Below are 109182 nucleotides of genomic sequence, written 5' to 3' on the forward strand. Positions count from 1 at the left end.
TCCTTTGCGCACTTCCATATAGTAATAGAGTGAACCTTGCCATCTTTGAATCTGTAACTAAGTTGCAGTTTTGATCAATTTTGCCTAATCACCTTGTTAATCCTATTAAAATCTATTAAATGCCCCATGCATTAAGACTGCCCCTGTTAAGGAAAAAAAGGAGGGGAACTGTCATAGGCGATTCATTTCTGTGGGGAACAGAGGGCGCAATACACCGTCCAGACCCACCCCACAGGGAAGTCTGCTGCCTCCCTGGGGCCTGGGTTAGAGACGTTCCTAAGAAACTCCCTGATCTGGTATGACCCTCTGATTATTACCCATTGTTGGTTATGCAGGTTGGCAGCGACGAGGTTGCAGAGAGAAGTCCAAAAGCAATCAAAAGGGACTTCAGGGCACTGGGGCGATTGGTTGAAGGATTGGGAGCACAGACAGTGTTTTCCTCTATCCCGTCAGTGGCAGGGAAGAATGCTGAAAGGAACAGGAAAGCCCTGCTGATTAACAGGTGGCTCAGAGGCTGGTGCCATCGATGGAATTTTGGGTTTTTTTGATCATGGGGAAGTTTACATGGCACCGGGCCTGCTGGCAGCAGATGGAGTTCAGCTGTCTCCAAAGGGAAAAAGGATTCTCGCTCATGAGTTGGCGGGACTCACTGAGAGAGCTTTAAACTAAGTTTGAAGGGGGAAGGGGATATCACCAGGCTCACTAGAGAGGAGCCTGAGGGTGGCATGGCAATGTTGGGGGTGAAATCAATAGCCCAGCTCAAGTGCATCTACACCAATGCACGTAGCACGGGCCACAAACAGGAGGAGCTGGAAGCCCTTGTGCAGCAGGATAGCTATGACTTAGTCGCCATCACAGAAACATGGTGGGATGACTTTCATGACTGGAGTGTTGCATTGGGTGGCTATAAGCTCGTCAGAAGGGATAGGCAAGGAAGGAGAGGCAGTGGGGTGGCTCTTTATGTTAGGGAGTGTTTCGAATTTATAGAGCTCAACAGTTGTGATGATAAGGTTGAGTGCTTATGGGTAAGGATGAGGGGGAAGGCCAACAAGGCAGACGTCCTGCTGGGAGCCTGTTACAGACCACCCAACCAGAATGAAGAAGTAGATGAAACATTCTGTAAGCGGCTGGCAGAAGTCTCACAATCGCTAGCCCTTGTTCTCATGGGGGACTCCAACTGGAGCTGGCGGAGGAGCTTACCAAGACACTCTCCATCATCTATCAGCAGTCCTGGTTAACAGGGGAGGTTCCTGATGACCGGAGGCTTGGCAATGTGACGCCCACCTACAAGAAGGGGCAGAAGGAGGATCTGGGGAACTAGAGGCTTGTCAGCCTGACCTCAGTGCCGGGAAAGATTATGGAGAGGTTCACCCTTTGATGTGGTCTCCCATAGCATTCTCCTAAGGAAGCTGGCAGCTCATGGCTTGGACGGGCATTCTCTTCATTGGGTGAAAAACTGGCTGGGTGGCCATGCCCAGAGAGTTGTGGTGAATGGAGTTAAATCCAGTTGGCGACCAGTCACAAGCGGTGTTCCCCAGGACTCAGTTTTGGGGCCAGTCTTGTTTAATATCTTTATCAATGATCTGGATGAGGGGATTGAGTGTGCCCTCAGGAGGTTTGCAGATGACACCAAACTGGGTGGGAGTGTCGATCTGCTCAAGGGTAGGAAGGCCCAGCGGAGCGATCTGGACAGGCTGGATCAATGGGCCGAGGCCAACTGTATGAGGTTCAACAAGGCCAAGTGCTGGGTCCTGCACTTCAGTCACAACAACCCCATGCAACACTACAGGCTTGGGGAAGAGTGGCTGGAAAGCTGCCCAGAGGAAAAGGATCTGAGGGCTGTTGGTCAACAGCCAGCTGAACATGAGCCATCAGTGTGCCCAGGTGGCCAAGAAGGCCAACAGCATCCTGGCTTGTATGAGGAATAGTGTGGCCAGCAGGAGCAGGGAAGTGATTGTCCCCCTGTACTCAGCACTGGTGAGGCCGCACCTGGAGTACTGTGTCCAGTTTTGGGCCCCTCACTACAAGAAAGACATTGAGGTTCTGGATTGTGTCCAGAGAAGGGCAACGAAGCTGGTGAAGGGTCTGGAGCACAAGTCTTATGAGGAGTGGCTGAGGGAACTGGGATTGTTTAGTCTGGAGAAGAGGAGGCTGAGTGGAGACGTTATCACTCTCTCCAACTACCTGAAAGGAGGCTGCAGTGAGGTGGGTGTTGGTCTCTTCTCCCAAGTAGTTAGCGATAGGATGAGAGGAAATGGGCTCAAGCTGTGTCAGGGGAGGTTTAGATTGGATATTAGGAAAAATTTCTTCGTGGAAAGGGTAGTCAAGCATTGGAACAGGCTGCCCAGAGAGGTAGTGGAGTCCCCATCCCTGGAGGTGTTCAAAATGATTCTGTTCTATGAAAATATCACCATCAAATCCTGCAATTTGTCACAAGTAAATTCTAAACGGCAACTAAATCAAACTGTGGAAAGTCACTCATTCACGATAAATTAACATAATCCGCAGGATTCACAAACCTCCATTCGCCACAACTCCCCCGCTGCCAGAGCTCCCTTGTCTTCTCTCCAACCCTACACAACTTGCAGGTTTGCTTCTGACCTTCCAATAATTGCCAAAAACATATCATCAGAGGATAATGCACTACGATCACAGCAAGAAGACAGGTACGTTTCTCTGCTCACCAACAGTCTCAGAAGAAAAAGAAGCATTCTAGAGCACATGAATGATAAACAACAAAAAGAAAAGCGGAGCGGTCATCCAACAGAGAATGGGTCATCGAGCCATCAGCTTAGGGGGAATCTCCTCCCCTCTTTTATCACACACACTGTTCCACAAAGATGCAAGTTCTACTCAGGTCATGTTTACATCTGTTCCCCCCGATAGAACAGAACACAAAAGACACCCTCACATCTCCTGCCTTTCACACCCACTGTAGCATGAGCAAGAGGCACTAACACACGGCGCATTGCTAAACGAAGCTATGCTGAGAATTACAAGTACACCCACATACGTATGAGACCAGGTAAAGAAAACCAACATCAATCACACCAGTGAGGCAAGGAAGCTTTAGAAGATAAAGCGTTGTCAGAGAAAGTCACCGGGAAGTCTTCTTGGTCTTCACTGGGGGTGTTGAAATGTGTCCCTGAGAGCCCCTGGAAGTCATTCATATCTCAAGCTGCAAATGTGTCCCTAAAGTCTTACTGTGGACTACATAGTAGGGGGTTTCCTTTTAAAGAAATCGTCATCAGCTCCCAGCAATTTTTCTACTATGTGGCCTGCTCATCTCCCACAAACATGAAGCCGTAAGTGTGAACACCTTATCATGGGCCTCCTTCTCAAGCAAAGTCCTCTGAGAAATTACCACAGATTCTCTTTTAGCTTCTGCTTCATCCTCCTCACACAGAAAATTCTGTCTTATGTGGCTGAAGCAAGTATTTGCTGCAAGAAAACGCGCACAGTTTCACATGCAAAAGCACTGTCCAGAAATGGGGAAAAGGAACCACGACCTTCCAGGAAACAGAGGCCTGAAAGAAAGCATGATTACAGCTATGAGGAAACTCTACATCACAATGTTACAGGGAGATACAGGTGGGTAAAGGAGGTTTCACAGGGAATCCAGGATCACAGCAGGAATGGTGCAGGCCTTGGCACCAGGCATGAAGTGCAACCCTTGCTCAGACAAAGCCACTTTGACCCACTTATTTTCCTGGTTGTGAGCCAGCCTCTCACCCTCCTTGCTCAGCATTCACAGCCTTGAGCTGCACCACGGACAACAGCCAATACTTGGGCCATATGTCAGCCACAGGCAAAAGAGCATTTCCTTTGGTGACATTTTAGGGAAACAGAGGTATATCAAAGTCTTTGTCTTGGCAGCTGAACACCTTCAAGGTATGGATGGAAACTGCTTCCACAGCCCAACAATTATAAGACATCTTTCAATGTCTTAAGGGTTACCAGCCACAATGAGGCACAGCTTTAGACCTGGGTGAAAAAAGAACCAAAACAAGGCAAGAATGGGAAACCTGCAGAAGTGAAGGAGTCATAGCTTAATATTTCAGATCACGTCAGCTGTAGTGGGTACAGAAGAAGGGTGTCTGGTTGGTAAAAAGTCCACAGGAGGCTCTCAGAGGTGCTTGCAGCAAAGACCATAGCCACAGTTCCTCAAAGTAAATTCTTTGGACAATAAAAAAGAGGAACCACACATGGAACTACAGCTGTGGGCCTCATATAACAACTAGGACAATCTGGACTTTCACACCATCTTTACATCTTTTCGACATTTCACATGACTCCACAGCAAACTTGTTTACCTGCCCTGCCTTTGGGCAGGGTGAAAAATTCTCTCTGTCCTGAAGGAAAAGTTGCACACACAACAACTCCCTACTGAGAACAAGGATCACAACACGGATGCATGCAGAGACATTTCTGTGCTCATAACACTAATTTGAGAAACGTAAACTGCTCTCAAGGGAATAAGTGATATGCAGCTCTGACAAAGACTCCGTCATAAAGGTATCAACTCAAAGACACCATCATCCTACTTCAGCACATGGGCAATTTGGAAGAGACAAGGTGCTCAAATCTCAATGTACAGTGTAGGTCTATGCTCAATAACTACCATTCCCAGGAAATATCATGCAACAGGAAAGCAAACTGGTGAACCCACAACTTGGCCGTTGCTAACCTGAGCGGTGTGATATCCAACAAGAAGACACCTTCAGACTCATTTTACGTAGTCCAGCAATGAACCCTGGGAACTAATAAAAGACATGCCTTGGCTCCACCAGTACCTCCTCACACACAGCACCCCCAAGGCTCTCCTCCAAACCCTTCACAGCTCGCATGACTGTCAATGATCTGCATCATTTGCAGGCAGGCTCCACCCAAAGACAAGGCACACAGACAGCTTCCCCTTACCACGGATAACATGAAAGGCATGGACAGGACAGTCAGGCAAAGGTAACACGTTTGAGGTTCAGCACGTTACCAGAGACTACGGCCCACCTTTAGCTCATCACAAAGAGCAAGGCAAGAAGTGAACACCTGCAGAAAGGAAGGGAGCACAACATACTCTGGTAGATTATGGCACTTAGTAAGTAGCTACGTAATTCAGGTATTTAGTTGGCAACGAATACACAGCTTCCCAAAGCTCCCATTAGGGCATTTGTCAAAAGTACATACTTGAGCTGTTAGTTGAGAGTCAGTGACAACCTGCAAACACACAGGAAGAACCTCCCAGGGCTCCCGATGCAGCTGGGAGAGCATGTCTTCTAGCCAAACTTCTCTGGGAGGATGAAACTCACATTGCGTGATACTACAGCTAGACACTGAGCAGCGAAAGGAGCAAAGCATATCTCTTGTGTTCTTCCACAGCCCCTCACAAAATTCTGAAGCACATGAATGAGCCACAGCCAAAGTAAAAGAGGAGTGGTCATCCAACAGAGACTGGGTCATCAAACTAATGGCATAGGTGCAATCTCCTCCCCTCTTTTATCACATGTACTCTTTCACAGAGATGCAACTTGGCTGTAGTCATGCTTTCGCCTACTCTCCCTACCAAAAATGTAACACAAAGGTATTGTCAAGTAAAGTCAAGTCACTGGGAGGACATCTTGGTCTTCAGTGCGGGTACTGGAATTCATCCTCCAGAGCACCTGGAAGTCCTTGAGGTCTCAAGCTCCAAGTGTGACCTTAAGGTCTTACTCTGCACTACATGGTAGGGGGTTTCATTTTCTGCAATATTCATCAGCTCTCATGTGGTTTTTTCTACTCTGTGGCCTGTTATTCTCCCTAGAGATTAAGAGAGATTCTGTTAAGAGAATCCTGGCTTAGCTTTTGCTTCATTTTCCTCACACCTAAAAAAAAAAAAGAGCGTTTAATTCAGCGACAGTTTAGGGCAACAGAAGCACATCACTAAGTCTCTCTACCTTGGCAGCTGAACACCTTCAAGGTATGGATGGAATCTGCTCCCTCAGCCTGATCATTTGAACAGGTCTCTACTTTTAAGGACCACCAGCCAAACTGAGGCCCAGTTTTAGAACAGGAGAAGAACCAAGGAAGGAATGTGAAGCCTGCAGAAGTGAAGGAAGCAGAGCTTAACATTTCAGATCACGTCAACTGTAGTAGGCACACAAGAAGAGTATCTTGTTGGTAAAAGGTACACAGGAGGATCACACGGGAGCTCACACCAAAGACCATAGCCACAGTTCTCAGAGTAATTTCTTTGGACTATAAGAAAAGGAACATGCAGAGGACCACCACTATGGGACCTATGTCACAACGGGGAGAAACGGAACATTGACACCTACCTTTTAGATATTTCAAACTATACCACAGAGAACTCGTCCACCTGCCCACTTTCTGTGCAGACATGCATCTTCAGCATGCTCAAACATTACCCAGCAAGGCAGCTAACTTTGCAAGCAGACACCACTGAAAGAAATGTTGCGCACACGACTTCTCCTTCCAGAGGACAAAGATCAGGGCACGGATGCACGCATAGGCACTTCCCTGCTCATCATGCTCATTTCAAGAAATGTAAAATGTTCTAAAGGGCATAAGCAGCTCAGTTAAAGACTCCCTTATGAAGGTACCAACCCAAAGACACCATCATCGCACTTCAGCACATGGGCAATGTGGAAGATAGGAGACTCTGCAACCGTTAATGCAATGTTTACGTCTGCGTTCAATAACTACCATTTACAGGAAAGCTGCATCCAACATGATGGTGCATAAATTGAGTAACTTCCTCCCACGTGCCTCAAATAACAAGCCCCAAACCCAGAAAATCCTGACAAAAATACCCTCCCATCCCCAACATTCACACCAATTTTAATACCGACAAAACATCAGCACCTACTTCATAAGAGCAAGAGCCATTAATACCATCTGAAGGCTGGTGAAGGCTGGGAAAAGCTTAATACAACCACGATGAAACCCTACCTCACAGTCTTACAGGGACCTATTAGATGGAAAAATGACGTTTCACACAGCGATCAAGAGAAAGAGTACCCCTGAGTCATGCTTCAATTCCATGGCTGTTCCTTGGAGGGGAGGTGCATCTCCTGAGAGGTTTGAAACCACAGAACCGATGCACACGTAGATGCACCTCTTCTACTACGCTTACAGCTACTTTACATCTACTTCCCCTACCAGAAAAAGGACAGAACACCAAAGTACCCTCACTTCTCCCACCTTCCACACCAGGTAGGAGGCTGATGACAGCTCCAGCGAACGCCCTAAATGAGCAATAGGCACCGACACGCAGAGCTGTGAGTCGCCTTACGTGCGCGCAGAGAGCAAAGGTGACGGAAAGAGAAAAAGTGCAGACTACCAAGAAAGGAAAGGCAGGGAAGTCTCGCCAGAGGAACTCACCGGCGGAGCGGCGGGGTCCGCGCGGCGGGCGCCGGCAGGGTCCTCCCCGAGCAGCGGCGCGGGCTCGTCGGGCGGCGGCCGGGCCGGGAGGGTGTCGCAGCAGCTGCCGGCCGACAGGCGGAGCTGGCTCTTGCGCGAGTCGGCGGTGAGCGACACCTCGTGCGAGTAGGAGTGCAGGAAGGCGCGGACGCCGTCGATGCCCACGAAGTGCGAGGCCGGGACGCCGCGCAAGGCGCCGCTGCCCGCCGCCAGCAGCTGCGAGCGGCGCCAGCGCCGCAGGCGCAGCGCCAGCAGCAGCAGCAGGAAGGCGAGGAAGAGGCAGGACACGGCCGCCACGGCCACCACCAGCCACCGCGTCAGGCTGCCGGCCGGCTCGCCCGGCGCTGCCGCCGCCGCCGCCGCCGCCGCGCTGCCCAGCTCCGACAGCAGCTCGGCCACGCTCTCGGCCAGCACCACCGTCAGCGTGGCCGTGGCCGACAGCGCCGGCCGCCCGTGGTCCTTCACCACCACCACCAGGCTCTGCCGCGCCGCGTCGCGGGCCAGCGCGAAGCGCGCCGTGCGCACCTCGCCGCTGTGCAGCCCCACGCGGAACAGCCCCGGCTCCGTCGCCTTGGCCAGCTCGTACGACAGCCACGCGTTCTGCCCCGCGTCCGCGTCCACCGCCACCACCTTGGCCACCAGCGCCCCGGGCTCCGCCGAGCGCGGCGCCAGCTCCACGCCCGCCCAGCCCGCGCCCGGCGCCGGCGCCGGCGGCGGGTACAGCACCTGCGGCGCGTTGTCGTTCTCGTCCACGATCACGAGCCGCACCGACACGTTGCTGCTCAGCGCCGGCGCGCCGCCGTCCTCCGCCCGCACCCACAGCCCCACCTCGCGCACCTCCTCGTAGTCGAAGGAGCGCAGCGCGTACAGCGCGCCCGTCTCCGCCTGCACCGACACGTAGGACGAGAGCGGCGCGCCCCGCACCCGCCCCTCCGACAGCCGGTACCGCACGCGCGCGTTCTGCCCCCAGTCCGCGTCCGCCGCCCGCACCGTCAGCACCAGCGCGCCCGCCGCGTTGTTCTCGGGCAGCCGGGCGCTGTAGCGCGCCTCCGCGAACACCGGCGCGTTGTCGTTCACGTCCAGCACCCGCAGCGCCAGCACCGCGCTGCTCCACAGCGCCGGCGACCCGCCGTCCGCCGCCCGCACCGTCACGTTGTATTCCGCCACCTCCTCCCGGTCCAGCTCCCTCGCCGTCACCACGCGGTAGTAGTCCTCGAAGGACTTCTCCAGCCGGAACGGGAGGCGCTCGGCGATGCTGCACCGCACCTCGCCGTTCGCCCCCGAGTCGCGGTCCTGCACGTGCAGCAGGGCCACCACCGTCCCCGCCGGGGCGTCCTCAGAGATCGCGCTCACCGACGACCGCACCGAAATCTGCGGCGCGTTGTCGTTGACGTCTGTCACCGTGATCGAGACTTTCGCCGTGTCGGAAAGACCCCCGCCGTCTTCTGCCTGCACCTCCAGTTCGTACGAGTCGCCTTCCTCGAAGTCCAAGCTCCGCAGCAGCGTGATCGCTCCCGTCTCGCTGTCCAGCTGGAAAATTTCCGATGCCATGTCCGACACTTTCTTCAGCGAGTATTTCACGTCGCCGTTCAGCCCGTCGTCGGCGTCGGTGGCCGTGAGGGTGACGAGGGCGGAGCCCACGGGCACGTCCTCCGGCACACGCACCGCGTACTCCGCCTGGCTGAACACGGGCGCGTTGTCGTTCGCGTCCAGCACCGCCACGCGGATCCGCGCCGTGCCCGTGCGCGCCGGCTCTCCGCCGTCGCTCGCCCTCAGCACCAGCTCGTGAAACGCCGCCTCCTCCCGGTCCAGCGCCTTCGCCACCACCAGCTCGGGACGCTCATCCCCGCCGGGGCCCGCCTGCACGGCCAGCGAGAAGTGCTCGTCGCCGCTCAGCTCGTAGCTCTGCAGGGAATTCGGACCCACGTCTGGGTCGTGAGCCTCGGCCAGGGGAAACCGCGACCCCGGCGCTGTCGTCTCGCTCATTCTCAGCTCCGTTTCTGCCTTTCGGAAGCTGGGCGCGTTGTCGTTAATGTCCGTGATTTCCACTTCGATTCCATAAACCTTCATTTCCCCCTCCACTATCACCTCACACCGCAGCACGCAGTTCTCCACCAGCCGGCACAGCTGCTCTCTGTCTATCCTCTCCGCCGTCACTAAATGTCCCGTCCTGCCGTGCAGGGTGAAATACTGCGTCCTACCTTCGGAGACAACGTGGACGCCGCCGTGGCGGAGCGCCGGCAGCTCCAGCCCCAGGTCCTTGGCCACGTCGCCCACGAACGAGCCCTTCGGCATCTCCTCGGGAACCGAGTACCGCAGCTGCCCCCACGCCGCCTCCCACGCCGCCACCAGGACGCACCACAGCAGGGCTCGCTCCCGCCGGACCCGGCGCCTCCCCGCCGCGCACATCGCCGCCGCCGCACCGCCGGCACCGCACCACCGCCCGCCGATCCACCGATCCGCCGATCCGCCGATCCGCCGATCCGCCGATCCGCCGATCCGCCTCCCGCTCCGGCTGCCGCTCCGGCTCCCGCTCCGGTTTAGGCTCGCCGCTCCCGCCCGCGGCCGACGGACCCTCCGCCTCGCTGCAGCACGGCTCCGCACCGCGGGGACGCTCGCAGAACGCCCGCCCGCCGAGCCAGCCAGCGAGCGAGCGAGCGAGCGAGCGAGCCGGGCCGCAGCGGGCGGGGCTGCCTGCAGCGCTCCGGCCTTCCTCTCGCTCCTCCTCGGTCAACAGCGGCGCCCGCAGCCTCCTCCCGGCACTGCAGGCACCGAGCGCTGCCCGGCGCTGCCCGCCCGGCCTTGCCCACGGGCAGCTCGCGGGGACCGGACCGCCGCCACGCACACATCGGCTCCCGCACAGCGCTCAGCTCCTGCCTTGGCTTTTCTCTTGTCGATCTCTTCTTTGATCCTCGAGGCGGTCACAACCAGAAAGAAATGACACGTCTCCCGTCGTTGTGTTATTTCTGCCGCACGGGAATAATGTTTTTGTAATGATGATTTAGTATAGATACCAAGTTCTCATAATATGACGTGCAGCACCGACCACCATATGACCACCGACTCAATTTAAGACCGAAAGGACTTGCCCCTCGCTACCCGTAGGGAGCATGCGTGCTAATGGACGTAGCAAGGGAGGCGAATTTAAATATAGCTAACAGCAGCAGACTGCAGGTTAATTACTGACAAATTAACATAAATTTGGGTTGGTCTTTACTAATCACGTAACAGGGTAAATACGTTGTGTTCCCTGTAGTGGTGTGCTAGCTTTGTGGAATTATCACCTAGCACTCCTCTCTGCGGAGAAATGAATTAAAATAAACCACCTCTGCTGTCTGTGTATATTGGCCTATTGCACACTGGGTGAACGATCCTGCTTTTGGGACCACAGTTTCTGGCGACCCAGGTGGATCTGCGCTGACAGCCTTGCCCGGATCGTCTTACCGTACCCTACGTGGAGAAGTGGTCCAACGGGACTCCATCGCCTCCTCTCCCGCAGTCGGGCGGTAAGCAACACAATGGTGCAACTCTATTTAAAAGAGGTATTTTAAAGAAAAAAGGGTGCGAGGGCGGGACTTCTCAAGGAAGCCGTTGGAGTTGTTCTTTACGTAAAAAGCTCTGCATAAGGCGGATCTGAAAGGATATACAGCAGCAGTGTAGTTTTGTTTCTACACGTTGTATTAGTAATGTCGGGAAGAAATGTCTCGTTTTGTATTTGGAGTTTTGGTGTATGAAACGTTGGGTCATAAATTCTTTTTCGATACCGAAATGGGTTCCACTGCTTCCAAGGAGGGTCCTCTTCGTTCTCCCTTAGGATGCATCCTAAAGAATTGGAGTACATTTGGGGGGGGACTCCAAGACTAGAGACAAATTAAAATGATATTGTAATCACTGGTGGCCACAATATCGATTGGAGGATGGTGAAAAATGGCCTGAGAATGGGTCTTTGAAATGTAACACTATATTAAAATTAACGTTGTTTTGTCAAAGAAATGAGGAATGGGATGAGGTATCATATGTCGATTTGGTTTTTGCGTTACGAAATGATTGGGATGTTAGAAAGAAACGTGGTCTGGTAGGTTCGAAGCGTAGAAGTGGAATAGATTCTTTAACTGAAAATAAGGGGGGGGGGGGGAAGAGAAAAGGAATTTGTGCTGTAATAATTACAAGACGGAAAAAGAACAGCTCTGAAGACACGGAGGAAGATACTCATTATATGCAGCTACAAAAGGAACTGAGGGAATTGTAGAATAGACAACAGAATGCCGTAAAAGTTTTGATGAAATTAAGAGAAAATTAATGGAAGCCCCTGCCTTGGGGCTCCCGAATCTGAGCAAACCCTTTCAATGATATGTACATGAAAGACAACAAGCGGCTTTGGGAGTGCTGACACAAAAGTTGGGGAGCTAGAACACACCAGTGGGGTACTTTTCCAAACAATTGGATGAAGTCAGTAAAGGTTGGCCCGCCTGCTTGAGGGCAGTAGCGGCGACTGTAACCTTAACTGAGGAATCTCAAAAACTGACATTGGGTCAACTGATTACTGTGTTTGTACCTCATGCTGTATCATCTCTCCTTGAAAATAAGGGACATCATTGGATTTCCCTGAAGAATAGGTTAGCAAGATATCTTGCTTGAACAAGATGATGTCACACTTTCTCTGACCTCCAGCTTGAATCCTGCCGCCTTACTCCCAGTCTCTGAATCTGATGAATTGAAACATGACTGTTTAACCACTATTGAACAAATGTATTCCAGCAGACCAGATCTACGGGATGAACCCCTGCCTGACACAGAAGCAGAGCTCTTCACCCACGGTAGCAGCTGTATCTTGGAAGGAAAACAAGGAGCTGGATATGCAGTGGTAACAAATACCCAAACATCAGAAACCAGAGCGCTGCCTAGTAATACATCTGCTCAAAAGGCAGATTTGATAGCATTGACTTGAGCATTAGAACTGAGTCATGGGAAAAGAGTCAACATATACACTGATTCCAAATATGCATTTGGAGTGGTGCACGTGCAATTTGGAAAGAAGGAGGACTATTAAACTCACAAGGGACTCGAGGAAAATATGGGAAAGAGATTATGAAACTCTTGCAAGAAGTTCAACCAAAAGAGGTTGCAATAATTAAGGCTCACTAAAAAGGAAATAACACAGTTGTAGAAGGTAATTGAAAAGCTGATCGGTTAGCTAAAGAGGCAGCCCTGAAAGAGTAAAATTTAGAAGGACCCTTGATTCTGGGACCTCCTTTAAAACTGTCACCATGAAAATACACTGACAAAGAAAACCATTTAGCAGAACAATTAGACTGCTCCAAAAATGATCAAGGTTGGTGGGTAATGCCACTGAAACAATTATTGGTCCCTGAGAAAATGATGGAAGCTTTGCTTAAAAGGCTACACCAAGAAACACATGCAGGAGCAGATGCACTGGTATTAACTGCTAAGAGAGATATTTCTGGGCCCAAAATGCAGAATACAGAAGATAGTGTAGTGAAGAAATGTACAGTCTCTCGTGCCAATAACCACAAAATCAGAAAAAAGGTTATAGGGGGACTTGTAAAACAAGGAATAACTCCTGGGCAATACTGGCAAATAGAGTTTTCAGAATTACCTAAACGTAACCAGTATAAATATTTATTGGTATTAGTAGATACGTTCTCTGGTTGGCCCCAGGCTTTGCCTTGTTGTACCAACAAAACTAGAGAAGTAATTAATATCTTGTTAAACAAATTTTTAACTATAGATTTAAACTGAATGTTTGAATCATTACTCGATTTAGAGAATGGGTCCTTAAATTTAGGTCCAGACATCCTAGCACTTGGTAAAGGATCAAATACAACTTGCATGAATACCATGGCGTATCCCAAATATTACTGAAAATCTAGACGTTCAGTCAGATAAAATAAAACAATTGGCAAAAACAAGTTGTGACGTGAGGACCTCAATGGAAATGAGATGGTTAAAAAAAATAGTACATGAATTTGGACTGTCCCTTACTGTATGGTTGCAAAGATTGATACAAGGTATGATCTATATTACATATTACATATATTACATATATACATATTATGACATGTTACGGGAAATTATATCCTGTTACTGAAAAGAAATAGTGAGACATACGAGACTCATAACAAGAGGTCTCATAGTCTCACAGGGAGGAAATATACCGCGGAAAATGGAAATTTCTGCTGAACGAACCAATGAACCATGTGTAACAGGACCTGGCGGTTGGAGGGAGGAGCTAAGAGAGAAGGAAGTATTTACTCTGTCAATCAACTACGAAAAGAACTGGTGGCTATAACCTTGAAGGAAGGGGAACTGAGAAACTGATACAAGGGAACATCTTGCTCCACAAGGCACCGAAAAACGGGAGGACCGCCGAAGCACGGTAACTGGGGCAAAGGTGAAAACGGCGCTGGGAGATCAAGACCACCGACTCACAGTAGAGGATTAGTTCATTCGTTCACGGAGACATAGGTCGGACTAAGCGCCGAAGCAGACAAACGAGGAACAACAGCCCGCTGCCCGCGGCGTAGAGGTTAGGAAAGGCTCAGAGACAAGGACTGCGCGGGCTTACAGACCTGCGGTGCGTCGGGCTCCGCGGGCGGCTGTCCCGCGCCGGCGCTGCTGCTCGGGCTCCGCTTCCCGCAGGGCTCCCCGCCGAGAAGCTCCTCCGCGGGCAGGCTGGGCAGCGGCGGCGGCGGCGGCAGCCAAGCGCCCTCGGCGACGGCGCGGCCCGGCGCCACGCACAGGTTGTAGGAGGAGGGCAAGGTGCCCTCGCAGAAGTCGGCCGGGAAGGCGGCGCCGGCCACGGAGAAGCGCTGCGCGCCCAGGCAGCGCAGGACGGCGGGCGGCCCGGCCCGGCGCACCCGCGCCAGCACGGCCAGCGCCACGCTCAGCAGGAACAGGGCGGAGAGGAGCGCCAGCGCCAGCACCAGGTAGAACTGCAGCTCCGCCGGCGAGTCGGCGCCCGCCGCCCGCTCGCTCAGCTCCGGCAGCGCCTCCTGCAAGCTCTCGGCCAGCACCACGTGCAGCGTGGCCGTGGCCGACAGCGCCGGCTGCCCGTGGTCCTTCACCACGGCCACCAGCCGCTGCTTCGCCGCGTCCCTCTCCGACACGGCCCGCGCCGTCCGCACCTCGCCGCTGTGCAGCCCCACGCGGAACAGCGCCGGCTCCGCCGCCTGCACCAGCTCGTACGACAGCCACGCGTTGCGCCCCGCGTCCGCGTCCACCGCCACCACCTTGGCCACCAGGTACCCGGCCTCGGCCGACCGCGGCACCACCTCGAACGGCGCCGACCCCGCGCCCGCGCCCGCGCCCGCGCCCGCCGCCGGCCACAGCACCCGCGGCGCGTTGTCGTTGCGGTCCAGCACGAAGACGCGCACCGTCGCCGTCGAGCTCCGCGCCGGCGCCCCGCCGTCCTGCGCCCGCACCGCCACCGCGAACTCGCGGCACTGCTCGTAGTCGAAGGACCGCTGCGCGTACACCGCGCCGCTCCGCGCCTCCACCGACACGTACGGCGCCGCGCCCGCCGCGCCCGCGCTGCCGCCCGCCAGCCAGTAGCTCACGCGCCCGTTGGCGCCCGCGTCCGCGTCCCGCGCGCGCACGCGCAGCACCGGCGCGCCCGCCGCGTTGTTCTCCGCCACGTAGGCGCTGTAGGCGGCCTCCTCGAACACCGGCGCGTTGTCGTTCACGTCCGACACCTCCAGCACCAGCGCCGCGCGGCTCGAGAGCGCCGGGATGCCCCGGTCCCTCGCAATGATAGTGATATTGTAAGCGGAGACTTTTTCCCTGTCCAGGGCACTGTCTACTATTAGTTTATAGATGTTCTCTGAAGACGGTTCTAGTCTGAAAGGCAAGTCGCTGTCGATGTTGCAGGTCAATTCTCCGTTATCCCCTGAGTCTCTGTCACGGACATTGATCACAGCTACAACTGTGCCCGTGACCGAGTCTTCGGGTATCGGATTCAAGACAGGCAGGAGGGAAAGGGTTGGCGCATTGTCGTTCTCGTCCGTGATGTCTATCTGCACTTCGCAGTGAGCCGTGAGCCCGCCGCCGTCCCTCGCCTCCAGGCCGAAGCTGTATTTGCTCCTCTCCTCGAAATCGAGGGGCCCCGCCGTCCTCACCTCGCCGCTCTCGCTGTCGACGCTGAACAACGCGCGGACGCCGTCCGGGACGTTGCCGAAGGAGTAGGACACTCGCCCGTTGGAGCCCGCGTCCGCGTCCGTGGCTCGCACCCGCAGCACCAGCGACCCCGCCGGCAGATTCTCCCGCACTCGCGCCTCGTAGACGCTTTTACTGAACGCGGGCGCGTTGTCGTTGGCGTCCGTCACGTTGACGCGAAGCTGGACAGTCCCGGACCTCACGGGCTCCCCGCCATCCACCGCCGTCAGCACCAGCTGAAAGGAGCTCTGCTTCTCACGGTCCAACGCCCGCTCCAGCACTAATTCCGGCTGCTTCTTTCCACCCGGGCTCTCCTTCACGGCCAGACTGAAGGACGGGTTGCTGGTGAGCTGGTAAGTCAGCAGCGAGTTGCTGCCCACGTCCGCGTCTCGAGCCATCTCCAGCGGAAAACGAGCACCGGGAACTGTCCATTCAGCGATCTCGAGGTCCAGAGCAGCCTTGCTGAAGGCCGGGGAATTGTCGTTGACGTCCTGGATGGCCACGTCGACGTGGAAAACGTTCAGCGGGTTCTGCACCAGCGCCTCGAAGCTGACGGAGCAGGACGCCGAGTCGCCGCACATCTCCTCGCGGTCCAGCCTCTCGCTCACGTACAGGTTCCCGCTCTCCCCGCTCACCGTGAAGTATTGCTTCTCCGCGCTGAGACGCAGCTTGCGTGCCGGCAGGTCCGCCGGGCTCAGCCCCAGGTCCCGCGCCAGCGGCCCCACCAGCGAGCCTCTGCCCAGCTCCTCGGGGATGGCGTAGCGGATCCGCTCCGGCGCCGCCCGGCAGCACAAGCACAGCAGCAGAGCGGGCAGCAGCACTCGCCCGGCTGCTCGCCGGCGCCTCTGCCTCTGCCTCTGCCTGCCCGCCATGCTCGGCAGCGCTCGCCGCGCTCCTCCCTCCCGCCGCTGCCCTCCGTCGCCTCCGTCGCTTCCAGCCGCTCTCCGCAGCGAGCGCAGGGGCCGCCGGAGGGCAGCGATCTCGGCGCCGGCTCGCACGCCGCTGCTCGCCGCGCCGCGCCGCGCCGCGCCGCCTCTCGCCTCTGCTGCCCGTGCCGCTGCCGCTCTGGCCGGCGCCGGGCGAGCGAGCAGCCTGCGGGGGCAGGACGCTGCGGCGGCGGCGGCTGCGGCTGCGGCTGCGGCTCCGGCGCCGCTCCGCGTCGGCCAACAGCGGCACCCGGAGGCGCCGCGACGCCACCGCAGCCGGCTGATGGCCGCGCTCGCAGGGGCCCGGGCTTTTGACCCGTGCGTAGTGGCTGCATCCAGCTTTGGGGTCTCGCTTTTCTTAGAATCCGGAACTTCAGAGGCACTTGCTTGCTGCAACTCCGAAGGCGTTCAAAGCTCACATACGCTGTCGGGTACTTTTAGGTCATCTCCTTGAGTCGCAGTGAACGGTCAGAGGAAAATCTTCGCCTCACAGCAGTAAATGAAGGAACTCAGCTGCTCTTAATAAATTGAGATGGAACTCTAAGGGCAAGAAATGATACTGTAGCTAGGGAAGACTTTCAGAGCTCTTTAGCACTCTGTCAGGAATTGGAATCCTGCTTTTGTAATTGGCACGAATACCAAGAAGGAAATAGTCATGTTGGAGGAATCAATACGTAATTGGAAAAGGAACGAAGCAAAACACATTTCAATCCTTTCGTGCCAGACCTGCAGAGGGATTGCGTGGTCCCTGCCTTTCTTCCTTTTGCTCATGTGTGTCTCTGATGTTTGTCCTACTCTTGATTTTCTTGTGTAGGGAGCAGAGAAATGTATCACCCTAAAGGTAACATATATAGCCCTATGCTAAGATAGTGGAATGACCTTTCTTATTTTGTTTCTGATTGACAAAAGTTCCCTCTTTTGCATCTCCATAACTGAGGGGCTGCCAATGGGAAAGTGCAAAGCCAGGTCAAGTCTTTCATAGAACCAAAGAATGGTTTGGGATGGAAGGAACCGTAAAGATCATGTAGTCCAACCACCTCTACCATAGCCAGGGACATCCTTCACTAGATGACGTTGCTCAAATCCCCCTCCAATGTGACCTTGAACACTTCCAGTGATGCAGCATCCACAACTTCTCAGCAAACTTGCTGAGGGTGCACTCAATCCCACTGTCTAGGAAGATAAATAGTACTGGTCCAAGTACGGACCCTTGAGGGACACCACACGTTACTGGTTTCCGCTTGGACATTGTGCCATTAATTTTAAAATGGCTTTCCAGCCAGCTCCTTATTTACATCTGTGAAACCCATCTCTCTAAATACAGCTCCAACTGAGCCGCCAGCATGTTTTCAGGAACCACGTAGGGAACACCTGGAACGTGTCCTCCCACTGACCCCCCATTCTGTTCATGGAAACTTTGGTGGGGCTGGGTTGCTACCCTGCAATTTGAGGATTGCAGTAGAGATGGTTTTGCTTCCTTACACTACAGACAAGGGTGCCTCTAGCAGCACACAGATGTCTATGAAAGCCTTCCTCTTTACAGCTGTGAACATTAAAGGTGTGTATGGGAACTGCACCTGCACTCAGACAATTGGGACAGATGTGACCTTCCACAGCTGTAGCTCATGACAACAAGCAAGGCACGACTTAGAAACATACAAAAAATGAATAGATCAGAGAGAACAACTTTTCTTTGGCCAAACTTATTGAGTAGGCACAACTCAAATTGTGTGCATGGTACCACAACCAGGTGCCTAACAGAGTACCTACAACAAGCAGGGAAATGACCATCTGTTCTTCTATGGCCCCTCCACCCACCAAGAGAGCTCATCCCAGTCCTCTCTCCAATCATACACAACTTCCTAACACCTAAAAACCTGTCTTAGGTGGCTGAAGTAACTATTGTTGCAGTTCCAATGCAAAAGCACTGTCCAGAAATGGGGAAAAGGAACCACGGCGTTCCAGCACTTAAGACAAAGAGTACCCCCGAGTCATGCTTCAATTCCATGGCTGTTCCTTGCAAACAAATTTGTCAGAGGATTGACATCCCCTTTCAGGAGGCATGAAAAGAGGGCTCAGTGTAACTGGGAGAGGCCTTGGCACTATGCATGACATTAAAACACCAACATTCTGAGAAGAAAAAGAAAGATTCTAGAGCACACGAATGATAAACAACAAAAATAAAAGCTCAGCGGTCATCCAACAGAGAATGGGTCATCAAGCCATCAGCTTAGGGGGAATCTCCTCCCCTCTTTTATCACACACACTGTTCCACAAAGATGCAACTTCTACTCAGGTCTTGTTTACCTCTGTTCCCCTGATAGAACACAAAAGATACCATCACATCTCCTGCCCTTCACACCCACTGTAGCATGAGCAAGAGGCACTAACACATGGCGCATTGCTAAATGAAGCTATGCTGATAAATTATCAGTACACTTTTTGTACTTACAAGTATATTTCCCTGGTTCAAAGCCAACCTCTCACCCTTCCTTGCTCTGCCTTCACAACCTTTAGTTGCTCCATAGACAATAGTCAATTTTTGGCCATATGTTGGCCACAGGCAAAAGAGCATGTAATTCTGTGACATTTCAGGGAAACAGAAGTACATCTAAGTCTTTGTCTTGTGTATTGGGTTTGCATGGCAAGGGTTTGGTAGCAGGGGGGCTACAGGGGTGGCTTCTGTGAAAAGATGTCAGAAGCTTCCCCCACGTATGACAGAGACAGATCCAGCTGGCTCCAAGATGGACCTGCCGCTGCCCAAACTCAGCCAGTCAACAAACAGTGGTAGCACCTCTGTGCAAACGCATTTAAGAAGGGTTAAAACGTGCTGTGCAACAGCAGCTGGGAGAGAGGATTGAGAATACGTGAGAGAAACAACTATGCAGACACCAAGGTCAGTGAAGGAGGTGCTCCAGGTGCCAGAGCAGAGGTTCCCCTGCAGCCTATGCTGAAGACCGTGGTGATGCAGGTTGTCCCCCTGCAGCACATGGAGGTCCATGGTGGAGCAGATATTGACCCTGCAGCTCATGGAGGACATCACGCTGGAGCAGGTGGATGAGCCCCGAAGGAAGGCTGTGACTCTGTGGAGAGCCTGCACTGGAGCAGGCTCTTGGAAGAACGTGTGGCCCTGTGGAGAGGACCCCACAGTGGAGAAGGTCTTCTGGCAGGACCTGTGATGCCTGTGGGTGACCCATGCCAGAGCAGTCTCTTCAAGAAAAGGACTGCACCCTGTGAAAAGGATCCATCCTGGAGAAATTCATGAAAATCTGAAGCCTGTGGAAAGGACTAAGTTGGAGACATTAGTAAAGGATTGTCTCCCATGGGTGGGACCCCATGCTGGAGCAGGGGAAGAGCATGAGGAGGAAGGAGTGGCAGAGACAATGCATGATGGCATGATGAACTGACCACAACCCCCATTCTCTCTCCCCCTGCACCTCTCGGGGCGAGGAGGTAGAGAAATTGTGAGCGAAGTTGAGCCCAGGAAGAAGGGAGGAGTGGGGTGAAGATGGTTTAAGATTGTTCTTATTTCTCATTATCATAGTCTGACTGTAACTGGCAATAGATTAAATTAATTTCCCCAAGTTGAGTCTGTTTTGCTCGTAACGACAATTACTGAGTGATCTCCCAGTCCTTATCGCGACCCATGAGCCTTTCACTCTATTTTCTCTCCCCTGAACACTTGAGGGGGTGGAGTGATAGAGTGGCTTGGTGGGCACCTGGCGGCTCACCAAGGTTAACCCACCACATCTTGGCAGCTGTAAACCTTCAAAGTATGGATGGAATCTACTCCCCCAGACCAATAATCTGTCAATCTTTTAATCTTTTAATGTTTCAAGATTACCAGCCAAAATGAGCCCCAGCTTTAGACCTGGACAAAGAAACAAGGCAAGAATGGGAAACCAACAGAAGTGTAAGAATCGTAGCTTCACGTTTCAGATTATGTCAACTGTAGTAGGTGCACAGAAAATGTAACTAGTTGCTAACCCGTGCACAGGAGGCTCACACGGAAGCTTACACCACACTCCACAGCCATAGTTCCTCAAAGTAATTTCTTTGGACAATAAAAAAAGAAAATGCATTGAACCACAGCTGTAGGCCTCATGTAACTAGGACAAACCGAACTTTTACACATTCCTTTTAGCCATTTCAAACTACACCACAGCAAACTCTTCCACCTGCCCTGACTCAGTACAGGCACAACTCCTCACCCTGCCCAAACACCATGCAACAAGAAAGCCACCTCTGCAGACAAACATGGAAAGAACTACTGTGCATACAGCTTCCCAGAATCCAAGCGTTGCAACATGGATGAATGCAAAGAGATTTTTCTGCTCATCCCATATAATTTGAAGAAACATAAAAAGTTCTAAAGGCCATAAGCAATATGGAGCTCAAATAAAGACCCAGTCACCAAAGTATCAGCTGAAAGGCAACATCATCCTTCCTCAGCACATGCGCAGCTTGGAAGATATGTTACAACACCGTGCTAATGAAAAGCTTAAATCTGTGCTTAAATCTGACACCTTCGGGCTCCTTTTCAGAAGGCCAGCAATAAACCCTGGGAGTGGACAAAACACATGCCATGTCTCCACCAGTATCTCTTCACACACAACACCCCCGAGACTCTCCTCAAACCCTTCTCAGATTGCATGGTTATTGTAGATCTTCATCATTTACAGGTAGACTCCATTGAAAGAGAAGGTGCACCGTCCACTTCTCCTTTACCATGAACAGCATATGGCTTCTTACCATGTGTATTTGGCAAGCAAGAACATTTCTTGCAGTAACATTTTGAGGAAACACCTCCAGGAAAGCGTTTCCTATGAAAACGAGCAAGGCAAGAAGTTAAACTATGCAAAACCAAAAGGATCATGACATACTCTTCTAGATTAGGTCATCCAACAGAGACTGGGTCATCAAACTAATGGCATAGGTGCAATCTCCCCCCCTCTTTTATCACATGCACTCTTTCACAGAGACACAACTTGGCTGTAGTCATGCTTTCACCTACTCTCCCTACCAAAAATGTAACACAAAGGTACCCTCACATCTCCTGCCTTCTGTACCAGCTGTAGAATGAGCAAGAGGCATTAACACACAGGAGAAGATATCCTGCTACTTCTAATTTAACCTACATACATAGGAGACCAGGAAAAGAGACAAAAAAACCCAACAACAACAACAGAAAAAACCCCAACAAAGTATGCAAGGAAGCCTCAGAAGAGAAAATGTTGTCAGAGTAAAGTCACTGGGAGGATGTCTTGGTCTTCAGTGCGGGTACTGGAATTCATCCTCCAGAGCACCTGGAAGTCCTTGAGGTCTCAAGCTCCAAGTGTGACCTTAAGGTCTTACTCTGCACTACATGGTAGGGGGTTTCATTTTCTGCAATATTCATCAGCTCTCATGTGGTTTTTTCTACTCTGTGGCCTGTTATTCTCCCTAGAGATTAAGAGAGATTCTGTTAAGAGAATCCTGGCTTAGCTTTTGCTTCATTTTCCTCACACCTAAAAATCTGTCTTAGGTGGCTGAAGCCAGTATTTGCTGCAAGAAAATGCATACAGTTTCAAATGCAAAAGCACTGTCCAGAAACGGGGAAAAGGAACCATGACCTTCCAGGAAACCAAGGCCTGAAAGAAAGCATAATTACAGCTATGAGGAAACTCTACATCACAACGTTCCAGGGAGATAGAGGTGGATAAAGAAGATTGCACACGCAGGAATTGTAAGCTGTTCTACACATGCATCATCGTTCTAGGTACACTCTTACACTCAAATTCTTTATTGTCAGAGGACTACCATTGCCCTTCAGGACAGCAAAGCTAGGATCAGAACATAAATGGCACAGGCCTTGGCACCAGGCATGAAATCAAACCACCGCCCAGCCGCCCAGCTAAAACCACATTGACCCACTTATGTTCATGGTTGGGAGCCAGCCTCTCACCCTCCTTGCTCGGCATTCACAGCCTTTAGTTGAACCATGGACAATGCCCAGCTTTTGGCCATGCATCAGCCACAGCTGAAAGAGCATTTCATTCGGCGACAGTGTAGGGCAACAGAAGCATATCAGTGTCTTTGTCTTGGCAGCTGAACACCTTCAAGGTATGGATGGAAACTGCTCCCTCAGCCTGATCATTTGAACAGGTCTCTACTTTTAAGGACCACCAGCCAAACTGAGGCCCAGTTTTAGAACAGGAGAAGAACCAAGGAAGGAATGTGAAGCCTGCAGAAGTGAAGGAAGCAGAGCTTAACATTTCAGATCACGTCAACTGTAGTAGGCACACAAGAAGAGTATCTTGTGGTAAAAGGTACACAGGAGGATCACACGGGAGCTCACACCAAAGACCATAGCCACAGTTCTCAGAGTAATTTCTTTGGACTATAAGAAAAGGAACATGCACAGGACCACCACTATGGGACCTATGTAACAAAGGGGAGAAACTGAACATACTCTTCCAGATTATGGCACTTAGAGTAGACACTGAATTAAGGTATTTAGCAGGTAATGGAAACACTGTTGGCTCCTCCCAAAGCTCCCAGTATGGCACTTCTCATAAGTACATAGCTGTTAATTATTAAGGACATCATAACCACGTGCAAACACACAGGAAGAACCACAGAGGGCTCCCAGTACAGCCGGGATAATGTGTCTTAGGCCAAAATTACTCAGGAACATGAAACTCACATTGCCTGAAACCACAGCAAACCATCTCTCTCTTGTAATTCAGCAGCCCCTCGGGCGCGGCTCCCACACTTCTCATCTCCATCCCCTCAGAACTTGCATGGTGTGCTTTAACCCTCATAATCTGCAAGAACATCTTATCAAGAGACCAGTGCCCCAGACCACTTCCCTGTAACATATACCACGATCAGGCCATGGATCGGGCCTCCTCTACCAGGAGGGGAGGTGCATCTCCTGAGAGGTTTGAAACCACAGAACCGATGCACACGTAGATGCACCTCTTCTACTACGCTTACAGCTACTTTACATCTACTTCCCCTACCAGAAAAAGGACAGAACACCAAAGTACCCTCACTTCTCCCACCTTCCACACCAGGTAGGAGGCTGATGACAGCTCCAGCGAACGCCCTAAATGAGCAATAGGCACCGACACGCAGAGCTGTGAGTCGCCTTACGTGCGCGCAGAGAGCAAAGGTGACGGAAAGAGAAAGAGTGCAGACTACCAAGAAAGGAAAGGCAGGGAAGTCTCGCCAGAGGAACTCACCGGCGGAGCGGCGGGGTCCGCGCGGCGGGCGCCGGCAGGGTCCTCCCCGAGCAGCGGCGCGGGCTCGTCGGGCGGCGGCCGGGCCGGGAGGGTGTCGCAGCAGCTGCCGGCCGACAGGCGGAGCTGGCTCTTGCGCGAGTCGGCGGTGAGCGACACCTCGTGCGAGTAGGAGTGCAGGAAGGCGCGGACGCCGTCGATGCCCACGAAGTGCGAGGCCGGGACGCCGCGCAAGGCGCCGCTGCCCGCCGCCAGCAGCTGCGAGCGGCGCCAGCGCCGCAGGCGCAGCGCCAGCAGCAGCAGCAGGAAGGCGAGGAAGAGGCAGGACACGGCCGCCACGGCCACCACCAGCCACCGCGTCAGGCTGCCGGCCGGCTCGCCCGGCGCTGCCGCCGCCGCCGCCGCCGCCGCGCTGCCCAGCTCCGACAGCAGCTCGGCCACGCTCTCGGCCAGCACCACCGTCAGCGTGGCCGTGGCCGACAGCGCCGGCCGCCCGTGGTCCTTCACCACCACCACCAGGCTCTGCCGCGCCGCGTCGCGGGCCAGCGCGAAGCGCGCCGTGCGCACCTCGCCGCTGTGCAGCCCCACGCGGAACAGCCCCGGCTCCGTCGCCTTGGCCAGCTCGTACGACAGCCACGCGTTCTGCCCCGCGTCCGCGTCCACCGCCACCACCTTGGCCACCAGCGCCCCGGGCTCCGCCGAGCGCGGCGCCAGCTCCACGCCCGCCCAGCCCGCGCCCGGCGCCGGCGCCGGCGGCGGGTACAGCACCTGCGGCGCGTTGTCGTTCTCGTCCACGATCACGAGCCGCACCGACACGTTGCTGCTCAGCGCCGGCGCGCCGCCGTCCTCCGCCCGCACCCACAGCCCCACCTCGCGCACCTCCTCGTAGTCGAAGGAGCGCAGCGCGTACAGCGCGCCCGTCTCCGCCTGCACCGACACGTAGGACGAGAGCGGCGCGCCCCGCACCCGCCCCTCCGACAGCCGGTACCGCACGCGCGCGTTCTGCCCCCAGTCCGCGTCCGCCGCCCGCACCGTCAGCACCAGCGCGCCCGCCGCGTTGTTCTCGGGCAGCCGGGCGCTGTAGCGCGCCTCCGCGAACACCGGCGCGTTGTCGTTCACGTCCAGCACCCGCAGCGCCAGCACCGCGCTGCTCCACAGCGCCGGCGACCCGCCGTCCGCCGCCCGCACCGTCACGTTGTACTCCGCCACCTCCTCCCGGTCCAGCTCCCTCGCCGTCACCACGCGGTAGTAGTCCTCGAAGGACTTCTCCAGCCGGAACGGGAGGCGCTCGGCGATGCTGCACCGCACCTCGCCGTTCGCCCCCGAGTCGCGGTCCTGCACGTGCAGCAGGGCCACCACCGTCCCCGCCGGGGCGTCCTCAGAGATCGCGCTCACCGACGACGACACTGTCAATTCGGGCGCGTTGTCGTTGACGTCTGTCACCGTGATCGAGACTTTCGCCGTGTCGGAAAGACCCCCGCCGTCCCGTGCCTGCACCTCCAGTTCGTACGAGTCGCCTTCCTCGAAGTCCAAGCTCCGCAGCAGCGTGATCGCTCCCGTCTCGCTGTCCAGCTGGAAAATCTGCGAGGCTTTAAGGGAAGGGGTTTGAAATGTATATCTGACTTCGCCGTTCAGCCCGTCGTCGGCGTCGGTGGCCGTGAGGGTGACGAGGGCGGAGCCCACGGGCACGTCCTCCGGCACACGCACCGCGTACTCCGCCTGGCTGAACACGGGCGCGTTGTCGTTCGCGTCCAGCACCGCCACGCGGATCCGCGCCGTGCCCGTGCGCGCCGGCTCTCCGCCGTCGCTCGCCCTCAGCACCAGCTCGTGAAACGCCGCCTCCTCCCGGTCCAGCGCCTTCGCCACCACCAGCTCGGGACGCTCATCCCCGCCGGGGCCCGCCTGCACGGCCAGCGAGAAGTGCTCGTCGCCGCTCAGCTCGTAGCTCTGCAGGGAATTCGGACCCACGTCCGGGTCGTGAGCTCTAGCCAAGGGAAACCGCGACCCCGGCGCTGTCGTCTCGCTCATTCTCTCCTCCAGTACGATTTCCTTGAAGCTGGGCGCGTTGTCGTTAATGTCCGTGATTTCCACTTCGATTCCATAAACCTTCATTTCCCCCTCCACTATCACCTCACACCGCAGCACGCATTGCGTTATGCTCTCGCACAGCTGCTCTCTGTCTATCCTCTCCGCCGTCACTAAATGTCCCGTCCTGCCGTGCAGGGTGAAATACTGCGTCCTACCTCTGTCTAGGATGCGGACGCCGCCGTGGCGGAGCGCCGGCAGCTCCAGCCCCAGGTCCTTGGCCACGTCGCCCACGAACGAGCCCTTCGGCATCTCCTCGGGAACCGAGTACCGCAGCTGCCCCCACGCCGCCTCCCACGCCGCCACCAGGACGCACCACAGCAGGGCTCGCTCCCGCCGGACCCGGCGCCTCCCCGCCGCGCACATCGCCGCCGCCGCACCGCCGGCACCGCACCACCGCCCGCCGATCCGCCGATCCGCCTCCCGCTCCGGCTGCCGCTCCGGCTGCCGCTCCGGTTTAGGCTCGCCGCTTCGCCCGCGGCCGACGGACCCTCCGCCTCGCTGCAGCACGGCTCCGCACCGCGGGGACGCTCGCAGAACGCCCGCCCGCCGAGCCAGCCAGCGAGCGAGCGAGCGAGCGAGCGAGCCGGGCCGCAGCGGGCGGGGCTGCCTGCAGCGCTCCGGCCTTCCTCTCGCTCCTCCTCGGTCAACAGCGGCGCCCGCAGCCTCCTCCCGGCACTGCAGGCACCGAGCGCTGCCCGGCGCTGCCCGCCCGGCCTTGCCCACGGGCAGCTCGCGGGGACCGGACCGCCGCCACGCACACATCGGCTCCCGCACAGCGCTCAGCTCCTGCCTTGGCTTCCCCCCCCCACCCCCCCAGCACATCTCTTCTATTCTCCTCGAGGCGATCACAACCAGGACGAAGGCAGAGGCCTCCCGTGGCAATGGCATTTGTACTGCACGGGAAAAATTACTTGCTACTGGTATATATGGAAAGTAAAAAGTAGTTTCTCTTAATATGAATGTACAATATTATTACTCTTATCCCACTCGTCCAAAAGCACAATGCCCATCACGAATCTTTGCAGCCATCGTGCTTGAATGACTCGTACAAGGATAGCAAAAGAAAACAGGCTCGGAAGTACAACACATGTGACGTTCACACCCACCCCCCGGAGAACCAGAGGTATCAGGCTCATTAACCGAAGCAGCAGCAACTTTATATGCTTCAGTCCATACGGAACACGGTCTAAATTAACCACTCCACCATTGTTGACTGAGATCAGACATTTGAAGGCTGAAGAAGGTGGGGGCCAATCAACTGAAACGGAGAACCTAAGCTCCCCAAGCCCGCACAACTCCTGAGGAGGTGGGGCTGCTCAGGCACCTGCCACGGGCTCTGGGATTTCTCCCTAGAAGACCTTCCTGGGAACACACTACAGGTTCTTGTAATGGTCATGTAATATAGATATCAAGTTGTCTTAATACGACGTATAGAATATTACGAGTCTTAGTCTATTAGTCCAAATGCACATGCCCACTACGAATTGCACATGACTTTTTTCTCAGCCTTTCTGCAGGTCAAAGCAGCCTCATACTGGAAAGGCACCAGCCACATTAGTTTCCCAAACCATGACCAAGAGCACAGGCGAGCAATGAAGATCCGCCCTCAAAGGCGTCCTCCTCAGCGATTGCGCTCCCCTCTCGACTTTGTTACTTTTCACGTGCTCATCGAAGGCTGCTCTGAATTGGTCTTCCTTTCCCCTCCTTCTCCAACCACCCGTTCAGAATTTTTCGTCATACACTTACACGCTACAGGCCGTGCTTACACCTCAGACTCAGTGCTCCATTCTAGAGTAACTCAGCAGCAGGAAGCGATGCACATGCACCCTCCGTTCGGGGGTCTGTTACAAAAATAAAACAGCTAGCATATTGAACACCCTTAGCGTTAAACGCTAGCAACCAGGACAAAGTACATATTCTGTGGAAAACTTGATAGAAAAAGAAGACAGGTTCAGAAAAACAAAGCACGATTTTCTTTTTTAGATCCCATTCTACGCCTTTGTAGAGCAGAGAGATGAGGAACGGTAAACAAGAGGGAACCACTACTCAGGGTGGAACACAAAAAGAGAAATAATTGCCCAAAACCCCAAAACTCGGACAAGACTAACCCGTCCCACTAACGCTCCCATTTCCGTAGCAGCCTTCCACCCAAAGATGTGACGGCACACGGCAGAAGGGAGGAACATTCGTTAGGGAGGAGCAATCTGTAAGTTCCCCTTTCATGGAGCCACACACGCGTTTCCTTTAGGAGTCAAAAGAGAAAGAGCATTAAACCAACGGGGTTTGGTGCAGCTGACACCCAGGTGCAAGCACATCACTTCGGGAAAAAGCGATCAGGAAGGAAAAATCTCAAACATCGAGTGTCAGTCCCATTTTCCCGACTCTGCCATGTAGAATCAGCGCATCTCATTCTACACAGTAAGGATCCACCTTCACCGCCAGTAACTCATAACATTTCAGACAACACAGGTTTCGTAGAGAAAATTCTTCGGCTGAACCTGAACGTGTGATGAACGAAGAGGTGCCGTCGCTAACTGCCCACTGAGCAGAAAATCAACAAACGCAAAACGTCAGTCGGAGCTCCACCACACTTGTACCGTTTTGTCCAGCACAAGCTGAATGGCAAGAAACGCTCTGAACCTACACGAGTGACAGCTGGTGACGCGGGAAGTGCCGCTTCGTACTGCCCGCTGCTAAAAAGACACAGTGGAGGATTAGTTCATTCGTTCACGGAGACATAGGTCGGACTAAGCGCCGAAGCAGACAAACGAGGAACAACAGCCCGCTGCCCGCGGCGTAGAGGTTAGGAAAGGCTCAGAGACAAGGACTGCGCGGGCTTACAGACCTGCGGTGCGTCGGGCTCCGCGGGCGGCTGTCCCGCGCCGGCGCTGCTGCTCGGGCTCCGCTTCCCGCAGGGCTCCCCGCCGAGAAGCTCCTCCGCGGGCAGGCTGGGCAGCGGCGGCGGCGGCGGCAGCCAAGCGCCCTCGGCGACGGCGCGGCCCGGCGCCACGCACAGGTTGTAGGAGGAGGGCAAGGTGCCCTCGCAGAAGTCGGCCGGGAAGGCGGCGCCGGCCACGGAGAAGCGCTGCGCGCCCAGGCAGCGCAGGACGGCGGGCGGCCCGGCCCGGCGCACCCGCGCCAGCACGGCCAGCGCCACGCTCAGCAGGAACAGGGCGGAGAGGAGCGCCAGCGCCAGCACCAGGTAGAACTGCAGCTCCGCCGGCGAGTCGGCGCCCGCCGCCCGCTCGCTCAGCTCCGGCAGCGCCTCCTGCAAGCTCTCGGCCAGCACCACGTGCAGCGTGGCCGTGGCCGACAGCGCCGGCTGCCCGTGGTCCTTCACCACGGCCACCAGCCGCTGCTTCGCCGCGTCCCTCTCCGACACGGCCCGCGCCGTCCGCACCTCGCCGCTGTGCAGCCCCACGCGGAACAGCGCCGGCTCCGCCGCCTGCACCAGCTCGTACGACAGCCACGCGTTGCGCCCCGCGTCCGCGTCCACCGCCACCACCTTGGCCACCAGGTACCCGGCCTCGGCCGACCGCGGCACCACCTCGAACGGCGCCGACCCCGCGCCCGCGCCCGCGCCCGCGCCCGCCGCCGGCCACAGCACCCGCGGCGCGTTGTCGTTGCGGTCCAGCACGAAGACGCGCACCGTCGCCGTCGAGCTCCGCGCCGGCGCCCCGCCGTCCTGCGCCCGCACCGCCACCGCGAACTCGCGGCACTGCTCGTAGTCGAAGGACCGCTGCGCGTACACCGCGCCGCTCCGCGCCTCCACCGACACGTACGGCGCCGCGCCCGCCGCGCCCGCGCTGCCGCCCGCCAGCCAGTAGCTCACGCGCCCGTTGGCGCCCGCGTCCGCGTCCCGCGCGCGCACGCGCAGCACCGGCGCGCCCGCCGCGTTGTTCTCCGCCACGTAGGCGCTGTAGGCGGCCTCCTCGAACACCGGCGCGTTGTCGTTCACGTCCGACACCTCCAGCACCAGCGCCGCGCGGCTCGAGAGCGCCGGGATGCCCCGGTCCCTGGCCACCACCGTCACCCGGTGCTCGGGCGCCTGCTCCCGGTCCAGCGCGCTCGCCGTCACCACCTTGTACGAGCCGCCCGACGACGCCACGATCGACAGCGGCGCCTCGCCCGACAGCTCGCACGACACCTGACCGTTCTCCCCGGAGTCCTGGTCCCGCACTTTCAGCAGGGCCACCACCGTGCCGGCCGGCGCGTCCTCGGGCACCGGGCTCGACACCGTCAACATCGTGATTTCGGGCGCGTTGTCGTTCTCGTCCGTGATGTCTATCTGCACCTTGCAGTGAGCCGTGAGCCCGCCGCCGTCCCTCGCCTCCAGGCCGAAGCTGTATTTGCTCCTCTCCTCGAAATCGAGGGGCCCCGCCGTCCTCACCTCGCCGCTCTCGCTGTCGACACTGAACAACGCGCGGACGCCGTCCGGGACGTTGCCGAAGGAGTAGGACACTCGCCCGTTGGAGCCCGCGTCCGCGTCCGTGGCTCGCACCCGCAGCACCAGCGACCCCGCCGGCAGATTCTCCCGCACTCGCGCCTCGTAGACGCTTTTACTGAACGCGGGCGCGTTGTCGTTGGCGTCCGTCACGTTGACGCGAAGCTGGACAGTCCCGGACCTCACGGGCTCCCCGCCATCCACCGCCGTCAGCACCAGCTGAAAGGAGCTCTGCTTCTCACGGTCCAACGCCCGCTCCAGCACTAATTCCGGCTGCTTGCTTCCATCAGGGCTCTCCTTCACGGCCAGACTGAAGGACGGGTTGCTGGTGAGCTGGTAAGTCAGCAGCGAGTTGCTGCCCACGTCCGCGTCTCGGGCCATCTCCAGCGGAAAACGAGCACCGGGAACTGTCCATTCAGCGATCTCGAGGTCCAGAGCAGCCTTGCTGAAGGCCGGGGAATTGTCGTTGACGTCCTGGATGGCCACGTCGACGTGGAAAACGTTCAGCGGGTTCTGCACCAGCGCCTCGAAGCTGACGGAGCAGGACGCCGAGTCGCCGCACATCTCCTCGCGGTCCAGCCTCTCGCTCACGTACAGGTTCCCGCTCTCCCCGCTCACCGTGAAGTATTGCTTCTCCGCGCTGAGACGCAGCTTGCGTGCCGGCAGGTCCGCCGGGCTCAGCCCCAGGTCCCGCGCCAGCGGCCCCACCAGCGAGCCTCTGCCCAGCTCCTCGGGGATGGCGTAGCGGATCCGCTCCGGCGCCGCCCGGCAGCACAAGCACAGCAGCAGAGCGGGCAGCAGCACTCGCCCGGCTGCTCGCCGGCGCCTCTGCCTCTGCCTCTGCCTGCCCGCCATGCTCGGCAGCGCTCGCCGCGCTCCTCCCTCCCGCCGCTGCCCTCCGTCGCCTCCGTCGCTTCCAGCCGCTCTCCGCAGCGAGCGCAGGGGCCGCCGGAGGGCAGCGATCTCGGCGCCGGCTCGCACGCCGCTGCTCGCCGCGCCGCGCCGCGCCGCGCCGCCTCTCGCCTCTGCTGCCCGTGCCGCTGCCGCTCTGGCCGGCGCCGGGCGAGCGAGCAGCCTGCGGGGGCAGGACGCTGCGGCGGCGGCGGCTGCGGCTGCGGCTCCGGCGCCGCTCCGCGTCGGCCAACAGCGGCACCCGGAGGCGCCGCGACGCCACCGCAGCCGGCTGATGGCCGCGCTCGCAGGGGCCCGGGCTTTTGACCCGTGCGTAGTGGCTGCATCCAGCTTTGGGGTCTCGCTTTTCTTAGAATCCGGTATTCTAAAAAAAAAAAAAGAAGTCTCTTTCCTTCAAGCCCCCTCTATATATTGCAAAGGCACAGTAAGGTCTCCCCAGAGCTTTCTCTTCTCCAGGCTGAGGAGCCTCAAGTCTCTCAGACCTTCTTCATAGCAGAGACGTTCCAGCCTCTTGACCATTTTTGTGGTCCTCCTCTGGACCTACTCCAACACGTCCATGCCTTTCTTGGAGTGTGCCTTCAGAGCTGCACATTCCAGGTGCAGTCTCTAGAAAGTGGAGAAAGAGGGACAGAACCACCACGCTGCTTGTTATACAGCCCAGGATACAACTGGCTTTCTGGACAGCAAGTGCACACTTCCAGATCATGTCCCATTTGTCACCTACTAGTATCCACTAGTATCTGCAAGGCTGCTCTCCATCCATTCATCCCACAGTAGACATTGAAACTGAGGATTGCCCTGACCCAGGTGCAGGACCTGGCATTTGGCCTTGTTGCACTTCATGAGTTTCACACGGGCCCACTCCTCCAGCCTGTCAAGCTCTGCCTGAATGGCATCCCTTCCCACAAGCAAGTCAATGGCACCACTTGGCTTGCTGTTGTCTGCACACTTGCTGAGGGTGCACTCAGTCCCACTGTCTAGGAAGATGGTAAATAGTGTTGATCCAAGCATGGACCCTTGAGGGACACCACACGTTGCTGGATTCCAGTTGGACATTGAGCCACTGGGTATAATTCCTTGGATGTGGCCATCCAGCCAGTTCCTGATCCATCTAATAGTCCATCTGCCAAAGCCACGTTGCTCCAATGGTGAGCACTCATCTGTCTATGAAAGCCTTCCTCTTCACAGCTGTAAACAACAAAGGTGTGTACAGGAACCACACCTGCACTCAGACAGTTGGAACAGATGTGACTTTCCCCATTTGATCAGACACCCTGAGGTCGAGCTGTAGCTCATGACAACAAGCACGGCAAGTTAGAAATATAGAGAAATGAACGGATCAGGTGCAATAGTATTTCTTAGGCCAAACTTACTGAGCAGAAGCAACTCAAATTGCATGGTACTGCATTAGGCACACAGCTGAGTTAACTATGACAAGCAAGGAGGAAATGACCATCTGTCCTTCTATACCCCTGTGGTGGTGCATTCCCCCCCACACCTTTTCTCTCTTCAACTGCTTTATGTCCTCAGGAATTCCTGCCAGACCTCGACCACTGTGTAGTGAGTTGGTCAATTAGGCGCCCCTTAATTGTACCACAAACTCCTACATGGTTGAAGCAGGGAGTGGGAACAACCAGTTACCTGGCAGCCTTGAAACAAAGTGCTATCATGGTTACTGGAATTCCAGTAATTACCGAACCAGATGGTAGCTTGGATGGATGACTAAAGCCAATCATCGCACAATCCTATAAACAGCAGTCCTAAGTGAGGCCCTCTGAGCTCTCCTGGACTGCAGCAGGCTGCACCAGCATCTCCCTCTGCGTGGGACACCTCTGAGAGCTAGCAAACTCTTAAAGAGTTTGCTAAAATCAGAGGCCCATTGCCAAAGACCGACAGTGGAGCCTGGGCTGAAACCCTTCACTCCTTGAGGCTCAAGCCTCACCTGTTGAGAAATGTCAAGGCATTTGATGTGAATATTTCACTGAACTTGAGGGGAATTTTTAACACGGGTATATATATATATATATATATATATGTATCCACGTGTGTGTGTATGCATGTGTAAATCCATTTAAGTAGTCTGCAGATGTATGATTTAATTATAAAGTGAATCTTATACTGTTATATTATCCTTATTTACATAAACCACTGATCAAGACTAAGACTGGAACTAGCCACACCTAGACTCCTCTCTGATAAGGAGTTTAGAAAGTAAGGGGGTCTATTTTGAACCTTGTGACTCAACGGGAGGGTCTTCCTTGTTCCCTGTATATACAATCTCTCTGTGAATCATTCCAACTCAGTGTATCTTAATTTTCCTTAATTTTCCTTTGCGCACTTCCATATAGTAATAGAGTGAACCTTGCCATCTTTGAATCTGTAACTAAGTTGCAGTTTTGATCAATTTTGCCTAATCACCTTGTTAATCCTATTAAAATCTATTAAATGCCCCATGCATTAAGACTGCCCCTGTTAAGGAAAAAAAGGAGGGGAACTGTCATAGGCGATTCATTTCTGTGGGGAACAGAGGGCGCAATACACCGTCCAGACCCACCCCACAGGGAAGTCTGCTGCCTCCCTGGGGCCTGGGTTAGAGACGTTCCTAAGAAACTCCCTGATCTGGTATGACCCTCTGATTATTACCCATTGTTGGTTATGCAGGTTGGCAGCGACGAGGTTGCAGAGAGAAGTCCAAAAGCAATCAAAAGGGACTTCAGGGCACTGGGGCGATTGGTTGAAGGATTGGGAGCACAGACAGTGTTTTCCTCTATCCCGTCAGTGGCAGGGAAGAATGCTGAAAGGAACAGGAAAACCCTGCTGATTAACAGGTGGCTCAGAGGCTGGTGCCATCGGTGGAATTTTGGGTTTTTTTGATCATGGGGAAGTTTACATGGCACCAGGCCTGCTGGCAGCAGATGGAGTTCAGCTGTCTCCAAAGGGAAAAAGGATTCTCGCTCATGAGTTGGCGGGACTCACTGAGAGAGCTTTAAACTAAGTTTGAAGGGGGAAGGGGATATCACCAGGCTCACTAGAGAGGAGCCTGAGGGTGGCATGGCAATGTTGGGGGTGAAATCAATAGCCCAGCTCAAGTGCATCTACACCAATGCACGTAGCACGGGCCACAAACAGGAGGAGCTGGAAGCCCTTGTGCAGCAGGATAGCTATGACTTAGTCGCCATCACAGAAACATGGTGGGATGACTCTCATGACTGGAGTGTTGCATTGGGTGGCTATAAGCTCGTCAGAAGGGATAGGCAAGGAAGGAGAGGCAGTGGGGTGGCTCTTTATGTTAGGGAGTGTTTCAAATTTACAGAGCTCAACAGTTGTGATGATAAGGTTGAGTGCTTATGGGTAAGGATGAGGGGGAAGGCCAACAAGGCAGACGTCCTGCTGGGAGCCTGTTACAGACCACCCAACCAGAATGAAGAAGTAGATGAAACATTCTGTAAGCGGCTGGCAGAAGTCTCTCAATCGCTAGTCCTTGTTCTCATGGGGGACTCCAACTGGAGCTGGCGGAGGAGCTTACCAAGACACTCTCCATCATCTATCAGCAGTCCTGGTTAACAGGGGAGATCCCTGATGACTGGAGGCTTGGCAATGTGACGCCCACCTACAAGAAGGGGCAGAAGGAGGATCTGGGGAACTAGAGGCCTGTCAACCTGACCTCAGTGCCGGGAAAGATTATGGAGAGGTTCATCCTTTGATGTGGTCTCCCATAGCATTCTCCTAAGGAAGCTGGCAGCTCATGGCTTGGATGGGCATTCTCTTCATTGGGTGAAAAACTGGCTGGGTGGCCATGCCCAGAGAGTTGTGGTGAATGGAGTTAAATCCAGTTGGCGACCAGTCACAAGCGGTGTTCCCCAGGACTCAGTTTTGGGGCCAGTCTTGTTTAATATCTTTATCAACGATCTGGATGAGGGGATTGAGTGTGCCCTCAGGAAGTTTGCAGATGACACCAAACTGGGTGGGAGTGTCAATCTGCTCGAGGGTAGGAAGGCCCAGCGGAGCGATCTGGACAGGCTGGATCAATGGGCCGAGGCCAACTGTATGAGGTTCAACAAGGCCAAGTGTTGGGTCCTGCACTTCAGTCACAACAACCCCATGCAACACTACAGGCTTGGGGAAGAGTGGCTGGAAAGCTGCCCAGAGGAAAAGGATCTGAGGGCTGTTGGTCAACAGCCAGCTGAACATGAGCCATCAGTGTGCCCAGGTGGCCAAGAAGGCCAACAGCATCCTGGCTTGTATGAGGAATAGTGTGGCCAGCAGGAGCAGGGAAGTGATTGTCCCCCTGTACTCGGCGCTGGTGAGGCCGCACCTGGAATACTGTGTCCAGTTTTGGGCCCCTCACTACAAGAAAGACATTGAGGTTCTGGATTGTGTCCAGAGAAGGGCAACGAAGCTGGTGAAGGGTCTGGAGCACAAGTCTTATGAGGAGTGGCTGAGGGAACTGGGATTGTTTAGTCTGGAGAAGAGGAGGCTGAGTGGAGACGTTATCACTCTCTACAACTACCTGAAATTAGGCTGCAGTGAGGTGGGTGTTGGTCTCTTCTCCCAAGTAGTTAGCGATAGGATGAGAGGAAATGGGCTCAAGCTGTGTCAGGGGAGGTTTAGATTGGATATTAGGAAAAATTTCTTCGTGGAAAGGGTAGTCAAGCATTGGAACAGGCTGCCCAGAGAGGTGGTGGAGTCCCCATCCCTGGAGGTGTTCAAAATGATTCTGTTCTATGAAAATATCACCATCAAATCCTGCAATTTGTCACAAGTAAATTCTAAACGGCTACTAAATCAAACTGTGGAAAGTCACTCATTCACGATAAATTAATATAATCCGCAGGATTCACAAACCTCCATTCACCACAACTCCCCCGCTGCCAGAGCTCCCTTGTCTTCTCTCCAACCCTACACAACTTGCAGGTTTGCTTCTGACCTTCCAATAATTGCCAAAAACATATCATCAGAGGATAATGCACTACGATCACAGCAAGAAGACAGGTACGTTTCTCTGCTCACCAACAGTCTCAGAAGAAAAAGAAGCATTCTAGAGCACATGAATGATAAACAACAAAAAGAAAAGCGGAGCGGTCATCCAACAGAGAATGGGTCATTGAGCCATCAGCTTAGGGGGAATCTCCTCCCCTCTTTTATCACACACACTGTTCCACAAAGATGCAAGTTCTACTCAGGTCATGTTTACATCTGTTCCCCCCAATAGAACAGAACACAAAAGACACCCTCACATCTCCTGCCTTTCACACCCACTGTAGCATGAGCAAGAGGCACTAACACACGGCGCATTGCTAAACGAAGCTATGCTGAGAATTACAAGTACACCCACATACGTATGAGACCAGGTAAAGAAAACCAACATCAATCACACCAGTGAGGCAAGGAAGCTTTAGAAGATAAAGCGTTGTCAGAGAAAGTCACCGGGAAGTCTTCTTGGTCTTCACTGGGGGTGTTGAAATGTGTCCCTGAGAGCCCCTGGAAGTCATTCATATCTCAAGCTGCAAATGTGTCCCTAAAGTCTTACTGTGGACTACATAGTAGGGGGTTTCCTTTTAAAGAAATCGTCATCAGCTCCCAGCAATTTTTCTACTATGTGGCCTGCTCATCTCCCACAAACATGAAGCCGTAAGTGTGAACACCTTATCATGGGCCTCCTTCTCAAGCAAAGTCCTCTGAGAAATTACCACAGATTCTCTTTTAGCTTCTGCTTCATCCTCCTCACACAGAAAATTCTGTCTTATGTGGCTGAAGCAAGTATTTGCTGCAAGAAAACGCGCACAGTTTCACATGCAAAAGCACTGTCCAGAAATGGGGAAAAGGAACCACGACCTTCCAGGAAACAGAGGCCTGAAAGAAAGCATGATTACAGCTATGAGGAAACTCTACATCACAATGTTACAGGGAGATACAGGTGGGTAAAGGAGGTTTCACAGGGAATCCAGGATCACAGCAGGAATGGTGCAGGCCTTGGCACCAGGCATGAAGTGCAACCCTTGCTCAGACAAAGCCACTCTGACCCACTTATTTTCCTGGTTGTGAGCCAGCCTCTCACCCTCCTTGCTCAGCATTCACAGCCTTGAGCTGCACCACGGACAACAGCCAATACTTGGGCCATATGTCAGCCACAGGCAAAAGAGCATTTCCTTTGGTGACATTTTAGGGAAACAGAGGTATATCAAAGTCTTTGTCTTGGCAGCTGAACACCTTCAAGGTATGGATGGAAACTGCTTCCATAGCCACAGTTCCTCAAAGTAAATTCTTTGGACAATAAAAAAGAGGAACCACACATGGAACTACAGCTGTGGGCCTCATATAACAACTAGGACAATCTGGACTTTCACACCATCTTTACATCTTTTCGACATTTCACATGACTCCACAGCAAACTTGTTTACCTGCCCTGCCTTTGGGCAGGGTGAAAAATTCTCTCTGTCCTGAAGGAAAAGTTGCACACACAACAACTCCCTACTGAGAACAAGGATCACAACACGGATGCATGCAGAGACATTTCTGTGCTCATAACACTAATTTGAGAAACGTAAACTGCTCTCAAGGGAATAAGTGATATGCAGCTCTGACAAAGACTCCGTCATAAAGGTATCAACTCAAAGACACCATCATCCTACTTCAGCACATGGGCAATTTGGAAGAGACAAGGTGCTCAAATCTCAATGTACAGTGTAGGTCTATGCTCAATAACTACCATTCCCAGGAAATATCATGCAACAGGAAAGCAAACTGGTGAACCCACAACTTGGCCGTTGCTAACCTGAGCGGTGTGATATCCAACAAGAAGACACCTTCAGACTCATTTTACGTAGTCCAGCAATGAACCCTGGGAACTAATAAAAGACATGCCTTGGCTCCACCAGTACCTCCTCACACACAGCACCCCCAAGGCTCTCCTCCAAACCCTTCACAGCTCGCATGACTGTCAATGATCTGCATCATTTGCAGGCAGGCTCCACCCAAAGACAAGGCGCACAGACAGCTTCCCCTTACCACGGATAACATGAAAGGCATGGACAGGACAGTCAGGCAAAGGTAACACGTTTGAGGTTCAGCACGTTACCAGAGACTACGGCCCACCTTTAGCTCATCACAAAGAGCAAGGCAAGAAGTGAACACCTGCAGAAAGGAAGGGAGCACAACATACTCTGGTAGATTATGGCACTTAGTAAGTAGCTACGTAATTCAGGTATTTAGTTGGCAACGAATACACAGCTTCCCAAAGCTCCCATTAGGGCATTTGTCAAAAGTACATACTTGAGCTGTTAGTTGAGAGTCAGTGACAACCTGCAAACACACAGGAAGAACCTCCCAGGGCTCCCGATGCAGCTGGGAGAGCATGTCTTCTAGCCAAACTTCTCTGGGAGGATGAAACTCACATTGCGTGATACTACAGCTAGACACTGAGCAGCGAAAGGAGCAAAGCATATCTCTTGTGTTCTTCCACAGCCCCTCACAAAATTCTAAAGCACATGAATGAGCCACAGCCAAAGTAAAAGAGGAGTGGTCATCCAACAGAGACTGGGTCATCAAACTAATGGCATAGGTGCAATCTCCTCCCCTCTTTTATCACATGTACTCTTTCACAGAGATGCAACTTGGCTGTAGTCATGCTTTCGCCTACTCTCCCTACCAAAAATGTAACACAAAGGTATTGTCAAGTAAAGTCAAGTCACTGGGAGGACATCTTGGTCTTCAGTGCGGGTACTGGAATTCATCCTCCAGAGCACCTGGAAGTCCTTGAGGTCTCAAGCTCCAAGTGTGACCTTAAGGTCTTACTCTGCACTACATGGTAGGGGGTTTCATTTTCTGCAATATTCATCAGCTCTCATGTGGTTTTTTCTACTCTGTGGCCTGTTATTCTCCCTAGAGATTAAGAGAGATTCTGTTAAGAGAATCCTGGCTTAGCTTTTGCTTCATTTTCCTCACACCTAAAAAAAAAAAAGAGCGTTTAATTCAGCGACAGTTTAGGGCAACAGAAGCACATCACTAAGTCTCTCTACCTTGGCAGCTGAACACCTTCAAGGTATGGATGGAATCTGCTCCCTCAGCCTGATCATTTGAACAGGTCTCTACTTTTAAGGACCACCAGCCAAACTGAGGCCCAGTTTTAGAACAGGAGAAGAACCAAGGAAGGAATGTGAAGCCTGCAGAAGTGAAGGAAGCAGAGCTTAACATTTCAGATCACGTCAACTGTAGTAGGCACACAAGAAGAGTATCTTGTTGGTAAAAGGTACACAGGAGGATCACACAGGCGCTCACACCAAAGACCATAGCCACAGTTCTCAGAGTAATTTCTTTGGACTATAAGAAAAGGAACATGCAGAGGACCACCACTATGGGACCTATGTCACAACGGGGAGAAACGGAACATTGACACCTACCTTTTAGATATTTCAAACTATACCACAGAGAACTCGTCCACCTGCCCACTTTCTGTGCAGACATGCATCTTCAGCATGCTCAAACATTACCCAGCAAGGCAGCTAACTTTGCAAGCAGACACCACTGAAAGAAATGTTGCGCACACGACTTCTCCTTCCAGAGGACAAGGATCAGAGCACGGATGCACGCATAGGCACTTCCCTGCTCATCATGCTCATTTCAAGAAATGTAAAATGTTCTAAAGGGCATAAGCAGCTCAGTTAAAGACTCCCTTATGAAGGTACCAACCCAAAGACACCATCATCGCACTTCAGCACATGGGCAATGTGGAAGATAGGAGACTCTGCAACCGTTAATGCAATGTTTACGTCTGCGTTCAATAACTACCATTTACAGGAAAACTGCATCCAACATGATGGTGCATAAATTGAGTAACTTCCTCCCACGTGCCTCAAATAACAAGCCCCAAACCCAGAAAATCCTGACAAAAATACCCTCCCATCCCCAACATTCACACCAATTTTAATACCGACAAAACATCAGCACCTACTTCATAAGAGCAAGAGCCATTAATACCATCTGAAGGCTGGTGAAGGCTGGGAAAAGCTTAATACAACCACGATGAAACCCTACCTCACAGTCTTACAGGGACCTATTAGATGGAAAAATGACGTTTCACACAGCGATCAAGAGAAAGAGTACCCCTGAGTCATGCTTCAATTCCATGGCTGTTCCTTGGAGGGGAGGTGCATCTCCTGAGAGGTTTGAAACCACAGAACCGATGCACACGTAGATGCACCTCTTCTACTACGCTTACAGCTACTTTACATCTACTTCCCCTACCAGAAAAAGGACAGAACACCAAAGTACCCTCACTTCTCCCACCTTCCACACCAGGTAGGAGGCTGATGACAGCTCCAGCGAACGCCCTAAATGAGCAATAGGCACCGACACGCAGAGCTGTGAGTCGCCTTACGTGCGCGCAGAGAGCAAAGGTGACGGAAAGAGAAAAAGTGCAGACTACCAAGAAAGGAAAGGCAGGGAAGTCTCGCCAGAGGAACTCACCGGCGGAGCGGCGGGGTCCGCGCGGCGGGCGCCGGCAGGGTCCTCCCCGAGCAGCGGCGCGGGCTCGTCGGGCGGCGGCCGGGCCGGGAGGGTGTCGCAGCAGCTGCCGGCCGACAGGCGGAGCTGGCTCTTGCGCGAGTCGGCGGTGAGCGACACCTCGTGCGAGTAGGAGTGCAGGAAGGCGCGGACGCCGTCGATGCCCACGAAGTGCGAGGCCGGGACGCCGCGCAAGGCGCCGCTGCCCGCCGCCAGCAGCTGCGAGCGGCGCCAGCGCCGCAGGCGCAGCGCCAGCAGCAGCAGCAGGAAGGCGAGGAAGAGGCAGGACACGGCCGCCACGGCCACCACCAGCCACCGCGTCAGGCTGCCGGCCGGCTCGCCCGGCGCTGCCGCCGCCGCCGCGCTGCCCAGCTCCGACAGCAGCTCGGCCACGCTCTCGGCCAGCACCACCGTCAGCGTGGCCGTGGCCGACAGCGCCGGCCGCCCGTGGTCCTTCACCACCACCACCAGGCTCTGCCGCGCCGCGTCGCGGGCCAGCGCGAAGCGCGCCGTGCGCACCTCGCCGCTGTGCAGCCCCACGCGGAACAGCCCCGGCTCCGTCGCCTTGGCCAGCTCGTACGACAGCCACGCGTTCTGCCCCGCGTCCGCGTCCACCGCCACCACCTTGGCCACCAGCGCCCCGGGCTCCGCCGAGCGCGGCGCCAGCTCCACGCCCGCCCAGCCCGCGCCCGGCGCCGGCGCCGGCGGCGGGTACAGCACCTGCGGCGCGTTGTCGTTCTCGTCCACGATCACGAGCCGCACCGACACGTTGCTGCTCAGCGCCGGCGCGCCGCCGTCCTCCGCCCGCACCCACAGCCCCACCTCGCGCACCTCCTCGTAGTCGAAGGAGCGCAGCGCGTACAGCGCGCCCGTCTCCGCCTGCACCGACACGTAGGACGAGAGCGGCGCGCCCCGCACCCGCCCCTCCGACAGCCGGTACCGCACGCGCGCGTTCTGCCCCCAGTCCGCGTCCGCCGCCCGCACCGTCAGCACCAGCGCGCCCGCCGCGTTGTTCTCGGGCAGCCGGGCGCTGTAGCGCGCCTCCGCGAACACCGGCGCGTTGTCGTTCACGTCCAGCACCCGCAGCGCCAGCACCGCGCTGCTCCACAGCGCCGGCGACCCGCCGTCCGCCGCCCGCACCGTCACGTTGTACTCCGCCACCTCCTCCCGGTCCAGCTCCCTCGCCGTCACCACGCGGTAGTAGTCCTCGAAGGACTTCTCCAGCCGGAACGGGAGGCGCTCGGCGATGCTGCACCGCACCTCGCCGTTCGCCCCCGAGTCGCGGTCCTGCGCGTGCAGCAGGGCCACCACCGTCCCCGCCGGGGCGTCCTCAGAGATCGCGCTCACCGACGACGACACTGTCAATTCGGGCGCATTGTCGTTGACGTCTGTCACCGTGATCGAGACTTTCGCCGTGTCGGAAAGACCCCCGCCGTCCCGTGCCTGCACCTCCAGTTCGTACGAGTCGCCTTCCTCGAAGTCCAAGCTCCGCAGCAGCGTGATCGCTCCCGTCTCGCTGTCCAGCTGGAAAATCTGCGAGGCTTTCTCTGTGATTTTCTTCAGCGAGTATTTCACGTCGCCGTTCAGCCCGTCGTCGGCGTCGGTGGCCGTGAGGGTGACGAGGGCGGAGCCCACGGGCACGTCCTCCGGCACACGCACCGCGTACTCCGCCTGGCTGAACACGGGCGCGTTGTCGTTCGCGTCCAGCACCGCCACGCGGATCCGCGCCGTGCCCGTGCGCGCCGGCTCTCCGCCGTCGCTCGCCCTCAGCACCAGCTCGTGAAACGCCGCCTCCTCCCGGTCCAGCGCCTTCGCCACCACCAGCTCGGGACGCTCATCCCCGCCGGGGCCCGCCTGCACGGCCAGCGAGAAGTGCTCGTCGCCGCTCAGCTCGTAGCTCTGCAGGGAATTCGGACCCACGTCTGGGTCGTGAGCCTCGGCCAGGGGAAACCGCGACCCCGGCGCTGTCGTCTCGCTCATTCTCTCCTCCAGCACGATTTCTTTGAAGCTGGGCGCGTTGTCGTTAATGTCCGTGATTTCCACTTCGATTCCATAAACCTTCATTTCCCCCTCCACTATCACCTCACACCGCAGCACGCATTGCGTTATGCTCTCGCACAGCTGCTCTCTGTCTATCCTCTCCGCCGTCACTAAATGTCCCGTCCTGCCGTGCAGGGTGAAATACTGCGTCCTACCTCTGTCTAGGATGCGGACGCCGCCGTGGCGGAGCGCCGGCAGCTCCAGCCCCAGGTCCTTGGCCACGTCGCCCACGAACGAGCCCTTCGGCATCTCCTCGGGAACCGAGTACCGCAGCTGCCCCCACGCCGCCTCCCACGCCGCCACCAGGACGCACCACAGCAGGGCTCGCTCCCGCCGGACCCGGCGCCTCCCCGCCGCGCACATCGCCGCCGCCGCACCGCCGGCACCGCACCACCGCCCGCCGATCCGCCGATCCGCCGATCCGCCTCCCGCTCCGGCTGCCGCTCCTGTTTAGGCTCCCGCTCCGGTTTAGGCTCGCCGCTCCCGCCCGCGGCCGACGGACCCTCCGCCTCGCTGCAGCACGGCTCCGCACCGCGGGGACGCTCGCAGAACGCCCGCCCGCCGAGCCAGCCAGCGAGCGAGCGAGCGAGCGAGCGAGCCGGGCCGCAGCGGGCGGGGCTGCCTGCAGCGCTCCGGCCTTCCTCTCGCTCCTCCTCGGTCAACAGCGGCGCCCGCAGCCTCCTCCCGGCACTGCAGGCACCGAGCGCTGCCCGGCGCTGCCCGCCCGGCCTTGCCCACGGGCAGCTCGCGGGGACCGGACCGCCGCCACGCACACATCGGCTCCCGCACAGCGCTCAGCTCCTGCCTTGGCTTTTCTCTTGTCGATCTCTTCTTTGATCCTCGAGGCGGTCACAACCAGAAAGAAATGACACGTCTCCCGTCGTTGTGTTATTTCTGCCGCACGGGAATAATGTTTTTGTAATGATGATTTAGTATAGATACCAAGTTCTCATAATATGACGTGCAGCACCGACCACCATATGACCACCGACTCAATTTAAGACCGAAAGGACTTGCCCCTCGCTACCCGTAGGGAGCATGCGTGCTAATGGACGTAGCAAGGGAGGCGAATTTAAATATAGCTAACAGCAGCAGACTGCAGGTTAATTACTGACAAATTAACATAAATTTGGGTTGGTCTTTACTAATCACGTAACAGGGTAAATACGTTGTGTTCCCTGTAGTGGTGTGCTAGCTTTGTGGAATTATCACCTAGCACTCCTCTCTGCGGAGAAATGAATTAAAATAAACCACCTCTGCTGTCTGTGTATATTGGCCTATTGCACACTGGGTGAACGATCCTGCTTTTGGGACCACAGTTTCTGGCGACCCAGGTGGATCTGCGCTGACAGCCTTGCCCGGATCGTCTTACCGTACCCTACGTGGAGAAGTGGTCCAACGGGACTCCATCGCCTCCTCTCCCGCAGTCGGGCGGTAAGCAACACAATGGTGCAACTCTATTTAAAAGAGGTATTTTAAAGAAAAAAGGGTGCGAGGGCGGGACTTCTCAAGGAAGCCGTTGGAGTTGTTCTTTACGTAAAAAGCTCTGCATAAGGCGGATCTGAAAGGATATACAGCAGCAGTGTAGTTTTGTTTCTACACGTTGTATTAGTAATGTCGGGAAGAAATGTCTCGTTTTGTATTTGGAGTTTTGGTGTATGAAACGTTGGGTCATAAATTCTTTTTCGATACCGAAATGGGTTCCACTGCTTCCAAGGAGGGTCCTCTTCGTTCTCCCTTAGGATGCATCCTAAAGAATTGGAGTACATTTGGGGGGGGACTCCAAGACTAGAGACAAATTAAAATGATATTGTAATCACTGGTGGCCACAATATCGATCGGAGGATGGTGAAAAATGGCCTGAGAATGGGTCTTTGAAATGTAACACTATATTAAAATTAACGTTGTTTTGTCAAAGAAATGAGGAATGGGATGAGGTATCATATGTCGATTTGGTTTTTGCGTTACGAAATGATTGGGATGTTAGAAAGAAACGTGGTCTGGTAGGTTCGAAGCGTAGAAGTGGAATAGATTCTTTAACTGAAAATAAGGGGGGGGGGGGAAGAGAAAAGGAATTTGTGCTGTAATAATTACAAGACGGAAAAAGAACAGCTCTGAAGACACGGAGGAAGATACTCATTATATGCAGCTACAAAAGGAACTGAGGGAATTGTAGAATAGACAACAGAATGCCGTAAAAGTTTTGATGAAATTAAGAGAAAATTAATGGAAGCCCCTGCCTTGGGGCTCCCGAATCTGAGCAAACCCTTTCAATGATATGTACATGAAAGACAACAAGCGGCTTTGGGAGTGCTGACACAAAAGTTGGGGAGCTAGAACACACCAGTGGGGTACTTTTCCAAACAATTGGATGAAGTCAGTAAAGGTTGGCCCGCCTGCTTGAGGGCAGTAGCGGCGACTGTAACCTTAACTGAGGAATCTCAAAAACTGACATTGGGTCAACTGATTACTGTGTTTGTACCTCATGCTGTATCATCTCTCCTTGAAAATAAGGGACATCATTGGATTTCCCTGAAGAATAGGTTAGCAAGATATCTTGCTTGAACAAGATGATGTCACACTTTCTCTGACCTCCAGCTTGAATCCTGCCGCCTTACTCCCAGTCTCTGAATCTGATGAATTGAAACATGACTGTTTAACCACTATTGAACAAATGTATTCCAGCAGACCAGATCTACGGGATGAACCCCTGCCTGACACAGAAGCAGAGCTCTTCACCCACGGTAGCAGCTGTATCTTGGAAGGAAAACAAGGAGCTGGATATGCAGTGGTAACAAATACCCAAACATCAGAAACCAGAGCGCTGCCTAGTAATACATCTGCTCAAAAGGCAGATTTGATAGCATTGACTTGAGCATTAGAACTGAGTCATGGGAAAAGAGTCAACATATACACTGATTCCAAATATGCATTTGGAGTGGTGCACGTGCAATTTGGAAAGAAGGAGGACTATTAAACTCACAAGGGACTCGAGGAAAATATGGGAAAGAGATTATGAAACTCTTGCAAGAAGTTCAACCAAAAGAGGTTGCAATAATTAAGGCTCACTAAAAAGGAAATAACACAGTTGTAGAAGGTAATTGAAAAGCTGATCGGTTAGCTAAAGAGGCAGCCCTGAAAGAGTAAAATTTAGAAGGACCCTTGATTCTGGGACCTCCTTTAAAACTGTCACCATGAAAATACACTGACAAAGAAAACCATTTAGCAGAACAATTAGACTGCTCCAAAAATGATCAAGGTTGGTGGGTAATGCCACTGAAACAATTATTGGTCCCTGAGAAAATGATGGAAGCTTTGCTTAAAAGGCTACACCAAGAAACACATGCAGGAGCAGATGCACTGGTATTAACTGCTAAGAGAGATATTTCTGGGCCCAAAATGCAGAATACAGAAGATAGTGTAGTGAAGAAATGTACAGTCTCTCGTGCCAATAACCACAAAATCAGAAAAAAGGTTATAGGGGGACTTGTAAAACAAGGAATAACTCCTGGGCAATACTGGCAAATAGAGTTTTCAGAATTACCTAAACGTAACCAGTATAAATATTTATTGGTATTAGTAGATACGTTCTCTGGTTGGCCCCAGGCTTTGCCTTGTTGTACCAACAAAACTAGAGAAGTAATTAATATCTTGTTAAACAAATTTTTAACTATAGATTTAAACTGAATGTTTGAATCATTACTCGATTTAGAGAATGGGTCCTTAAATTTAGGTCCAGACATCCTAGCACTTGGTAAAGGATCAAATACAACTTGCATGAATACCATGGCGTATCCCAAATATTACTGAAAATCTAGACGTTCAGTCAGATAAAATAAAACAATTGGCAAAAACAAGTTGTGACGTGAGGACCTCAATGGAAATGAGATGGTTAAAAAAAATAGTACATGAATTTGGACTGTCCCTTACTGTATGGTTGCAAAGATTGATACAAGGTATGATCTATATTACATATTACATATATTACATATATACATATTATGACATGTTACGGGAAATTATATCCTGTTACTGAAAAGAAATAGTGAGACATACGAGACTCATAACAAGAGGTCTCATAGTCTCACAGGGAGGAAATATACCGCGGAAAATGGAAATTTCTGCTGAACGAACCAATGAACCATGTGTAACAGGACCTGGCGGTTGGAGGGAGGAGCTAAGAGAGAAGGAAGTATTTACTCTGTCAATCAACTACGAAAAGAACTGGTGGCTATAACCTTGAAGGAAGGGGAACTGAGAAACTGATACAAGGGAACATCTTGCTCCACAAGGCACCGAAAAACGGGAGGACCGCCGAAGCACGGTAACTGGGGCAAAGGTGAAAACGGCGCTGGGAGATCAAGACCACCGACTCACAGTAGAGGATTAGTTCATTCGTTCACGGAGACATAGGTCGGACTAAGCGCCGAAGCAGACAAACGAGGAACAACAGCCCGCTGCCCGCGGCGTAGAGGTTAGGAAAGGCTCAGAGACAAGGACTGCGCGGGCTTACAGACCTGCGGTGCGTCGGGCTCCGCGGGCGGCTGTCCCGCGCCGGCGCTGCTGCTCGGGCTCCGCTTCCCGCAGGGCTCCCCGCCGAGAAGCTCCTCCGCGGGCAGGCTGGGCAGCGGCGGCGGCGGCGGCAGCCAAGCGCCCTCGGCGACGGCGCGGCCCGGCGCCACGCACAGGTTGTAGGAGGAGGGCAAGGTGCCCTCGCAGAAGTCGGCCGGGAAGGCGGCGCCGGCCACGGAGAAGCGCTGCGCGCCCAGGCAGCGCAGGACGGCGGGCGGCCCGGCCCGGCGCACCCGCGCCAGCACGGCCAGCGCCACGCTCAGCAGGAACAGGGCGGAGAGGAGCGCCAGCGCCAGCACCAGGTAGAACTGCAGCTCCGCCGGCGAGTCGGCGCCCGCCGCCCGCTCGCTCAGCTCCGGCAGCGCCTCCTGCAAGCTCTCGGCCAGCACCACGTGCAGCGTGGCCGTGGCCGACAGCGCCGGCTGCCCGTGGTCCTTCACCACGGCCACCAGCCGCTGCTTCGCCGCGTCCCTCTCCGACACGGCCCGCGCCGTCCGCACCTCGCCGCTGTGCAGCCCCACGCGGAACAGCGCCGGCTCCGCCGCCTGCACCAGCTCGTACGACAGCCACGCGTTGCGCCCCGCGTCCGCGTCCACCGCCACCACCTTGGCCACCAGGTACCCGGCCTCGGCCGACCGCGGCACCACCTCGAACGGCGCCGACCCCGCGCCCGCGCCCGCGCCCGCGCCCGCCGCCGGCCACAGCACCCGCGGCGCGTTGTCGTTGCGGTCCAGCACGAAGACGCGCACCGTCGCCGTCGAGCTCCGCGCCGGCGCCCCGCCGTCCTGCGCCCGCACCGCCACCGCGAACTCGCGGCACTGCTCGTAGTCGAAGGACCGCTGCGCGTACACCGCGCCGCTCCGCGCCTCCACCGACACGTACGGCGCCGCGCCCGCCGCGCCCGCGCTGCCGCCCGCCAGCCAGTAGCTCACGCGCCCGTTGGCGCCCGCGTCCGCGTCCCGCGCGCGCACGCGCAGCACCGGCGCGCCCGCCGCGTTGTTCTCCGCCACGTAGGCGCTGTAGGCGGCCTCCTCGAACACCGGCGCGTTGTCGTTCACGTCCGACACCTCCAGCACCAGCGCCGCGCGGCTCGAGAGCGCCGGGATGCCCCGGTCCCTCGCAATGATAGTGATATTGTAAGCGGAGACTTTTTCCCTGTCCAGGGCACTGTCTACTATTAGTTTATAGATGTTCTCTGAAGACGGTTCTAGTCTGAAAGGCAAGTCGCTGTCGATGTTGCAGGTCAATTCTCCGTTATCCCCTGAGTCTCTGTCACGGACATTGATCACAGCTACAACTGTGCCCGTGACCGAGTCTTCGGGTATCGGATTCAAGACAGGCAGGAGGGAAAGGGTTGGCGCATTGTCGTTCACGTCTAGAATGTCTATGTGTATTTTGGCGTGCGCACTCAGCCCGCCCCCGTCCTTGCCTTCAACACTTGCTTCGTAATATTTCTCTTCTTCATAATCTAAGGGGCCTGTAAGCTTCACGTCCCCTGTCCTGGAGTCCAGAGTGAAGAGCTGGCGAGCACTGTTTGCAATGTCACTGAACGAGTAGGTAATTTCTGCATTTGTACCTTCGTCGCCGTCAGTAGCTTTCACCTGAAAAGCTAAGGAGCCCTCTGGCAGGTTTTCCAGCAGTCGAACCTTGTAGATCTCTTTGGTGAATACCGGCGGGTTGTCATTTGCGTCGGTCACGTTAATCTTAATCTGGGCGGTCCCGGATCGGACTGGATCGCCACCATCCACCGCCGTCAGTATCAAATGGTGATTTCTCTGTTTTTCTCGATCTAAGCTTTTCTCCAGCACTAATTCCGGCTGCTTCGTCCCATCAGGACTCTCCTTCACTACAAGGGAGAAGAGCGGGTTGTGGGTAAGTTGGTAGTTTTGTAAAGAGTTCGCCCCAATGTCGGGGTCTCTGCCACTTCCCAAGGGGAACCTGGCCCCAGGAGGCGTGGACTCGATCATTTCTATGGCAACAAATTCTCTGTCAAACTGCGGCGCATTGTCGTTGATATCCTGGATAGTAACGCTTACATGAAATATATTGAAAGGGTTTTCCACAACTGCGTCCAAACTGAGGACACAGGGCGACACGGCCCGGCAGATGCCCTCTCGGTCTATCCTCTCGTTTACCCGCAGATTTGTATTATCTTCCCCGAGAGTGAAGTATTGCTTTTCGTCACGAGAGACTATCCGCAGCTTGCGTGCCGGCAGGTCCGCCGGGCTCAGCCCCAGGTCCCGCGCCAGCGGCCCCACCAGCGAGCCTCTGCCCAGCTCCTCGGGGATGGCGTAGCGGATCCGCTCCGGCGCCGCCCGGCAGCACACCGGCAGCAGCACGGCCAAGAGCGCGAGCTGCCCGGCGGCTGCCCGGCCCTGCGCTGCCGGTCGGACCTCCATTCTCTGCTTTGCTGAAGCGTATTCTGCAGACGATTTTACGTAAGGGTTTCCGAGCATCTGAATCAGTACCTGACAGAAATAAACATGTGAAATCCCTGTTGCCTGTGGGAGGACGGGCTGAGCCGGGGAATTCCTGCTCTTCTTCTCTGCTCTGCTCCGTGCGGAGCGGCACTGCGCGCGCGCCGGGGCCGGGGAGGAGCCGATGGCGGAGCCGCTTCTCCGCTTTGGCCAACAGTGACACCCTGAGTCCGTGCCTGAGAACCGCAGCGTCCGAGAGGAAGAGAACAGCCCGAAGGTCCTGCCACGCACATCCTTAAATCGCACGCACACGCGGGTTGGAAAATACAGATGTTGTCAGTAGCGTGAAACAGAAAACTTTTATCTGTGCTGAAACGGTGCACCTAGGAATTCCCATTGTCTGAATTTCTTACCCTTGCAAGTATTCTGCAAGACAAATCCTCCCCCATTGCTCCGAGGATGTTGGGCAGGATCTCTATCTCTGCCCCACAGTGATCTCACTGGTCTCGACGGTGCGGGCGTGTCCCCGCTGCCATCTCCTCACCACCGTGAGAGAAATGGCAGGACGGGACGAACGCTGAAGGGCTGCTCGTAGATAGCGGTTTTATTTTCGATAGTTGGAAGATCCCGAACTAGCATTCAGCTTTCCCACTTTGAACGGTGATCGCTGATGGACGAGCAAAGCCGGGAATCCCAGCCACTGAGAAAACCAGAGTGGTCACACCAGACCTACCGGATCCCATCTCTTTCGACATTTAACACCCAGTATCACCGTATCAGTGCCATACAACCCAACCCCGAATTTCTTTTGTCTGTGTCTCTGACAAACCACGTCCTCATCTCCTAAGCCAGCCATTACTACAGTGGGTCTCAAACCTTAAGAATATTTTCTGGCAAATGTCGATGGCTGCTACTGTTGCTTGAACAAGCCAAGAGAAATCAGACACATCCCACCCTCATGAAAAGCCGTTTTATCTCACCTGTACATTAAAACCTCGTCTCTCTTGTGTGAAGAAGAGAGTGAAAAAGTGAAAGTGAAGGGGGAAAAAAAAAAAGACCTGAAGGAGGGCTCTATCACCACAACCCCTTATTCAGAAGACAAGAAACGGTTACAAAACCCTCCACACTACCTACCCAGCAGAGTAGCTCTCGCATACACACCAACGCTGAGTCTCTGCAGATGCCAGTGTGAAGACTTCCTCCCCTTCTCAGTAAGGTGTCATTAGAAAACATGTTTTCCTGCTAACTCTGGCCATTCATCCAGTGGAGGATAATTTCTTTTCCTCCAGCTGCACATATACACAACTCATGGTAACAAGTGAGTAACCTATCAGAACAAGAAGTTGGTTTGACTTTGTAGTGTTTCAGGAGTCAAGAGGTAGCAGGCATGTGGGCTTCTCTATACGAGGTCTAGAGAAGGATGTGGGTCATACATACATACAGGGACAGGGAGACTGCTGAAACATGTCGGTGTCAATTTACTGCCTTCCTATATGGCAAGCATTGCCTATAACAAACCAGAAACACATTTTCATGCATCTTCTCACACGTAAACACCCTCCGAATCACTGTTTGCATGCTGAGATGGATGTCTTCTAGTTCCAGGATTTTCTTTTCCCCCTTGTACCCAAGCCTGCAGACCACAGCGCAGTTAAGTCCCAGGAGGACGCAGCTAAGAACCAGCCTGCATCAGAGGGAAACATTTTCTTCCCACATGCATATCGCATGTGAGTTTGTGTCTGATGGATGGAAGCAGAAAGGAGTAGCGACCACAAGGTTAGTTCATGTGAAGCACAAGGTTATGTCTCAACTTACATTCCTACCACGCACAAAAAAAACTGTACAAAGTCACAATATTTCAGCAAGATCTAGGATCAGCACAAAAAGATCTGTGTGGACCTTCACGGGAACCTTACAGTATGATTTTCTCTCAACTTGAAAGCAGTCATTTTAATGTGCCACTTGTTTATTTTATTTAAAATACAAGGATACAATGTATCACCAGCTTAAATAGCAGAATACCAAACAATAGAGCAACGTAATATTATTCATTAATTGTATTCCTGAAGTCCTAAAAGCCTGTTCAGTCCATGATGAAAGATCAGTAATGGAGGAAATAAGGCAGACTGCTTCCAAGACAGCCTGTTTGGTAGATGCTTTCAGAATGGCGTGTTTGGCGGGAAAAAAGTTTTAATATTATAAGGAAATGAAGGAATAAAATATTTTATATTCGCAGATTAACTCACATTCCGAAATTAGATGCACGATAAACAGACTGTGATGAATCATACTTTATTTTAAAATATATTCCAACTGTATTCTAGTAAATATACTCTATTTCGATGTCTATGCCTGTACACTACGACATTACATTTGTATCAAATCCAAGGGTTAAGTCACGAAGCCCAGCTGTGGGAAAAAACTCGATGGATTATCAGAGGAATTTTTCACCATGTAATACGAATCTATTCATAGAACTTTGAGTGTCCTTATATGGGATTGATTATATTCGTTTGTTGAAGGCGCGATCCAAGCAACCTGGGACTTCAGTGATGTTGGCTTTTTGGGGTACAATGTTGCCAAATTCTACCAGCATTTGAGAGCTGATACGGGGGATGGAAATGAAATCGTAGTAACTGGTTACTTAAAAAATTTCAAGGAAGTGTCAGAGGAAGACCAAAAGACTGAAATCTCCTTGTGCAGTTGCAAGTGAAAAGGAACCATCCAGCCTTAGAGAAAGTCAAATACAATGAGCTCTGCCCAGCAGGTACAGAACATGGCACAAGAAACACACATAGCAGGGTCAGCACATGTTCAGGAGGTGACATTCATGAGCTGGGGACCATGGTAAAACGTGATTTCCAAGACTGCGAACCGTGCACTTTGAAATGCCCGTGGCTGCCTGAAGAATCCTAAGTACCACGTACACAAAGGAAAGTTGAAAAAAAATAACATACCTGAAAGGAAACTTGGCCACAATTCTCGGCAAGGTGATTACCCGCAGGGACGGTATCACCTGTAGCCTCAGCCGGCGGCCGGGCCGGGAGGGTGTCGCAGCAGCTGCCGGCCGACAGGCGGAGCTGGCTCTTGCGCGAGTCGGCGGTGAGCGACACCTCGTGCGAGTAGGAGTGCAGGAAGGCGCGGACGCCGTCGATGCCCACGAAGTGCGAGGCCGGGACGCCGCGCAAGGCGCCGCTGCCCGCCGCCAGCAGCTGCGAGCGGCGCCAGCGCCGCAGGCGCAGCGCCAGCAGCAGCAGCAGGAAGGCGAGGAAGAGGCAGGACACGGCCGCCACGGCCACCACCAGCCACCGCGTCAGGCTGCCGGCCGGCTCGCCCGGCGCTGCCGCCGCCGCCGCCGCCGCCGCGCTGCCCAGCTCCGACAGCAGCTCGGCCACGCTCTCGGCCAGCACCACCGTCAGCGTGGCCGTGGCCGACAGCGCCGGCCGCCCGTGGTCCTTCACCACCACCACCAGGCTCTGCCGCGCCGCGTCGCGGGCCAGCGCGAAGCGCGCCGTGCGCACCTCGCCGCTGTGCAGCCCCACGCGGAACAGCCCCGGCTCCGTCGCCTTGGCCAGCTCGTACGACAGCCACGCGTTCTGCCCCGCGTCCGCGTCCACCGCCACCACCTTGGCCACCAGCGCCCCGGGCTCCGCCGAGCGCGGCGCCAGCTCCACGCCCGCCCAGCCCGCGCCCGGCGCCGGCGCCGGCGGCGGGTACAGCACCTGCGGCGCGTTGTCGTTCTCGTCCACGATCACGAGCCGCACCGACACGTTGCTGCTCAGCGCCGGCGCGCCGCCGTCCTCCGCCCGCACCCACAGCCCCACCTCGCGCACCTCCTCGTAGTCGAAGGAGCGCAGCGCGTACAGCGCGCCCGTCTCCGCCTGCACCGACACGTAGGACGAGAGCGGCGCGCCCCGCACCCGCCCCTCCGACAGCCGGTACCGCACGCGCGCGTTCTGCCCCCAGTCCGCGTCCGCCGCCCGCACCGTCAGCACCAGCGCGCCCGCCGCGTTGTTCTCGGGCAGCCGGGCGCTGTAGCGCGCCTCCGCGAACACCGGCGCGTTGTCGTTCACGTCCAGCACCCGCAGCGCCAGCACCGCGCTGCTCCACAGCGCCGGCGACCCGCCGTCCGCCGCCCGCACCGTCACGTTGTACTCCGCCACCTCCTCCCGGTCCAGCTCCCTCGCCGTCACCACGCGGTAGTAGTCCTCGAAGGACTTCTCCAGCCGGAACGGGAGGCGCTCGGCGATGCTGCACCGCACCTCGCCGTTCGCCCCCGAGTCGCGGTCCTGCACGTGCAGCAGGGCCACCACCGTCCCCGCCGGGGCGTCCTCAGAGATCGCGCTCACCGACGACGACACTGTCAATTCGGGCGCGTTGTCGTTGACGTCTGTCACCGTGATCGAGACTTTCGCCGTGTCGGAAAGACCCCCGCCGTCCCGTGCCTGCACCTCCAGTTCGTACGAGTCGCCTTCCTCGAAGTCCAAGCTCCGCAGCAGCGTGATCGCTCCCGTCTCGCTGTCCAGCTGGAAAATCTGCGAGGCTTTAAGGGAAGGGGTTTGAAATGTATATCTGACTTCGCCGTTCAGCCCGTCGTCGGCGTCGGTGGCCGTGAGGGTGACGAGGGCGGAGCCCACGGGCACGTCCTCCGGCACACGCACCGCGTACTCCGCCTGGCTGAACACGGGCGCGTTGTCGTTCGCGTCCAGCACCGCCACGCGGATCCGCGCCGTGCCCGTGCGCGCCGGCTCTCCGCCGTCGCTCGCCCTCAGCACCAGCTCGTGAAACGCCGCCTCCTCCCGGTCCAGCGCCTTCGCCACCACCAGCTCGGGACGCTCATCCCCGCCGGGGCCCGCCTGCACGGCCAGCGAGAAGTGCTCGTCGCCGCTCAGCTCGTAGCTCTGCAGGGAATTCGGACCCACGTCCGGGTCGTGAGCTCTAGCCAAGGGAAACCGCGACCCCGGCGCTGTCGTCTCGCTCATTCTCTCCTCCAGTACGATTTCCTTGAAGCTGGGCGCGTTGTCGTTAATGTCCGTGATTTCCACTTCGATTCCATAAACCTTCATTTCCCCCTCCACTATCACCTCACACCGCAGCACGCATTGCGTTATGCTCTCGCACAGCTGCTCTCTGTCTATCCTCTCCGCCGTCACTAAATGTCCCGTCCTGCCGTGCAGGGTGAAATACTGCGTCCTACCTCTGTCTAGGATGCGGACGCCGCCGTGGCGGAGCGCCGGCAGCTCCAGCCCCAGGTCCTTGGCCACGTCGCCCACGAACGAGCCCTTCGGCATCTCCTCGGGAACCGAGTACCGCAGCTGCCCCCACGCCGCCTCCCACGCCGCCACCAGGACGCACCACAGCAGGGCTCGCTCCCGCCGGACCCGGCGCCTCCCCGCCGCGCACATCGCCGCCGCCGCACCGCCGGCACCGCACCACCGCCCGCCGATCCGCCGATCCGCCTCCCGCTCCGGCTGCCGCTCCGGCTGCCGCTCCGGTTTAGGCTCGCCGCTTCGCCCGCGGCCGACGGACCCTCCGCCTCGCTGCAGCACGGCTCCGCACCGCGGGGACGCTCGCAGAACGCCCGCCCGCCGAGCCAGCCAGCGAGCGAGCGAGCGAGCGAGCGAGCCGGGCCGCAGCGGGCGGGGCTGCCTGCAGCGCTCCGGCCTTCCTCTCGCTCCTCCTCGGTCAACAGCGGCGCCCGCAGCCTCCTCCCGGCACTGCAGGCACCGAGCGCTGCCCGGCGCTGCCCGCCCGGCCTTGCCCACGGGCAGCTCGCGGGGACCGGACCGCCGCCACGCACACATCGGCTCCCGCACAGCGCTCAGCTCCTGCCTTGGCTTCCCCCCCCCCACCCCCCCAGCACATCTCTTCTATTCTCCTCGAGGCGATCACAACCAGGACGAAGGCAGAGGCCTCCCGTGGCAATGGCATTTGTACTGCACGGGAAAAATTACTTGCTACTGGTATATATGGAAAGTAAAAAGTAGTTTCTCTTAATATGAATGTACAATATTATTACTCTTATCCCACTCGTCCAAAAGCACAATGCCCATCACGAATCTTTGCAGCCATCGTGCTTGAATGACTCGTACAAGGATAGCAAAAGAAAACAGGCTCGGAAGTACAACACATGTGACGTTCACACCCACCCCCCGGAGAACCAGAGGTATCAGGCTCATTAACCGAAGCAGCAGCAACTTTATATGCTTCAGTCCATACGGAACACGGTCTAAATTAACCACTCCACCATTGTTGACTGAGATCAGACATTTGAAGGCTGAAGAAGGTGGGGGCCAATCAACTGAAACGGAGAACCTAAGCTCCCCAAGCCCGCACAACTCCTGAGGAGGTGGGGCTGCTCAGGCACCTGCCACGGGCTCTGGGATTTCTCCCTAGAAGACCTTCCTGGGAACACACTACAGGTTCTTGTAATGGTCATGTAATATAGATATCAAGTTGTCTTAATACGACGTATAGAATATTACGAGTCTTAGTCTATTAGTCCAAATGCACATGCCCACTACGAATTGCACATGACTTTTTTCTCAGCCTTTCTGCAGGTCAAAGCAGCCTCATACTGGAAAGGCACCAGCCACATTAGTTTCCCAAACCATGACCAAGAGCACAGGCGAGCAATGAAGATCCGCCCTCAAAGGCGTCCTCCTCAGCGATTGCGCTCCCCTCTCGACTTTGTTACTTTTCACGTGCTCATCGAAGGCTGCTCTGAATTGGTCTTCCTTTCCCCTCCTTCTCCAACCACCCGTTCAGAATTTTTCGTCATACACTTACACGCTACAGGCCGTGCTTACACCTCAGACTCAGTGCTCCATTCTAGAGTAACTCAGCAGCAGGAAGCGATGCACATGCACCCTCCGTTCGGGGGTCTGTTACAAAAATAAAACAGCTAGCATATTGAACACCCTTAGCGTTAAACGCTAGCAACCAGGACAAAGTACATATTCTGTGGAAAACTTGATAGAAAAAGAAGACAGGTTCAGAAAAACAAAGCACGATTTTCTTTTTTAGATCCCATTCTACGCCTTTGTAGAGCAGAGAGATGAGGAACGGTAAACAAGAGGGAACCACTACTCAGGGTGGAACACAAAAAGAGAAATAATTGCCCAAAACCCCAAAACTCGGACAAGACTAACCCGTCCCACTAACGCTCCCATTTCCGTAGCAGCCTTCCACCCAAAGATGTGACGGCACACGGCAGAAGGGAGGAACATTCGTTAGGGAGGAGCAATCTGTAAGTTCCCCTTTCATGGAGCCACACACGCGTTTCCTTTAGGAGTCAAAAGAGAAAGAGCATTAAACCAACGGGGTTTGGTGCAGCTGACACCCAGGTGCAAGCACATCACTTCGGGAAAAAGCGATCAGGAAGGAAAAATCTCAAACATCGAGTGTCAGTCCCATTTTCCCGACTCTGCCATGTAGAATCAGCGCATCTCATTCTACACAGTAAGGATCCACCTTCACCGCCAGTAACTCATAACATTTCAGACAACACAGGTTTCGTAGAGAAAATTCTTCGGCTGAACCTGAACGTGTGATGAACGAAGAGGTGCCGTCGCTAACTGCCCACTGAGCAGAAAATCAACAAACGCAAAACGTCAGTCGGAGCTCCACCACACTTGTACCGTTTTGTCCAGCACAAGCTGAATGGCAAGAAACGCTCTGAACCTACACGAGTGACAGCTGGTGACGCGGGAAGTGCCGCTTCGTACTGCCCGCTGCTAAAAAGACACAGTGGAGGATTAGTTCATTCGTTCACGGAGACATAGGTCGGACTAAGCGCCGAAGCAGACAAACGAGGAACAACAGCCCGCTGCCCGCGGCGTAGAGGTTAGGAAAGGCTCAGAGACAAGGACTGCGCGGGCTTACAGACCTGCGGTGCGTCGGGCTCCGCGGGCGGCTGTCCCGCGCCGGCGCTGCTGCTCGGGCTCCGCTTCCCGCAGGGCTCCCCGCCGAGAAGCTCCTCCGCGGGCAGGCTGGGCAGCGGCGGCGGCGGCGGCAGCCAAGCGCCCTCGGCGACGGCGCGGCCCGGCGCCACGCACAGGTTGTAGGAGGAGGGCAAGGTGCCCTCGCAGAAGTCGGCCGGGAAGGCGGCGCCGGCCACGGAGAAGCGCTGCGCGCCCAGGCAGCGCAGGACGGCGGGCGGCCCGGCCCGGCGCACCCGCGCCAGCACGGCCAGCGCCACGCTCAGCAGGAACAGGGCGGAGAGGAGCGCCAGCGCCAGCACCAGGTAGAACTGCAGCTCCGCCGGCGAGTCGGCGCCCGCCGCCCGCTCGCTCAGCTCCGGCAGCGCCTCCTGCAAGCTCTCGGCCAGCACCACGTGCAGCGTGGCCGTGGCCGACAGCGCCGGCTGCCCGTGGTCCTTCACCACGGCCACCAGCCGCTGCTTCGCCGCGTCCCTCTCCGACACGGCCCGCGCCGTCCGCACCTCGCCGCTGTGCAGCCCCACGCGGAACAGCGCCGGCTCCGCCGCCTGCACCAGCTCGTACGACAGCCACGCGTTGCGCCCCGCGTCCGCGTCCACCGCCACCACCTTGGCCACCAGGTACCCGGCCTCGGCCGACCGCGGCACCACCTCGAACGGCGCCGACCCCGCGCCCGCGCCCGCGCCCGCGCCCGCCGCCGGCCACAGCACCCGCGGCGCGTTGTCGTTGCGGTCCAGCACGAAGACGCGCACCGTCGCCGTCGAGCTCCGCGCCGGCGCCCCGCCGTCCTGCGCCCGCACCGCCACCGCGAACTCGCGGCACTGCTCGTAGTCGAAGGACCGCTGCGCGTACACCGCGCCGCTCCGCGCCTCCACCGACACGTACGGCGCCGCGCCCGCCGCGCCCGCGCTGCCGCCCGCCAGCCAGTAGCTCACGCGCCCGTTGGCGCCCGCGTCCGCGTCCCGCGCGCGCACGCGCAGCACCGGCGCGCCCGCCGCGTTGTTCTCCGCCACGTAGGCGCTGTAGGCGGCCTCCTCGAACACCGGCGCGTTGTCGTTCACGTCCGACACCTCCAGCACCAGCGCCGCGCGGCTCGAGAGCGCCGGGATGCCCCGGTCCCTCGCAATGATAGTGATATTGTAAGCGGAGACTTTTTCCCTGTCCAGGGCACTGTCTACTATTAGTTTATAGATGTTCTCTGAAGACGGTTCTAGTCTGAAAGGCAAGTCGCTGTCGATGTTGCAGGTCAATTCTCCGTTATCCCCTGAGTCTCTGTCACGGACATTGATCACAGCTACAACTGTGCCCGTGACCGAGTCTTCGGGTATCGGATTCAAGACAGGCAGGAGGGAAAGGGTTGGCGCATTGTCGTTCACGTCTAGAATGTCTATGTGTATTTTGGCGTGCGCACTCAGCCCGCCCCCGTCCTTGCCTTCAACACTTGCTTCGTAATATTTCTCTTCTTCATAATCTAAGGGGCCTGTAAGCTTCACGTCCCCTGTCCTGGAGTCCAGAGTGAAGAGCTGGCGAGCACTGTTTGCAATGTCACTGAACGAGTAGGTAATTTCTGCATTTGTACCTTCGTCGCCGTCAGTAGCTTTCACCTGAAAAGCTAAGGAGCCCTCTGGCAGGTTTTCCAGCAGTCGAACCTTGTAGATCTCTTTGGTGAATACCGGCGGGTTGTCATTTGCGTCGGTCACGTTAATCTTAATCTGGGCGGTCCCGGATCGGACTGGATCGCCACCATCCACCGCCGTCAGTATCAAATGGTGATTTCTCTGTTTTTCTCGATCTAAGCTTTTCTCCAGCACTAATTCCGGCTGCTTCGTCCCATCAGGACTCTCCTTCACTACAAGGGAGAAGAGCGGGTTGTGGGTAAGTTGGTAGTTTTGTAAAGAGTTCGCCCCAATGTCGGGGTCTCTGCCACTTCCCAAGGGGAACCTGGCCCCAGGAGGCGTGGACTCGATCATTTCTATGGCAACAAATTCTCTGTCAAACTGCGGCGCATTGTCGTTGATATCCTGGATAGTAACGCTTACATGAAATATATTGAAAGGGTTTTCCACAACTGCGTCCAAACTGAGGACACAGGGCGACACGGCCCGGCAGATGCCCTCTCGGTCTATCCTCTCGTTTACCCGCAGATTTGTATTATCTTCCCCGAGAGTGAAGTATTGCTTTTCGTCACGAGAGACTATCCGCAGCTTGCGTGCCGGCAGGTCCGCCGGGCTCAGCCCCAGGTCCCGCGCCAGCGGCCCCACCAGCGAGCCTCTGCCCAGCTCCTCGGGGATGGCGTAGCGGATCCGCTCCGGCGCCGCCCGGCAGCACACCGGCAGCAGCACGGCCAAGAGCGCGAGCTGCCCGGCGGCTGCCCGGCCCTGCGCTGCCGGTCGGACCTCCATTCTCTGCTTTGCTGAAGCGTATTCTGCAGACGATTTTACGTAAGGGTTTCCGAGCATCTGAATCAGTACCTGACAGAAATAAACATGTGAAATCCCTGTTGCCTGTGGGAGGACGGGCTGAGCCGGGGAATTCCTGCTCTTCTTCTCTGCTCTGCTCCGTGCGGAGCGGCACTGCGCGCGCGCCGGGGCCGGGGAGGAGCCGATGGCGGAGCCGCTTCTCCGCTTTGGCCAACAGTGACACCCTGAGTCCGTGCCTGAGAACCGCAGCGTCCGAGAGGAAGAGAACAGCCCGAAGGTCCTGCCACGCACATCCTTAAATCGCACGCACACGCGGGTTGGAAAATACAGATGTTGTCAGTAGCGTGAAACAGAAAACTTTTATCTGTGCTGAAACGGTGCACCTAGGAATTCCCATTGTCTGAATTTCTTACCCTTGCAAGTATTCTGCAAGACAAATCCTCCCCCATTGCTCCGAGGATGTTGGGCAGGATCTCTATCTCTGCCCCACAGTGATCTCACTGGTCTCGACGGTGCGGGCGTGTCCCCGCTGCCATCTCCTCACCACCGTGAGAGAAATGGCAGGACGGGACGAACGCTGAAGGGCTGCTCGTAGATAGCGGTTTTATTTTCGATAGTTGGAAGATCCCGAACTAGCATTCAGCTTTCCCACTTTGAACGGTGATCGCTGATGGACGAGCAAAGCCGGGAATCCCAGCCACTGAGAAAACCAGAGTGGTCACACCAGACCTACCGGATCCCATCTCTTTCGACATTTAACACCCAGTATCACCGTATCAGTGCCATACAACCCAACCCCGAATTTCTTTTGTCTGTGTCTCTGACAAACCACGTCCTCATCTCCTAAGCCAGCCATTACTACAGTGGGTCTCAAACCTTAAGAATATTTTCTGGCAAATGTCGATGGCTGCTACTGTTGCTTGAACAAGCCAAGAGAAATCAGACACATCCCACCCTCATGAAAAGCCGTTTTATCTCACCTGTACATTAAAACCTCGTCTCTCTTGTGTGAAGAAGAGAGTGAAAAAGTGAAAGTGAAGGGGGAAAAAAAAAAAGACCTGAAGGAGGGCTCTATCACCACAACCCCTTATTCAGAAGACAAGAAACGGTTACAAAACCCTCCACACTACCTACCCAGCAGAGTAGCTCTCGCATACACACCAACGCTGAGTCTCTGCAGATGCCAGTGTGAAGACTTCCTCCCCTTCTCAGTAAGGTGTCATTAGAAAACATGTTTTCCTGCTAACTCTGGCCATTCATCCAGTGGAGGATAATTTCTTTTCCTCCAGCTGCACATATACACAACTCATGGTAACAAGTGAGTAACCTATCAGAACAAGAAGTTGGTTTGACTTTGTAGTGTTTCAGGAGTCAAGAGGTAGCAGGCATGTGGGCTTCTCTATACGAGGTCTAGAGAAGGATGTGGGTCATACATACATACAGGGACAGGGAGACTGCTGAAACATGTCGGTGTCAATTTACTGCCTTCCTATATGGCAAGCATTGCCTATAACAAACCAGAAACACATTTTCATGCATCTTCTCACACGTAAACACCCTCCGAATCACTGTTTGCATGCTGAGATGGATGTCTTCTAGTTCCAGGATTTTCTTTTCCCCCTTGTACCCAAGCCTGCAGACCACAGCGCAGTTAAGTCCCAGGAGGACGCAGCTAAGAACCAGCCTGCATCAGAGGGAAACATTTTCTTCCCACATGCATATCGCATGTGAGTTTGTGTCTGATGGATGGAAGCAGAAAGGAGTAGCGACCACAAGGTTAGTTCATGTGAAGCACAAGGTTATGTCTCAACTTACATTCCTACCACGCACAAAAAAAACTGTACAAAGTCACAATATTTCAGCAAGATCTAGGATCAGCACAAAAAGATCTGTGTGGACCTTCACGGGAACCTTACAGTATGATTTTCTCTCAACTTGAAAGCAGTCATTTTAATGTGCCACTTGTTTATTTTATTTAAAATACAAGGATACAATGTATCACCAGCTTAAATAGCAGAATACCAAACAATAGAGCAACGTAATATTATTCATTAATTGTATTCCTGAAGTCCTAAAAGCCTGTTCAGTCCATGATGAAAGATCAGTAATGGAGGAAATAAGGCAGACTGCTTCCAAGACAGCCTGTTTGGTAGATGCTTTCAGAATGGCGTGTTTGGCGGGAAAAAAGTTTTAATATTATAAGGAAATGAAGGAATAAAATATTTTATATTCGCAGATTAACTCACATTCCGAAATTAGATGCACGATAAACAGACTGTGATGAATCATACTTTATTTTAAAATATATTCCAACTGTATTCTAGTAAATATACTCTATTTCGATGTCTATGCCTGTACACTACGACATTACATTTGTATCAAATCCAAGGGTTAAGTCACGAAGCCCAGCTGTGGGAAAAAACTCGATGGATTATCAGAGGAATTTTTCACCATGTAATACGAATCTATTCATAGAACTTTGAGTGTCCTTATATGGGATTGATTATATTCGTTTGTTGAAGGCGCGATCCAAGCAACCTGGGACTTCAGTGATGTTGGCTTTTTGGGGTACAATGTTGCCAAATTCTACCAGCATTTGAGAGCTGATACGGGGGATGGAAATGAAATCGTAGTAACTGGTTACTTAAAAAATTTCAAGGAAGTGTCAGAGGAAGACCAAAAGACTGAAATCTCCTTGTGCAGTTGCAAGTGAAAAGGAACCATCCAGCCTTAGAGAAAGTCAAATACAATGAGCTCTGCCCAGCAGGTACAGAACATGGCACAAGAAACACACATAGCAGGGTCAGCACATGTTCAGGAGGTGACATTCATGAGCTGGGGACCATGGTAAAACGTGATTTCCAAGACTGCGAACCGTGCACTTTGAAATGCCCGTGGCTGCCTGAAGAATCCTAAGTACCACGTACACAAAGGAAAGTTGAAAAAAAATAACATACCTGAAAGGAAACTTGGCCACAATTCTCGGCAAGGTGATTACCCGCAGGGACGGTATCACCTGTAGCCTCAGCCGGCGGCCGGGCCGGGAGGGTGTCGCAGCAGCTGCCGGCCGACAGGCGGAGCTGGCTCTTGCGCGAGTCGGCGGTGAGCGACACCTCGTGCGAGTAGGAGTGCAGGAAGGCGCGGACGCCGTCGATGCCCACGAAGTGCGAGGCCGGGACGCCGCGCAAGGCGCCGCTGCCCGCCGCCAGCAGCTGCGAGCGGCGCCAGCGCCGCAGGCGCAGCGCCAGCAGCAGCAGCAGGAAGGCGAGGAAGAGGCAGGACACGGCCGCCACGGCCACCACCAGCCACCGCGTCAGGCTGCCGGCCGGCTCGCCCGGCGCTGCCGCCGCCGCCGCCGCCGCCGCGCTGCCCAGCTCCGACAGCAGCTCGGCCACGCTCTCGGCCAGCACCACCGTCAGCGTGGCCGTGGCCGACAGCGCCGGCCGCCCGTGGTCCTTCACCACCACCACCAGGCTCTGCCGCGCCGCGTCGCGGGCCAGCGCAAAGCGCGCCGTGCGCACCTCGCCGCTGTGCAGCCCCACGCGGAACAGCCCCGGCTCCGTCGCCTTGGCCAGCTCGTACGACAGCCACGCGTTCTGCCCCGCGTCCGCGTCCACCGCCACCACCTTGGCCACCAGCGCCCCGGGCTCCGCCGAGCGCGGCGCCAGCTCCACGCCCGCCCAGCCCGCGCCCGGCGCCGGCGCCGGCGGCGGGTACAGCACCTGCGGCGCGTTGTCGTTCTCGTCCACGATCACGAGCCGCACCGACACGTTGCTGCTCAGCGCCGGCGCGCCGCCGTCCTCCGCCCGCACCCACAGCCCCACCTCGCGCACCTCCTCGTAGTCGAAGGAGCGCAGCGCGTACAGCGCGCCCGTCTCCGCCTGCACCGACACGTAGGACGAGAGCGGCGCGCCCCGCACCCGCCCCTCCGACAGCCGGTACCGCACGCGCGCGTTCTGCCCCCAGTCCGCGTCCGCCGCCCGCACCGTCAGCACCAGCGCGCCCGCCGCGTTGTTCTCGGGCAGCCGGGCGCTGTAGCGCGCCTCCGCGAACACCGGCGCGTTGTCGTTCACGTCCAGCACCCGCAGCGCCAGCACCGCGCTGCTCCACAGCGCCGGCGACCCGCCGTCCGCCGCCCGCACCGTCACGTTGTACTCCGCCACCTCCTCCCGGTCCAGCTCCCTCGCCGTCACCACGCGGTAGTAGTCCTCGAAGGACTTCTCCAGCCGGAACGGGAGGCGCTCGGCGATGCTGCACCGCACCTCGCCGTTCGCCCCCGAGTCGCGGTCCTGCACGTGCAGCAGGGCCACCACCGTCCCCGCCGGGGCGTCCTCAGAGATCGCGCTCACCGACGACGACACTGTCAATTCGGGCGCGTTGTCGTTGACGTCTGTCACCGTGATCGAGACTTTCGCCGTGTCGGAAAGACCCCCGCCGTCCCGTGCCTGCACCTCCAGTTCGTACGAGTCGCCTTCCTCGAAGTCCAAGCTCCGCAGCAGCGTGATCGCTCCCGTCTCGCTGTCCAGCTGGAAAATCTGCGAGGCTTTAAGGGAAGGGGTTTGAAATGTATATCTGACTTCGCCGTTCAGCCCGTCGTCGGCGTCGGTGGCCGTGAGGGTGACGAGGGCGGAGCCCACGGGCACGTCCTCCGGCACACGCACCGCGTACTCCGCCTGGCTGAACACGGGCGCGTTGTCGTTCGCGTCCAGCACCGCCACGCGGATCCGCGCCGTGCCCGTGCGCGCCGGCTCTCCGCCGTCGCTCGCCCTCAGCACCAGCTCGTGAAACGCCGCCTCCTCCCGGTCCAGCGCCTTCGCCACCACCAGCTCGGGACGCTCATCCCCGCCGGGGCCCGCCTGCACGGCCAGCGAGAAGTGCTCGTCGCCGCTCAGCTCGTAGCTCTGCAGGGAATTCGGACCCACGTCCGGGTCGTGAGCTCTAGCCAAGGGAAACCGCGACCCCGGCGCTGTCGTCTCGCTCATTCTCTCCTCCAGTACGATTTCCTTGAAGCTGGGCGCGTTGTCGTTAATGTCCGTGATTTCCACTTCGATTCCATAAACCTTCATTTCCCCCTCCACTATCACCTCACACCGCAGCACGCATTGCGTTATGCTCTCGCACAGCTGCTCTCTGTCTATCCTCTCCGCCGTCACTAAATGTCCCGTCCTGCCGTGCAGGGTGAAATACTGCGTCCTACCTCTGTCTAGGATGCGGACGCCGCCGTGGCGGAGCGCCGGCAGCTCCAGCCCCAGGTCCTTGGCCACGTCGCCCACGAACGAGCCCTTCGGCATCTCCTCGGGAACCGAGTACCGCAGCTGCCCCCACGCCGCCTCCCACGCCGCCACCAGGACGCACCACAGCAGGGCTCGCTCCCGCCGGACCCGGCGCCTCCCCGCCGCGCACATCGCCGCCGCCGCACCGCCGGCACCGCACCACCGCCCGCCGATCCGCCGATCCGCCTCCCGCTCCGGCTGCCGCTCCGGCTGCCGCTCCGGTTTAGGCTCGCCGCTTCGCCCGCGGCCGACGGACCCTCCGCCTCGCTGCAGCACGGCTCCGCACCGCGGGGACGCTCGCAGAACGCCCGCCCGCCGAGCCAGCCAGCGAGCGAGCGAGCGAGCGAGCGAGCCGGGCCGCAGCGGGCGGGGCTGCCTGCAGCGCTCCGGCCTTCCTCTCGCTCCTCCTCGGTCAACAGCGGCGCCCGCAGCCTCCTCCCGGCACTGCAGGCACCGAGCGCTGCCCGGCGCTGCCCGCCCGGCCTTGCCCACGGGCAGCTCGCGGGGACCGGACCGCCGCCACGCACACATCGGCTCCCGCACAGCGCTCAGCTCCTGCCTTGGCTTCCCCCCCCCCACCCCCCCAGCACATCTCTTCTATTCTCCTCGAGGCGATCACAACCAGGACGAAGGCAGAGGCCTCCCGTGGCAATGGCATTTGTACTGCACGGGAAAAATTACTTGCTACTGGTATATATGGAAAGTAAAAAGTAGTTTCTCTTAATATGAATGTACAATATTATTACTCTTATCCCACTCGTCCAAAAGCACAATGCCCATCACGAATCTTTGCAGCCATCGTGCTTGAATGACTCGTACAAGGATAGCAAAAGAAAACAGGCTCGGAAGTACAACACATGTGACGTTCACACCCACCCCCCGGAGAACCAGAGGTATCAGGCTCATTAACCGAAGCAGCAGCAACTTTATATGCTTCAGTCCATACGGAACACGGTCTAAATTAACCACTCCACCATTGTTGACTGAGATCAGACATTTGAAGGCTGAAGAAGGTGGGGGCCAATCAACTGAAACGGAGAACCTAAGCTCCCCAAGCCCGCACAACTCCTGAGGAGGTGGGGCTGCTCAGGCACCTGCCACGGGCTCTGGGATTTCTCCCTAGAAGACCTTCCTGGGAACACACTACAGGTTCTTGTAATGGTCATGTAATATAGATATCAAGTTGTCTTAATACGACGTATAGAATATTACGAGTCTTAGTCTATTAGTCCAAATGCACATGCCCACTACGAATTGCACATGACTTTTTTCTCAGCCTTTCTGCAGGTCAAAGCAGCCTCATACTGGAAAGGCACCAGCCACATTAGTTTCCCAAACCATGACCAAGAGCACAGGCGAGCAATGAAGATCCGCCCTCAAAGGCGTCCTCCTCAGCGATTGCGCTCCCCTCTCGACTTTGTTACTTTTCACGTGCTCATCGAAGGCTGCTCTGAATTGGTCTTCCTTTCCCCTCCTTCTCCAACCACCCGTTCAGAATTTTTCGTCATACACTTACACGCTACAGGCCGTGCTTACACCTCAGACTCAGTGCTCCATTCTAGAGTAACTCAGCAGCAGGAAGCGATGCACATGCACCCTCCGTTCGGGGGTCTGTTACAAAAATAAAACAGCTAGCATATTGAACACCCTTAGCGTTAAACGCTAGCAACCAGGACAAAGTACATATTCTGTGGAAAACTTGATAGAAAAAGAAGACAGGTTCAGAAAAACAAAGCACGATTTTCTTTTTTAGATCCCATTCTACGCCTTTGTAGAGCAGAGAGATGAGGAACGGTAAACAAGAGGGAACCACTACTCAGGGTGGAACACAAAAAGAGAAATAATTGCCCAAAACCCCAAAACTCGGACAAGACTAACCCGTCCCACTAACGCTCCCATTTCCGTAGCAGCCTTCCACCCAAAGATGTGACGGCACACGGCAGAAGGGAGGAACATTCGTTAGGGAGGAGCAATCTGTAAGTTCCCCTTTCATGGAGCCACACACGCGTTTCCTTTAGGAGTCAAAAGAGAAAGAGCATTAAACCAACGGGGTTTGGTGCAGCTGACACCCAGGTGCAAGCACATCACTTCGGGAAAAAGCGATCAGGAAGGAAAAATCTCAAACATCGAGTGTCAGTCCCATTTTCCCGACTCTGCCATGTAGAATCAGCGCATCTCATTCTACACAGTAAGGATCCACCTTCACCGCCAGTAACTCATAACATTTCAGACAACACAGGTTTCGTAGAGAAAATTCTTCGGCTGAACCTGAACGTGTGATGAACGAAGAGGTGCCGTCGCTAACTGCCCACTGAGCAGAAAATCAACAAACGCAAAACGTCAGTCGGAGCTCCACCACACTTGTACCGTTTTGTCCAGCACAAGCTGAATGGCAAGAAACGCTCTGAACCTACACGAGTGACAGCTGGTGACGCGGGAAGTGCCGCTTCGTACTGCCCGCTGCTAAAAAGACACAGTGGAGGATTAGTTCATTCGTTCACGGAGACATAGGTCGGACTAAGCGCCGAAGCAGACAAACGAGGAACAACAGCCCGCTGCCCGCGGCGTAGAGGTTAGGAAAGGCTCAGAGACAAGGACTGCGCGGGCTTACAGACCTGCGGTGCGTCGGGCTCCGCGGGCGGCTGTCCCGCGCCGGCGCTGCTGCTCGGGCTCCGCTTCCCGCAGGGCTCCCCGCCGAGAAGCTCCTCCGCGGGCAGGCTGGGCAGCGGCGGCGGCGGCGGCAGCCAAGCGCCCTCGGCGACGGCGCGGCCCGGCGCCACGCACAGGTTGTAGGAGGAGGGCAAGGTGCCCTCGCAGAAGTCGGCCGGGAAGGCGGCGCCGGCCACGGAGAAGCGCTGCGCGCCCAGGCAGCGCAGGACGGCGGGCGGCCCGGCCCGGCGCACCCGCGCCAGCACGGCCAGCGCCACGCTCAGCAGGAACAGGGCGGAGAGGAGCGCCAGCGCCAGCACCAGGTAGAACTGCAGCTCCGCCGGCGAGTCGGCGCCCGCCGCCCGCTCGCTCAGCTCCGGCAGCGCCTCCTGCAAGCTCTCGGCCAGCACCACGTGCAGCGTGGCCGTGGCCGACAGCGCCGGCTGCCCGTGGTCCTTCACCACGGCCACCAGCCGCTGCTTCGCCGCGTCCCTCTCCGACACGGCCCGCGCCGTCCGCACCTCGCCGCTGTGCAGCCCCACGCGGAACAGCGCCGGCTCCGCCGCCTGCACCAGCTCGTACGACAGCCACGCGTTGCGCCCCGCGTCCGCGTCCACCGCCACCACCTTGGCCACCAGGTACCCGGCCTCGGCCGACCGCGGCACCACCTCGAACGGCGCCGACCCCGCGCCCGCGCCCGCGCCCGCGCCCGCCGCCGGCCACAGCACCCGCGGCGCGTTGTCGTTGCGGTCCAGCACGAAGACGCGCACCGTCGCCGTCGAGCTCCGCGCCGGCGCCCCGCCGTCCTGCGCCCGCACCGCCACCGCGAACTCGCGGCACTGCTCGTAGTCGAAGGACCGCTGCGCGTACACCGCGCCGCTCCGCGCCTCCACCGACACGTACGGCGCCGCGCCCGCCGCGCCCCGCGCTGCCGCCCGCCAGCCAGTAGCTCACGCGCCCGTTGGCGCCCGCGTCCGCGTCCCGCGCGCGCACGCGCAGCACCGGCGCGCCCGCCGCGTTGTTCTCCGCCACGTAGGCGCTGTAGGCGGCCTCCTCGAACACCGGCGCGTTGTCGTTCACGTCCGACACCTCCAGCACCAGCGCCGCGCGGCTCGAGAGCGCCGGGATGCCCCGGTCCCTCGCAATGATAGTGATATTGTAAGCGGAGACTTTTTCCCTGTCCAGGGCACTGTCTACTATTAGTTTATAGATGTTCTCTGAAGACGGTTCTAGTCTGAAAGGCAAGTCGCTGTCGATGTTGCAGGTCAATTCTCCGTTATCCCCTGAGTCTCTGTCACGGACATTGATCACAGCTACAACTGTGCCCGTGACCGAGTCTTCGGGTATCGGATTCAAGACAGGCAGGAGGGAAAGGGTTGGCGCATTGTCGTTCACGTCTAGAATGTCTATGTGTATTTTGGCGTGCGCACTCAGCCCGCCCCCGTCCTTGCCTTCAACACTTGCTTCGTAATATTTCTCTTCTTCATAATCTAAGGGGCCTGTAAGCTTCACGTCCCCTGTCCTGGAGTCCAGAGTGAAGAGCTGGCGAGCACTGTTTGCAATGTCACTGAACGAGTAGGTAATTTCTGCATTTGTACCTTCGTCGCCGTCAGTAGCTTTCACCTGAAAAGCTAAGGAGCCCTCTGGCAGGTTTTCCAGCAGTCGAACCTTGTAGATCTCTTTGGTGAATACCGGCGGGTTGTCATTTGCGTCGGTCACGTTAATCTTAATCTGGGCGGTCCCGGATCGGACTGGATCGCCACCATCCACCGCCGTCAGTATCAAATGGTGATTTCTCTGTTTTTCTCGATCTAAGCTTTTCTCCAGCACTAATTCCGGCTGCTTCGTCCCATCAGGACTCTCCTTCACTACAAGGGAGAAGAGCGGGTTGTGGGTAAGTTGGTAGTTTTGTAAAGAGTTCGCCCCAATGTCGGGGTCTCTGCCACTTCCCAAGGGGAACCTGGCCCCAGGAGGCGTGGACTCGATCATTTCTATGGCAACAAATTCTCTGTCAAACTGCGGCGCATTGTCGTTGATATCCTGGATAGTAACGCTTACATGAAATATATTGAAAGGGTTTTCCACAACTGCGTCCAAACTGAGGACACAGGGCGACACGGCCCGGCAGATGCCCTCTCGGTCTATCCTCTCGTTTACCCGCAGATTTGTATTATCTTCCCCGAGAGTGAAGTATTGCTTTTCGTCACGAGAGACTATCCGCAGCTTGCGTGCCGGCAGGTCCGCCGGGCTCAGCCCCAGGTCCCGCGCCAGCGGCCCCACCAGCGAGCCTCTGCCCAGCTCCTCGGGGATGGCGTAGCGGATCCGCTCCGGCGCCGCCCGGCAGCACACCGGCAGCAGCACGGCCAAGAGCGCGAGCTGCCCGGCGGCTGCCCGGCCCTGCGCTGCCGGTCGGACCTCCATTCTCTGCTTTGCTGAAGCGTATTCTGCAGACGATTTTACGTAAGGGTTTCCGAGCATCTGAATCAGTACCTGACAGAAATAAACATGTGAAATCCCTGTTGCCTGTGGGAGGACGGGCTGAGCCGGGGAATTCCTGCTCTTCTTCTCTGCTCTGCTCCGTGCGGAGCGGCACTGCGCGCGCGCCGGGGCCGGGGAGGAGCCGATGGCGGAGCCGCTTCTCCGCTTTGGCCAACAGTGACACCCTGAGTCCGTGCCTGAGAACCGCAGCGTCCGAGAGGAAGAGAACAGCCCGAAGGTCCTGCCACGCACATCCTTAAATCGCACGCACACGCGGGTTGGAAAATACAGATGTTGTCAGTAGCGTGAAACAGAAAACTTTTATCTGTGCTGAAACGGTGCACCTAGGAATTCCCATTGTCTGAATTTCTTACCCTTGCAAGTATTCTGCAAGACAAATCCTCCCCCATTGCTCCGAGGATGTTGGGCAGGATCTCTATCTCTGCCCCACAGTGATCTCACTGGTCTCGACGGTGCGGGCGTGTCCCCGCTGCCATCTCCTCACCACCGTGAGAGAAATGGCAGGACGGGACGAACGCTGAAGGGCTGCTCGTAGATAGCGGTTTTATTTTCGATAGTTGGAAGATCCCGAACTAGCATTCAGCTTTCCCACTTTGAACGGTGATCGCTGATGGACGAGCAAAGCCGGGAATCCCAGCCACTGAGAAAACCAGAGTGGTCACACCAGACCTACCGGATCCCATCTCTTTCGACATTTAACACCCAGTATCACCGTATCAGTGCCATACAACCCAACCCCGAATTTCTTTTGTCTGTGTCTCTGACAAACCACGTCCTCATCTCCTAAGCCAGCCATTACTACAGTGGGTCTCAAACCTTAAGAATATTTTCTGGCAAATGTCGATGGCTGCTACTGTTGCTTGAACAAGCCAAGAGAAATCAGACACATCCCACCCTCATGAAAAGCCGTTTTATCTCACCTGTACATTAAAACCTCGTCTCTCTTGTGTGAAGAAGAGAGTGAAAAAGTGAAAGTGAAGGGGGAAAAAAAAAAAGACCTGAAGGAGGGCTCTATCACCACAACCCCTTATTCAGAAGACAAGAAACGGTTACAAAACCCTCCACACTACCTACCCAGCAGAGTAGCTCTCGCATACACACCAACGCTGAGTCTCTGCAGATGCCAGTGTGAAGACTTCCTCCCCTTCTCAGTAAGGTGTCATTAGAAAACATGTTTTCCTGCTAACTCTGGCCATTCATCCAGTGGAGGATAATTTCTTTTCCTCCAGCTGCACATATACACAACTCATGGTAACAAGTGAGTAACCTATCAGAACAAGAAGTTGGTTTGACTTTGTAGTGTTTCAGGAGTCAAGAGGTAGCAGGCATGTGGGCTTCTCTATACGAGGTCTAGAGAAGGATGTGGGTCATACATACATACAGGGACAGGGAGACTGCTGAAACATGTCGGTGTCAATTTACTGCCTTCCTATATGGCAAGCATTGCCTATAACAAACCAGAAACACATTTTCATGCATCTTCTCACACGTAAACACCCTCCGAATCACTGTTTGCATGCTGAGATGGATGTCTTCTAGTTCCAGGATTTTCTTTTCCCCCTTGTACCCAAGCCTGCAGACCACAGCGCAGTTAAGTCCCAGGAGGACGCAGCTAAGAACCAGCCTGCATCAGAGGGAAACATTTTCTTCCCACATGCATATCGCATGTGAGTTTGTGTCTGATGGATGGAAGCAGAAAGGAGTAGCGACCACAAGGTTAGTTCATGTGAAGCACAAGGTTATGTCTCAACTTACATTCCTACCACGCACAAAAAAAACTGTACAAAGTCACAATATTTCAGCAAGATCTAGGATCAGCACAAAAAGATCTGTGTGGACCTTCACGGGAACCTTACAGTATGATTTTCTCTCAACTTGAAAGCAGTCATTTTAATGTGCCACTTGTTTATTTTATTTAAAATACAAGGATACAATGTATCACCAGCTTAAATAGCAGAATACCAAACAATAGAGCAACGTAATATTATTCATTAATTGTATTCCTGAAGTCCTAAAAGCCTGTTCAGTCCATGATGAAAGATCAGTAATGGAGGAAATAAGGCAGACTGCTTCCAAGACAGCCTGTTTGGTAGATGCTTTCAGAATGGCGTGTTTGGCGGGAAAAAAGTTTTAATATTATAAGGAAATGAAGGAATAAAATATTTTATATTCGCAGATTAACTCACATTCCGAAATTAGATGCACGATAAACAGACTGTGATGAATCATACTTTATTTTAAAATATATTCCAACTGTATTCTAGTAAATATACTCTATTTCGATGTCTATGCCTGTACACTACGACATTACATTTGTATCAAATCCAAGGGTTAAGTCACGAAGCCCAGCTGTGGGAAAAAACTCGATGGATTATCAGAGGAATTTTTCACCATGTAATACGAATCTATTCATAGAACTTTGAGTGTCCTTATATGGGATTGATTATATTCGTTTGTTGAAGGCGCGATCCAAGCAACCTGGGACTTCAGTGATGTTGGCTTTTTGGGGTACAATGTTGCCAAATTCTACCAGCATTTGAGAGCTGATACGGGGGATGGAAATGAAATCGTAGTAACTGGTTACTTAAAAAATTTCAAGGAAGTGTCAGAGGAAGACCAAAAGACTGAAATCTCCTTGTGCAGTTGCAAGTGAAAAGGAACCATCCAGCCTTAGAGAAAGTCAAATACAATGAGCTCTGCCCAGCAGGTACAGAACATGGCACAAGAAACACACATAGCAGGGTCAGCACATGTTCAGGAGGTGACATTCATGAGCTGGGGACCATGGTAAAACGTGATTTCCAAGACTGCGAACCGTGCACTTTGAAATGCCCGTGGCTGCCTGAAGAATCCTAAGTACCACGTACACAAAGGAAAGTTGAAAAAAAATAACATACCTGAAAGGAAACTTGGCCACAATTCTCGGCAAGGTGATTACCCGCAGGGACGGTATCACCTGTAGCCTCAGCCGGCGGCCGGGCCGGGAGGGTGTCGCAGCAGCTGCCGGCCGACAGGCGGAGCTGGCTCTTGCGCGAGTCGGCGGTGAGCGACACCTCGTGCGAGTAGGAGTGCAGGAAGGCGCGGACGCCGTCGATGCCCACGAAGTGCGAGGCCGGGACGCCGCGCAAGGCGCCGCTGCCCGCCGCCAGCAGCTGCGAGCGGCGCCAGCGCCGCAGGCGCAGCGCCAGCAGCAGCAGCAGGAAGGCGAGGAAGAGGCAGGACACGGCCGCCACGGCCACCACCAGCCACCGCGTCAGGCTGCCGGCCGGCTCGCCCGGCGCTGCCGCCGCCGCCGCCGCCGCCGCGCTGCCCAGCTCCGACAGCAGCTCGGCCACGCTCTCGGCCAGCACCACCGTCAGCGTGGCCGTGGCCGACAGCGCCGGCCGCCCGTGGTCCTTCACCACCACCACCAGGCTCTGCCGCGCCGCGTCGCGGGCCAGCGCGAAGCGCGCCGTGCGCACCTCGCCGCTGTGCAGCCCCACGCGGAACAGCCCCGGCTCCGTCGCCTTGGCCAGCTCGTACGACAGCCACGCGTTCTGCCCCGCGTCCGCGTCCACCGCCACCACCTTGGCCACCAGCGCCCCGGGCTCCGCCGAGCGCGGCGCCAGCTCCACGCCCGCCCAGCCCGCGCCCGGCGCCGGCGCCGGCGGCGGGTACAGCACCTGCGGCGCGTTGTCGTTCTCGTCCACGATCACGAGCCGCACCGACACGTTGCTGCTCAGCGCCGGCGCGCCGCCGTCCTCCGCCCGCACCCACAGCCCCACCTCGCGCACCTCCTCGTAGTCGAAGGAGCGCAGCGCGTACAGCGCGCCCGTCTCCGCCTGCACCGACACGTAGGACGAGAGCGGCGCGCCCCGCACCCGCCCCTCCGACAGCCGGTACCGCACGCGCGCGTTCTGCCCCCAGTCCGCGTCCGCCGCCCGCACCGTCAGCACCAGCGCGCCCGCCGCGTTGTTCTCGGGCAGCCGGGCGCTGTAGCGCGCCTCCGCGAACACCGGCGCGTTGTCGTTCACGTCCAGCACCCGCAGCGCCAGCACCGCGCTGCTCCACAGCGCCGGCGACCCGCCGTCCGCCGCCCGCACCGTCACGTTGTACTCCGCCACCTCCTCCCGGTCCAGCTCCCTCGCCGTCACCACGCGGTAGTAGTCCTCGAAGGACTTCTCCAGCCGGAACGGGAGGCGCTCGGCGATGCTGCACCGCACCTCGCCGTTCGCCCCCGAGTCGCGGTCCTGCACGTGCAGCAGGGCCACCACCGTCCCCGCCGGGGCGTCCTCAGAGATCGCGCTCACCGACGACGACACTGTCAATTCGGGCGCGTTGTCGTTGACGTCTGTCACCGTGATCGAGACTTTCGCCGTGTCGGAAAGACCCCCGCCGTCCCGTGCCTGCACCTCCAGTTCGTACGAGTCGCCTTCCTCGAAGTCCAAGCTCCGCAGCAGCGTGATCGCTCCCGTCTCGCTGTCCAGCTGGAAAATCTGCGAGGCTTTAAGGGAAGGGGTTTGAAATGTATATCTGACTTCGCCGTTCAGCCCGTCGTCGGCGTCGGTGGCCGTGAGGGTGACGAGGGCGGAGCCCACGGGCACGTCCTCCGGCACACGCACCGCGTACTCCGCCTGGCTGAACACGGGCGCGTTGTCGTTCGCGTCCAGCACCGCCACGCGGATCCGCGCCGTGCCCGTGCGCGCCGGCTCTCCGCCGTCGCTCGCCCTCAGCACCAGCTCGTGAAACGCCGCCTCCTCCCGGTCCAGCGCCTTCGCCACCACCAGCTCGGGACGCTCATCCCCGCCGGGGCCCGCCTGCACGGCCAGCGAGAAGTGCTCGTCGCCGCTCAGCTCGTAGCTCTGCAGGGAATTCGGACCCACGTCCGGGTCGTGAGCTCTAGCCAAGGGAAACCGCGACCCCGGCGCTGTCGTCTCGCTCATTCTCTCCTCCAGTACGATTTCCTTGAAGCTGGGCGCGTTGTCGTTAATGTCCGTGATTTCCACTTCGATTCCATAAACCTTCATTTCCCCCTCCACTATCACCTCACACCGCAGCACGCATTGCGTTATGCTCTCGCACAGCTGCTCTCTGTCTATCCTCTCCGCCGTCACTAAATGTCCCGTCCTGCCGTGCAGGGTGAAATACTGCGTCCTACCTCTGTCTAGGATGCGGACGCCGCCGTGGCGGAGCGCCGGCAGCTCCAGCCCCAGGTCCTTGGCCACGTCGCCCACGAACGAGCCCTTCGGCATCTCCTCGGGAACCGAGTACCGCAGCTGCCCCCACGCCGCCTCCCACGCCGCCACCAGGACGCACCACAGCAGGGCTCGCTCCCGCCGGACCCGGCGCCTCCCCGCCGCGCACATCGCCGCCGCCGCACCGCCGGCACCGCACCACCGCCCGCCGATCCGCCGATCCGCCTCCCGCTCCGGCTGCCGCTCCGGCTGCCGCTCCGGTTTAGGCTCGCCGCTTCGCCCGCGGCCGACGGACCCTCCGCCTCGCTGCAGCACGGCTCCGCACCGCGGGGACGCTCGCAGAACGCCCGCCCGCCGAGCCAGCCAGCGAGCGAGCGAGCGAGCGAGCGAGCCGGGCCGCAGCGGGCGGGGCTGCCTGCAGCGCTCCGGCCTTCCTCTCGCTCCTCCTCGGTCAACAGCGGCGCCCGCAGCCTCCTCCCGGCACTGCAGGCACCGAGCGCTGCCCGGCGCTGCCCGCCCGGCCTTGCCCACGGGCAGCTCGCGGGGACCGGACCGCCGCCACGCACACATCGGCTCCCGCACAGCGCTCAGCTCCTGCCTTGGCTTCCCCCCCCCACCCCCCCAGCACATCTCTTCTATTCTCCTCGAGGCGATCACAACCAGGACGAAGGCAGAGGCCTCCCGTGGCAATGGCATTTGTACTGCACGGGAAAAATTACTTGCTACTGGTATATATGGAAAGTAAAAAGTAGTTTCTCTTAATATGAATGTACAATATTATTACTCTTATCCCACTCGTCCAAAAGCACAATGCCCATCACGAATCTTTGCAGCCATCGTGCTTGAATGACTCGTACAAGGATAGCAAAAGAAAACAGGCTCGGAAGTACAACACATGTGACGTTCACACCCACCCCCCGGAGAACCAGAGGTATCAGGCTCATTAACCGAAGCAGCAGCAACTTTATATGCTTCAGTCCATACGGAACACGGTCTAAATTAACCACTCCACCATTGTTGACTGAGATCAGACATTTGAAGGCTGAAGAAGGTGGGGGCCAATCAACTGAAACGGAGAACCTAAGCTCCCCAAGCCCGCACAACTCCTGAGGAGGTGGGGCTGCTCAGGCACCTGCCACGGGCTCTGGGATTTCTCCCTAGAAGACCTTCCTGGGAACACACTACAGGTTCTTGTAATGGTCATGTAATATAGATATCAAGTTGTCTTAATACGACGTATAGAATATTACGAGTCTTAGTCTATTAGTCCAAATGCACATGCCCACTACGAATTGCACATGACTTTTTTCTCAGCCTTTCTGCAGGTCAAAGCAGCCTCATACTGGAAAGGCACCAGCCACATTAGTTTCCCAAACCATGACCAAGAGCACAGGCGAGCAATGAAGATCCGCCCTCAAAGGCGTCCTCCTCAGCGATTGCGCTCCCCTCTCGACTTTGTTACTTTTCACGTGCTCATCGAAGGCTGCTCTGAATTGGTCTTCCTTTCCCCTCCTTCTCCAACCACCCGTTCAGAATTTTTCGTCATACACTTACACGCTACAGGCCGTGCTTACACCTCAGACTCAGTGCTCCATTCTAGAGTAACTCAGCAGCAGGAAGCGATGCACATGCACCCTCCGTTCGGGGGTCTGTTACAAAAATAAAACAGCTAGCATATTGAACACCCTTAGCGTTAAACGCTAGCAACCAGGACAAAGTACATATTCTGTGGAAAACTTGATAGAAAAAGAAGACAGGTTCAGAAAAACAAAGCACGATTTTCTTTTTTAGATCCCATTCTACGCCTTTGTAGAGCAGAGAGATGAGGAACGGTAAACAAGAGGGAACCACTACTCAGGGTGGAACACAAAAAGAGAAATAATTGCCCAAAACCCCAAAACTCGGACAAGACTAACCCGTCCCACTAACGCTCCCATTTCCGTAGCAGCCTTCCACCCAAAGATGTGACGGCACACGGCAGAAGGGAGGAACATTCGTTAGGGAGGAGCAATCTGTAAGTTCCCCTTTCATGGAGCCACACACGCGTTTCCTTTAGGAGTCAAAAGAGAAAGAGCATTAAACCAACGGGGTTTGGTGCAGCTGACACCCAGGTGCAAGCACATCACTTCGGGAAAAAGCGATCAGGAAGGAAAAATCTCAAACATCGAGTGTCAGTCCCATTTTCCCGACTCTGCCATGTAGAATCAGCGCATCTCATTCTACACAGTAAGGATCCACCTTCACCGCCAGTAACTCATAACATTTCAGACAACACAGGTTTCGTAGAGAAAATTCTTCGGCTGAACCTGAACGTGTGATGAACGAAGAGGTGCCGTCGCTAACTGCCCACTGAGCAGAAAATCAACAAACGCAAAACGTCAGTCGGAGCTCCACCACACTTGTACCGTTTTGTCCAGCACAAGCTGAATGGCAAGAAACGCTCTGAACCTACACGAGTGACAGCTGGTGACGCGGGAAGTGCCGCTTCGTACTGCCCGCTGCTAAAAAGACACAGTGGAGGATTAGTTCATTCGTTCACGGAGACATAGGTCGGACTAAGCGCCGAAGCAGACAAACGAGGAACAACAGCCCGCTGCCCGCGGCGTAGAGGTTAGGAAAGGCTCAGAGACAAGGACTGCGCGGGCTTACAGACCTGCGGTGCGTCGGGCTCCGCGGGCGGCTGTCCCGCGCCGGCGCTGCTGCTCGGGCTCCGCTTCCCGCAGGGCTCCCCGCCGAGAAGCTCCTCCGCGGGCAGGCTGGGCAGCGGCGGCGGCGGCGGCAGCCAAGCGCCCTCGGCGACGGCGCGGCCCGGCGCCACGCACAGGTTGTAGGAGGAGGGCAAGGTGCCCTCGCAGAAGTCGGCCGGGAAGGCGGCGCCGGCCACGGAGAAGCGCTGCGCGCCCAGGCAGCGCAGGACGGCGGGCGGCCCGGCCCGGCGCACCCGCGCCAGCACGGCCAGCGCCACGCTCAGCAGGAACAGGGCGGAGAGGAGCGCCAGCGCCAGCACCAGGTAGAACTGCAGCTCCGCCGGCGAGTCGGCGCCCGCCGCCCGCTCGCTCAGCTCCGGCAGCGCCTCCTGCAAGCTCTCGGCCAGCACCACGTGCAGCGTGGCCGTGGCCGACAGCGCCGGCTGCCCGTGGTCCTTCACCACGGCCACCAGCCGCTGCTTCGCCGCGTCCCTCTCCGACACGGCCCGCGCCGTCCGCACCTCGCCGCTGTGCAGCCCCACGCGGAACAGCGCCGGCTCCGCCGCCTGCACCAGCTCGTACGACAGCCACGCGTTGCGCCCCGCGTCCGCGTCCACCGCCACCACCTTGGCCACCAGGTACCCGGCCTCGGCCGACCGCGGCACCACCTCGAACGGCGCCGACCCCGCGCCCGCGCCCGCGCCCGCGCCCGCCGCCGGCCACAGCACCCGCGGCGCGTTGTCGTTGCGGTCCAGCACGAAGACGCGCACCGTCGCCGTCGAGCTCCGCGCCGGCGCCCCGCCGTCCTGCGCCCGCACCGCCACCGCGAACTCGCGGCACTGCTCGTAGTCGAAGGACCGCTGCGCGTACACCGCGCCGCTCCGCGCCTCCACCGACACGTACGGCGCCGCGCCCGCCGCGCCCGCGCTGCCGCCCGCCAGCCAGTAGCTCACGCGCCCGTTGGCGCCCGCGTCCGCGTCCCGCGCGCGCACGCGCAGCACCGGCGCGCCCGCCGCGTTGTTCTCCGCCACGTAGGCGCTGTAGGCGGCCTCCTCGAACACCGGCGCGTTGTCGTTCACGTCCGACACCTCCAGCACCAGCGCCGCGCGGCTCGAGAGCGCCGGGATGCCCCGGTCCCTGGCCACCACCGTCACCCGGTGCTCGGGCGCCTGCTCCCGGTCCAGCGCGCTCGCCGTCACCACCTTGTACGAGCCGCCCGACGACGCCACGATCGACAGCGGCGCCTCGCCCGACAGCTCGCACGACACCTGACCGTTCTCCCCGGAGTCCTGGTCCCGCACTTTCAGCAGGGCCACCACCGTGCCGGCCGGCGCGTCCTCGGGCACCGGGCTCGACACCGTCAACATCGTGATTTCGGGCGCGTTGTCGTTCTCGTCCGTGATGTCTATCTGCACCTTGCAGTGAGCCGTGAGCCCGCCGCCGTCCCTCGCCTCCAGGCCGAAGCTGTATTTGCTCCTCTCCTCGAAATCGAGGGGCCCCGCCGTCCTCACCTCGCCGCTCTCGCTGTCGACACTGAACAACGCGCGGACGCCGTCCGGGACGTTGCCGAAGGAGTAGGACACTCGCCCGTTGGAGCCCGCGTCCGCGTCCGTGGCTCGCACCCGCAGCACCAGCGACCCCGCCGGCAGATTCTCCCGCACTCGCGCCTCGTAGACGCTTTTACTGAACGCGGGCGCGTTGTCGTTGGCGTCCGTCACGTTGACGCGAAGCTGGACAGTCCCGGACCTCACGGGCTCCCCGCCATCCACCGCCGTCAGCACCAGCTGAAAGGAGCTCTGCTTCTCACGGTCCAACGCCCGCTCCAGCACTAATTCCGGCTGCTTGCTTCCATCAGGGCTCTCCTTCACGGCCAGACTGAAGGACGGGTTGCTGGTGAGCTGGTAAGTCAGCAGCGAGTTGCTGCCCACGTCCGCGTCTCGGGCCATCTCCAGCGGAAAACGAGCACCGGGAACTGTCCATTCAGCGATCTCGAGGTCCAGAGCAGCCTTGCTGAAGGCCGGGGAATTGTCGTTGACGTCCTGGATGGCCACGTCGACGTGGAAAACGTTCAGCGGGTTCTGCACCAGCGCCTCGAAGCTGACGGAGCAGGACGCCGAGTCGCCGCACATCTCCTCGCGGTCCAGCCTCTCGCTCACGTACAGGTTCCCGCTCTCCCCGCTCACCGTGAAGTATTGCTTCTCCGCGCTGAGACGCAGCTTGCGTGCCGGCAGGTCCGCCGGGCTCAGCCCCAGGTCCCGCGCCAGCGGCCCCACCAGCGAGCCTCTGCCCAGCTCCTCGGGGATGGCGTAGCGGATCCGCTCCGGCGCCGCCCGGCAGCACAAGCACAGCAGCAGAGCGGGCAGCAGCACTCGCCCGGCTGCTCGCCGGCGCCTCTGCCTCTGCCTCTGCCTGCCCGCCATGCTCGGCAGCGCTCGCCGCGCTCCTCCCTCCCGCCGCTGCCCTCCGTCGCCTCCGTCGCTTCCAGCCGCTCTCCGCAGCGAGCGCAGGGGCCGCCGGAGGGCAGCGATCTCGGCGCCGGCTCGCACGCCGCTGCTCGCCGCGCCGCGCCGCGCCGCGCCGCCTCTCGCCTCTGCTGCCCGTGCCGCTGCCGCTCTGGCCGGCGCCGGGCGAGCGAGCAGCCTGCGGGGGCAGGACGCTGCGGCGGCGGCGGCTGCGGCTGCGGCTCCGGCGCCGCTCCGCGTCGGCCAACAGCGGCACCCGGAGGCGCCGCGACGCCACCGCAGCCGGCTGATGGCCGCGCTCGCAGGGGCCCGGGCTTTTGACCCGTGCGTAGTGGCTGCATCCAGCTTTGGGGTCTCGCTTTTCTTAGAATCCGGTATTCTAAAAAAAAAAAAAGAAGTCTCTTTCCTTCAAGCCCCCTCTATATATTGCAAAGGCACAGTAAGGTCTCCCCAGAGCTTTCTCTTCTCCAGGCTGAGGAGCCTCAAGTCTCTCAGACCTTCTTCATAGCAGAGACGTTCCAGCCTCTTGACCATTTTTGTGGTCCTCCTCTGGACCTACTCCAACACGTCCATGCCTTTCTTGGAGTGTGCCTTCAGAGCTGCACATTCCAGGTGCAGTCTCTAGAAAGTGGAGAAAGAGGGACAGAACCACCACGCTGCTTGTTATACAGCCCAGGATACAACTGGCTTTCTGGACAGCAAGTGCACACTTCCAGATCATGTCCCATTTGTCACCTACTAGTATCCACTAGTATCTGCAAGGCTGCTCTCCATCCATTCATCCCACAGTAGACATTGAAACTGAGGATTGCCCTGACCCAGGTGCAGGACCTGGCATTTGGCCTTGTTGCACTTCATGAGTTTCACACGGGCCCACTCCTCCAGCCTGTCAAGCTCTGCCTGAATGGCATCCCTTCCCACAAGCAAGTCAATGGCACCACTTGGCTTGCTGTTGTCTGCACACTTGCTGAGGGTGCACTCAGTCCCACTGTCTAGGAAGATGGTAAATAGTGTTGATCCAAGCATGGACCCTTGAGGGACACCACACGTTGCTGGATTCCAGTTGGACATTGAGCCACTGGGTATAATTCCTTGGATGTGGCCATCCAGCCAGTTCCTGATCCATCTAATAGTCCATCTGCCAAAGCCACGTTGCTCCAATGGTGAGCACTCATCTGTCTATGAAAGCCTTCCTCTTCACAGCTGTAAACAACAAAGGTGTGTACAGGAACCACACCTGCACTCAGACAGTTGGAACAGATGTGACTTTCCCCATTTGATCAGACACCCTGAGGTCGAGCTGTAGCTCATGACAACAAGCACGGCAAGTTAGAAATATAGAGAAATGAACGGATCAGGTGCAATAGTATTTCTTAGGCCAAACTTACTGAGCAGAAGCAACTCAAATTGCATGGTACTGCATTAGGCACACAGCTGAGTTAACTATGACAAGCAAGGAGGAAATGACCATCTGTCCTTCTATACCCCTGTGGTGGTGCATTCCCCCCCACACCTTTTCTCTCTTCAACTGCTTTATGTCCTCAGGAATTCCTGCCAGACCTCGACCACTGTGTAGTGAGTTGGTCAATTAGGCGCCCCTTAATTGTACCACAAACTCCTACATGGTTGAAGCAGGGAGTGGGAACAACCAGTTACCTGGCAGCCTTGAAACAAAGTGCTATCATGGTTACTGGAATTCCAGTAATTACCGAACCAGATGGTAGCTTGGATGGATGACTAAAGCCAATCATCGCACAATCCTATAAACAGCAGTCCTAAGTGAGGCCCTCTGAGCTCTCCTGGACTGCAGCAGGCTGCACCAGCATCTCCCTCTGCGTGGGACACCTCTGAGAGCTAGCAAACTCTTAAAGAGTTTGCTAAAATCAGAGGCCCATTGCCAAAGACCGACAGTGGAGCCTGGGCTGAAACCCTTCACTCCTTGAGGCTCAAGCCTCACCTGTTGAGAAATGTCAAGGCATTTGATGTGAATATTTCACTGAACTTGAGGGGAATTTTTAACACGGGTATATATATATATATATATATATATGTATCCACGTGTGTGTGTATGCATGTGTAAATCCATTTAAGTAGTCTGCAGATGTATGATTTAATTATAAAGTGAATCTTATACTGTTATATTATCCTTATTTACATAAACCACTGATCAAGACTAAGACTGGAACTAGCCACACCTAGACTCCTCTCTGATAAGGAGTTTAGAAAGTAAGGGGGTCTATTTTGAACCTTGTGACTCAACGGGAGGGTCTTCCTTGTTCCCTGTATATACAATCTCTCTGTGAATCATTCCAACTCAGTGTATCTTAATTTTCCTTAATTTTCCTTTGCGCACTTCCATATAGTAATAGAGTGAACCTTGCCATCTTTGAATCTGTAACTAAGTTGCAGTTTTGATCAATTTTGCCTAATCACCTTGTTAATCCTATTAAAATCTATTAAATGCCCCATGCATTAAGACTGCCCCTGTTAAGGAAAAAAAGGAGGGGAACTGTCATAGGCGATTCATTTCTGTGGGGAACAGAGGGCGCAATACACCGTCCAGACCCACCCCACAGGGAAGTCTGCTGCCTCCCTGGGGCCTGGGTTAGAGACGTTCCTAAGAAACTCCCTGATCTGGTATGACCCTCTGATTATTACCCATTGTTGGTTATGCAGGTTGGCAGCGACGAGGTTGCAGAGAGAAGTCCAAAAGCAATCAAAAGGGACTTCAGGGCACTGGGGCGATTGGTTGAAGGATTGGGAGCACAGACAGTGTTTTCCTCTATCCCGTCAGTGGCAGGGAAGAATGCTGAAAGGAACAGGAAAACCCTGCTGATTAACAGGTGGCTCAGAGGCTGGTGCCATCGGTGGAATTTTGGGTTTTTTTGATCATGGGGAAGTTTACATGGCACCAGGCCTGCTGGCAGCAGATGGAGTTCAGCTGTCTCCAAAGGGAAAAAGGATTCTCGCTCATGAGTTGGCGGGACTCACTGAGAGAGCTTTAAACTAAGTTTGAAGGGGGAAGGGGATATCACCAGGCTCACTAGAGAGGAGCCTGAGGGTGGCATGGCAATGTTGGGGGTGAAATCAATAGCCCAGCTCAAGTGCATCTACACCAATGCACGTAGCACGGGCCACAAACAGGAGGAGCTGGAAGCCCTTGTGCAGCAGGATAGCTATGACTTAGTCGCCATCACAGAAACATGGTGGGATGACTCTCATGACTGGAGTGTTGCATTGGGTGGCTATAAGCTCGTCAGAAGGGATAGGCAAGGAAGGAGAGGCAGTGGGGTGGCTCTTTATGTTAGGGAGTGTTTCAAATTTACAGAGCTCAACAGTTGTGATGATAAGGTTGAGTGCTTATGGGTAAGGATGAGGGGGAAGGCCAACAAGGCAGACGTCCTGCTGGGAGCCTGTTACAGACCACCCAACCAGAATGAAGAAGTAGATGAAACATTCTGTAAGCGGCTGGCAGAAGTCTCTCAATCGCTAGTCCTTGTTCTCATGGGGGACTCCAACTGGAGCTGGCGGAGGAGCTTACCAAGACACTCTCCATCATCTATCAGCAGTCCTGGTTAACAGGGGAGATCCCTGATGACTGGAGGCTTGGCAATGTGACGCCCACCTACAAGAAGGGGCAGAAGGAGGATCTGGGGAACTAGAGGCCTGTCAACCTGACCTCAGTGCCGGGAAAGATTATGGAGAGGTTCATCCTTTGATGTGGTCTCCCATAGCATTCTCCTAAGGAAGCTGGCAGCTCATGGCTTGGATGGGCATTCTCTTCATTGGGTGAAAAACTGGCTGGGTGGCCATGCCCAGAGAGTTGTGGTGAATGGAGTTAAATCCAGTTGGCGACCAGTCACAAGCGGTGTTCCCCAGGACTCAGTTTTGGGGCCAGTCTTGTTTAATATCTTTATCAACGATCTGGATGAGGGGATTGAGTGTGCCCTCAGGAAGTTTGCAGATGACACCAAACTGGGTGGGAGTGTCAATCTGCTCGAGGGTAGGAAGGCCCAGCGGAGCGATCTGGACAGGCTGGATCAATGGGCCGAGGCCAACTGTATGAGGTTCAACAAGGCCAAGTGTTGGGTCCTGCACTTCAGTCACAACAACCCCATGCAACACTACAGGCTTGGGGAAGAGTGGCTGGAAAGCTGCCCAGAGGAAAAGGATCTGAGGGCTGTTGGTCAACAGCCAGCTGAACATGAGCCATCAGTGTGCCCAGGTGGCCAAGAAGGCCAACAGCATCCTGGCTTGTATGAGGAATAGTGTGGCCAGCAGGAGCAGGGAAGTGATTGTCCCCCTGTACTCGGCGCTGGTGAGGCCGCACCTGGAATACTGTGTCCAGTTTTGGGCCCCTCACTACAAGAAAGACATTGAGGTTCTGGATTGTGTCCAGAGAAGGGCAACGAAGCTGGTGAAGGGTCTGGAGCACAAGTCTTATGAGGAGTGGCTGAGGGAACTGGGATTGTTTAGTCTGGAGAAGAGGAGGCTGAGTGGAGACGTTATCACTCTCTACAACTACCTGAAATTAGGCTGCAGTGAGGTGGGTGTTGGTCTCTTCTCCCAAGTAGTTAGCGATAGGATGAGAGGAAATGGGCTCAAGCTGTGTCAGGGGAGGTTTAGATTGGATATTAGGAAAAATTTCTTCATGGAAAGGGTAGTCAAGCATTGGAACAGGCTGCCCAGAGAGGTGGTGGAGTCCCCATCCCTGGAGGTGTTCAAAATGATTCTGTTCTATGAAAATATCACCATCAAATCCTGCAATTTGTCACAAGTAAATTCTAAACGGCTACTAAATCAAACTGTGGAAAGTCACTCATTCACGATAAATTAATATAATCCGCAGGATTCACAAACCTCCATTCACCACAACTCCCCCGCTGCCAGAGCTCCCTTGTCTTCTCTCCAACCCTACACAACTTGCAGGTTTGCTTCTGACCTTCCAATAATTGCCAAAAACATATCATCAGAGGATAATGCACTACGATCACAGCAAGAAGACAGGTACGTTTCTCTGCTCACCAACAGTCTCAGAAGAAAAAGAAGCATTCTAGAGCACATGAATGATAAACAACAAAAAGAAAAGCGGAGCGGTCATCCAACAGAGAATGGGTCATTGAGCCATCAGCTTAGGGGGAATCTCCTCCCCTCTTTTATCACACACACTGTTCCACAAAGATGCAAGTTCTACTCAGGTCATGTTTACATCTGTTCCCCCCAATAGAACAGAACACAAAAGACACCCTCACATCTCCTGCCTTTCACACCCACTGTAGCATGAGCAAGAGGCACTAACACACGGCGCATTGCTAAACGAAGCTATGCTGAGAATTACAAGTACACCCACATACATATGAGACCAGGTAAAGAAAACCAACATCAATCACACCAGTGAGGCAAGGAAGCTTTAGAAGATAAAGCGTTGTCAGAGAAAGTCACCGGGAAGTCTTCTTGGTCTTCACTGGGGGTGTTGAAATGTGTCCCTGAGAGCCCCTGGAAGTCATTCATATCTCAAGCTGCAAATGTGTCCCTAAAGTCTTACTGTGGACTACATAGTAGGGGGTTTCCTTTTAAAGAAATCGTCATCAGCTCCCAGCAATTTTTCTACTATGTGGCCTGCTCATCTCCCACAAACATGAAGCCGTAAGTGTGAACACCTTATCATGGGCCTCCTTCTCAAGCAAAGTCCTCTGAGAAATTACCACAGATTCTCTTTTAGCTTCTGCTTCATCCTCCTCACACAGAAAATTCTGTCTTATGTGGCTGAAGCAAGTATTTGCTGCAAGAAAACGCGCACAGTTTCACATGCAAAAGCACTGTCCAGAAATGGGGAAAAGGAACCACGACCTTCCAGGAAACAGAGGCCTGAAAGAAAGCATGATTACAGCTATGAGGAAACTCTACATCACAATGTTACAGGGAGATACAGGTGGGTAAAGGAGGTTTCACAGGGAATCCAGGATCACAGCAGGAATGGTGCAGGCCTTGGCACCAGGCATGAAGTGCAACCCTTGCTCAGACAAAGCCACTCTGACCCACTTATTTTCCTGGTTGTGAGCCAGCCTCTCACCCTCCTTGCTCAGCATTCACAGCCTTGAGCTGCACCACGGACAACAGCCAATACTTGGGCCATATGTCAGCCACAGGCAAAAGAGCATTTCCTTTGGTGACATTTTAGGGAAACAGAGGTATATCAAAGTCTTTGTCTTGGCAGCTGAACACCTTCAAGGTATGGATGGAAACTGCTTCCATAGCCACAGTTCCTCAAAGTAAATTCTTTGGACAATAAAAAAGAGGAACCACACATGGAACTACAGCTGTGGGCCTCATATAACAACTAGGACAATCTGGACTTTCACACCATCTTTACATCTTTTCGACATTTCACATGACTCCACAGCAAACTTGTTTACCTGCCCTGCCTTTGGGCAGGGTGAAAAATTCTCTCTGTCCTGAAGGAAAAGTTGCACACACAACAACTCCCTACTGAGAACAAGGATCACAACACGGATGCATGCAGAGACATTTCTGTGCTCATAACACTAATTTGAGAAACGTAAACTGCTCTCAAGGGAATAAGTGATATGCAGCTCTGACAAAGACTCCGTCATAAAGGTATCAACTCAAAGACACCATCATCCTACTTCAGCACATGGGCAATTTGGAAGAGACAAGGTGCTCAAATCTCAATGTACAGTGTAGGTCTATGCTCAATAACTACCATTCCCAGGAAATATCATGCAACAGGAAAGCAAACTGGTGAACCCACAACTTGGCCGTTGCTAACCTGAGCGGTGTGATATCCAACAAGAAGACACCTTCAGACTCATTTTACGTAGTCCAGCAATGAACCCTGGGAACTAATAAAAGACATGCCTTGGCTCCACCAGTACCTCCTCACACACAGCACCCCCAAGGCTCTCCTCCAAACCCTTCACAGCTCGCATGACTGTCAATGATCTGCATCATTTGCAGGCAGGCTCCACCCAAAGACAAGGCGCACAGACAGCTTCCCCTTACCACGGATAACATGAAAGGCATGGACAGGACAGTCAGGCAAAGGTAACACGTTTGAGGTTCAGCACGTTACCAGAGACTACGGCCCACCTTTAGCTCATCACAAAGAGCAAGGCAAGAAGTGAACACCTGCAGAAAGGAAGGGAGCACAACATACTCTGGTAGATTATGGCACTTAGTAAGTAGCTACGTAATTCAGGTATTTAGTTGGCAACGAATACACAGCTTCCCAAAGCTCCCATTAGGGCATTTGTCAAAAGTACATACTTGAGCTGTTAGTTGAGAGTCAGTGACAACCTGCAAACACACAGGAAGAACCTCCCAGGGCTCCCGATGCAGCTGGGAGAGCATGTCTTCTAGCCAAACTTCTCTGGGAGGATGAAACTCACATTGCGTGATACTACAGCTAGACACTGAGCAGCGAAAGGAGCAAAGCATATCTCTTGTGTTCTTCCACAGCCCCTCACAAAATTCTAAAGCACATGAATGAGCCACAGCCAAAGTAAAAGAGGAGTGGTCATCCAACAGAGACTGGGTCATCAAACTAATGGCATAGGTGCAATCTCCTCCCCTCTTTTATCACATGTACTCTTTCACAGAGATGCAACTTGGCTGTAGTCATGCTTTCGCCTACTCTCCCTACCAAAAATGTAACACAAAGGTATTGTCAAGTAAAGTCAAGTCACTGGGAGGACATCTTGGTCTTCAGTGCGGGTACTGGAATTCATCCTCCAGAGCACCTGGAAGTCCTTGAGGTCTCAAGCTCCAAGTGTGACCTTAAGGTCTTACTCTGCACTACATGGTAGGGGGTTTCATTTTCTGCAATATTCATCAGCTCTCATGTGGTTTTTTCTACTCTGTGGCCTGTTATTCTCCCTAGAGATTAAGAGAGATTCTGTTAAGAGAATCCTGGCTTAGCTTTTGCTTCATTTTCCTCACACCTAAAAAAAAAAAAGAGCGTTTAATTCAGCGACAGTTTAGGGCAACAGAAGCACATCACTAAGTCTCTCTACCTTGGCAGCTGAACACCTTCAAGGTATGGATGGAATCTGCTCCCTCAGCCTGATCATTTGAACAGGTCTCTACTTTTAAGGACCACCAGCCAAACTGAGGCCCAGTTTTAGAACAGGAGAAGAACCAAGGAAGGAATGTGAAGCCTGCAGAAGTGAAGGAAGCAGAGCTTAACATTTCAGATCACGTCAACTGTAGTAGGCACACAAGAAGAGTATCTTGTTGGTAAAAGGTACACAGGAGGATCACACAGGCGCTCACACCAAAGACCATAGCCACAGTTCTCAGAGTAATTTCTTTGGACTATAAGAAAAGGAACATGCAGAGGACCACCACTATGGGACCTATGTCACAACGGGGAGAAACGGAACATTGACACCTACCTTTTAGATATTTCAAACTATACCACAGAGAACTCGTCCACCTGCCCACTTTCTGTGCAGACATGCATCTTCAGCATGCTCAAACATTACCCAGCAAGGCAGCTAACTTTGCAAGCAGACACCACTGAAAGAAATGTTGCGCACACGACTTCTCCTTCCAGAGGACAAGGATCAGAGCACGGATGCACGCATAGGCACTTCCCTGCTCATCATGCTCATTTCAAGAAATGTAAAATGTTCTAAAGGGCATAAGCAGCTCAGTTAAAGACTCCCTTATGAAGGTACCAACCCAAAGACACCATCATCGCACTTCAGCACATGGGCAATGTGGAAGATAGGAGACTCTGCAACCGTTAATGCAATGTTTACGTCTGCGTTCAATAACTACCATTTACAGGAAAACTGCATCCAACATGATGGTGCATAAATTGAGTAACTTCCTCCCACGTGCCTCAAATAACAAGCCCCAAACCCAGAAAATCCTGACAAAAATACCCTCCCATCCCCAACATTCACACCAATTTTAATACCGACAAAACATCAGCACCTACTTCATAAGAGCAAGAGCCATTAATACCATCTGAAGGCTGGTGAAGGCTGGGAAAAGCTTAATACAACCACGATGAAACCCTACCTCACAGTCTTACAGGGACCTATTAGATGGAAAAATGACGTTTCACACAGCGATCAAGAGAAAGAGTACCCCTGAGTCATGCTTCAATTCCATGGCTGTTCCTTGGAGGGGAGGTGCATCTCCTGAGAGGTTTGAAACCACAGAACCGATGCACACGTAGATGCACCTCTTCTACTACGCTTACAGCTACTTTACATCTACTTCCCCTACCAGAAAAAGGACAGAACACCAAAGTACCCTCACTTCTCCCACCTTCCACACCAGGTAGGAGGCTGATGACAGCTCCAGCGAACGCCCTAAATGAGCAATAGGCACCGACACGCAGAGCTGTGAGTCGCCTTACGTGCGCGCAGAGAGCAAAGGTGACGGAAAGAGAAAAAGTGCAGACTACCAAGAAAGGAAAGGCAGGGAAGTCTCGCCAGAGGAACTCACCGGCGGAGCGGCGGGGTCCGCGCGGCGGGCGCCGGCAGGGTCCTCCCCGAGCAGCGGCGCGGGCTCGTCGGGCGGCGGCCGGGCCGGGAGGGTGTCGCAGCAGCTGCCGGCCGACAGGCGGAGCTGGCTCTTGCGCGAGTCGGCGGTGAGCGACACCTCGTGCGAGTAGGAGTGCAGGAAGGCGCGGACGCCGTCGATGCCCACGAAGTGCGAGGCCGGGACGCCGCGCAAGGCGCCGCTGCCCGCCGCCAGCAGCTGCGAGCGGCGCCAGCGCCGCAGGCGCAGCGCCAGCAGCAGCAGCAGGAAGGCGAGGAAGAGGCAGGACACGGCCGCCACGGCCACCACCAGCCACCGCGTCAGGCTGCCGGCCGGCTCGCCCGGCGCTGCCGCCGCCGCCGCGCTGCCCAGCTCCGACAGCAGCTCGGCCACGCTCTCGGCCAGCACCACCGTCAGCGTGGCCGTGGCCGACAGCGCCGGCCGCCCGTGGTCCTTCACCACCACCACCAGGCTCTGCCGCGCCGCGTCGCGGGCCAGCGCGAAGCGCGCCGTGCGCACCTCGCCGCTGTGCAGCCCCACGCGGAACAGCCCCGGCTCCGTCGCCTTGGCCAGCTCGTACGACAGCCACGCGTTCTGCCCCGCGTCCGCGTCCACCGCCACCACCTTGGCCACCAGCGCCCCGGGCTCCGCCGAGCGCGGCGCCAGCTCCACGCCCGCCCAGCCCGCGCCCGGCGCCGGCGCCGGCGGCGGGTACAGCACCTGCGGCGCGTTGTCGTTCTCGTCCACGATCACGAGCCGCACCGACACGTTGCTGCTCAGCGCCGGCGCGCCGCCGTCCTCCGCCCGCACCCACAGCCCCACCTCGCGCACCTCCTCGTAGTCGAAGGAGCGCAGCGCGTACAGCGCGCCCGTCTCCGCCTGCACCGACACGTAGGACGAGAGCGGCGCGCCCCGCACCCGCCCCTCCGACAGCCGGTACCGCACGCGCGCGTTCTGCCCCCAGTCCGCGTCCGCCGCCCGCACCGTCAGCACCAGCGCGCCCGCCGCGTTGTTCTCGGGCAGCCGGGCGCTGTAGCGCGCCTCCGCGAACACCGGCGCGTTGTCGTTCACGTCCAGCACCCGCAGCGCCAGCACCGCGCTGCTCCACAGCGCCGGCGACCCGCCGTCCGCCGCCCGCACCGTCACGTTGTACTCCGCCACCTCCTCCCGGTCCAGCTCCCTCGCCGTCACCACGCGGTAGTAGTCCTCGAAGGACTTCTCCAGCCGGAACGGGAGGCGCTCGGCGATGCTGCACCGCACCTCGCCGTTCGCCCCCGAGTCGCGGTCCTGCGCGTGCAGCAGGGCCACCACCGTCCCCGCCGGGGCGTCCTCAGAGATCGCGCTCACCGACGACGACACTGTCAATTCGGGCGCATTGTCGTTGACGTCTGTCACCGTGATCGAGACTTTCGCCGTGTCGGAAAGACCCCCGCCGTCCCGTGCCTGCACCTCCAGTTCGTACGAGTCGCCTTCCTCGAAGTCCAAGCTCCGCAGCAGCGTGATCGCTCCCGTCTCGCTGTCCAGCTGGAAAATCTGCGAGGCTTTCTCTGTGATTTTCTTCAGCGAGTATTTCACGTCGCCGTTCAGCCCGTCGTCGGCGTCGGTGGCCGTGAGGGTGACGAGGGCGGAGCCCACGGGCACGTCCTCCGGCACACGCACCGCGTACTCCGCCTGGCTGAACACGGGCGCGTTGTCGTTCGCGTCCAGCACCGCCACGCGGATCCGCGCCGTGCCCGTGCGCGCCGGCTCTCCGCCGTCGCTCGCCCTCAGCACCAGCTCGTGAAACGCCGCCTCCTCCCGGTCCAGCGCCTTCGCCACCACCAGCTCGGGACGCTCATCCCCGCCGGGGCCCGCCTGCACGGCCAGCGAGAAGTGCTCGTCGCCGCTCAGCTCGTAGCTCTGCAGGGAATTCGGACCCACGTCTGGGTCGTGAGCCTCGGCCAGGGGAAACCGCGACCCCGGCGCTGTCGTCTCGCTCATTCTCTCCTCCAGCACGATTTCTTTGAAGCTGGGCGCGTTGTCGTTAATGTCCGTGATTTCCACTTCGATTCCATAAACCTTCATTTCCCCCTCCACTATCACCTCACACCGCAGCACGCATTGCGTTATGCTCTCGCACAGCTGCTCTCTGTCTATCCTCTCCGCCGTCACTAAATGTCCCGTCCTGCCGTGCAGGGTGAAATACTGCGTCCTACCTCTGTCTAGGATGCGGACGCCGCCGTGGCGGAGCGCCGGCAGCTCCAGCCCCAGGTCCTTGGCCACGTCGCCCACGAACGAGCCCTTCGGCATCTCCTCGGGAACCGAGTACCGCAGCTGCCCCCACGCCGCCTCCCACGCCGCCACCAGGACGCACCACAGCAGGGCTCGCTCCCGCCGGACCCGGCGCCTCCCCGCCGCGCACATCGCCGCCGCCGCACCGCCGGCACCGCACCACCGCCCGCCGATCCGCCGATCCGCCGATCCGCCTCCCGCTCCGGCTGCCGCTCCTGTTTAGGCTCCCGCTCCGGTTTAGGCTCGCCGCTCCCGCCCGCGGCCGACGGACCCTCCGCCTCGCTGCAGCACGGCTCCGCACCGCGGGGACGCTCGCAGAACGCCCGCCCGCCGAGCCAGCCAGCGAGCGAGCGAGCGAGCGAGCGAGCCGGGCCGCAGCGGGCGGGGCTGCCTGCAGCGCTCCGGCCTTCCTCTCGCTCCTCCTCGGTCAACAGCGGCGCCCGCAGCCTCCTCCCGGCACTGCAGGCACCGAGCGCTGCCCGGCGCTGCCCGCCCGGCCTTGCCCACGGGCAGCTCGCGGGGACCGGACCGCCGCCACGCACACATCGGCTCCCGCACAGCGCTCAGCTCCTGCCTTGGCTTTTCTCTTGTCGATCTCTTCTTTGATCCTCGAGGCGGTCACAACCAGAAAGAAATGACACGTCTCCCGTCGTTGTGTTATTTCTGCCGCACGGGAATAATGTTTTTGTAATGATGATTTAGTATAGATACCAAGTTCTCATAATATGACGTGCAGCACCGACCACCATATGACCACCGACTCAATTTAAGACCGAAAGGACTTGCCCCTCGCTACCCGTAGGGAGCATGCGTGCTAATGGACGTAGCAAGGGAGGCGAATTTAAATATAGCTAACAGCAGCAGACTGCAGGTTAATTACTGACAAATTAACATAAATTTGGGTTGGTCTTTACTAATCACGTAACAGGGTAAATACGTTGTGTTCCCTGTAGTGGTGTGCTAGCTTTGTGGAATTATCACCTAGCACTCCTCTCTGCGGAGAAATGAATTAAAATAAACCACCTCTGCTGTCTGTGTATATTGGCCTATTGCACACTGGGTGAACGATCCTGCTTTTGGGACCACAGTTTCTGGCGACCCAGGTGGATCTGCGCTGACAGCCTTGCCCGGATCGTCTTACCGTACCCTACGTGGAGAAGTGGTCCAACGGGACTCCATCGCCTCCTCTCCCGCAGTCGGGCGGTAAGCAACACAATGGTGCAACTCTATTTAAAAGAGGTATTTTAAAGAAAAAAGGGTGCGAGGGCGGGACTTCTCAAGGAAGCCGTTGGAGTTGTTCTTTACGTAAAAAGCTCTGCATAAGGCGGATCTGAAAGGATATACAGCAGCAGTGTAGTTTTGTTTCTACACGTTGTATTAGTAATGTCGGGAAGAAATGTCTCGTTTTGTATTTGGAGTTTTGGTGTATGAAACGTTGGGTCATAAATTCTTTTTCGATACCGAAATGGGTTCCACTGCTTCCAAGGAGGGTCCTCTTCGTTCTCCCTTAGGATGCATCCTAAAGAATTGGAGTACATTTGGGGGGGGACTCCAAGACTAGAGACAAATTAAAATGATATTGTAATCACTGGTGGCCACAATATCGATCGGAGGATGGTGAAAAATGGCCTGAGAATGGGTCTTTGAAATGTAACACTATATTAAAATTAACGTTGTTTTGTCAAAGAAATGAGGAATGGGATGAGGTATCATATGTCGATTTGGTTTTTGCGTTACGAAATGATTGGGATGTTAGAAAGAAACGTGGTCTGGTAGGTTCGAAGCGTAGAAGTGGAATAGATTCTTTAACTGAAAATAAGGGGGGGGGGGGAAGAGAAAAGGAATTTGTGCTGTAATAATTACAAGACGGAAAAAGAACAGCTCTGAAGACACGGAGGAAGATACTCATTATATGCAGCTACAAAAGGAACTGAGGGAATTGTAGAATAGACAACAGAATGCCGTAAAAGTTTTGATGAAATTAAGAGAAAATTAATGGAAGCCCCTGCCTTGGGGCTCCCGAATCTGAGCAAACCCTTTCAATGATATGTACATGAAAGACAACAAGCGGCTTTGGGAGTGCTGACACAAAAGTTGGGGAGCTAGAACACACCAGTGGGGTACTTTTCCAAACAATTGGATGAAGTCAGTAAAGGTTGGCCCGCCTGCTTGAGGGCAGTAGCGGCGACTGTAACCTTAACTGAGGAATCTCAAAAACTGACATTGGGTCAACTGATTACTGTGTTTGTACCTCATGCTGTATCATCTCTCCTTGAAAATAAGGGACATCATTGGATTTCCCTGAAGAATAGGTTAGCAAGATATCTTGCTTGAACAAGATGATGTCACACTTTCTCTGACCTCCAGCTTGAATCCTGCCGCCTTACTCCCAGTCTCTGAATCTGATGAATTGAAACATGACTGTTTAACCACTATTGAACAAATGTATTCCAGCAGACCAGATCTACGGGATGAACCCCTGCCTGACACAGAAGCAGAGCTCTTCACCCACGGTAGCAGCTGTATCTTGGAAGGAAAACAAGGAGCTGGATATGCAGTGGTAACAAATACCCAAACATCAGAAACCAGAGCGCTGCCTAGTAATACATCTGCTCAAAAGGCAGATTTGATAGCATTGACTTGAGCATTAGAACTGAGTCATGGGAAAAGAGTCAACATATACACTGATTCCAAATATGCATTTGGAGTGGTGCACGTGCAATTTGGAAAGAAGGAGGACTATTAAACTCACAAGGGACTCGAGGAAAATATGGGAAAGAGATTATGAAACTCTTGCAAGAAGTTCAACCAAAAGAGGTTGCAATAATTAAGGCTCACTAAAAAGGAAATAACACAGTTGTAGAAGGTAATTGAAAAGCTGATCGGTTAGCTAAAGAGGCAGCCCTGAAAGAGTAAAATTTAGAAGGACCCTTGATTCTGGGACCTCCTTTAAAACTGTCACCATGAAAATACACTGACAAAGAAAACCATTTAGCAGAACAATTAGACTGCTCCAAAAATGATCAAGGTTGGTGGGTAATGCCACTGAAACAATTATTGGTCCCTGAGAAAATGATGGAAGCTTTGCTTAAAAGGCTACACCAAGAAACACATGCAGGAGCAGATGCACTGGTATTAACTGCTAAGAGAGATATTTCTGGGCCCAAAATGCAGAATACAGAAGATAGTGTAGTGAAGAAATGTACAGTCTCTCGTGCCAATAACCACAAAATCAGAAAAAAGGTTATAGGGGGACTTGTAAAACAAGGAATAACTCCTGGGCAATACTGGCAAATAGAGTTTTCAGAATTACCTAAACGTAACCAGTATAAATATTTATTGGTATTAGTAGATACGTTCTCTGGTTGGCCCCAGGCTTTGCCTTGTTGTACCAACAAAACTAGAGAAGTAATTAATATCTTGTTAAACAAATTTTTAACTATAGATTTAAACTGAATGTTTGAATCATTACTCGATTTAGAGAATGGGTCCTTAAATTTAGGTCCAGACATCCTAGCACTTGGTAAAGGATCAAATACAACTTGCATGAATACCATGGCGTATCCCAAATATTACTGAAAATCTAGACGTTCAGTCAGATAAAATAAAACAATTGGCAAAAACAAGTTGTGACGTGAGGACCTCAATGGAAATGAGATGGTTAAAAAAAATAGTACATGAATTTGGACTGTCCCTTACTGTATGGTTGCAAAGATTGATACAAGGTATGATCTATATTACATATTACATATATTACATATATACATATTATGACATGTTACGGGAAATTATATCCTGTTACTGAAAAGAAATAGTGAGACATACGAGACTCATAACAAGAGGTCTCATAGTCTCACAGGGAGGAAATATACCGCGGAAAATGGAAATTTCTGCTGAACGAACCAATGAACCATGTGTAACAGGACCTGGCGGTTGGAGGGAGGAGCTAAGAGAGAAGGAAGTATTTACTCTGTCAATCAACTACGAAAAGAACTGGTGGCTATAACCTTGAAGGAAGGGGAACTGAGAAACTGATACAAGGGAACATCTTGCTCCACAAGGCACCGAAAAACGGGAGGACCGCCGAAGCACGGTAACTGGGGCAAAGGTGAAAACGGCGCTGGGAGATCAAGACCACCGACTCACAGTAGAGGATTAGTTCATTCGTTCACGGAGACATAGGTCGGACTAAGCGCCGAAGCAGACAAACGAGGAACAACAGCCCGCTGCCCGCGGCGTAGAGGTTAGGAAAGGCTCAGAGACAAGGACTGCGCGGGCTTACAGACCTGCGGTGCGTCGGGCTCCGCGGGCGGCTGTCCCGCGCCGGCGCTGCTGCTCGGGCTCCGCTTCCCGCAGGGCTCCCCGCCGAGAAGCTCCTCCGCGGGCAGGCTGGGCAGCGGCGGCGGCGGCGGCAGCCAAGCGCCCTCGGCGACGGCGCGGCCCGGCGCCACGCACAGGTTGTAGGAGGAGGGCAAGGTGCCCTCGCAGAAGTCGGCCGGGAAGGCGGCGCCGGCCACGGAGAAGCGCTGCGCGCCCAGGCAGCGCAGGACGGCGGGCGGCCCGGCCCGGCGCACCCGCGCCAGCACGGCCAGCGCCACGCTCAGCAGGAACAGGGCGGAGAGGAGCGCCAGCGCCAGCACCAGGTAGAACTGCAGCTCCGCCGGCGAGTCGGCGCCCGCCGCCCGCTCGCTCAGCTCCGGCAGCGCCTCCTGCAAGCTCTCGGCCAGCACCACGTGCAGCGTGGCCGTGGCCGACAGCGCCGGCTGCCCGTGGTCCTTCACCACGGCCACCAGCCGCTGCTTCGCCGCGTCCCTCTCCGACACGGCCCGCGCCGTCCGCACCTCGCCGCTGTGCAGCCCCACGCGGAACAGCGCCGGCTCCGCCGCCTGCACCAGCTCGTACGACAGCCACGCGTTGCGCCCCGCGTCCGCGTCCACCGCCACCACCTTGGCCACCAGGTACCCGGCCTCGGCCGACCGCGGCACCACCTCGAACGGCGCCGACCCCGCGCCCGCGCCCGCGCCCGCGCCCGCGCCCGCCGCCGGCCACAGCACCCGCGGCGCGTTGTCGTTGCGGTCCAGCACGAAGACGCGCACCGTCGCCGTCGAGCTCCGCGCCGGCGCCCCGCCGTCCTGCGCCCGCACCGCCACCGCGAACTCGCGGCACTGCTCGTAGTCGAAGGACCGCTGCGCGTACACCGCGCCGCTCCGCGCCTCCACCGACACGTACGGCGCCGCGCCCGCCGCGCCCGCGCTGCCGCCCGCCAGCCAGTAGCTCACGCGCCCGTTGGCGCCCGCGTCCGCGTCCCGCGCGCGCACGCGCAGCACCGGCGCGCCCGCCGCGTTGTTCTCCGCCACGTAGGCGCTGTAGGCGGCCTCCTCGAACACCGGCGCGTTGTCGTTCACGTCCGACACCTCCAGCACCAGCGCCGCGCGGCTCGAGAGCGCCGGGATGCCCCGGTCCCTCGCAATGATAGTGATATTGTAAGCGGAGACTTTTTCCCTGTCCAGGGCACTGTCTACTATTAGTTTATAGATGTTCTCTGAAGACGGTTCTAGTCTGAAAGGCAAGTCGCTGTCGATGTTGCAGGTCAATTCTCCGTTATCCCCTGAGTCTCTGTCACGGACATTGATCACAGCTACAACTGTGCCCGTGACCGAGTCTTCGGGTATCGGATTCAAGACAGGCAGGAGGGAAAGGGTTGGCGCATTGTCGTTCACGTCTAGAATGTCTATGTGTATTTTGGCGTGCGCACTCAGCCCGCCCCCGTCCTTGCCTTCAACACTTGCTTCGTAATATTTCTCTTCTTCATAATCTAAGGGGCCTGTAAGCTTCACGTCCCCTGTCCTGGAGTCCAGAGTGAAGAGCTGGCGAGCACTGTTTGCAATGTCACTGAACGAGTAGGTAATTTCTGCATTTGTACCTTCGTCGCCGTCAGTAGCTTTCACCTGAAAAGCTAAGGAGCCCTCTGGCAGGTTTTCCAGCAGTCGAACCTTGTAGATCTCTTTGGTGAATACCGGCGGGTTGTCATTTGCGTCGGTCACGTTAATCTTAATCTGGGCGGTCCCGGATCGGACTGGATCGCCACCATCCACCGCCGTCAGTATCAAATGGTGATTTCTCTGTTTTTCTCGATCTAAGCTTTTCTCCAGCACTAATTCCGGCTGCTTCGTCCCATCAGGACTCTCCTTCACTACAAGGGAGAAGAGCGGGTTGTGGGTAAGTTGGTAGTTTTGTAAAGAGTTCGCCCCAATGTCGGGGTCTCTGCCACTTCCCAAGGGGAACCTGGCCCCAGGAGGCGTGGACTCGATCATTTCTATGGCAACAAATTCTCTGTCAAACTGCGGCGCATTGTCGTTGATATCCTGGATAGTAACGCTTACATGAAATATATTGAAAGGGTTTTCCACAACTGCGTCCAAACTGAGGACACAGGGCGACACGGCCCGGCAGATGCCCTCTCGGTCTATCCTCTCGTTTACCCGCAGATTTGTATTATCTTCCCCGAGAGTGAAGTATTGCTTTTCGTCACGAGAGACTATCCGCAGCTTGCGTGCCGGCAGGTCCGCCGGGCTCAGCCCCAGGTCCCGCGCCAGCGGCCCCACCAGCGAGCCTCTGCCCAGCTCCTCGGGGATGGCGTAGCGGATCCGCTCCGGCGCCGCCCGGCAGCACACCGGCAGCAGCACGGCCAAGAGCGCGAGCTGCCCGGCGGCTGCCCGGCCCTGCGCTGCCGGTCGGACCTCCATTCTCTGCTTTGCTGAAGCGTATTCTGCAGACGATTTTACGTAAGGGTTTCCGAGCATCTGAATCAGTACCTGACAGAAATAAACATGTGAAATCCCTGTTGCCTGTGGGAGGACGGGCTGAGCCGGGGAATTCCTGCTCTTCTTCTCTGCTCTGCTCCGTGCGGAGCGGCACTGCGCGCGCGCCGGGGCCGGGGAGGAGCCGATGGCGGAGCCGCTTCTCCGCTTTGGCCAACAGTGACACCCTGAGTCCGTGCCTGAGAACCGCAGCGTCCGAGAGGAAGAGAACAGCCCGAAGGTCCTGCCACGCACATCCTTAAATCGCACGCACACGCGGGTTGGAAAATACAGATGTTGTCAGTAGCGTGAAACAGAAAACTTTTATCTGTGCTGAAACGGTGCACCTAGGAATTCCCATTGTCTGAATTTCTTACCCTTGCAAGTATTCTGCAAGACAAATCCTCCCCCATTGCTCCGAGGATGTTGGGCAGGATCTCTATCTCTGCCCCACAGTGATCTCACTGGTCTCGACGGTGCGGGCGTGTCCCCGCTGCCATCTCCTCACCACCGTGAGAGAAATGGCAGGACGGGACGAACGCTGAAGGGCTGCTCGTAGATAGCGGTTTTATTTTCGATAGTTGGAAGATCCCGAACTAGCATTCAGCTTTCCCACTTTGAACGGTGATCGCTGATGGACGAGCAAAGCCGGGAATCCCAGCCACTGAGAAAACCAGAGTGGTCACACCAGACCTACCGGATCCCATCTCTTTCGACATTTAACACCCAGTATCACCGTATCAGTGCCATACAACCCAACCCCGAATTTCTTTTGTCTGTGTCTCTGACAAACCACGTCCTCATCTCCTAAGCCAGCCATTACTACAGTGGGTCTCAAACCTTAAGAATATTTTCTGGCAAATGTCGATGGCTGCTACTGTTGCTTGAACAAGCCAAGAGAAATCAGACACATCCCACCCTCATGAAAAGCCGTTTTATCTCACCTGTACATTAAAACCTCGTCTCTCTTGTGTGAAGAAGAGAGTGAAAAAGTGAAAGTGAAGGGGAAAAAAAAAAAAAGACCTGAAGGAGGGCTCTATCACCACAACCCCTTATTCAGAAGACAAGAAACGGTTACAAAACCCTCCACACTACCTACCCAGCAGAGTAGCTCTCGCATACACACCAACGCTGAGTCTCTGCAGATGCCAGTGTGAAGACTTCCTCCCCTTCTCAGTAAGGTGTCATTAGAAAACATGTTTTCCTGCTAACTCTGGCCATTCATCCAGTGGAGGATAATTTCTTTTCCTCCAGCTGCACATATACACAACTCATGGTAACAAGTGAGTAACCTATCAGAACAAGAAGTTGGTTTGACTTTGTAGTGTTTCAGGAGTCAAGAGGTAGCAGGCATGTGGGCTTCTCTATACGAGGTCAAGAGAAGGATGTGGGTCATACATACATACAGGGACAGGGAGACTGCTGAAACATGTCGGTGTCAATTTACTGCCTTCCTATATGGCAAGCATTGCCTATAACAAACCAGAAACACATTTTCATGCATCTTCTCACACGTAAACACCCTCCGAATCACTGTTTGCATGCTGAGATGGATGTCTTCTAGTTCCAGGATTTTCTTTTCCCCCTTGTACCCAAGCCTGCAGACCACAGCGCAGTTAAGTCCCAGGAGGACGCAGCTAAGAACCAGCCTGCATCAGAGGGAAACATTTTCTTCCCACATGCATATCGCATGTGAGTTTGTGTCTGATGGATGGAAGCAGAAAGGAGTAGCGACCACAAGGTTAGTTCATGTGAAGCACAAGGTTATGTCTCAACTTACATTCCTACCACGCACAAAAAAAACTGTACAAAGTCACAATATTTCAGCAAGATCTAGGATCAGCACAAAAAGATCTGTGTGGACCTTCACGGGAACCTTACAGTATGATTTTCTCTCAACTTGAAAGCAGTCATTTTAATGTGCCACTTGTTTATTTTATTTAAAATACAAGGATACAATGTATCACCAGCTTAAATAGCAGAATACCAAACAATAGAGCAACGTAATATTATTCATTAATTGTATTCCTGAAGTCCTAAAAGCCTGTTCAGTCCATGATGAAAGATCAGTAATGGAGGAAATAAGGCAGACTGCTTCCAAGACAGCCTGTTTGGTAGATGCTTTCAGAATGGCGTGTTTGGCGGGAAAAAAGTTTTAATATTATAAGGAAATGAAGGAATAAAATATTTTATATTCGCAGATTAACTCACATTCCGAAATTAGATGCACGATAAACAGACTGTGATGAATCATACTTTATTTTAAAATATATTCCAACTGTATTCTAGTAAATATACTCTATTTCGATGTCTATGCCTGTACACTACGACATTACATTTGTATCGAATCCAAGGGTTAAGTCACGAAGCCCAGCTGTGGGAAAAAACTCGATGGAATATCAGAGGAATTTTTCACCATGTAATACGAATCTATTCATAGAACTTTGAGTGTCCTTATATGGGATTGATTATATTCGTTTGTTGAAGGCGCGATCCAAGCAACCTGGGACTTCAGTGATGTTGGCTTTTTGGGGTACAATGTTGCCAAATTCTACCAGCATTTGAGAGCTGATACGGGGGATGGAAATGAAATCGTAGTAACTGGTTACTTAAAAAATTTCAAGGAAGTGTCAGAGGAAGACCAAAAGACTGAAATCTCCTTGTGCAGTTGCAAGTGAAAAGGAACCATCCAGCCTTAGAGAAAGTCAAATACAATGAGCTCTGCCCAGCAGGTACAGAACATGGCACAAGAAACACACATAGCAGGGTCAGCACATGTTCAGGAGGTGACATTCATGAGCTGGGGACCATGGTAAAACGTGATTTCCAAGACTGCGAACCGTGCACTTTGAAATGCCCGTGGCTGCCTGAAGAATCCTAAGTACCACGTACACAAAGGAAAGTTGAAAAAAAATAACATACCTGAAAGGAAACTTGGCCACAATTCTCGGCAAGGTGATTACCCGCAGGGACGGTATCACCTGTAGCCTCAGCCGGCGGCCGGGCCGGGAGGGTGTCGCAGCAGCTGCCGGCCGACAGGCGGAGCTGGCTCTTGCGCGAGTCGGCGGTGAGCGACACCTCGTGCGAGTAGGAGTGCAGGAAGGCGCGGACGCCGTCGATGCCCACGAAGTGCGAGGCCGGGACGCCGCGCAAGGCGCCGCTGCCCGCCGCCAGCAGCTGCGAGCGGCGCCAGCGCCGCAGGCGCAGCGCCAGCAGCAGCAGCAGGAAGGCGAGGAAGAGGCAGGACACGGCCGCCACGGCCACCACCAGCCACCGCGTCAGGCTGCCGGCCGGCTCGCCCGGCGCTGCCGCCGCCGCCGCCGCCGCCGCGCTGCCCAGCTCCGACAGCAGCTCGGCCACGCTCTCGGCCAGCACCACCGTCAGCGTGGCCGTGGCCGACAGCGCCGGCCGCCCGTGGTCCTTCACCACCACCACCAGGCTCTGCCGCGCCGCGTCGCGGGCCAGCGCAAAGCGCGCCGTGCGCACCTCGCCGCTGTGCAGCCCCACGCGGAACAGCCCCGGCTCCGTCGCCTTGGCCAGCTCGTACGACAGCCACGCGTTCTGCCCCGCGTCCGCGTCCACCGCCACCACCTTGGCCACCAGCGCCCCGGGCTCCGCCGAGCGCGGCGCCAGCTCCACGCCCGCCCAGCCCGCGCCCGGCGCCGGCGCCGGCGGCGGGTACAGCACCTGCGGCGCGTTGTCGTTCTCGTCCACGATCACGAGCCGCACCGACACGTTGCTGCTCAGCGCCGGCGCGCCGCCGTCCTCCGCCCGCACCCACAGCCCCACCTCGCGCACCTCCTCGTAGTCGAAGGAGCGCAGCGCGTACAGCGCGCCCGTCTCCGCCTGCACCGACACGTAGGACGAGAGCGGCGCGCCCCGCACCCGCCCCTCCGACAGCCGGTACCGCACGCGCGCGTTCTGCCCCCAGTCCGCGTCCGCCGCCCGCACCGTCAGCACCAGCGCGCCCGCCGCGTTGTTCTCGGGCAGCCGGGCGCTGTAGCGCGCCTCCGCGAACACCGGCGCGTTGTCGTTCACGTCCAGCACCCGCAGCGCCAGCACCGCGCTGCTCCACAGCGCCGGCGACCCGCCGTCCGCCGCCCGCACCGTCACGTTGTACTCCGCCACCTCCTCCCGGTCCAGCTCCTCGGCAGTCACCATGCTGTAGTAATTATCAAACGACCTCTCCAGCCGGAACGGGAGGCGCTCGGCGATGCTGCACCGCACCTCGCCGTTCGCCCCGGAGTCCCTATCGTGGACGTTGAAAATTGCTATGACTGTCCCCAGCGGTGTATCTTCTGGGACCGGACTGAATACAGACATAATGACAATCTCGGGGACGTGGTTGTTCACATCAGAGACCTTGATGAGAACCTTGCTGTGAGACGAGAGTCCGCCCGTGTCCCGGGCTTGCACATCCAATTCGTAAAACTCCTGTTCCTCGAAATTCAGCTTCTCTGTTATCTCAATTTCTCCACTTTCCGGATCCAGCTTAAAAGTCTTGTCGACCTTCTCCGGTATTTTAATGAACGAGTACTTCACCTTGGCGTTTGGCCCCTCGTCTCTGTCAGTCGCTGTCACCTGCAACACCCGACTTCCCACTGCTACGTCTTCTCTCACAGTCACCTTATAAACGGGCTGAGTAAATTGCGGAGCGTTGTCATTTCCGTCTAACACAATGATTTGGATTGTTGTCGATCCCGATTTCACAGGACTCCCCCCGTCTGTGGCTGTCAGGATCAAATTATGAGCAGCCTGCTGTTCTCGATCCAAAGAATTCACCAGTATTAATTCCGGATATGTCACACCGTCATCTCCGTTTTTCACGTCCAAGGAGAAATAGCTGCTCTCGCTACACTTGTAATTCTGTAAAGAGTTCACTCCTATGTCGGGATCTTGAGCTTTCTCCAACGGGAAACGCGTGCCTGGTGCAGTATACTCGCTGATTTCTAAGACGCTGTTCCTTACCGGGAAGCTCGGCGAATTATCATTAATATCCAGTATTTCTACCTCCCCTCTGTAAAGCTTTATTGGATTTTTTACAAGAATCTCAAAATTTAGAGCGCACTTAGCAACAGCTGCGCATATGTCCTCTCTGTCCACCCGCTCCTTGATAGATAAGTGGCCGTCTTGCAAGTCCAAAAAAAAGTACTGCGTCCTACCTGTGTCAAAAACGTGGACTTCGCGGTGGCGGAGCGCCGGCAGCTCCAGCCCCAGGTCCTTGGCCACGTCGCCCACGAACGAGCCCTTCGGCATCTCCTCGGGAACCGAGTAGCGCAGCTGCCCCCACGCCGCCTCCCACGCCGCCACCAGGACGCACCACAGCAGGGCTCGCTCCCGCCGGACCCGGCGCCCTCCTCCCTCCACCATTGCAAAGCCCGGCTGCAGCTGCCCGCTCTCCCCTCCGCCCAGCGGAGCCGACCTGCGGGTCACCGCTGTCGCTGCGCTCCTCCCGCCGAGCCTTCCGCCGAGCAGCCTGGCTCAACTAGCTCCCACCGCGCTGCTTCGGGCTCGGAGCTGCGGCTTGCTCACCGGCTCGCCGTTGCCCCGGCGGCCGCCTCCTGCCTTTCGGCCGATTGTGAGCCAACAGCGACACTCGCAGCCGCAGACAGCAACTGCAGCGCTCCGCTGCGGCAAAGCGGCCCCCCGTCCTGCCGGCTTCCCACTCCTGCTGAGCGAATAGCGCCTGCTGCAGCCACGGGCTTGTCATCATCCCTGATAACAGTGCTTACAGATTCACGGGACATGCGTGCATTCAGGATAGTCTGTCTAAGAAGTCCTGCCCATCGCATTGCTTGCTAAACGGCACCTCCGACGAGGTTCCCTCGGGAAAGCTCAGCAGTGTGTTCAGGGCCCTCCAACACAGAAAACAGCCTCCCCCTCTCATAAACCATCGAGTTATGAACTGCATCAGACACACGAACCCTCGGGCTGGAACAACCTGAGAAGCAGCAGTTTTACACCAGCAGATGCCAGTTCCTTGTGATCTCAGTAAGAGAGACACACCGACTCTCTAAGATGTGATTCACAACTCTCTTATAGCTCATAGCACTATAGGAAGAGATCAGCATAGCTAATCCTACATCCCTGTAGATGTGGACAACCCTGATCAGAGTAGCTTCACAGAGGACTCCAGCCACACACAGCACACCATGCAGACCCCAGTCACAGGAAAGAAAGTGTGCCCCCGTTTCAGTTATTCAAGCTGCTTTAGGACTTTCCTGAAAGACAGCAATTCTATTCATCATTTCTAGTGTCACAATAAAACAAGTTCACATGTGGACTTCTTGCTCACGGGCGGCTTTCTCACCCACAAGTAAGAGCTGCCTGCAGGCTCCTCAGTTACAATGAGCTGAGTTTATCCTTCCACCAAAGGATTTATTCAGCACAACACAGCACAGGCCTGTGCCTTAAAGGAGGTCGTAAGGAGGTGGGTGTTGGTCTCTTTTCCCAAGTAACAAGTCACAGAACGAGGGGAAAGGGCCTCAAGTTGCATCAGGGGAGGTTTAAGTTGGATTAGGAAACACTTCGTCACCAAAAGGGTTGTCAGGCATTGGCACAGGCTGCCCAGGAAAGTGGTTGAGTCACCATCCCTGGATGTGGCACTTAGGGACATGGTTTAGGGGTGGACATGGTAGTGTTAGGTTGATGGTCGGACACGATGGTCTCAAGGATCTTGTCCAACCTAAATGATTCTGTGATTCAACTCAGATTGAATGGATAGTGGATCGTTCACTCCTCAATGTCTTTGCTACACCAGCCTGTCCTCAGGACTTACAGTTTATCAGGGCCTTGGGGAAGGGACAGCTGTAGTCCTCTGCATTTCCCAAGAGCAAAGCCTCTCCCTGGTAGCAGATTTGGCTCACCAAATGCCCACCTTATGGTTCTCCCCCAAATACTTCCCCAAAAAACCATGTATGCTGTCCTTGTGCCTTCCATCTTCTGAAACTCCTACACCTTTAGTGTCACAAACACTTTGTGTTCAAATGCCTTACAGTTGCCATCTGCAGCTGGAGCTGGAGCTGGAGCTGGAGCTGGAATAGAATAGAATAGAATAGAATAGAATAGAATAGAATAGAATAGAACAGAACAGAACAGAACAGAATAGAATAGGTTGAAAAAGACCTTTAAGATCATCCAGTCCAACCATTAGCCTAACACTACCAAGTCCACCACTAAACCAGTTAAGGGTAGAGTAGCAATTTCATGTTTCCTGGCTTGGTGGCTGGATTATTTTTAATGAAAGTAAAAACTAGGAATCATTAAGGTTGGAAAGGATGTCTAAGATCATCAGTCCAACCATCAACCCAACACCACCATGCCCACTAAACCATGTCCCAAAGTGCCACATCTATCTGGTTTTTTAACACCTCCAGAGATGGGGACTCCACCACCTCTCTGGGCAGCCTGTTCCAATGCTTGACTACCCTTTCCATAAAGAAATTTTTCCTAATATCCAATCTAAACCTCCCCTGACACAGCTTGAGCCCATTTCCTCTCATCCTATCGCTAACTACTTGGGAGAAGAGACCAGCCTCCTTTCAGGCAGTTGTAGAGAGCAATAGTGTCTCCCCTCAGCCTTCTCTTCTCTAGGCTAAACAATCCCAGTTCCCTCAGCTGCTACTCATAAGACTGGTGCTCCAGACCCTTCACCAGCCTTGTTGCCCTTCTCTGGACACAATCCAGCAACTCAATGTCTTTCTTGTAGTGAGGGGCCCAAAACTGGACAAAGTATTCAAGGTGCAGCCTCACCAGTGCCAAGTACAGGGGAACAATCACTTCCCTGCTCCTGCTGGCCACACTATTCCTGATACAAGCCAGGATGCTGTTGGCCTTCTTGGCCACCTGGGCACACTGATAGCTCATGTTCAGCTGGCTGTTGACCAACAGCCCTCAGATCCTTTTCTGCCAGGCAGCTTTCCAGCCACTCTTCCCCAAGCCTGTAGTGTTGCATGGGGTTGTTGTGACTGAAGTGCAGGACCCAACACTTGGCCTTGTTGAAACTCATACAGTTGGCCTTGGCCGGTCAATCCAGCCTGTCCAGATCCCTCTGCTGGGCCTTCATACCCTCGAGCAGATCAACATTCCCACCCAGTTTGGTGTCATCTGCAAAATTCCTGAGGGCACACTCAATCCCCTCATCCAGATTGTTGATAAAGATATTAAATAAGACTGGGCCCAAAACTGAGTCGTGGGGAACACTGCTTGTGACTGGTCGCCAACTGGATTTAACTCCATTCACCACAACTCTCTGGGCTCGGCCACCCAGCCAGTTTTTTACCCAGTGAAGAATACACCTGCCTAGGCCATGAGCTACCAGCTTCCTTAGGAGAATGCTGTGGGAGACGGTGTCAAAAGCTTTACAGAAGTCCAGATAGATGACATCCACAGCCATTCCTTCAGCTGCTAGGCAGTTCACCATGTCATAGAAGGAGATCAGGTTGGTCAAGCAGGACCTGCCTTTCATGAACCCATGCTGGCTGGGCCTGATCCCCTGGTTGACCTGCACATGCCTATTGAGGGCACTCAGGATGAACCACTCCATAATGTTCCCCAGCACTGAGGTCAGGCTGACAGGCTTGTAGTTCCCCACATCCTCCTTCCGGCCCTTCCTGTAGATGGGCGTCACATTGCCAAGCCTCCAGTCATCAGGGACCTCCCCTGTTAACCAGGACTGCTGATAGGTGATGGAGAGTGTCTTGGTAAGCGCCTCCACACACCACGCCGGGGAAGGAAGTGCAGGGAAGGAGCGCCGGGAGCCCTGCGGGGCCGCCGCTGCGCTCCGAGCGCACGGGCAGCGCCGGCAGCTGCCCCGCGTCTTCCCCGGCTCCCCGCTGCCCAGAGCCCGCGGGCGGGCGGGCGCGCTTGGCTCCCGCGAGGCCGAGCCGTGCCCTTCGACAAACACGGCGCCGGGACAAGCACAAGGCGTTTCCCACGGCACCGTGGGGCGGAGGCTCAGCCCGGAGGGACTGAGCCGCCTTCCCCGGCCGGAGAAGCCAGCCGCGCGAGGGCCTCCGCGGGGGCAGCTCCGCGCAGGTACCAGCACAGCGCGGCGCTACGTCTGCTCGGGAATCTCAGGCTGAGGACGGGGAACGCAGGCGGCTCCCAGCAAGGCTCGGGCGTGGACGCGCCTGCCGGCCGGCCGGCCAGTCCGGCGGCTGAACGGGAGGAGGGGCTGTGCCCCCCGGGTTGGCTTCCCACTCGCCAGCGGGCTGCGAGCTGCGCAGCGCTTCTTCGTCCTCGCCCGCCCCCGCAGCTGGAGCTGTCGGCAGAGTTGGAAAGGCCACTCTCCCCACCTCTCTGCTTTGCAGAGGCCTTTGCACACCCAGGGACCAGGGACCCTACACTGCGGGTAGGGGCCACTTTCCCCTGACCTGGATCTAACCGGGCCCTGTTGCAGCCAGGAGGTCAGTGCTCAGAAGACCCGTACAGGCCTGCCAGCAAATCCTGGCTCCCCACGATTTTCCTGAATTCTCTATCAGCTGCGTCTCCAAACTGAAGGAATGTACCCGCTCAACCTTACCTCAGCCAAGGGGCAAAATGAGAAGACGACCCCTGGCCTTTTGAAAACTTTGACAGAGATTTCCCAGAAAGAACCTCTCTACAAAGACCGTCTCCACACACGGCATGCAGGTGTTCTCTTTATTTCACGTTTACACACAAGGGTTTCCCGGTTTACAACGGTACAGTTTATAGCTGCAGCACAACGCAGCGTGAGGGTTTCCGAATATTCCGTGCCACACTCACTGCCTTCATCCAAACAGTCCGTTGTTATACATG

General features: G+C 55.6%; 13 protein-coding genes and 1 pseudogene across 13 annotated transcripts; all 14 read right to left on the reverse strand.

Moving 5' to 3' along the window:
• Positions 1–1234: 1234 nt before the first annotated feature.
• On the reverse strand, positions 1235–9825 carry LOC142594182 (protocadherin gamma-A10-like). The gene is made up of 6 exons (XM_075715658.1): positions 7378–9825; positions 6165–6231; positions 5931–6074; positions 3958–3984; positions 3298–3441; positions 1235–1284 (listed from the first exon to the last, which is right to left on the reverse strand). The coding sequence occupies exons 1-6, from the start codon at positions 9823–9825 to the stop codon at positions 1235–1237; spliced, it is 2880 nt and encodes a 959-aa protein (XP_075571773.1).
• A 4139-nt stretch (positions 9826–13964) lies between these two features.
• Positions 13965–16460, reverse strand: LOC142594183 (protocadherin gamma-B1-like). The gene has a single exon (XM_075715659.1). The coding sequence runs from the start codon at positions 16458–16460 to the stop codon at positions 13965–13967; it is 2496 nt and encodes an 831-aa protein (XP_075571774.1).
• Positions 16461–22779: 6319 nt separating this feature from the next.
• Positions 22780–26713, reverse strand: LOC142594184 (protocadherin gamma-A5-like). Its single transcript, XM_075715660.1, has 2 exons — positions 23741–26713; positions 22780–22893 (listed from the first exon to the last, which is right to left on the reverse strand). Exons 1-2 carry the CDS (start codon positions 26711–26713, stop codon positions 22780–22782), a joined length of 3087 nt encoding a protein of 1028 aa, XP_075571775.1.
• A 1518-nt stretch (positions 26714–28231) lies between these two features.
• Positions 28232–31124, reverse strand: LOC142594185 (protocadherin gamma-B5-like). Its single transcript, XM_075715661.1, has 2 exons — positions 28671–31124; positions 28232–28366 (listed from the first exon to the last, which is right to left on the reverse strand). Exons 1-2 carry the CDS (start codon positions 31122–31124, stop codon positions 28232–28234), a joined length of 2589 nt encoding a protein of 862 aa, XP_075571776.1.
• Positions 31125–31904: 780 nt separating this feature from the next.
• On the reverse strand, positions 31905–43085 carry LOC142594187 (protocadherin gamma-A10-like). The gene is made up of 5 exons (XM_075715662.1): positions 40647–43085; positions 39434–39500; positions 39200–39343; positions 36805–36948; positions 31905–32197 (listed from the first exon to the last, which is right to left on the reverse strand). The coding sequence occupies exons 1-5, from the start codon at positions 43083–43085 to the stop codon at positions 31905–31907; spliced, it is 3087 nt and encodes a 1028-aa protein (XP_075571777.1).
• Positions 43086–47197: 4112 nt separating this feature from the next.
• LOC142594188 (protocadherin gamma-B6-like) lies at positions 47198–49693 on the reverse strand. The gene has a single exon (XM_075715663.1). It carries the CDS (start codon positions 49691–49693, stop codon positions 47198–47200), a length of 2496 nt encoding a protein of 831 aa, XP_075571778.1.
• Positions 49694–52214: 2521 nt separating this feature from the next.
• On the reverse strand, positions 52215–55116 carry LOC142594189 (protocadherin gamma-A10-like). The gene is made up of 2 exons (XM_075715664.1): positions 52710–55116; positions 52215–52354 (listed from the first exon to the last, which is right to left on the reverse strand). Exons 1-2 carry the CDS (start codon positions 55114–55116, stop codon positions 52215–52217), a joined length of 2547 nt encoding a protein of 848 aa, XP_075571779.1.
• Positions 55117–57160: 2044 nt separating this feature from the next.
• Positions 57161–60053, reverse strand: LOC142594190 (protocadherin gamma-B6-like). Its single transcript, XM_075715668.1, has 2 exons — positions 57600–60053; positions 57161–57295 (listed from the first exon to the last, which is right to left on the reverse strand). Exons 1-2 carry the CDS (start codon positions 60051–60053, stop codon positions 57161–57163), a joined length of 2589 nt encoding a protein of 862 aa, XP_075571783.1.
• A 2521-nt stretch (positions 60054–62574) lies between these two features.
• LOC142594191 (protocadherin gamma-A10-like) lies at positions 62575–65476 on the reverse strand. Its single transcript, XM_075715669.1, has 2 exons — positions 63070–65476; positions 62575–62714 (listed from the first exon to the last, which is right to left on the reverse strand). Exons 1-2 carry the CDS (start codon positions 65474–65476, stop codon positions 62575–62577), a joined length of 2547 nt encoding a protein of 848 aa, XP_075571784.1.
• A 2044-nt stretch (positions 65477–67520) lies between these two features.
• On the reverse strand, positions 67521–70414 carry LOC142594192 (protocadherin gamma-B6-like; annotated as a pseudogene).
• Positions 70415–72935: 2521 nt separating this feature from the next.
• Positions 72936–76484, reverse strand: LOC142594193 (protocadherin gamma-A10-like). The gene is made up of 3 exons (XM_075715670.1): positions 76451–76484; positions 73431–76367; positions 72936–73075 (listed from the first exon to the last, which is right to left on the reverse strand). The coding sequence occupies exons 1-3, from the start codon at positions 76482–76484 to the stop codon at positions 72936–72938; spliced, it is 3111 nt and encodes a 1036-aa protein (XP_075571785.1).
• Positions 76485–77880: 1396 nt separating this feature from the next.
• On the reverse strand, positions 77881–80773 carry LOC142594194 (protocadherin gamma-B5-like). The gene is made up of 2 exons (XM_075715671.1): positions 78320–80773; positions 77881–78015 (listed from the first exon to the last, which is right to left on the reverse strand). Exons 1-2 carry the CDS (start codon positions 80771–80773, stop codon positions 77881–77883), a joined length of 2589 nt encoding a protein of 862 aa, XP_075571786.1.
• Positions 80774–81553: 780 nt separating this feature from the next.
• On the reverse strand, positions 81554–99348 carry LOC142594195 (uncharacterized). Its single transcript, XM_075715675.1, has 7 exons — positions 96889–99348; positions 93744–93828; positions 90296–92817; positions 89083–89149; positions 88849–88992; positions 86454–86597; positions 81554–81846 (listed from the first exon to the last, which is right to left on the reverse strand). Exons 1-7 carry the CDS (start codon positions 99346–99348, stop codon positions 81554–81556), a joined length of 5715 nt encoding a protein of 1904 aa, XP_075571790.1.
• Positions 99349–101870: 2522 nt separating this feature from the next.
• On the reverse strand, positions 101871–104772 carry LOC104031361 (protocadherin gamma-A10). The gene is made up of 2 exons (XM_075715677.1): positions 102366–104772; positions 101871–102010 (listed from the first exon to the last, which is right to left on the reverse strand). The coding sequence occupies exons 1-2, from the start codon at positions 104770–104772 to the stop codon at positions 101871–101873; spliced, it is 2547 nt and encodes an 848-aa protein (XP_075571792.1).
• Positions 104773–109182: the final 4410 nt, after the last annotated feature.

This window comes from Pelecanus crispus, chromosome 8 (assembly GCF_030463565.1).
Source record: "Pelecanus crispus isolate bPelCri1 chromosome 8, bPelCri1.pri, whole genome shotgun sequence".
Lineage (NCBI taxonomy): Eukaryota > Metazoa > Chordata > Aves > Pelecaniformes > Pelecanidae > Pelecanus > Pelecanus crispus.

Excerpts from the sequence above, each read along its gene's own strand:
- LOC142594191 (XM_075715669.1), bottom strand. The coding sequence starts at position 65,476 with ATGTGCGCGGCGGGGAGGCGCCGGGTCCGGCGGGAGCGAGCCCTGCTG. Across the intron at positions 62,715-63,069 it reads AGGTGATACCGTCCCTGCGG|TAACCAGTTACTACGATTTC; the intron begins GTAATCACCTTG and ends AAATTTTTTAAG.
- LOC142594183 (XM_075715659.1), bottom strand. The coding sequence starts at position 16,460 with ATGGCGGGCAGGCAGAGGCAGAGGCAGAGGCGCCGGCGAGCAGCCGGG.
- LOC142594182 (XM_075715658.1), bottom strand. The coding sequence starts at position 9,825 with ATGTGCGCGGCGGGGAGGCGCCGGGTCCGGCGGGAGCGAGCCCTGCTG. Across the intron at positions 3,985-5,930 it reads GAAGGTGTTCAGCTGCCAAG|GTCTAAAGCTGTGCCTCATT; the intron begins GTAGAGAGACTT and ends TTTTTCACCCAG. Across the intron at positions 1,285-3,297 it reads GTTCACACTTACGGCTTCAT|GTGGGCGTCACATTGCCAAG; the intron begins GTTTGTGGGAGA and ends CCCTTCTTGTAG.
- LOC142594184 (XM_075715660.1), bottom strand. The coding sequence starts at position 26,713 with ATGCCATTGCCACGGGAGGCCTCTGCCTTCGTCCTGGTTGTGATCGCC. Across the intron at positions 22,894-23,740 it reads CGGACCCCGCCGCTCCGCCG|TCCAAAGAAATTACTCTGAG; the intron begins GTGAGTTCCTCT and ends CTTTTCTTATAG.
- LOC104031361 (XM_075715677.1), bottom strand. The coding sequence starts at position 104,772 with ATGGTGGAGGGAGGAGGGCGCCGGGTCCGGCGGGAGCGAGCCCTGCTG. Across the intron at positions 102,011-102,365 it reads AGGTGATACCGTCCCTGCGG|TAACCAGTTACTACGATTTC; the intron begins GTAATCACCTTG and ends AAATTTTTTAAG.
- LOC142594190 (XM_075715668.1), bottom strand. The coding sequence starts at position 60,053 with ATGGAGGTCCGACCGGCAGCGCAGGGCCGGGCAGCCGCCGGGCAGCTC. Across the intron at positions 57,296-57,599 it reads CGGAGCCCGACGCACCGCAG|TGGGCAGTTAGCGACGGCAC; the intron begins GTCTGTAAGCCC and ends TTTTCTGCTCAG.
- LOC142594193 (XM_075715670.1), bottom strand. The coding sequence starts at position 76,484 with ATGGGCATTGTGCTTTTGGACGAGTGGGATAAGA. Across the intron at positions 76,368-76,450 it reads TTTGGACGAGTGGGATAAGA|TACAAATGCCATTGCCACGG; the intron begins GTAATAATATTG and ends TTTCCCGTGCAG. Across the intron at positions 73,076-73,430 it reads AGGTGATACCGTCCCTGCGG|TAACCAGTTACTACGATTTC; the intron begins GTAATCACCTTG and ends AAATTTTTTAAG.
- LOC142594187 (XM_075715662.1), bottom strand. The coding sequence starts at position 43,085 with ATGTGCGCGGCGGGGAGGCGCCGGGTCCGGCGGGAGCGAGCCCTGCTG. Across the intron at positions 39,501-40,646 it reads CGGACCCCGCCGCTCCGCCG|TCCAAAGAAATTACTCTGAG; the intron begins GTGAGTTCCTCT and ends CTTTTCTTATAG. Across the intron at positions 32,198-36,804 it reads GTTCACACTTACGGCTTCAT|GGTCCATGCTTGGATCAACA; the intron begins GTTTGTGGGAGA and ends GTGTCCCTCAAG.
- LOC142594189 (XM_075715664.1), bottom strand. The coding sequence starts at position 55,116 with ATGTGCGCGGCGGGGAGGCGCCGGGTCCGGCGGGAGCGAGCCCTGCTG. Across the intron at positions 52,355-52,709 it reads AGGTGATACCGTCCCTGCGG|TAACCAGTTACTACGATTTC; the intron begins GTAATCACCTTG and ends AAATTTTTTAAG.
- LOC142594195 (XM_075715675.1), bottom strand. The coding sequence starts at position 99,348 with ATGGAGGTCCGACCGGCAGCGCAGGGCCGGGCAGCCGCCGGGCAGCTC. Across the intron at positions 93,829-96,888 it reads CGGAGCCCGACGCACCGCAG|AGTTGCACCATTGTGTTGCT; the intron begins GTCTGTAAGCCC and ends TCTTTTAAATAG. Across the intron at positions 89,150-90,295 it reads CGGACCCCGCCGCTCCGCCG|TCCAAAGAAATTACTCTGAG; the intron begins GTGAGTTCCTCT and ends CTTTTCTTATAG.
- LOC142594185 (XM_075715661.1), bottom strand. The coding sequence starts at position 31,124 with ATGGCGGGCAGGCAGAGGCAGAGGCAGAGGCGCCGGCGAGCAGCCGGG. Across the intron at positions 28,367-28,670 it reads CGGAGCCCGACGCACCGCAG|TGGGCAGTTAGCGACGGCAC; the intron begins GTCTGTAAGCCC and ends TTTTCTGCTCAG.
- LOC142594188 (XM_075715663.1), bottom strand. The coding sequence starts at position 49,693 with ATGGAGGTCCGACCGGCAGCGCAGGGCCGGGCAGCCGCCGGGCAGCTC.
- LOC142594194 (XM_075715671.1), bottom strand. The coding sequence starts at position 80,773 with ATGGCGGGCAGGCAGAGGCAGAGGCAGAGGCGCCGGCGAGCAGCCGGG. Across the intron at positions 78,016-78,319 it reads CGGAGCCCGACGCACCGCAG|TGGGCAGTTAGCGACGGCAC; the intron begins GTCTGTAAGCCC and ends TTTTCTGCTCAG.